Source organism: Oncorhynchus mykiss, chromosome 13 (assembly GCF_013265735.2).
Source record: "Oncorhynchus mykiss isolate Arlee chromosome 13, USDA_OmykA_1.1, whole genome shotgun sequence".
NCBI lineage: Eukaryota > Metazoa > Chordata > Actinopteri > Salmoniformes > Salmonidae > Oncorhynchus > Oncorhynchus mykiss.
Window position 1 is genome coordinate 30,161,952 of NC_048577.1, and position 144,179 is coordinate 30,306,130.

The following is a 144,179-nucleotide window of genomic DNA, read 5'->3' on the forward strand; positions in this document are numbered from 1 at the left end:
TCATTTAGCACACGACGGCTGGGGTTCACATGTCCCCGCTCCGACAGGCACACCAACCACGCACATGTCCCCGCTCCGACAGGCACACCAACCACGCACATGTCCCCGCTCCGACAGGCACACCAACCACGCACATGTCCCCGCTCCGACAGGCACACCAACCACGCACATGTCCCCGCTCCGACAGGCACACCAACCACGGCACCTCGTCTCTCACAAACTCTCATATTAACACCCATTATGCTGAATGCTGTCGACGATCAATACCTGCAGCTGCCTCTTTCTCTCCTCTCTCTTCTCCCCCCCCCCCCCCTTTTTCTTTCTCTCCCTCTTCTCTCCCCTCCAATAAAGCAGTGTGCTGAAAAATGAAACAAGACTAAATGGAAGGTCTTGGAGGTAAACTTCTTTGTACCTTATGCTTGTGATTCAAGGCTGAGCCACCGCTGCGCAAAAGAGGGAGACATGAAAAATCTGTTTGATCCTTCCAACCAGCTGTACATGCAAATGAGACAGGCTTTTTTAGTCCCCATCACACACATAATTGGGAGGCTCATTTGGGTGTGTGTGTGTGTGTGTGTGTGTGTGTGTGTGTGTGTGTGTGTGTGTGTGTGTGTGTGTGTGTGTGTGTGTGTGTGTGTGTGTGTGTGTGTGTGTGTGTGTGTGTGTGTGTGTGTGTGTGTGTGTGTGTGTGTGTGTGTGTGTGTGAGGGAGGTGCACGTGTCCGTTTGATGAGTCCACTGACTGTGTTTGAATAGTATGTGTTTGCGGGTGCCTGTGTGCGTGTGGGCACTGGCAGAGGCGTAGCCTGCCCTCCTGGTGCCCTGTCATCACCATGCTAATGCTCTTCTCTAGGCTCAGTGTTGACCACAGAGGGTCCGGGACATCAAAATAACGAAGCGCCTTTCAACTCCCGGAGCTAACATAATCCCAACCACACACCGAGCGTCCATGAGTCCACGCATCTTACATACACAATGTGTTAAAACAGGGTATTTCAGTTGACTTCCCGAATTGGCTGAATTTAAATGGAATTGACCCAATGCTGGTTTTAAACAAATTTGACTCTGTCGCATCAGTAATTCTGTAACTCACTGTTGTGTATTTTATGGAAGCCTATTTTATATACAACTACCGTAGTGAAGCTGGACTAGCTTGCTCCTCATTCAAAAAATGTAATTGAATTTGGGCTGGCTTAGATTTACAACAATATATTTTCCTGTGTTCAAGCAATAGCCTACTGTGTCACCGGCTATCATGAAATTTGATTTCCTCCATCTTCCAGTAAACAAATGATCCTGGGTCGCTGCTACACTAATTTGCATGAAGTGATCGAGGCTAAGATAGACAGAGAGGGAGGGAGGGGGAAACAGACCTGGGTTAAAATTATTTTTTAAATCTTTTAAATTCTTTGAGCATTTGCTCTAGCCTGCCTGGAGTGCCATCTGGCCGGGGTTTACTCTTTTGGGACTATTCTATTGGTCCATTAAGCCAGGCAAGCAGTTTAATCAAGCACAGATAAATGATTTGAAAGGATTTAAATAGTATTTGAACCCAGGTCTGTGGGGAAACAGCCTATGTGTGTAGGCAGATGAACAAACACCCACAGGATGTAATCGCACAGTTGGATGCACCGATCCTACATCTTCATTGTCCTCCCAACAGATTCATGCAGGTTTTAGAGCTTCATCATTGTTCGTCCACTCAGCACGGGGTGGTACTCGAGTGTGGTGACCATACGGGAAATAGACAAAAGGAAGCAGGGGGTGACCATACGGGAAATGGACAAAAGGAAGCAGGGGGTGACCATACGGGAAATGGACAAAAGGAAGCAGGGGGTGACCATACGGGAAATGGACAACAGGAAGCAGGGGGTGCCCATGAGGGTCTTGTGGTAATGCTGCAGCCACCGGTAATACTGCATTCAGTGTAAGTATAGGTTCTGTCCTATCTTTCAGCATTGTCATCCTCTCACTACCTGTTCAATAAAATCAAAGGAATACCTTAAAATATACTTTTAAAAGGTAAGGTAAGACGTAGCTATATAAATTAAATGACATAGAAATGAATGACATTCTATTTGTGTGGTTGTCTACAACCTAGGAGGCCTGGACTGAAAGGCGATATATGGACTTTTTGGTAATCTATGCGACCCAAATTCTAGGTGTCCCTAAAGTAAATGGACATGTTTTGTGTGTGTGTGTGTGTGTGTGTGTGTGTGTGTGTGTGTGTGTGTTTAGGTGATTGTGCTTTGGTGTAAATCCATTCAATTAAGGTAAAGTGAAAACCATTAACAGAAAATGCCACATTTTTCTTTATGTGGATTTCCCTCAACTCACATTATTAAGAAATGTGACTTTTTATAGCTCAACTAGAATTGAACCCTCCTGGGTCTCTTGAGATTGGTTTAAGTTATTTTATGTTTTTTTATTCATTGAGGCAACAAGAGAAATATATTAACTCAGAAAATCAACATCCACAAGGGTCCAGGAGGACAAGTATGAATAAAAATAGATTTAATCCATCCTACCAATTCAAAATCCTCCTTCGGCAACAAGCAACATTGATATTTTACCTTCATGGATCCTTGTCAATTAATCATTTGTGTTGTGCGTAACAGCAGTAAAAACCAACACTGTGAAAATACAAACCTTATTTGCCAATGAATGCTAATGAATAGTCATTATAAAAATTATTAGAATTGTACTGTAACTCGACAACATTGCACTCTTTCCTCCTGTCATTAAACTGTTTCCACAAATGAGTCTCTTTGTGCTTCAAGCTAAAAAAAAAACAATGATAAACAAACCGTGATGGACTGAGAAAACCATGAACTGTAAAAAAGTTCAAAACAAAGTCATTACAGATGAATTAATACATTCTCCCATGACTGCCTTTTCCAACCATCACTGAACGTTGTCATTTTTACTCACTAGATCCCTGTGATTAATTATGTAGGCATAATTGCCTTTACTCTATGTTTTTATGAACTTACAGCAACAATTTATTTGAAAGTGACATAATATACTGTAAATCAAATGACAGTCATGCGCACATAATTGTTTTGTATATGTGGCCCCAGTGGGAATTGAACCCTCTACCCATGCCATTGCAAGCACCATGATCTACTACCTGAAACACACAGGACATCCACTTGACAAAATGAGACACAAACGTGTTAACTGGTCACATTGCTGGTCTCTATCGCTAATCGGCTACAACACATTCAGATTCCAAAGTTTCAGTGCATCGTGCTTCAGAACAGGGGTATGGCAAAGACAGACAAAATGACAGAAATTGACATAAGCGGCTATATAAAGCTTCAAGTTACAACAACCTTATGTAGGCAAGTGAGTGAGCTGTATAGGAAGTCTTATCCACGGATCCTGCAGTAGAGAAATGAGAGCACCGCTCCCTGCCTCACACATACATCATGATACACATTGCTTGCTGTAATATAGAATTTCAACAAAATATTGACTCAGTGTTTTTTTTGTTAGTCAGTTAAGTTTGTCCTCTTTGTTCCCACGTTGAACAAAAGGCTTCCACGAGAGAGAGAGAGAGAGAGAGAGAGACAGCTGCTGATCTTCTGCCTTTTTGGGGATGGTTTTCCATGACAGGCCACTGTCCTTCATCTGCTTCTCCACAGTTTTTTTGCCAGGATTCTTTTGGGCAGCCACGCATTCTTTTTCCATCTGCTGTCCAGTGAAGGGCTGTCTTTGGGAGTGCAGGCTCATTCATTCAGCATACATGCCCTAGCCACCTCCTTCTTTTCATTTTTTGGGGTTTTTGTGATGCTGTCTTTTGGTGTAACTCTTCGTTTGACATCGTGTTTGGCCAGTAAATGCCACGTATCTTCTGGAGACACTTGTTTTGGAAAGTCTCTAGTTTTCTAGACAGTCTGGATGTTTGCCTCCAACATTCAGAGTTGTACAGAAGCACACTGAGTACATTAATATTGAACAGGATGAGTTTGGTTTTGATTTTGAGTTGTTTGATTTCCATATGGTTTTTAACACGTCAAAAGTGTCGGTGGCTTTTATGATCCGGGTGTTGGCATCCTTTTTCTGAATCTCCACCATTAATGACCTTGCTGCCGAGGTAGAGGAGTTCTTGAACTTCCTCCACCGCTTCTCCGTTGATGTTAATGTGTGTGTCTTGTGGTTTTTCCTCGCAAGCTTAGTTTTCTTTGCATTGATTTTCAAACCAAATTTTGTAGGGATGTGTTGGTGAGCTTGTCAACCTTTTCTTGCATGTCAGATTGTCTGCTGGAGAGCAGGGTGATGTCATCTGCATAATCCAGATCTTCCAGAGTTGAGGTGAGTGTCCATCTGATGCCACTTTTTCCATTTGTCAGGGTCTGCGTCATAAAGCCAGTTCATGGCTTTAATGAACAGGGTGGAGGAGAGGATGCATCCTTGTTTAACTCCAGTGTTGATTCCGAAACGGTTGGTTACGTGTCTCTTACAGACAGCCTGACAGTGGAAATCGGTCTCCAAGGTCTTGATGACGTTGACTATTTTGGGAGGGATTCCATAGTGGAAAGTATTTTCCACAGGGCTATTCGGTGGAGTGTCGAAGGCCTTTTCGAAATCAAAAGGTGGTGTATATGGAACTGGTCCCCGGGCTCAATATTGAATACAGGGAATAGGGTGCCATTTGGGACCCTTATTCTTATTGTATATTGTCAGTCACACAAGCCTCTAAAATGTAACATGTGTCCTACACTTGTATTGTACAATATTGTTCAGCTGGAGTGTTTCCATAGAAACCTCACCTTAACATTTTTCTCAAGTCTGTGGTGTGATGTGATACAATTTTTTTTGTAATGTTATGGCACAGTCATCTCCATCCTCCTCTTAAATTCTTCAGCCTTCTCTTTTTAATTGAAATCGTAAATGTTGGCTACTGGGGTAAATGGAGGTCTGAAAATAATAATGTGATTGGATAATTGGATTGGAATCAGCTGCTTATAATGGCCAAATACCATTGGAAACATTCCCACACATACAGTGTACTTTACTTTGAAGAAAATATGCTTTCTAAACATTTTTACATCTAGAATGGATGTGTTTCTTATAAAACAAGTGAACGATAGGAAATTGAGGACAGATCTTGAACCCAGGCAACAAGATTATATTGGAAATCTTGGAAATATAGTGTAAATAGGGACACATGGGGTAACTACTGTAGCCCCCCCCCCCCCCTACCTAAAAACAAGTGCACATACAGTGCCTTCAGAAAGCATTCACACTCTTGACTTTTTCCACATTTTGTGTTAGTCTGAATTTTGTGAGATTTTTGATTTTCACTGATCTACACACAATAATGTCTGAGTGGAATTATGTTTTTAGAAATATTTGACAAATTAATAAAAAAATGAATAGCTGAAATGTCTTGAGTCAATAAGTTTTCAACTTTTTTGTTATGCCTAAATAAGTTCAGGAGTAAAAATGTACTTAGCAAGTCACATAATAAGTTGCATGTACTCTGTGTGCAATAATAGTGTTTAACATGATTTTTAAATGACAACCCCATTACTGTACCCTACACATAAAATTGTCGTAAGGTCCCTAAGTCGAGCAGTGAATTTCAAGCACAGATTTAACCACAAAGACCAGGTTTTCCTATGGTTCACAAAGAAGAGCACATACTGGTAGAAGGGTTAAAAAAAAGTTTGATCCCTTTGTGCATTGTGCCGTTATTAATTACACTTTGGATGGTGTATCAATACACCCAGTCACTACAAAGATACAGGCATTATTCCTAACTCAGTTGACGGAGAGGAAGGAAACCGCTCAGGGATTTCAACCACAAAGACCAGGGTGGTTTTCCAATGCCTCACAAAGTATGGCCAAGATACTTGGTAAAGCATTTAAAAACAGAAATTGAATGTCCCTTTGCGCATGGTTAAGTTATTGCACTTTGGATGGTGTATCAATACTCCCAGTCACTACAAAGAAAGTCTTTCCTAACTCAGTTCCCGGAGAGGAATTCACCAGTTACAGTCACAATTTAAAACAGTTGCAGAGTTTAAAGGCTGTAAAGGGAGAAAACTGAGGACGGATCAACAATACTGTAGTTACTCCACAATACTAACTTCAATGACAGAGTGAAAAGAAGGAAACCTGTACAGAATAAAAAATATTCCAAAACATGCATCCTGTTTGCAAGTCCCTAAAGTAAAACTGCAAAAAATGGGGCAAAGAAATGAACTTTATGTCCTGAATACAAAGCATTGTGTTTGGGGCAAATCCAATACAACACATTATTGAGTACCACTCTTCATATTTTTAAGCATGGTGGTGGCTCTGCATCATGTTACAGGTATGCTTGTCATCAGCAAGGTTGTTTTTTAGGATAAAAACAAAATGGAATAAAGCTAAGCACAGGCCAAATCCTAGCGGAAAACCTGGTTCAGTCTGCTTTCCAACAGACACTGGGAGACAAATTCACCTAAAACACAAGGCCAAATATACCCTGGAGCTGCTAACCAAGACCACATTGAATGTTCCTGTGGCCTAATTACAGTTTTGACTTACATTTGTTTGAAAATCTATTGGAAGACTTGAAAATAGCTGTCTAGCAATGATCAACATTTTTTTTTAAAGAAGAATGTGCAAATATTGTATAATCCAGATGTGCAAAGCTCTTAGACACTTACCCAGAAAGACTCACACCTGTAATCGATGCTCAAGGGGTATGAATACTTTCTGAGGGGGGAGGGGGGGGGGGGGCAGTTATCCCCAACATAGTCGATTATGTATCTTTAGGCTCCCCTAATGTAATATATATATACACTTTATAGATGTAATTTAATTAGATAATATATAACTTTTTATAAATGACGAAATATTAGACCAAGTTACCTCAGAATCGTTTTGTTAAAGTGACTTATACATTTTCGATAAGACAGATAACATTTTAGTTGAGCAAGAGTAGTGGCAGCCAGGGAAAGTGTTGGGAGAAAAATTGGTGAGATAAAGTGGTTTCTGTGAGAATTACAGGGGGGGGTGCAGTTACCCCGGGGGTCTAGTTACCCCACGTTACTCTGCTGCCTACAATCTATGACCTCTAACAAATATTGAAATAATAAAATAGCTTGTGAGATCCGTCTACATAGTTAAGAACAGGCCTAGCTGGAATTGCAATGTGGTTTGCAAGAAAGCAAATGCAACCATATGAATGTAATGAAACCTTCTACCATGCATTGCATCACATTATAAAACCATTTGTTTGACAGGAAACTCGTTTATTGACAATTATTTTGACTTCTGGATCCGTGAGTAGGTTGGTGAAGCAGTAGGACATTTGAAAAATCCCTTTTGATTGCATATTTTGTGTTTGTGTGTGTGTGGGTGTGCATGCATTTACATTATTTATTTTTTTACACAACATACCCTCATAGTTTCTGTGTTTTATATATCAATTATTGAAGGGAATGAGTGTGCTAAAACTACCTATTTTCATGCTGAATGAGTTAAAACCCTATTTGAAGTGAAAGCGAAGTGCCCTATTGTCTACTCAGTGGTGGTGTCCCAATGGCACCCTGTTCCCTATACACAGTAGTGCACTAATTTTGTTCCCTGTATAGTACAATAATTTTGACAAGGGTCCATAGGGCTCTGGTCAATAATACTGCACTATATAGAGAATATGTTCCCTTTCGGAACACAGGCTCAGTGTGTCTGGGCACATTTTTATCCTGACACATTATAAAAGGACGGTTGTCAGATGAATTGACTCTGACCTTAAGATTATTAAATAATATTTTCATCTCTGGCTGGGAGATATACTGCTCTCACTTCACAGTAACAGGCTCACAGTGTACTTGAGTACTGGAGTTCTAAGAGAAGCACGCTGTTGTAGGTGGAATTTTGTAAAGGGATTCTGAAACGAAGACCTAAGTATATGATATTATCAGGGCCTTTGGTGTAGACCTGTATCAAATACAAAGTTCTTACATTTAAGAGCAAAATACCTGTCATAGATATGTATGTCAAGAAACTATTTGACACCATAAAAGTAAAGTACAATGTCATCATCATCATATTATTATTATTATACCTAAACTTTCATGAGAGATAAATTCAAACGTGTACGACCAAATATTTAGTAACATCTCAACAAGAGATCTTACCGCCATCTTGGACTGAATATTTATTTTATCTCTCCATTGCTGTACTGAAGATAATATTATGGAATTGTGGAACAGCTTATCTCATATTTCTAGTGACATTTAACTAGCAGCTTGAGGGGAATTCTACCCAGAAAAGCCTAATTGACTAACAATTTAGATGAATCAAATCTTTAAACATCAATACAATAAATGAATACTATACTTAATTTACCATTTCTCACCCAGGTGAGCAGAATTTCCAATGCCCAATTCATATCTTGTAGTAAATCGTTGTCGTTACTCAAATGAACCATAGCTCCATGAAAATGGTGTTAGGTCATGAATGCAAAGAAGGAATGTTCCCTCGAGACTGTGGAAATGAGATGTTTCTTCTCAAGGCAATTGACTTAATTCATTCACTTTCCGTGAACACCTGGGGTCCTTTCAGTAGAACTGTTGACTTTCAGAGGGTTCGTAGTTCGTAGTCCAGCAGAGGTGAAAGAGAGAAAAGGAAAGAAACAGAGAAGTAGCCATATCCGGATCAGAGGAAGGAAAATAACCTAGCACATGGATTTATTAGGTAGATAAAGACTTAGCTGGGAGTGTTTTTGTTTCAATCTAGTGTAATATTTGTGTTGTGGAGAAATGACCAGGCAGGAGCCGGGAGTACAGTTAGTTTTAGTTTAGTCAAAACCCCTCGTGCTCTACAGTTCCCGGCACCCCAGTGCGCATATGCATTTCCTATTAGGTGTAGTAACGTAACACTGCCCTAATGCATTACTGCTTAGTAACAGAACAGTAACTAATATAAACAGATGTAGATCCCCAGATACTACATCTAGCTGAAAAACAAGATGAGTATCCACAGATGGAGAGAAAATCTTGTTGAAAAATAGAGGAAGGTACTCTGAACAGAACTGTCCTGTGTTCATCTTTGCCTTTCTTCTCATACAGTCCTCTAAAATGGAGACAGAAAATCAATTGACACTCACAACTCTTGTTGCCTTGTGCACATTCTGAACACAGCCACTCCAGAGTACAGACCGCCACAAAGCTTAAAAGATTGATGCTCAAAGCTTTTATCCTTAGCTGCTCACTCTGTTCCATGGCTCCTTGGCATGGAACAGAATGTCCTTAAAGGGGCTATCAGCAGTTGAAATAATAACAAACCATTTTCACCGCCTCTGTTTTGGTAAAAAGCTGAGGGCTGGGGCTGGAGAAATGTAACCACTCTCAAATGCATAGATAGAGTTATGGAAGCAAGGACTCACCACGCATGATACACAATTATAGTTTTAACCAGGTTTTTAGGCTATAAAGTATTTGTTTGTATTTACTTTGTTTAGAAACATTGGAGTAAAACAAGCTTCAATTCTGGCTTCTGTTATATTCTTCAAGAATTCAATGGGTGCATATAATTAATTTACAAGTCGGAAAATGAAATTAAATGAAATGCAATTTTATTTGTCACATGCACCGAATACAACAGGTGTAGGTAGACCTTACAGTGAAATGCTTATTTACAAGCCCTTAACCAACAATGCAGTTTTATGAAAAATAAGTGTTAAGTAAAAAATAGATAAGTAAAAAAATAAAAATAAAATAACAAATAGTTCAAGAGCATCAATAAAATAACAGTAGTGAGGCTATATGTCACATCTGCTCCTGCAATGCCCTCTACTGCTCATCCTGTGTCTACTTGATCTGCCGCCACTCCCCCAGTACTCTCTCCCTCTCCCTCTCCCTCTCCCTCTCCCTCTCCCTCTCCCTCTCCCTCTCCCTCTCCCTCTGTGTGTGTGTGTGTGTGATTGTGTGGGCGGAGACAGGTATGCTGGAGTCAGAGCAGATCCCCACCAGCTACAACCTGTTCCATAATCAAGACCTCTACAAATACTCAGTCCTGCCACTTCCACACTGACAGATCGTAATCTCTGCTCAATCAGTCTACGCTTCTAGCTGTTTGTTACAATTATATCCTGTTGTGCCTGTTTTCCTTGCCTGACACTGTATTCCTCTCCACTACAGTTCTGCCCGCTATGACTCTGGTCCCTGTCTCCTGTTCCACGTCTCATCATCCTGCTACTCTGTCCTGGATTCCCCACTCTACTTCTCCCTTGGATTCCCCTCTGGACCTGCTTACCCTGTCCCAACCACTCCAGCCTCAGCCTCTGTACATGGTATCCTCACCCGAGCTTCCCCTGGCCTGCACTCCATCTTCCCCTTGTGTTTCAATAAATACCTTGGTTACTTCATCCCAGTCCCCTCGTCTGAGTCTGCTCTTGGGTTCCCCTGTTCCACTCCACTCCGGGGCACTGGTTAGTCAAGGTAATGGAGGTAACATGTATATGTAGGTAGAGTTAAAGTGACTATGCATAGATAATAACCAGAGAGTAGCAGCAGTGTAACAAAGGGGGAGACACAATGCAAATAGTCTGGGTAGCCATTTGATTAGCTGTTCAGGAGTCTTATGGATTGGGGGTAGAAGCTGTTAAGAAGCCTTATGGAACTAGACTTGGTGCTCCGGTACCGCACCCATGTTGAGGATCATTGTGACAGATGTGTTGTTACCAACAATTACCACCTGGGGGCGGCCTGTCAGGACGTCCAGGATCCAGTTGCAGAGGGAGGTGTTTAGTCCCAGAGTCCTTAGCTTAGTGATGAGCTGTGAAGGCACTATGGTGTTGAACGCTGAGCTGTAGTCAATGAATAGCATTCTCACGTAGGTGTTCCTTTTTTCCAGGTGGAAAAAGGCAGTTTGGAGTGCAATAGAGATTGCATCATCTGTGGATCTGTTGGGGCGGGATGTAAATTGGAGTGGGTCTAGGGTTTATGGGATAATGGTGTTGATGTGAGCCATGACCAGCCTTTCTAAGCACTTCATGGCTACAGACGTGAGTGCTACGGGTCGTCATTTAGGCAGGTTACCTTAGTGTTCTTGGGCACAGGGACTATGGTGGTCTGCTTGAAACATGTTGGTATTAAAGACTCAGGTTAAAAATGTCAGTGAAGACACTTGCCAGTTGGTCAGCGCATGCTCAGAGTACACGTCCTGGTAATTAGTCTGGTCCCGCAGCCTTGTGAATGTTAGCCTGTTTAAAACTTCTTTGGGATCGGTGTCCTACAGTAACGTAGGCTAATGCGATTAGCATGAGGTTGTAAGTAACAAGAAAATGCCCAGGGCATAGACATATTGTTACAGGAATTAAATTCCTCTGTTTTAATACCCAATTAAAATTAAACACTCTGTAAATTCATGAGAATTTGTATTACTCTTATTTGTATGAAATGGACAGAGCCCAGTCTTAAAGTCAACCAGCAGCGTTTATTCACGAGAGTACTGCCCATTATACATTTTACCACAGGTTATAAACTGAAAATTACTTCATTAGTTTTAGTACTAGCCCGTGTCATCTCCGCTCCAATACAATGGCTGTATGGTTCTCACATCGTCTCTCCCTATTAAGATAATTTATCACCGAGCCAAGGCCAACCTGTGTAGATAAGCCTTCTAGCCAGTCTGGCGATAAGTTCATTCATTTCTACCATGGTACACACAGTCATTGTTCTAATTCTTGATTATATTTACACACATTATATTCAGTACTAGGATTAAAAAGAAAATTCATACATATACAGTAACATAATAGTATTCTGATTAGTACATATACAGTAACATAATAGTATTCTGATTAGTCAGTCCTGATTGAAATGTATATATGATTAGTCATTATTGATAAAAATTCCCTTAACACATATCTGATATTGGCAGAAGGCTTAAATTCTTGTTAATCTAACTTCACTGTCCAATCTACAGTAGCTATTACAGTGAAAGGATACCATGCGATTGTGCGCAAGGAGAGTGCGCAATTTTGAACATGAAAAGTTATTCATAAAACAAATTAGGCACATTTGGGCAGACTTGACACAACATCTTGAACAGAAATGCAATGGTTCATTGGATCAGTCTAAAACATTACACAGTGGACAAAATCTGAAATCTTTTCTTGCATTTCAAAGATGATGGTACAAAAAAAATACAAAATAACGTTTTTTTTCTCTTTGTGTTATCTTTTACCAGATCTATTGTGTTATATTCTTCGACATTCCTTTCACATTTCCACAATTTCCAAAGTGTTTCCTTTCAAATGGTACCAATAGTATGCATATCCTTTATTCAGGGCTTGATCTACAGGCAGTTAGATTTGGATATGTCATTTTAGGCAAAAATTGAAAAAAAAATGTTTTACTAAAAAATTGTTTTACAAAAGTAAGAGTCAAACTGAAAATGCTTGATAGATAATTAAACATTGTATAATTTGTTATTCAATACATGTTGTTTGGATTTGATTGTTTGCCTGAAAGAAAATCAATTTTACCCTGTAGTAGGCATGGTCAAATTTGACAAAGGTGTTATTTTAGGATAGTTATAATGGAAATTACGTAACTTGTTATGCAACAGCTAGTTGTTTCAACAAATTTTTATTAAGTAACTGATTCCATAGCCTTTTTTTTGCTTACTCAACTTTTCAGTCCAAGTGTTACCTGAACTAAAAAAATGTGTTGGCCAAACTTATCTCCAACTTGAGAAATCGTAGGCCAAAATTAAGTTAACTTAAAATGATTTGTTTGCTCAAATTGTGTCATATGTTCATTCAACTACAAATTATTTTTCTGGCATTTTACCTAAAAATGGTAGTGGAACTAGTTACACACCCATAGTGCTTTTAATAACATGCAATTATTACATACATGATTACATTGTGCATGTTCATTTAGACAGTAATTCATATTCAACATTGGATTTGAAATCACCACATCTTGGTTTACGGCATTCCAATCTTCCTGCTTTGTAACTGTGTCAATTACTGATTTCACCTGTATTGCTAGACTTTGCACTTCAAAGTAAATCTCAGCTCTGTTAAAAGTACACTCAAGAAAATATATTTTATTTATCATAGTGATTAAGGAGTAACATTAAAACAGAGCAATATGTCCCACCAACATTAGACTATACAGAAAAACCTAACATTGCAGAAAAAAAGTAAATCAAATCAATAATGAGAGAATAGTCAGATTAAGTGATAATTGTAACAGACATGGTGGCACAGCAGGAAGATCAGAATGTCATGAACCAAGAGGTTGTTAGTTCAAATCCCTGTTGAGGAAATGTTAAATACAAATTATTGTATAAATGAACATGCACAAAGTAATCATGTGTGGCAAATATGTTAAGTTTACATTATATGTTAATCGCACTGTGTGTGTAACAGGTTCCCTGCCAGGTTAAGAAATCCCCTTTCTGGCACACCATGATTCCCTGTAAACAAATCTGTGCACCAAGAAGCAATTTGATAAAGTCACATTTATTTATTCTGTTTAAAAAAGTTTTTTTTTATCAATTACTCAATCAAGGCAGGGTCCACCAGTTACCCATGTGGCCCCTTACCTATTCTCCTCCCCAATCTGATGATTAGCAGAGTGGCAGCAGGCTGCAGGCTGTCTACACCCACTGAGAGCGGGCTCCTAAGTCTTCCTGTGGTTGGCGGTTGCAGTGAAAAAATATAAATCATATACTGTATACCTAATAGATACCGTATATATTTCCATTACATATGACTGGTACTGTATGGTGCATACAGTACCAGTCAAAAGTTTGGACACACCTACTCATTCAAGGGTCTTTCTTTATTTGTACTTTTTTTTTTATACATTGTAGAATTATAGTGAAGACATGAAAACTATGGAATAACACATATGGAATCATGTAGTAACTTAGAAAGTGTTAAACAAATCAAAACATATTTTCAACTTTAGAATCTTCCAAGTTGCCACCCTTTGACTTGATGGCAGCTTTGCACACTCTTTGCCCACTCAGCTTTGCACACTCTTGGCTACTCTTGGCCAGGTGGAATACTTTTCCAACAGTCTTCAGGGAGTTCCCACTTTGCTGAACACTTGTTGGCTGCTTTTCCTTCACCCTGTGGTCCAACTCACCCCAAACCATCTCAATTGGGTTGAGTTCGGGTGATTGTGGAGGCAATGTCATCTGACGCAGCACTCCATCTCCTTGGTCAAACTCTCCTCTTGGTCAAATAGCCCTTACACAGCCTGGAGGTGTGTTTTGGGTCATTGTCCTGTTGGAAAACAAATGATAGTCCCACTAACGGCAAACCAGATGGGATGGCGTGTCTGTTACTTGAACTTTGTGAAGCATTTATTTGGGTTGCAATCTGAGGTGCTGTTAATTGTTGATTTCTGAGGCTGGTAACTCTAATGAACGTATCCTCTGCAGCAGAGGATTCCTTTCCTGTGGCGGTCCTCATGAGAGCCAGTTTCATCACAGCGCTTGATGGTTTTTGTGACTGCACTTGAAGAAACTTTCAAAGTTCTTGAAATTTTCTGGATTGACTGACCTTCATGTCTTATGATGGATTGTTGTTTCTCGTTGCTTATTTGAGCTGTTCCTGCCATGATATGGACTTGGTATTTTACCAAATAGGGCTATATTCTGTGTACCAACCCTACCTTGTCATAACACAACTGATTGGTTCAAATGCATTAAGAAGGAAAGAAATTCCACAAATTAACTTCAAGGCACACCTGTTAAATGAAATGCATTCCAGGTGACTACTTCATGAGCTGGTTGAGAGAATGCCAAAAGTGTGCAAAGCTGTCATCAAGGCAAAGGGTGGCTACTTTGAAGGATCTCAAATAAAAATACACTTTGATTTGTGTAACACTTTTTTGGTTACTACATGATTCCATATGTGTTATTTTATACTTTTCATGTCTTCACTATAATTCTACAATGTAGAAAATAGTAAAAATAAAGAAACCCCCTGGAATGAGTAGGTGTGTCCATACTTTTGACTGGTACTGTATATATTTATTTAAATTCAAAATTGTTGCCTCTTGGGCCCCCCACGGTTCTGGGCCCAGGGGCTTCGGCCCCAGTAAGCCCTTGCATTAATCCGGCCCTGCTGTTTCCACAGCCTTTTTTTAGGTAAGATGCCCAGATACATTTTTGGGGAGATAAATGTGCACCAAATCATTTTTTTGTGTTCAGGACTGAAAAGTTGAATATTCCAACAAAAAGGCTGTGAAACCAGTTACTTAATAATAATTTGTTGAAAAAACTAGATTGTTTTCTTCATTATATAGTTAGAAGTCTAATAGTACCTTACTATTACATAGTAATAACAGAATAGTAATTGTTTAATACCCTATGGATTGCTTATAGAAATTAATTGCTATTTGCATGTGAAAATAGGGCGGCAGGTAGTGTAGCTGTTAAGAGCATTGGGCCAGTAACTGAAAGTTTGCTGTTTCGAAGTCCCCGAGCTGACTGTGGAGGTCGGTCACTTAACTATAATTGCTGCTGTAAGTAAGAGCATCTACTAAATGACTAAAATGTCAAGTGCCATGGGATACATTTGCTTCATTGTTTACCTTTTAATTGGGCCTAGTGACCCACTCTTTGATGGTATGCACGTAGAGTACAGACTGTGGCTCGCGATACAGAAGCTTCTATCGTATCTTCGCTTTTTACGCATAACCCCCATAGCCAATCAACGGCTGTATTCAGAAGAGAAGCAAAGGTTGTCCAATGGAAAGAAATCTGCAATGTGAACAAAAGAGTGAAGACGCGCGCACAAGGGGGCGTATTGGGGGGTGACATTGCCGTCAATTGCGCACAGCTGTCAGAATTCTAGTTCGCTTGGTCGATATTTTATCGTAGAGCCACATGCATGCAACTTTCTGGACTGCTTTTTTTGTGATTAATTTCTCAGGTGGTGAATTAATCTAAAACCAACAAATAATTGTATTCATCAACAATGTCTCTCATTGAGGAATACGAGGAAGGGGAATACGAGAGAGCACCTAAGCGTCTCAAGACGATGGATGTGGAGGAGGGGGAGGATTCAGATACAGCTTCCGCGGGGCTGCTAGGAGACGAAGAGGATGCTACGGGGACCCCCGGGGAAAACCGGGCCCGGTGGTCAACAACAAAATATGGGTCTGGAAGAAAGGTGGGTGTAGACATAGCATTTTTCATTGTCTTACGTTCCTTAGATGCTTGGCTTGGAAAAAGAAAGTGACCATATTAAAATAAAAAAGTCAGTGTTGTTTCCTATCTCTCATACATTTATTGGGCAAGTGACAGTCTTCAATAAACTTTTTGGATTGGTAGATGGGCCAATGATCCAGCCGCAGTTCTGAGAATCTTAAGGCTTCTTGATTATTTATGGACTGATTTCCAATAATGACAATTTAGGTTTGTGTCAAATATATTATGCTAGAGTCAAGAAATGTTCTTTAGAAAGCATACACAATACAAATGAAAGATGAACGCATAGACTATAGAACGTGTGTGGAGCTGTGTACAGTAGCTCATGTCTATCAAAACACAAGACTTGGGAGTTCTCAACCGAACGAAGCACGTTATTTAACTTCGTTACCCCGTAATTTGATTTTACATTCGTGTCCCCGACAGTCTGGCGGCTTGAAATCTATTTTGTCTCAATAATAATGAGACAAATAATACGCAGGTTATCAGCGTTCATCATCAATTTAGAGACTGTCCCCGGAAGCAATGTATCCGTGGGTGTCTTTGCTTAACCACATTTCGACAAACGCTATGAACTGGGGCTTAAGATATGTATTATTTGGATGAATGTCACTGTGAAGAACCATATCCCATTTCTCACCCAAGGCTAACATTGTTTCACCAAAGAGAATGACAGAGATGCTCTGATGTACCCACATTCACAGTCACAACATAATATTATCCTCATAAATAAGTATTTACATGGTTATCTACATAAGTATGAACACATATGTTTATCCACATGCTGAAATAGACTTCAAACCCCATGGTATTCTATATGTAGATTTGTGGTCTAGGATCCTTTGAGAAATACAGGAGGGTTTGCTCAGGATTCCAAATCACACATGCTGCATCTCCAGAGAGAGCTGTAAGAGAAATGTAACCATTTGAATACAGAGTGAGTACTGGTTGAGCACTGCTTATCTGGACGTATTAGACCTTCACTGCTCCCTGTGAAGTCACAGACAGTGCTGTCACTCGTCCAATCAACCGAAAACACACACTCTTGTGCAAACTGTGGACCAGTACCTTTGTGTCCGTCCTGGCATTTCTTAAAGACCCACAGTCTAAATAAATTAAACATTCATTTTAAATATGTGTGGCCTAGTCCTGGAGTAAAAAGCATTCTAAATGGAGATTTTCAATTGAAAGGGCTTTTTAGTCCAAGACTAGACCTAATCTGTGTCTATAAACCTGGCCCAAATATTCTCAATCTTGGATATTGGATATCCCTTCCCCAAGCTGTTGCTCAAATATGATAATGTATTCTTAGTCAACCTACCTCGTAAAATAAGGGTTAATAAAATAAAATAGATTTTTGTGTACTTTGCCTTGATGGTCATTTGGTCATTTAAGAAACAGTCAAATCAAGAGGGAACACTCTTCCTCTTTGGCGTGCTTTTATACATCACACACCTCGCCTGTGTTCAACAGTAGCATGGTAACATGTTTGTCTCCCTTCCTCTTTTGATAGATTGTCCATTAAAGGATTATCATGACATAACATATGACATCACACCCTCTCATGTGTTTAACAGTAGCACGTTGTTACGGTTACCTCCGCTCCTCTTTTAATAGCCTGCCTGTTAACGGATTATCACCAGTACCCTCTGGTAACGGATTGTCTATCATTTTTTATTGACACAAGGAAGGTGGAAGTGGAGACTTCCGATATGGTTTAATTCGCTACACTTTTATTGGTATATCAATCTCCTACTTAGCTTTGGAACAATATCTCCTCAGTATATCTCCTCAGTATATCTCCTCCGTTTGGGCAGTGACAGAGGCTGCATATCAAGGCCCTGGTCAAAAGTAGTGCATTATATAAGGAATAGGGTGCCATTTGGAATGGAGCCAGACAAGCACATCGAAAGAGCCTAGGTGGGCGGCGGTAGGCTTTATCGTGGCCCAACAGAACATTAACATGTTTATTACGTGCCTAGCAATGAGGCTCGTTGGTGTGTTTGATAGGGAGAGATAGTTTGAAGTGCAGTTTGCATTCTTAATCGTATCCCATTGGCATATGCAAAGAGGGAATTACATTGTGGTCTCTTGGATGGTAGTAATGCCACTACTGGCGCGACGCTAGGCACTATCTCATAAAGCCAAGGGCCCTGGCTGATAAACATCTGGGTGCACGGCAAAGCTTTGTTCAGATGCCGGGATGAATCTCTGAGTCATTGTATGAGTCCCAAATGGCAAAATATTCCCTTTATAGTGTATTACTTTTGACCAGAGCCATATGGACCCTGGTCAAAAGTAGTGAACTATATAGGGAATAGGGTCCCATTTGGGAGGAAGACACAGTCCCTCATTGGGTTTCAGTGTATAACCGTTTGGCATTTGCGGGCAACAAAACAAAGCAATTTTTGCATTTTGTGGCCCGGAATTAATCATTTCCACAAAATATTAGCATGTTACAAATGTTTGCTCATACCAGTGTGACGAAAGCCTCAGCTTTGGGCTGCATGGAACCTGCTTTCAGAGATAGGACTGTGGCCGTTTGGCGAAGAAATTAGCTTCAGTGTGGACCTGGGTGGCACAGCTCTGGGTGAACTTTGTCTGGGACTATATTCCAATATCCATACTAACTATGGACATTAAATCGAACACTAGAAACAAATATTTTCCCCTATACACATGTAATTATTTTACTGTAAATTAGTTTGACTGCCTTCCTTGTATTTATATTTCTGCTAAATCTTATTCTATTTTATTCTAGATCGCGTAAACGCATCTAGGACCAGGCTAGGTTACCACTGTCTGGTCTACTTCGTAAACTAGATTTGGGCATTTCCATGTAAAAGACACATGAGCACTAACATGAGAAGTTCATAGGAGCACATCAAATTGGGTGTCAAATGAAAGCTAAGAGTCGATACTTTTGAGAAATGAAGGCATATATAAATGTCTCTACATTAGGAATAAGCAAAGGCTTTGATTTCTGGTTAAAACAGATGGAAAAGGGGCCTTAGAAAACATCTAGCAGAAACAGTTTTAAAATCTATTAGAAATATATAAAAAGACAATGATGTGGAAGTAAAGACCCCTGCCAACTAATATCATTTATATTTAGTTTTGCCATAATGGTTTGCCTCCAGTAAGTTTAAGAAATATAGTCTAGTCTTGTCATTCTGTTACTCTGTTACCCCACATATCTTTAAGAAATGTTCTAATTTCTCTTCCTAGTGAGGGAGGATAGTGAATGTTCACAGAAGTAACAAGTAAAGGTAGACCTACTAATTAGTTATAGTGGTTTTACGAATAACAATTTGGATTATGATTTATTAAGTGATTAAAGCAAGTTATTCTGTCACCAAATCAGTAACAGAATGACTGCAACTGAATTGGCTACAATGGAAATTCATAGTAGTCACAAATCACCTTTGGGTTACCTGCTACTGTCCTTCCTTCCACTGTTATGTTCAGCTCATAACTGTTTTCTTTCTCCTTCTGTCTCATGGTTAAACCAGGAGTGTGAAAACAGTCTGGACAACTTACACTCTCTCCAGTTAATGTCACCCCTTCCAGCTCTTATTGATACCTAGGGCTGAGTATTGCCAGGGACCTCACGATATGATATTATCATGATACTTAGGTGCCAATACAATGTGTATTGCGATTTTCACAATTATATATGTATTGCAATTCCATACTGTGATTTTATTGCGATTCGATGTTCCAAACATATTGCTCACCATATGTCTGCTGCAGAGAGACAAGCGAGAGCCATGAGAAAACCAGTTTTTATAAAATAAAAGTGCAGAAAACAAATTGGCTCCATTTTAAAAAAGTGCAGTATAGTATTGGTCAGTACAATGAAGTACCATATTGTACTGTACAGTAGAGAAGGGTTTATTACAGTACAGTAGAGCACACTAGAGTAAAGTACAGTATAATTTACTGCATTGTGCTGTACTATACTGTACTGTACTGTACTGAACTCTACTGTACTGTACTCTACTGTCCTGTACTGTGATGTCCAAACATAGTGATTGGCACTGTTTTGGTCCGGTTCGGACCAACCAAATGTGGTATTATTTGGGGGCTGAGCTCATTATAGTAATAGTTAGTGTGTAGAATAATACCCAAACCTGCAAAGGAGCATATATCATTGTTCTACCTTTTTGTACCTATTCAGGATACATCACCATGCATCTCTGTATAGTACAGATCAGGGAGGGACATACGATGTCACTCTGCTACCATCATTTTGTTACTGGGTGTTAATCCATTTCACTTACTGAAAGTCAATCACCAAAATATATTTTTTTCAAGCTCGAGGTGCATTATCATAGCTGACACCCCATTCTTTCTGCAGACATCTTTGGATATTCATTCGGATTAGATACATTATTTAACATTTTTTTGGCGGAAAATGTGGCCACATAATAAACGGAGGAAAGTTAACGACATTATGTTACTCTGCACTCTGTTTTCAAAGTAACTGTGTTTTTATCACATTTTCTGTGGAAAGTCCTAAAGTTGTATGGTTTGTTTAACTTTGCAATCAATGGTTTCTGTTTGGCATACTTTTAAAGTGGAAAAGTCAGAGTCTCAGTGTCATTCTGTTACCGTAGAATTGCCCATTTCTCAAAGATGGGCTGAACCCTCTGTCTCTGCCTCCTTCTGACATCCTGTCAGCCTGAGGCAGACTGAAGTATACCAACCAGTCTTTGTCTTGGCCTGTACCTGTGTAAAGTATGCCGATTTGCATTGAAAGTGATCCAGTGTTGTCTTCGGTCAATATAAAATCTCAAATCGTATGCTTTTATCCTGTCATAAAGATGAGTATCAAGGACAGGCAATCGTTAGAAACAAAAAAAAACTACATTTTGAGATGAGATAAAGGAAACTCCAAGGGTTTCATGTTTCACAAACCAGCAATCAACACTGTCAAGGCTGAAGAACACATCTGTGTGTTGTCCTGTTCTCTCAGCTTGTTTTCCACATTCCCCCACAAGGTAGTTACAAAGCAAGCATCTGTTGACCTCTGAAGAAATACTACTACCTACGACAGATGCTGAAGATGGCAAGATGGTTTATTTTGAAGTGTTTGTGGCTCTCTCTCTCTCTCTTTTACCTCTCTCTCTCTCTCTCTGTCTCTCTGTCTGTCTCTCTCTCTGTCTGTCTGTCTCTCTCTCTCTATCTGTCTCTCTCTCTGTCTGTCTGTCTGTCTTTCTCTCTCTGTCTCTCCTAAATTCATTGAGCTGTAGTGGAAAGGCTTAATGCTCCCAGGGTGGTGTTTGAAGTGAATCCGAGACGTAAGTTTAATTATCGTCAGTTCTATCTTCTTCTTCTTCTTCTTCTTCTTCTTCTTCTTCCTCTTCTTCTTCTTCTTCTTCTTCTTCTTCTTCTTCTTCTTCTTCTTCTTCTTCTTCTACCCTGCTGACAGGCTCTTAAGCAGATTCCCACTGTGCTGATGTTATCAGGAGTCACTTAGGAGCTTATAAATTCAACTCAGCCGAGGCCTGAAACAAAATTCTCCACCTGTCCCCATTCTCTTTCAGTCTCTCGATCTATCCTCTCTTCCTTTTCCTCCAGGATCTTAGCTGGCCCCATAAGTGTCAGGCAGTGAGGCAGCTATGCCCGCTGTGAATGCCTTTCTGTGGACACTGTCAATATTTTCTATTTGATATAATTTTATATTGCTCCCAAATCAGTAGGGAAAAAGAGGTATAGCAGTCTAATCCCAGAACTGTTTGTGCTCTGTAGCCAACTCCTATCACTAGAAAAGCAGGGCCTCGAGGGACCCCACTCTCAGCCAATGAGCATTCATTTTGACTGCAACATTCAAACAGTGTAATAGATACATTTCATATATGCTATCATATATGCTATATGGTTGTGTTTATGAAGGTATTGGGTAACATTAGAATAAAAAAAGAATATATATTTCAAAGAACACATTAGCATTTTCATTAGTTTTACTGTAGGCTATCTGCTACCACATGCTCATATGTGTAGTGCATGGAACAGTGGTTATTCTTGGAAAAGGGATATTTTGAAATAGACCTAATCTCTTACATTTTGAGACTTATTTTCAAAGGTTAGTGTTTTGGAAACTGGAATCTGCTCTTTCTGATGCTATATAGAAATCAAAACATCTTACCTTCGTGTGACTCTGTAAGAGGATTTGATGCTCCGGGAAAAAAATGACATGTCCTCTTAAAATTGCTAATAACACAAATTCTGTTAGCGATATCGAAATTCTAAGAACATACCTGTGTTAAATAGACTTATTTAGGGAAATTCGAGTAAGGTGGGGAGGGGATGACTTTAAAAAGAGATATTTAGATTTTAAATTAATATGTAGTCAACATTTTGTGCTTCTAGTGCTATGGCCGTGCTTCTAGTGCTATGGCCGTGCCTCTAGTGCTATGGCCGTGCTTCTAGTGCTATGGCCGTGCTTCTAGTGCTATGGCCGTGTTTCTAGTGCTATGGCTGTGTTTCTAGTGCTATGGCCGTGTTTCTAGTGCTATGGCCGTGTTTCTAGTGCTATGGCCGTGCTTCTAGTGCTATGGCCGTGCTTCTAGTGATATGGCCGTGTTTCTAGTGCTATGGCCGTGTTTCTAGTGCTATGGCCGTGTTTCTAGTGCTATGGCCGTGCTTCTAGTGCTATGGCCACGCTTCTAGTGCTATGGCCACGCTTCTAGTGCTATGGCCACGCTTCTAGTGCTATGGCCGTGTTTCTAGTGCTAAGGCCGTGTTTCTAGTGCTATGGCCGTGTTTCTAGTGCTATGGCCGTGCTTCTAGTGCTATGGCCGCGCTTCTAGTGCTATGGCCGTGTTTCTAGTTCTATGGCCGTGTTTCTAGTGCTATGGCCGTGTTTCTAGTGCTATGGCCGTGCTTCTAGTGCTATGGCCGTGTTTCTAGTGCTATGGCCGTGTTTCTAGTGCTATGGCCGTGTTTCTAGTGCTATGGCCGTGCTTCTAGTGCTATGGTCGTGCTTCTAGTGCTATGGCCGCGCTTCTAGTGCTATGGCATGACAGCACAAAGAGATCTGGGACCAGGCTACAGGTGTAATGCCACAAAAATACACATTTTGAAACCTAGTTGGTGAAGATGTCTGTAAAATTGAGATCGCCTAAAGCTATTGTACCTAAAACATGAAAACAGTACTACTGTCCAATTGAAGAGTGTAACAAGAACTGAGAGGCTTGTGCTGTGAAGCGTATTCCCATTGGAAATCACTGTGCAAACAATTGAAAAGGCAAACATTAACAGACGACTGTAGTAGAGGGAGAGAGGGATAGGATTTTTGCGGGTGGCTTTGTTGACCGACTCTCCTCATTACCAGGATAAGGCTGTGTTTCTCTCTGTCCAACTCGCCCTCTCTTTTGCAGAGGCCTCCCCATCTGTCTTAGGCCTCTCCCTTCCTCTTGTTCTCAATCTCCTTTTCACTCCCTCCCTTTCTCTATCCCTCTCTCTATCCCTCTCTCCCTCCCATGAACACAGTACAGCAGTAGTTGCAGTGTCATAGCCAGAGTATGCCCCAAGTTCCATTAAGCTAGAGCTTGATCAAACCACTGCTGTGAGACACGGGGAATAGGGTGGTTCAGAGTCAGGTCACCCTTCCAAGACTGACATGATGATGTTCTAGGAAATACTGGTTAAGATCTCTGTTGATGGTTGTGAAGCTTGAAATGTCGGCATTCAATAAATAAGTGATACTCTGCAAGAGCAGTGAGAGAGAGCTTATTTTCTTTGAACTATTATTCAATGTTTCCTAGCCTACACACCTACAAAGCAATGCCTAGATGTAAAATTGCAGTGCATTTCACTTATAGGAAATGTTGTTTCCTGACTTGTGTTCATTATATACATACAGTGGTTTTTGTGGCCATTGGCCATTTTCAATGGTGCCAGTCCTAACAAAGAAACATGGAAAATCTATTGAGGTAATACTGGTACACCAAAAATGGTTCTACAGCAATTCAATGGTAACATTAGTAAGGGCTGCTATGATATACAGTGCATTTGGAAAGTATTCAGACCCCTTTTTCCACATTTTGTTACGTTACAGTCTTATTATAAAATGGATAAAACATTTTTTTTTAAATCCTCATCAATCTACACACAATACCCCATAATGACTACATTTTTGCAAATGTATAAAAAATAAAAAACTGAAATATGACATTTACATAAGTATTTAGACCCTTTACTCAGTACTTTGTTGAAGCACCTTTGGCAGGGATTACAGCCTTGAGTCTTTTGGGGTATGAAGCTACAAGCTTGGCACACTTGTTGTCACGATGGTCGTATGAAGCGGACCAAAGCGCAGCGTGGTTAGAATACATTCTTCTTTATTAATGAAGAACACGAAGAACACTTAAACAGAAACAACAAAACGAATAAGACGAATGTGACCGCTATATAAACAATGTGCTAACGTGCAACATAACATAGACAATAACCCACGAAATACCCAAAGAAGATGGCTGCCTAAATATGGTTCCCAATCAGAGACAACAATAAACACCTGCCTCTAATTGAGAACCAATCTAGGCAACCATAGACCAACATAAACACCTAGATGAAAACAACCCAATAAATCTACAAAAAACCCTAGACAGTACAAACACCCTAGAATAAAACAAAAACACACATGTCACACCCTGACCTAACCAAAATAATAAAGAAAACAAAGAATACTAAGGTCAGGGCGTAACAGTACAGACCAGTACAGAGGTACAGACTCCGGCCGCAAAACCTAATCTAAAGGGAGGGTCCGGGTGGGCCTCTTTCACAGCGGCGGCTTGGGTGCTGGACTTGGACCCCACTCCACCATAGTCTGGGAGACTCTAGCAGCTCAGGACAGACTGGAGACTCTAGCAGCTCAGGACAGACGGGAGACTCTGGCGGCTCAGGACAGACGGGAGACTCTGGCGGCTCAGGACAGACGGGAGACTCTGGCGGCTCAGGACAGACGGGAGACTCTGGCGGCTCAGGACAGACGGGAGACTCTGGCGGCTCAGGACAGACGGGAGACTCTGGCGGCTCAGGACAGACGGGAGACTCTGGCGGCTCAGGACAGACGGGAGACTCTGGCGGCTCAGGACAGACGGGAGACTCTGGCGGCTCAGGACAGACGGGAGACTCTGGCGGCTCAGGACAGACGGGAGACTCTGGCGGCTCAGGACAGACGGGAGACTCTGGCGGCTCAGGACAGACGGGAGACTCTGGCAGCTCAGGACAGACGGGAGACTCTGGCGGCTCAGGACAGACGGGAGACTCTGGCGGCTCAGGACAGACGGGAGACGCTGGCGGCTCAGGACAGACGGGAGACTCTGGCGGCTCAGGACAGACGGGAGACTCTAGCAGCTCAGGACAGACAAGGCGCACTGTAGGCCTGGTGCGTGGTGCCGGTACTGGTGGTACTGGGCCGAGGACACGCACCTCAGGGCGAGTGCGGGGAGAAGGAACAGGGAGAACTGGGCTCTGGCGACGCACAGGAAGCCCGGTGCGGGGGGCTGCCACTGGAGGACTGGTGCGTGGAGATGGCACCGGATAGACCAGACCGAGAAGGCGCACTGGAGATCTGGAGCACTGAGCCTGCCCAACCTTACATGGTTGAATGCTCCCCGTAGCCAGGCCAGTGCGGCGAGGTGGAATAGCCCGTACTGGGCTGTGCAGGCGAACCGGGGACACCATGCGTAAGGCTGGTGCCATGTATGCCGGCCCGAGGAGACGCACTGGAAACCAGATGCGTAAGAGCCTGCTTCATGGCACCTGGCTCGATGCCCATTCTAGCCCGGCCAATATGAGGAGCTGGAATGTACCGCACCGGGCTATGCACACGCAACGGGGTCACGGGGTCACACGGTGCCTGCCCGGTACAACGCCCTCTCTCTCCATGGTAAGCACGGGGAGCTGGCGCAGGTCTCCTACCTGACTTCGCCACACTCTCCGTGTGCCCTCCCCCAAGAAATATTTGGGGATGCCACTCGGGCTTCCAGCCGCGCTGCCGTGCTGCCTCCTCATACCGGTGCCTCTCTGCTTCCGTTGCCTCCAGCTCTGCTTTGGGACGGCGATATTCCCCTGGCTGTGCCCAGGGTCCTTTGCCGTCCAGAATCTCCTCCCAAGTCCAGAAGTCCTTTGATTGCTGCTGCTGTTCGTTACAATGCTGCTTGGTCCATTGTTGGTGGGTTATTCTGTCACGATCGTCGTATGGAGTAGACCAAAGCGCAGCGTGGTTAGAATACATTCTTCTTTATTAATGAAGAACACGAAGAACAAAAACAATAAAATCGAATAAGATGAACGTGACCGCTATATAAACAATGTGCTAACGTGCAACATAACATAGACAATAACCCACAAAATACCCAAAGAAGATGCCTAAATATGGTTCCCAATCAGAGACAACGATAAACACCTGCCTCTAATTGAGAACCAATCTAGGCAACCATAGACCAACATAAACACCTAGATGAAAACAACCCCATAAATCTACAAAAAACCCTAGATAGTAAAAACACCCTAGCATAAGACAAAAACACACATATCACCCATGTCACACCCTGACCTAACCAAAACAAAAAATACTAAGGTCAGGGCGTGACACTTGTATTTGGCAAGTTCCTCCCATTCTTCTCTGCAGATCTTCTCAAGCTGTGTCAGGTTGGATGGGGAGCGTTACTGCATAACTATTTTTAGGTCTCTCCAGAGATGTTTGATCGGGTTCAAGTCCGGGCTCTGGCTGGGCCACTCATGGACATTCTGCATTGTCTTGGCTGTGTGCTTAGGGTTGTTGTCCTGTTGGAAGGTGAACCTTCGCCCCAATCTGAAGTCCTGAGTGCTCTGGAGCAGGTTTTCATCAAGGATCTCCCTGTAATTTGCTCCGTTCATCTTTCCCTTGACCCTGACTTGTCTCCCAGTCCCTGCCGCTGAAAAACATCCCCACAGCATGATGTAGCCACAACCATACTTCACCACAGGGATGGTGCCAGGTTTCCTCCAGATGTGATGCTTGGCATTCAGGCCAAAGAGTAACATTTTGGTTTCATCAGACCAGAGAATCTTGTTTCTTATGGTCTGAGAGTCCTTTAGTTGCCTTTTGGGAAACTCTAAGTGGGCTGTCATGTGCCTTTTACTGAGGAGTTGCTTCCATCTGACCACTCTACCATAAAGGCCTGATTGGTGGAGTGCTGCAGAGATGGTTGTCCGTCTGGAAGGTTCTTCCATCTCCACAGAGGAACTCTGGAGCTCGGTCAGAGTGACCATCGGGTTCTTGGTCACCTCCCTGACCAAGGCCCTTCTCCCCCTATTGCTCAGTTTGGCTGGACGGCCAGCTCTAGGAAGAGTCTTGGTGGTTCCAAACTTCTTCCATTTAAGAATGATGGAGGCCATTGTGTTCTTGGTGACCTTCAAGGCTGCAGACATTTTTTTGGTACCCTTCCCCAGATCTGTACATCGACACAATCCTACCTTGGAGCTCTACAGACAATTCCTTCGGCCACATGGCTTAGTTTTTGCTCTGACATGCACTGTCAACTGTGGGACCTTGCATAGACAAGTGTGTGCCTTTCCAAATCACGTCTAATCAATTGAATTTACCACAGGTGGACTCCAATCAAGTTGTAGAAACATGTCAAGGATGATCAATGGAAACAGGATGCACCTGAGCTCAATTTCGAGACTCATAGCAAAGGGTCTGAATAGTTATGTAAATAAGGTATTTCTGTTAGTTTTTTATACAGTTGCAAAAATGTTTTAAAAAACTGTTTTCGCTTTGTAATTATGGGATATTGTGTGTAGATTGAGGGAAAAATGTATTTTATTCATTTTAGAAAATCCTGTAACGTAACAAAATGTGGACAAAGTCAAGGGGTCTGAATACTTCGGAATACTTTCCGAAGGCACTGTACGTGGTGTTGGATGTTGTCTGGCTTGTGGCCACCCTCATCCTTGAAACCCCCTTTATAACCAACCATACAGCGGCTGGTCTGGCAACTCTCTCAACGCAAATCAAATCAAATGTTATTTGCCACATGCTTTGTAAACAACAAGTGTAACTAACAGTGAAATGCTTACTTACGGGCCCTTCCCAACAATGAAGATAGAAATAATAGAAAAGTATTAACACATTAATAAAAGTACTAATAAATACTCAATGAGTAATGATAACTTGGCTATATACACTGGGTACCAGCATGACTTCAAGGCTGCGCTGCTGAACTTTGGCTGCTCAGCACTGCACTGCAACCAGCCAGGGACCGGGCAGCGCAGCTCCATATTACCTCTCTTGCCCTGTCTGTCTTCATTAAAGTTTAATGTTGCGACTCCAGTGGGGGTGGGGAGCAGGAGAGAAGGGGATGGAGGTGGGAGAGTTGAAACGCAGGTGCTTTATCTCCGCAACTCTGTGATCTCGACATCGTTTTCAGAGGGAGAGCTTGAAAGCAGCATTTCGCCCCCTTGGAAAAGGAGAGTTCTGAAGGCTGGCGGCGGTAGCTCCCGACATGCCCTACTTAGCTGGCACATCACAATGCGGGCTGTTATTTCTCCCAACCCTTTCTGACATCAGAGAGACTGGCGGAGAGGCGTTCCTTAATATTCCTTGGCTTTTGCGAGTCAATGTTTTATGTAATCCGGCGCTGGAATTAATGCTGATCCCGACAGTTCATTTTTTTTTTTGGTTTTTCAAAGTATATGCAAATGAGGCCTGTGCCCTAGCCTATTAATGCTTCTCCAAAGCTAACATCAGGTGGAAGACAAAATGTTGTTTTTTCTGCCCCATTTACATTGTTTTTAGTGTTGTTAACCATGGTAAATGTTATGCAGATATCGGCACACTTATTGAAACAGGTTGTCTGAGGATTACATTTTTTTATTTCACCTTTATTTAACCAGGTAGGCCAGTTGAGAACAAGTTCTCATTTACAACTGCGACCTGGCCAAAAAAAGCAAAGTTGTGCCACAAAACAACAACACAGAGTTACACATAAACAAACGGACAGTCAATAACACAATAGAACAATCTATGTACAGTGTGTGCAAATGCAGAAGAGTAGGGAGGTAAGGCAATAAATAGGCCATAGAGGTGAAATAATTACAATTTAGCATTAACACTGGAGTGATAGATGTGCAGAAGATGAATGTGCAAGTAGAGACTGGGGTGCAAAAGAGCAAGAGGATACATAACAATATGGGGATGAGGTAGTTGGGTGTGCTATTTACAGATTAGCTGTGTACAGGTACAGTGATCGGTAAGCTGCTCAGACAGCTGATGCTTAGAGAGGGAGATATAAGACTCCAGCTTCAGTGATTTTTGCAATTCGTTTCAGTCATTGGGAGCAGAGAACTGGAAGGATAGGCGACCAAAGGAAGTGTTGGCTTTGGGGATCACCAGTGAAATATACCTGCTGGAGTGTGTGCTACGGGTGGGTGTTGCTATCATGACCAGTGAGCTGAGATAAGGCAGGGTTTTACCTAGCAAATACTTATAGATGAGCTGTAGCCAGTGGGTTTGGCGACAAATATGTAGTGAGGGCCAGCCAACGAGAGCATACAGGTCCCAGTGGTGGGTAATATATGGGGCTTTGGTGACAACTGATGGCACTGTGATAGACTGCATCCAGTTTGCTGGAGTAGAGTGTTGGAGGCTATTTTGTAAATGTCATCGAAGTCAAGGATCGGTGGGATAGTCAGTTTTACGAGGTTATGTTTGGCACCATAAGTGAAGGAGGCTTTGTTGCGAAATAGGAAGCCGATTCTGGATTTCATTTTGGATTGGAGAGTTTACAGTCTAACCAGACACCTAGGTATTTGTAATTGTCCACATATTCTAAGTCAGAACTGTCCAGAGTAGTGATGCTAGTCGGACAGGCGGGTGCAGGCATTAATCGGTTGGAGAGCATGCATTTAGTTTTACTAGCATTTAAAAACAGTTGGAGGCCACGGAAGGAGTGTTGTATGGCATCGAAGCTCGTTTGGAGGTTTGTTAACACAGTATCCAAAGAAGGGCCAGATGTATACAGAATGGTGTCGGCTGCATAGAGGTGGATCAGAGAGTGCTGTGCAGCAAGAGTGTCACGTTCTGACCTTTATTTCCTTTGTTTTGTATTTATTTAGTATGGTCAGGGCGTGAGTTGGGTGGGTCATGTTTGTTTTTCTATGTTTTGGGGCATTTCTATGTTTCGGCCTAGTATGGTTCTCAATCAGAGGCAGGTGTCATTAGTTGTCTCTGATTGAGAATCATACTTAGGTAGCCTGGGTTGCACTGTTTGTTTGTGGGTGATTGTCTATGTTAGTTGCGTGTGTCAACACAGTCCTTATGATAGCTTCACGGTCTTTATTTGTTTATTGTTTTGTATCCAGTGTTCAGTTCTTTCTTTAATTAAACATTCAACATGAACACATACCACGCCGCATTTTGGTCCTCTGATCCTTCTCGCCTCTCCTCTTCAGATGAAGAGGAGGAAGATCGTGACAAAGAGCAACATCATTGATAAATTCAGAGAAAAGAGTTGGAGAATTGAATCCTGTGGCACCCCCATAGAGACTGCCAGAGGTCCGGAAAACAGGCCCTCCAATTTGACACACTGAACTCTATCTGAGAAGTAGTTGGTGAACCAGGCGAGACAGTCATTTGAGAAACCAAGGCTATTGAGTCTGCCGATAAGAATGTGGTGATTGACAGAGTCGAAAGCCTTGGCCAGGTCAATGAAGGCGGCTGCACAGTACTGTATTTTATCGATGCCGGTTATAGTATAGTTTAGGATCTTGAGCGTGGCTGAGGTGCACCCATGACCAGCTCGGAAACCAGATTGCATAGTGGAGAAGGTACAATGGAATGGTCAGTGATCTGTTTGTTAACTTGGCTTTTGAAGATTTTAGAAAGGCAGGCCTGGATGGATATAGGTCTATAACAGTTTGGGTCTAGAGTGTCTCCCCCTTTGAAGAGGGGGGTGACCGCGGCAGCTTTCCAATCTTTGGGGATCTCAGACGATACGAAAGAGAGGTTGGAACAGGCTAGTAAATGGGGGTCCAACAATTTCGGCAGATAATTTTAGAAAGAGAGGGTCCAGATTGTCTAGCCCAGCTGATTTGTAGGGATCCAGATTTTGCAGCTTTTTCAGATCATCAGCTGTCTGGATTTGGGTGAGGGAGAAGCAGATAAGGCTTGGGCAAGTTTCTGCAGGTGGTGCTGAGTTGTTGGCCGGGGTAGGGGTAGCCACGTGGAAAGCATAGCCAGCCGTAGAGAAATGCTTATTGAAATTCACAATCATGGTGAATTTATCGGTGGTGACAGTGTTTCCTAGCCTCAGTACAGTGGGCAGCTGGGAGGAGGTGCTCTTATTCTCCATGGACTTTACAGTGTCCCAAAACTTTTTGGAATTAGTGCTACTGGATGCAAAGTTCTGTTTGAAAAAGCTAGCCTTAGCTTTCCTAACTGACTGAGAATATTAGTTCCTGACTTCCCTGGAAAGTTGCATTTCGCGGGGGCTATTCGATGCTAATGCAGAACGCCACAGGATGTTTTTGTGCTGGTCAAATGCAGTCAAGTCTGGGTTGAACCCATACAGTATCTGTTCTTAGTTCTGCATTTTTTTGAATGGGGCATGCTCGAATCAGGATGTGCTCGAAGCAGAGATACATTTACAACTAATTTACATTTTGAGGAGGCTTTATTTATATATAGTAGCTGTTGGCATTTTGTCAATACGACTTAGCATTTTACAATGCAAGAACACCAAACAGAGAAGATGAGGGGATTACAGTTCATATGTTGTTATTGCTGCTGATTTATTTATACATTTGCATTATCTTCTTTTATTTCCTGTTTGGGGAAAGTATTGCATTCATATTGTAATTGTAGAAAGAGATAAATAATTACAGAAATAATTCGATATGAGGGTATATTGGCACCCGGCTAAATCCTGCCCGAATGATGAACCAGCCGGTTCTCGAGATTCCTCATCCAGGTGTGACTTTGGTAGTAGTGGCAACATGCCGTAATGTAACCCACTGTGAGATTGTTTGGCCGAGCCCTTCCCTTCACTATCATCATCACTCCCAAACGTGTTTATGTATTTTTTTTAAAAATTATTATTATTTTTTTTACATGACAGAGATAGTGAAGAGAGACAGGAAAGTGTGGGTGCGGTGCAAACTAAATTCAAATGCCGACACCTGCATGTCATATCTTAACTTGACCAGTTTCTCACAGCAGGAATGTATGTACTCACTATTGTGTCTGCTAAATGACAAAAATGTAAATGTAAGAAAATATTCCTGCAGTAACAGGAAATGTGAATGTTCACGTGGATTATAATTCATGGACATTCTGGTTGATACATTTTTCATTTTAAAGTGTAAATTACTAACTTTAAAAGCCTTTTTAAATCTCTAATACACAACAAGTTTGCATTTCCTGCAGGGCAGGAAAATGATCTGCAACAACAGAGTGATCAAATGAACCTGTACATCAAGTAAACCTGTACATGTGCTCTGAAGACGGCAGCAACAATTACAGCTAGACCAATCCAAGCCACTGTCTTCACTGTTTCTGTCAGCCTCAAAACAATGGACCAACATCATCAAAGTCTGACAATTAATAATCAAGTAAATGCTTAGCATTTATTGGCGCTTTCAGCTTGAAGTGCAATCGGGCTACATAATGGCATGTCTGACTTTGGCCTAAACTGAGTAAGAGACGGACACACCTCACTGGCCCTTCTGAAACATTTGGAACATTAGTTTATTTTGAATAGCTGCGTTTCAAATGGCTGTTTCAGTATGGTTCCAACCAGGGTTCGAAGCAGGGTCTCTCGTGTGTCACAAGACTGCTAGCTCGTGAGCTAAAGCCAAGGCTAGTCATTAGCTCGGGAAGTTAACACAAATCCTCAGGCCTCTGGCAAGATTAGTCATCACGTGAGCATGGTTTCACCTCATTACACCTTCACTCATCTGGTAGTAAAGGTCCTCTTCACCTTTTCCTGTATGTTTTAGACAGCGTCTGATGAGAATAATAATCGTTTTGTTATCTCTTCGTGTGATTAGGGTGATTATGCGTTTGAGTGATTAAAAACACTCATCTGATATGTAAAAATATGAGAATTAATATTCCACCACATCTGTTGACAAGTTTGGCCCTTTTTTACATTGGCATAATTATAGAACATTTGCATTTCAGACAGAACTGCAAGCCAATGATGTTACCCAAATTAAAATCGGACGCTAGTTTTTTCTTCTGCGATAATTAGAAGTGAAAGGCACATTCCACTGAGGCATATGACTAGTGTGTGGGCGTGTGTGTGTGTCTGTGTGTGTGTGGTGTTAGGGTGTATGTGAAGCATGTTCTCTCTAATGCTATGTAGTTTATTAACCTCACATTCAAAAGGTATGCTGATCAGTGGGGACATTATTTAACTTCAAGGTTGAAGGTGAAATTCTCAAAGGAGCAATGGGATGTATTCACTCTGAATACATTGAAAGCAAAGAGAGGAAAAGCAATATGGTGGTAGCTACACTGATGTTTGAATTAAATTCATAGAAAAGTGTCATATTCAAACAGCAGTGTTGGGATTTTTTCAATCAATGCAACTGGAATCTTTACACAAAAAAAATCAAGATCTCAGATCTTGGATCACATCCCCCCCCCCCACCCATATAATCTTATCATGATCTAAAAGGCAAAACTGATCCTATGTTAGCACTCCCAGACCCTCTCCGAGGAGGTCTCAGGGGGAATTGGATATGCAGAATAACTTACACCTGTACAGGTTACCCACTTGTACATACAGTGAAACAAGACTATATACAGTATAAGCACGGCCAAATTATTATTATTATTATTATTATTATTATTATTATTATTATCATACAGGCACTGGTCCGTCAGATAGGACCTATGAACAGTTATCATGTTTTTCAAGCAATTTTCTGTCAAAGGTCGATGATCAATTTCATGGTGAATATGGTGATTGTGACAGGCCCTCACAGATAACGACCTTGAATGATTTAAAAAAAATACACACATTGATTGCAATGCACCGTGCGCGCCGCAGTCTATTTAAAGCCTAGTTTTTGCACGTGCCAAAACCCCACATTTTCATTGTGCGGACAACATCCCAGAAAGAATCCAAAAGCCTGCAGCCTTGTGAAATTAGGCTTCCCCTTTGAAGTGAAAATAAAAAGCTTCGACGAGCACAACGTTAAAACAACAAATAAAAAGCGATGAGGGGAAAGAAGTCTGTGAAGATCATCAAAGCGGTTGAAAATTCCTGCCCAATGTCAATGTGTAATTTTAAAAGTAGGGCATAGAATCCAATCATATCCATATTAATAACCTCTGTGGCTGCATGGGTGAGAAGGAAAGGAGAGAGAAGGTGTACATCCCCAATGGCACCCTATTCTCTGCACTACTTTTGACCAAGGCCCATAGACAGAAAAGGCACCGGCAGCTGGATGAGGGGCATAGTTTATGCCTTCCTCTTGTCGTTTGATGATGGTAACCACCCATGCTCTTTTCTTTTATATATTTTATTTTACCAGGTTAGTCTCAATATAATTCAAAATCTATTTTACAAGAGAGACCTGGCCGAAATAGTAGCACACACAGTTTCAGACACTTTTACAACATAAAACACAAAGCACTACAGTTTAAAAACATACATTTACACATTGAGCAGCAAGATGGTTTGGGGAGGTGTGGAGCAACTAGGTTCAAATGTATCTCTGGTCAAATGGGAGCTGTCTCAGTTTGGCCTTATTAATAAAAACGTACCAATGACTTAGTCTCCGAAGAGCTAAGGAAGGCCAGCCCACTCTCATACAGTGATGAGTTCTAATTTATTGGATGGCGCTCTACCTTCGAGTGGGCGAAAGTCCAGCAATGACAACCTAACCCCTGGGGTTAGGTTATCATTGCACTAATGCTAGTTAGCATTGTTGTGTGTATGTATAGGTGCGTGTGTGTCTATTACATTGCAGGGTTGTGTGCTGTCCCAATTGCCCTTCAGGTGATTGTTTGAGAGAATAGCCATCTATTTAATGAAGAAGGATACAAATAATAGCCTCCAGCATTAACTCAAAGGACGTTAAGCATAGGGATCACACTATAGCCCTTTCTTGAGTTGTGTTTGTGTCTGCTGTGGCCTTATCCTGATGACGCTAACACTGTTTGAACATGGTTGATTACCGTGGTTGCGGAGGGGAGTCGACATTGGCCAATGCAGTGCAGTATTTTTCTGACAGCCGGCTTCGAAGGCGTCCCTAAGTGATGTATTGTGCATGATATTGCTTGCTATGCCCACACTCTGCAGTTCTGGGTTGAGGAGTTGAAAGAGATTTGTGTGTGTGTGTGTGTGTGTGTGTGTGTGTGTGTGTGTGTGTGTGTGTGTGTGTGTGTGTGTGTGTGTGTGTGTGTGTGTGTGTGTGTGTGTGTGTGTGTGTGTGTGTGTGTGTGTGTGTGTGTGTGTGTGTGTGTGTGTGCACGTGTGAGAGGCACACACAAACGCCAAAATATCTACTTACATTTTTGGGGGAAGTGTCTTTAATTGAACCAAACGGAACAATGGTCTTTTCTCATATGAAAGACTTGAAGCAGACCTCTGTTCTGTTTGTATATTGTTCTGTTTGTACATCCTCAGTTTGTATATTTCATGAAGGAGTTTTAATGGAAAGATATTGGGATTCTGGAAGTCACATTGCCAGAGGCACTTACCAGAGTGCCTGAAACACTAGTGGAATTCATAAGTGTCTGCGTTCTCCCTTTACCTGAAAAAACACAGATAGGAACCGGGAAAGAACACAAGCTTCAAAATGTCTTCTTGTCTCATCTTCTGGCCTCTGGAATTCTGCCTGAAATACTTATTTGTCCAAAGCAGGAAAGATGGTTGGGTTCAATATCCTGTGCATGGTGCAGACCTGGGCTCAAATACTATTTGAAATCCTTTGAAATACGTAATCTGTGCCTGATTGACCTTGCCTGGTTTAATGGACCAAAACATTATAATAATAGTCCCAAAACGGCAAACCACGCCCGGTAAACCACATCCAAACAGACTAGAGCAAACACTTGAGGTATTTGAGTAGACATAATAACATTGGAACCCAGGTCTGATGGTGTGTGCTAGGCTCTCTTTATCTGCCTCGTCTTGCCTTGTCTATCAAATAAAATAACATTTTTTAAATTGTATTTGTCACTAACCAACAATGCAGTTCAAGAAATAGAGTTAAGAAAATATTTACAAAATAAACTTTTTAAAAAGTAACACAATAAAATTACATAACAACAATGAGAATATATACAGAGTTTACTGGTACTGAGTCAATGTGAGGGGGTACAGGTTAGTCGAGTTGACCATTTTTTGGGCCTTCCTCTGACACACCTAGTATATAGGTCCTGGATGGCAGGAAGCTTGGCCCCAGTGAAGTAGTGGGCCATACGCACTACCCTCTGTAGCGCCTTACGGTCGGATGCCCAGCAGTTTCCATACCAGGCAGTGATGCACCGGTCAGGATGCTCTCGATGGTGCAGCTGAACTTATGTGACACGGTGGCATCAGAGAAGAAGGAGGCTGAGGAGGTTTGTTGCACGACAGGTGGCTAGGAAGCTAAATAAAATATTTAACCGGGATTGTTTTAACAGAAAAGGGGCTCTTCTGAACCCAACTTGCGAGCAGAATAATTAAATATGACGGGGGTGTTTAATATGTCCGCTGAACCGCATGCTTGATTGGAGAATGATCCAGAACCATTTTTTAATTTTATTTTATGAAAGTGTGTCAAACTTTTGGCATACGGAGACTTCATGGCGTAATTTTCTAGTTGTAAACTGGTTTTCTGGTTGAGGAGACCTCACATAACCATATTGCAACCAATTACTACTACAACTACTACAGATTATAAGAACTACTACAACGTAATGGTATCTACGTTTAGGAACCAATTCATGTTATGTCTTTGTTATATCTGTATATGACTCTCTATATCATCTTCAAATTCAGTTTCAAATGTGGTTATGCAGTCTCTACTACCCGCCTGCCAGGTTTGCTCAATAAAACAATGTCAATTGTTCATGACCAAAATATACCAATTCAAATGTGGTTTCTTGCAGTAGAAGAGGAGCCTTGTTTTCATATCATCCCCAGAAAAGTAATTGCTTTTGACAAAATAAAGCCAAAGATACTTCACACTACTTGTACCTCCTGATTTTCTTCCATTCTATCTGACAGCCAAAAGGGAATCTTCATCTAACATTTCTATTTACACTCTACACTAAGGTTGTATCTCAAATGGCACCCTATTCCCTATATAACACACTACTTTTGACTAGAGCCCTATGAGCCCTGGTCAACAGTAGTGCAATATATAGGGAATAGGGTGCCACTTGGGACGCAGAAGCTGAGACAATAATCAGAATGCTTCAATTAATGACGACTCTCGAAAAACGGCACTAAAACAAATGTTCCCCCGTCAGATTGTTTGTTCCGTGGAACCCTGGCTGTTGGCGAGATAAATTATGCATTACCTCTGCCTTGTTAGCCCCGTTTGTGCAGAGTTTGACCTGGCAAATGTTTACCGCTCTCGTTTAGCGGTAGCAGACAAGGCCAGGTTTAATGAGAACATTCTGGAAGAGAAGGAAGGAGAAAAAATAAATGAGAGAAGAGGAACTCGGGTTTAGTTATTGGCCCTCGATCAGCAAAACCAAAACGCCTGTTAGTTGCAAGTCAACGGGGGCCTAGAAACTAAGTACCAAGCCAGGGATGATCAGTATGTATGTTAAAATGGAAATTATACATCAACATCCGTCCTTGATCGCAAATGTCACTGAAAGGGATATGTCACTGCTTGTCACCCCCTTATCCCTCATTCCTACAAAAAAAAAGCTGAGATCCTGTTGCTATGGAGATGGAGAAAGGGGCAAGGGAGGGGAGCGGGGGATGGTACTTAATGCCCTTTGCCGCGGTCGTGCCGCGAGTATGAGATACCTGTTCAACTGTCATGTCCACTCTGTTCTATCTGATAGTGGTGGTGGTGTGTGTGCACGAGGGGTATGAGGGCAACACTCAGGGGTCCTAACCCTAAAAAAGGCAAGAAGATGTTCTTCGCTCAGCAGAAACATGGTCGTCTCGCCTGGCACGGACAATAAAACCCCGACCCCCTACTAGCGTCATGTGAAACAAACTGCCACAATGATTAATGCCACAGGCTTTACGGTTGTCAGGATGTTTCACTGATGACCTACAGCTGGTATCTCCCTCCGCTCTACTCTGCTGCTCTGGTCCCAAAGACTAATTCTAACTTTATTGTTCCCTGTGGGGAACTGCTTTGAGACAGTTAATGCCTTATAAAAGGCTGTGTTCCAACTTCCAACTCAACCCTTTGGTCTGAGTAGATTCGGTTGGTAACGCCCAACCTGGCCCGGATGGTGACTGACTCAGCAGAAAACCACATCCAGCCAGTGACACGAGAGGTCGTGCTTCAGCAGGTGAGCACAGAGTCGGAGCGAAGAAGTAACGCTGTACGGTTTTCGATGCATTTGGGCTGGTGGGCTGTGCAGTTAGAGAAAGTATTGGATATTTGTGGCTCGAAGTTGATAATCTGTTGGTTTCTAGATTGGTTCCTCTCTAATGAAGTACTCTACAGTTGATTTTATGGTGTAGACACACACTCTCTCACATATACAAAAATACACACACACTCTTTCTCTCTCTCGCACACACACACACACACACGCACACGCACACACGCACACACACACACACACATACACGCACACGCACACACACACAAACAGTATGTCAACCCCTGTATCTGGCCTACAGTTACAAAACACTGTTAAACATGTGTCTTTTCTCTGACAGAGCCCTGTTCGCCCTAAGTTGCTCTTTGAGTGTCTGCATCATTCTAAATATAACATGTATGAGTGGAGAAGAGATATGTGACCCTGACACCTGATGTTAAAGGGTACACTTTGCTTAGAAGGCTTCTGGAGAGGTTAGTTGTTTTTGGGGACGGTTAGTCAAATGATTCTGTATTGAACCCTTTTGAGAAAGTTCTGTAACACCTAAAAAAGACTAATCAAAAGTGTGCGTGTGTGAGGATTGTATGTGTATTGTAAAAAGTGGTTCTTGAGATGTACTTTGTGGCAGGCAATGGTTTTATCTACACTAGAATGGTTTTGAAGTGTACTTTAAAATGTACTTTAAAGAACCTTCATGAGAGTTATCCCAAAAAGTTTGCTCAAACTTCGACTAACCAAAGTGTGTGTGCGTGTGTGTGTTTAGTGTTGGCAGATGGTTGTCTCCCAGGTTTTGTACTGTGTTGTGAGATGAGGTAAATTGGCCTCACAAAGCCTTCAATTCAGTTGCCGGAAACAAGGTCGCCGTCTGCATCGAGCAAAAAAAGCTCTCGTGCTTTTTCTCATGCTAAGGTGTTAGTGGCAAAGCTTTGGAAGGTTGACATTTTGTTCTTTCGTTGTTGTTTTTACCATTTTGAGTGAGATGATTTTCCAACATCAACTACCAGCATTGTTTAAACAAAACAAAAAAGGACTCCTGAATTAGCGGATCTCTCAGAAGACACAAAGTTACTATTTCAACATCACAGGGAGTAAAGCATGTACCCCCTAGCTTCAGAAAAAAATGTAATAAAATAAACAAGACACTTTCCAAGAATATCACTCAATGGTATTGGCAGGGCATTGTTCTGCAGAATGTAAGCCAGAGGGACATGGCTTTGCATAGCAGTAGAGGTGGATCAGCCTTTGATGTAGCTACGTTTCAGACTAAACTGCAAACAGAGCTGCGTAGATGTGTATCCGGTCCGTTGCCGGCGAGGCCCTCTGCCGCAGCATGCTTCTGGATGCTGTTTCACACCTGCAGCAGCAGTAGCTTGTGACTGTGGTTGAGTCGGAATCAGTGGGAATTGTCATTATCAGCTACTGTGGGAGAGGAGTGAGACATTCACATGTGGACAAATACAATTTATGTATATCTTTGGAAACGCAATCATCTGATCCAGCGGTCTTATCCAATGTGTGTGTGTGTGTGTGTGTGTGTGTGTGTGTGTGTGTGTGTGTGTGTGTGTGTGTGTGTGTGTGTATTAACCTTTTGTGACATTGCATTTATCGCCTCGGCTGGCTGCAGTGGGGTATTTGCTGGATTAATGGGATGAATCGTTGCACCGAGACCCCCTTTCTTGTGGACAGAACTTTTGCTCACGTTTCCTCAGTGCTATTTTTAAAGGAGGGAAGAAGCAGACTGAAAATTTAATTTGGTGAAAATAGCTTTGGGTGTGGGACTGACAAAAGGGGCCACGGTCTGTCGAGGTGTGAGAGAGAGAGAGTGCGAGAGAGAGAATGAGAGAGAGAGAGAGAGTGAGAGAGAGAGGAAATACAGACAGGAAGGAGGAAGAAATAAAGAAAGAAAGAAAAAAAATGAACAAGGAAATAAAGAAATGGAAGAAGGAAAGATACAGAGAGATGCTTTCAACTTTGAAGACACCCTTGAAAGTTTGGGTAGTTAAAGTAGTGGTAGGTATGCCTGACTGTGTTCAAGTGCAGGCATCAAAAGAAGACAGCTCAGATATTTTCCAAATAGCAACTGCTCGAGAGCCAAAAGGTGGCTTTGAAATAGTTTCTATGCTTAATTTTACCACAGCGAAAAGCACACCACTTATTCTATTTGTTCCTTTACCACTGTGACAGGCGACAGTTTTGCATGTTTTTTTTCCCCACTCTCCAATATCCTGAGCATTAAAACAGATCACCAGGATATGAATATATCAATGTCTTTTTGTTGAGCTACATGTTGAATTGAAGTTCTTCTTCAGACAAACACTGTCCGTGGATTGCGGTTGTCATTTCTAGGGCTTCTTTGAGTTATTTCCAGGGATGTTTGTCTGTGTCCTGTTTCTCTACACTTGCACTCACAAACTCCCGTCATGGATTTAAAAGCTAATGATCGGTGTAAGCATTGGCTGTAGGGAATTTCCATCCTTGTTAAATCCATGGAAGAAAGTGTGCAAATACATACTTCGGAAGAAGTGACTGTCGGCGAGGATTCAATTTGTCACTGTGTCTGAAGTAGAGCGGTGTGGGGCTCGGCATTGTCCCAGAGCGCATGGAGGACTAGACAGGAGGAATTCATCGCGACGGACAGCTCCCGTAATCAACCGTCCTGGGCTTCTGGAAGAGCTAGCGTGGAACGAAGAAGAGGGCCAAGCAATTGGTTGCCTCGGACGTGCTGTGGTCCTTGTCGATGCGGTTTCTCCAAGCCGGGCTATGGTGGATACAAGGCAGCCCAAGTTGTTTTAAGAAAACGAGAGACTGGATGTCAGACAATCTGTTTTGTTGTAGAGCAGACGCTTTGCAGTCTGATTACAATTACTGTTAGCTTGTTTTCTTATGTACTATAGCTCCAGTCTCATCAGGGTGACTTGTTTCTTAATTCAGACAAATTATATCCATTTGGAAGATTATACGAATGGATGCTATAACCTGTTCACTGCAGCTGCTGTTTTTTTGGTTCATTGTGATTATGAAAAAATCTAATTACTTAAAATCGGGCTGAGGTCATTCATTCATTTTGAAGGGGTTTTATTGTAATTTCATATTGGTCTCCACAATTGTACACCTCTCGTTTCCTAGCGGCCTTTAGTGGATAATTACTTTTAATTTGTTTTGTTTTTTTATGTGCTTTGCATCATTGTTTGTAATCCTTTTCCCAATTTAATTGGAGACTAAGAAAAGCTTTTTGAATGTGCAGCGTTCAATTCGAGGATTAATTGTGTCATTTTTAGGTATTGGCTTTTGCTGCATTTTCATGGTTCATCTGTGCAGCATATAAACAAAACTTTTATTTTATATTTCAACATACATATTTGAATGCCTGAATAGCCAGTCCAACATGAATGTATCAGTGAGCGTTCAAATATGTTTTCCCTCTACTTTCATGAATTTTCAAACAGAGCGTTCAAAGATGTTGCGCAACAGTTTACAAAGTGATTTGAATGCTCTGCAAGTTGCTATTTCAGAAGTCCTTCCCCCTAAAGTTTTTCATCATTAGCATATTTTCTTCACTTTGAAACAAGCGTGAAGGGTGTGTGAATTGTGAAGCCACTGTATGAATTAACAGCCTGTGCTGCGATTTAACAACATCCAGCTGCAAGACAAGGGGCCACAGTCTGAAGGCTTGCAGTAGAGTTGGGTATAAATTATGTTTACATTTAGATTGTGTGACAGATCATGATATACTGTACAGTGCATTCAGAAAGTATTCAGATCCCTTATTCAGATCCCTCTTTTCCTTCTTCTAATCGGTATATGTCTTTGCTTTTCGCTCTTTCACCTCTGCTGGACAACGACCCCTCTGAAAATCAGTAGTTCTACTAAGAGGGCCTCAAGTTGTTCACCTAAAATGAATGAATGAAGTACAGTGCATTCGTCTGTCAGGTTGGATGGGGAGTGTCGCTGCACAGCTATTTTCAGGTCCCTCCAGAGATGTTCGATTGGGTACAAGTCAGGGCTCTGGCTGGGCCACTCAAGGACATTCAGAGACTTGTCCCGAAGCCACTCCGGCATGGTCTTGGCTGTATGCTTATGGTCGTTGTCCTGTTGGAAGGTGAACCCTGTGTTCTTAGGGTCGTTGTTCTGAGCGCTCTGGAGTAGGTTTTCATTAAGGATCTCTCTGTATTTGCTCCGTTCATCTTTCCCTCGATCCTGACTATTCTCCCAGTCTCTGTCGCTGAAAAACATCCCTACAGCATGATGGATGGTGCCAGGTTTCCTCCAAATGTGACGCTTGGCATTCAGGACAAAGACTTATCAGACCAGAAATCTTGTTTCTCATGGTCCTTTATGTGCCTTTTGGGAAACTCTAAGTGGGCTTTCATGTGCCTTTTACTGTGGAGTGACTTCTGTTTGGCCACCCTACTATAAAGGACTGATTGGTGGAGTGCTACAGAGATGGTTGTCCTTCTGGAAGGTTCTCCCATCTCCACAGAGGAACTCTGGAGCTCGGTCAGAGTGACCATCGGGTTCTTGGTCACTTTCCTGACCAAGACCCTTCTCTCCCGATTGCTCAGTTTGGCCAGGCGACCAGCTCTAGGAAGAGTCTTGGCGGTTCCAAACTTCTTCCATCTAAGAATGATGGAGGCCACTGTGTTCTTGGGGACCTTCAATGCTGCTTCACAAGATCTGTCCCTCGACACAATCCTGTCTCGGAGCTCTACGGACAATTCCTTTGACCTCATGGCTTAGTTATTGCTCTGACATGCATTGTCAACTGTGGCCCCTTTTAGAGACAGGTGTGTGCCTTTGTAGAAACATCTCAAGGATGATCAATGGAAACAAGATGCAACCAGTTTTCAATTTGTCATTATGGACTATTGTAGATTGATGACATTTTTTTATTCAATCCCTTTTAGAATAAGGCTGTAAAGTAACAAAATGTGGAAAAAGTCAAGGGGTCTGAATACTTCCCGAAGGCGCTGTATTTGCTTGCCGGTCTGTAAGTGGCTCTCGTGTCAAAGAATCTGAAGAGGCGGAATTTCCTTAGGCCTCAAGAATGAGTTTTTTTTTTAAAAGATGATTGAAGTCTTTCAAACCAAACCAAATTGCCACAAAACACAAACAAATTCACTATAAACATTCAGAAAAGAGGGTTAAGGGATTGACAAGAGAACATGTTGCGATTTCACTCTGTGTGCACCCCAAAGCATGTCAAAGGTGCTCAGTGCCAATGCTGACGATGACTTTGATGTTTGGTTACATTTACATTATGTTAAACCTTCTTGGCTGTGAAAGCGGCCTTCTTATGGTATCCATGTGGTATACCTCATTTGACCTTTCAACCCAATTTGACCGGTGTCCCCCCTTCTCTCCTCCAGGACAATGGGGAGGATGCCCACAGGATCGCCCCCTCTCCGGTGGTCCACGTGCGGGGGCTCTGTGAGTCAGTGGTGGAGGGGGACCTGGTGGAGGCCCTGGAGAAGTTTGGCAACATCTGGTAGGTGATGTTTCTTCTTGTCTGTCCTGCTTTGAGGGACAATCCTTTGCCTGATTTCCATTACATGGATGCATGTGCGTATGATTATTTAAAATGTACTACAGAACGGTAGTCCATTACATAACTGTATTCATAGTTCAGAGTGGCACTTATTGTAACTGAATTTTCACTTACCAGGAAGAGCCAACTACTAAATGACTAAACATGTCAGTTAGTATTCTAATACTATTCTGCGTCTGAGCAGCTCACTGATTGAATGCATCAACAGAATGTATTGAGATGCATCTTTTTTCCCCTGTGTGCAGTCTGATTGTTTTTCTCCAACAAAGCCAGTAGGATTGTGACTCTTTGTCCTCTTAGAATACAACTCCCCTTTTCTGGATTTTTATCTCCCATTAGCCATTTCTTCAGTGTTGGAAATCCATTTTTGATGCATTTAAATGCAATAACAATCTCTCGGGTTATCATATTTCTCGTAGAACAAGGACCATTAAAGGGCTTGGAAAACGTTGTTTGACATTTAGGACCTGTATTTTTAGCTCATGTCTGTCCTCTAAATTGCCTGCTTTTATCATCAGACCACACGTTTACCCAAGGGTATAACTGCTCCGGGGACAAACATATGATTCTCTTATTGCCTGGGGAAGCCTCATTTGGGGCACTCACACAACAGGGAATACACAGCAGAGGCTTATTTGCAGGGCCCCTTCACGTTCACTTAGAGAATAAAAAAAAAAAAGATTTGAAGTTGAGGTGAATTTCGGTGAAATTTGGAAAAAGACAATGACCCCGTAGACACACTCAAGTTGCACAACTGAAATACAATGCATTTCGACACAACGCTTGTGACACAAGGGAGAGTTTTTCTGCGAAAAGTATTGATGCACACATTTTCTGGAGACACCGCACAATGGTTGTGTAGACTTTTTTTATGTAGACAAACTCTCCATTATATCACAAACACAGCAGTTGTATCACAACCATTGTGTCAAATGTGTACGGGGCCAATATGCCTGTGATTATTGTAAATATCTCCCTGCCACCATCCATCCCAGTGTCACTTGATATTTCTGTAACCTGGGGAGTATTATGGGATGTGGATTTGATTGCAAGGACTTGACTTGTGCGCTGGTAGAGTATGTTCCCCAGTGATGTAGTCGGAATTGAAATTGGGCGACGGTGTTTTTAGGTTGGTGCAATATCGATATACTGTATGTCCCTCCGAGTACGCCATAGACAGACATATTGGGACACGGTGAACGTGAGCTGTCAGCTCCACTCAAACAGTGGCCTCAAGGACAGCATTCACATTAGAATGATGGGGAGGCTTTATTGTGCAATGCTATTTATGAAGGTGGAGTGTGCTCTGTCTGCAATTTAAGTAGTGCATTATCATGCAGTTATAATATAGGGATGACCACCTGATAATATCTTAGAATCCCAATCATCCAAAACCAGCCATTCTTAGTAGATAATGTAAGATACTAGCTAGATGAATAGTTGTTGACTGTAAAATAAAGCATAACCAGGGGGACATTTTATTTTAACTTATGTTGAACTCTTTCTAGTTCAACAAAAATAGAATGCGTGGCCCTACCAATCAAAAAGGCAGTAACTGCTCATAGCGTTAAACTGAGAAAAATGGCTTTTATTTACCTTGGTTTTGTCACGCCCTGACCTTAGAGAGCCTTTTTATTTCTCTATTTGGTTAGGTCGGGGTGTGATTTGAGTGGGCATTCTAGTTTTTCTATTTCTTTGTTGGCCGGGTATGGTTCCCAATCAGAGGCAGCTGTCTATCGTTGTCTCTGATTGGGGATCATACTTAGGCAGCCTTTTTTCCACCTTTAGTTTGTGGGATCTTGTTTGTATGTAGTTGCTTTCTGCACTGCATGTAGCTTTACGCTCATTTTTGTATTTTGCTGTTTTTTCGGTGTAATTTAAATAAAAGTAAAATGTACGCCTACCACGCTGCACCTTGGTCCAATCCATCTCTAAACGATCGTGACAGGTTTCACAGTAACTTTATGCAGTTACTGCTAACATGACCCCCATTATCTCCAAAACACAATACAATAGAGGCAGGATACTTGTCCACATGATTAAGCATGTATTTTATGTAGCAAAAATGACATTAACTAATTTTTGACCAAATGAGCAGTTACTGCCTTTTTGCTTGGTAGGGCAGAATATCAGCACCTCAAGAGAGGTGAGAACTTAAAAAGAGTTTGGTTTCTATCTGGCGTCTCCACAAATGTTGAGTTACAAAGCAATTACCTCAGTGTGGCATCTACTTTTATTTTATCATCACTGCATGTCTGTATAAGAAAAACATTGAGATATCTAACTAGGGAATTGAGGAGCTAAAATTGAATATGGGCCACTGAGTGAAACACTGGCTAGGTGTTCAGTGTATGAATGTTTCCCGTGGCAGGATGTAGATGATTCCTGAATGCTGATTCGGATCGATACGATTGTTGCCAAAGGAGAGCTGTGTTAAGAGGTGTATTGGACGTAGGACTTGTTGCTTACTAATTCTAAAGTTGAGGATGATAGTATGGTTATGGATTGTACATCAATGGAAAAATGTGTCTTCCTTATAGGGAGTTTTTTCCTTTTGCTTGCTTTTGGGGGGCTAGGCCAGGTAAAAGCATTTTGTGACAAAGGTTGTTGTAACATTCCCCCCCCCCCCCCAATTGATTGATTGAGAAGTAAAAAAATGGATTGTTGCTTGACACTCATCAAATGTCTGTAACATGACTGAAACAAGGTTTGTTGATTGATTTATTGATTGACTGAATTGATTAGATCATTAAAAGTATCAGGCTGCTCCAGCCGGAGCCAACATTACATACATGATGGAGAATAAAAACACATTAAAGCCATGAAGTTTATTTCCATTGAGGTCCTCTTTGGCAGCAAGATGACAGGTAGTTTCCAGGTAGTTTACACGATCACTGTTTTCGACAGATAGTGCATGACAGTCTGATTTGTTTGTCGAGTGTTGCACAGCATCCAATAAAAAGGGAAACCTTTTCTCTGTCATGAGACAAAAATGACGAAACTCACACAACAATCGTGTGCCTTATAACCACATTTCATGCTAAGTAGCTATCAACATTTCCTACATTTTGTCAGTCACCAGAGATCAGCCTCGATATTGCGGTGGGTTACTAATTGTGTCTTTGTCACTGGGTCTTCATTTGACAGCTACGTCATGATGATGCCGTTCAAGCGTCAGGCGCTGGTGGAGTTTGAAGCCATGGAGAGTGCCGACCAGTGCGTGACATGCGGGGTCAACGAAGCGGTCTACATTGCCGGCCAGCAGGCCTTCTTCAACTACTCCACCAGTAAGAGAATCACGCGGCCAACTAACGCCGATGACCCCAGTAGTGGCAACAAAGTCCTGCTCCTCTCCATTCAGAACCCCCTCTATCCCATCACCACTGTAAGTTCATGAACTGCCAGTTCAGTGCAATGGTTGAGTTTACAATGTTGACAATATTTGTGTTCAGTATGGTTTAGTTGACGATTGTTTAGTTTACAATGGTTTAGCGTTCAATAGTTTAACTTACGTTAGTCAACCCACTGGGCACAAGCTGGTTAAATCAATGTTGTTTCAATGTAATTTGTCAACATATTGTGATGTGGAATATATGTGAAAAAAAACATTGGATTTGAAAACAGTCATGAACTGTCATCAACTGTCGTTTTGAGGGGTTACATTTGAACCACAGGATTATGTCATCATGGTAACCAATTTTCAACGTAGACAAACCTTGTATAAATATGTTGAATTTTTACCTTTCAACAACGTCATATCTTCAACGTAATATCCACAATCAGAAAAAACAATAGGCTGGGCAGCTGCTCCTACTGGACAGTTGATCTATCTACAGCTATTCCTTCTGTCCCATCCAGGTTTTTAACCAAACCCAGGTTAGCATAAATATTTGTCACTGACTATTACCATAATATAATAATATACAGTGCCTTGCGAAAGTATTCGGCCCCCTTGAACTTTGCGACCTTTTGCCACATTTCAGGCTTCAAACATAAAGATATAAAACTGTATTTTTTTTGTGAAGAATCAACAACAAGTGGGACACAATCATGAAGTGGAACGACATTTATTGGATATTTCAAAATATGGCGTGCAAAATTATTCAGCCCCCTTAAGTTAATACTTTGTAGCGCCACCATTTGCTGCGATTACTATAAGTCACTTGGGGTATGTCTCTATCAGTATTGCACATCGAGAGACTGAAATTTTTTCCCATTCCTCTTTGCAAAACAGCTCGAGCTCAGTGAGGTTGGATGGAGAGCATTTGTGAACAGCAGTTTTCAGTTCTTTCCACAGATTCTCGATTGGATTCAGGTCTGGACTTTGACTTGGCCATTCTAACACCTGGATATGTTTATTTTTGAACCATTCCATTGTAGATTTTGCTTTATGTTTTGGATCATTGTCTTGTTGGAAGACAAATCTCCGTCCCAGTCTCAGGTCTTTTGCAGACTCCATCAGGTTTTCTTCCATAATGGTCCTGTATTTGGCTCCATCCATCTTCCCATCAATTTTAACCATCTTCCCTGTCCCTGCTGAAGAAAAGCAGGCCCAAACCATGATGCTGCCACCACCATGTTTGACAGTGGGGATGTTGTGTTCAGGGTGATGAGCTGTGTTGCTTTTACGCCAAACATAACGTTTTGCATTGTTGCCAAAAAGTTCAATTTTGGTTTCATCTGACCAGAGCACCTTCTTCCACATGTTTGGTGTGTCTCCCAGGTGGCCTGTGGCAACAACACTTTTTATGGATATCTTTAAGAAATGGCTTTCTTCTTGCCACTCTTCCATAAAGGCCAGATTTGTGCAATATACGACTGATTGTTGTCCTATGGACAGAGTCTCCCACCTCAGCTGTAGATCTCTGCAGTTCATCCAGAGTGATCATGGGCCTCTTGGCTGCATCTCTGATCAGTCTTCTCCTTGTATGAGCTGAAAGTTTAGAGGGACGGCCAGGTCTTGGTAGATTTGCAGTAGTCTGATACTCCTTCCATTTCAATATTATCGCTTGCTTAGTGCTCCTTGGGATGTTTAAAGCTTGGGAAATCTTTTTGTATCCAAATCCGGCTTTAAACTTCTTCACAACAGTATCTCGGACCTGCCTGGTGTGTTCCTTGTTCTTCATGATACTCTCTGCGCTTTTAACGGACCTCTGAGACTATCACAGTGCAGGTGCATTTATACGGAGACTTGATTACACACAGTTGGATTGTATTTATCATCATTAGTCATTTAGGTCAACATTGGATCATTCAGAGATCCTCACTGAACTTGTGGAGAGAGTTTGCTGCACTGAAAGTAAAGGGGCTGAATAATTTTGCACGCCCAATTTTTCAGTTTTTGATTTGTTAAAAAAGTTTGAAATATCCAATAAATGTCGTTCCACTTCATGATTGTGTCCCACTTGTTGTTGATTCTTCACAAAAAAATACAGTTTTATATCTTTATGTTTGAAGCCTGAAATGTGGCAAAAGGTCGCAAAGTTCAAGGGGGCCGAATACTTTCGCAAGGCACTGTATATACCTTTTAGCAGATGCTTTGATTCAAAGCGACGTACAGTCAAGCCTGCATAAATTTTACATGTGGGTGGCCCAGGGAATCAAACCTACAATCCTGCCGTTTCAAGCGCCATGCACTACCAACTGAGCCATACAGGACCATTTCATTGGCGCCGCATGTCACGGCCTGTCGGCACTCTCCATGGCGTCGAACGCCATCATCATGACATAGCTGTCAAAGGAAGAACCAGTGACAAAGGCACAAATTAGTAACCCACCGCAACATCGAGGCTGATCTCTGGTGACAGACCACATTTAGAAAATGTAGATAGCTACTTAGCATGAAATGTGTTTATGGGTTCAGAGATTACATCTATAGAATACGGCACACGATTGTCATGCAAGTTTAGAGATTCTGTCTTTACCAAGGTGCTATCGTGAGAGTGATTGTTGAAATCTCACTGTTGCCATCGAACTCTTTCCAAAGGGTAGGTTCACAGAGCAAATTAAATGTAACCATACTTTATCAATCATTCTGTATATCATCAATGATGCTATTTAGCCCAGGATTCAACAAAAAATAAACAATACAATACACATAGGCATAGGGTTTCAAGCTTTTGTTGATTTGAAATGGAGTCTACGAGTGTTACGCCTTGGCCTTAGTTATCCTTTGTTTTCTTTATTATTTTGGTTAAGTCAGGGTGTGACATGGGGGATTTATATGTTTTGTCTTGTCTAGGGGTTTTGTATGTTTATGGGGCTGTCTCCTTTCTAGGTAGTTTTGTATGTTTATGGGGCTGTTTCCGTTCTAGGTAAATTGTATGTCTATGGTTGCCTAGATTGGTTCTCAATTAGAGGCAGCTGTCTATCATTGTCTCTGATTGGGAACCATATTTAGGCAGCCATATTCTTTGGTTATTTTGTGGGTGATTGTTTCCTGTGTCTTGTCTAGGGGTTTTGTATGTTTATGGGGCTGTTTCCTTTCTAGGTAGTTTTTCATGTTTATGGGGCTGTGGCCGTTCTAGGTAAATTCTATGTCTATGGTTGCCTAGATTGGTTCTCAATTAGAGGCAGCTGTCTATCGTTGTCTCTGATTGGGAACCATATTTAGGCAGCCATATTCTTTGGCCATTTTGTGGGTGGTTGTTTCCTGTGTCAGTGTTTGTGACACACGGGATTGTTTCGGTTAGTTCACATTTATTGTTTTTTTGTATTTGTGTTCATGTTGAGTTTTTTGTATTAAAAACCATGGACACCTACCACGCTGCGTATTGGTCCGATCCTTGTTTCACCTCTTCAGAGGAAGAGGAGGAAATCTGCCGTGACAACGAGTTAATACTAGATATGTTTGATTCACAACTCCATCTCAACCAAAAATAAAAGTTGAAGCATAGGATTAAATCAAATAAAACTGTATTTAAAGTTAATTTAAAGTATGATTTGATTTAGTCCTATTTTTGAACATATATTGGTTTGGTTGAAATGGAGACGTGAATCCAACATATCAATTATTAATTTGTTGACAAACTGGAATTTAAGCCAAACTCAGTGGCACAGATATCCAAGCAGAAGATGCATCTCCTTCAAATGTTGATATTTGGTTGTGTTGACAACCAAACACAATTCAACATCAATTTTGCAATACGGTAAATAGCCTATTAACTTGTCGACAAGTTAACAAATTATCATTTGGATTCACGTCTCCATTTAAACCAAAAATAAAAGTTAAAGAATAGGATTAAGCCAGATGGAACTATCCAAGCAGTTGATACTGTAACGTCCAAAGAGTGAGTGTGTGTGGAGTCAGGTGCAGAGAGCCAAGAATACGGGAAAAACCACGCTTTAATGTCCAACCAATAAAATGTACAAATAGGTGACTCCGAAACACAGGCGTAAAACACTCCACCTAACATACACACTGGTAAACAACGGACAGCGGAAAACCCACAATAACAAAAACCATCATTTAACAGAAACAAGCCCGCACAAACACAAGCGGGCTAATCGAATTTAAATAACACCAACCCAAAACCCCCAACAAGGAACAGGTGAAAACAATTAGACAAAACCAAACGAAAAGGGAAAAAGGATCGGTGGCAGCTAGGAGACCGGCGACGGCGACTGCCGAGCGCCACCCGAACGGGAAGGGGAGCCACCTTCGGTAATATTCGTGACAGATACATATCCTTTAAGTGTTGATATTTGGTTGCATTGTCAACCAAACACAATTCAATATTACATTTGTAAGACAGTAAATAGCATAATGTTAAGGCTATTTTGCAAACTAATATAACAGTATTTATTCAACCTTAAAATGAGTAGCACATCCATGGCTACATTATGAGGTTACTGTAACAATAAATGTCTTCCCATGTAATCATAGAAAGCATTCAGGGTCGTAGATCTGTAGAAATCTTTGCAATTGCAATAATATTCTGTACAAAAACTCAAACGGCATCGATCCACCATGTACTTTAATGTCATCTCAGGTAACGACAATCCAGGTCGTGGTTGTGCTATTAGATCAAGCACAGTGATAACTGTGTTAAACTAAATATCTGACATTGTATTCCCATTTGAACTTTGTTGTGCTTTTAAATGGTTGAAGCACAGTGAAAACACATTTAGGTGAAAACTAAACCAAAAATCAGACATTGATTTTCCATTAGAATTTGGTTGTGCTTTTAGGGTTAGGGTTAGGGTTCTCTGGTTTAAAGCATAGTGATAACACATTGGGAATTAAACACACTTTTGGCTGTCTTTTTGAGTGGGTGAAAATAGGTTGGAACCACATTGATCAACGTATCTACCAAATATCACCCAATTCTCCATGTTGAAATGACATGGTGTGTCCAGCGGGAAGCTTGCAAGGATTTTGTTCACAATGGTTTAGTTTAGGATGGTTTAATTTAAAATAGTTTATTTGGTTTGGCTTACAATGGTTTCAGTCTTAATTCATGATAGGTTTGTTTATGATGGTTTAGCTAACGATGGTTTAGTTTATCATGGTTTATTACACAATGCCATGGTTTAACTTATGGTATTTTAGCAAACAATGGTTTAGTTTATCATGGTGTATTACACAATGCCATGGTTTAGCTTATGGTATTTTAGCTTACGATGGTTTAGTTCATGATGCAATGGTTAAGTTTGCGATATTTCAGCAATGGTTTTGTTCACAATTAGTTTACAATGTTTAAGTTCACAATGGTTTAACTTTACAATGGTGTTGCTTACAATGATTTAGTTTACAACACTTTAGCTTGGATTTCCTGAAAGCCTTGTAGCTAATGTGGCATGTTATTTATCTCGGCAACCCAGCAGCTCAGCCACATAAAGTAAAGTCTAAAATGTATGTTTAACTGACAGCCAATCTTCTATCCATTAACAAATATAATTAAAAGAAGCAAGAAGAAATGCATTTCTACTTGTGGTGTCGGTCTGGGTCATCTAGAAAAATACCACACGAACTACTAAGCGTTTAGGAAACTGTTCCTAATTATTGTGTTCATTACAACATTAGTCAGAACCCAGTCGTTGCTCTTCTGTCTTCTAGGATGTTCTGTACACAGTCTGCAATCCCATAGGCAACGTGCTGCGCATTGTCATCTTCAAACGCAATGGAATCCAGGCCATGGTGGAATATCCTTTCTGGAGTCAAGCTGGGCTACTGCAGGCGTGTGTGTCCGTGCATGCACGGGTGGGTTTGTGCCGAGGATGCATGTAGAGTGGAAGCATGCGCATGTGTATTGATTCAAGAGTCTGTCTGTATGAGTGATTTTGCGTAAGTGTCTGTGTATGTCTCCCTGTGGGTTTGTATGAGTATGCACACCTGCATCAGTATGTCATTTTTGAGTGGGAAACAAGCTGTCAGTCAGTGCTGGCCCCACACACAAACACACTCAGGCTGTAAAAAGCTTCAGAGTAGAGGAGCAGAGCCCACTCCACTCGACCGGGTCCTCGAGAGCACTGAATCAGCATGAGCAGCATTCCAGCGGACGAGATGGCCCTTCATCAAATATGGATGACTGTCTCTCGGCATCACACACACACACTCCTGGCACACACACACTTTGCATGAATAAACACCTGACAGCACCAGCGCTCACTTATATGTCAGAAGCAGTGTGTGTGTGTGTGTGTGTGTGTGTGTGTGTGTGTGTGTGTGTCTATTATGGTTTGCACACCTCCAGTATGTGTAGTGGGTTAGTGGCCATATTTCAACACACTTTTCATTATGCAAGTCTTATATCAGATTAACAGCCTATGTAATAATTAGCATGTTGTAGGCCAGTCAGTGCATGCAGTTCTGGAATGTGAACCACATTTGTGTTCAGTTTTTGTATCTTCTTGGAAAAATGATCAACAATGGGAGGTACGTTTTAACTGATATACTGAAGTACTGATACTGTTCCCTTATTTATAATCACATTGTGACGCAATGGGCAGCTGTTTATATTTACTGTCTGGCATTATAAGACATTTCACTTTGTCTCCAAGTTGGCTGTCACGAGTCCGACCGAGTGTGCTTCCCTTTCCCGGGCAGGTGGCGCTCGGCGGTCGTCGTCACCGGCCTATTAGCTGCCACTGATTGTTTTTCCTTCCCCTCCTTGTATGTTGAGTGGTAGCACCTGTGGATGTTTAATTAGTTTGTCTTTATTAGACAGCCGGCCCGCCTGGTTGTTGTGCGGGATTATTTCTATGTAACCTTCGGCTCTGTGGTATAGGCACGTGTTAGTGTCCGGTCGGGATTGTTTCCCATTGTACATTTTGATTCCCTGTGTTTTGGGAACGTAACTTTTTTGTGAGCACCCTGTGGTGCGTTGGTGCGATTAAAAGACGCGCAGCATTGAACTCTCTGTCTCCTGCATTTGACTCCACACCCACGACACCCGGAGCATTACAGAATCCCGCACCTATCAAATTGAATGGAGTCAGCAGGAGCAGCAGCCAACCCTCTCCCATCGATGGAGGAACGGGTTCTCCACCACACCACCGTCCTTCATCGGATCGGATCCGCGATGGATCAAGTGATGGAGAGAATGGACAGATGGGAGAGGAGTGGGCTCCTCTCTCCACCTTCGGCACCCACGGTTCTGGACTCCCCATCTCCCGACTCCAGCACCCTCCGTCTGACGCTACCGAGGGCTTATGATGGAGCGGCGGCGGGTTGCCAGGGGTTTCTGCTCCAGCTGGAGCTATACCTGGCCACCATCAGACCCACTCCCTCAGGAGCAGAGAGGGTGAGTGTCCTCATCTCCTGCCTCACGGGTCGTGCCCTGGAATGGGCGAACGCGGTCTGGAATGGTCCAGACTCAGCGCGGGAGCACTACCCAGAGTTTTCCCGCCGCTTCCGTGCCGTGTTTGATCACCCTCTAGACGGCCTAGCGGCGGGAGAACGACTATATCACCTCAGGCAGGAGAGGAGGAGCGCCCAGGATTACGCGCTGGAGTTCCGGACCTTGGCAGCCGGATCTGGGTGGAACGACAGGGCCCTCATGGACCACTACAGGTGTAGTCTCCGAGAGGACGTCCGCCGGGAGTTAGCGTGTCGGGACACCACTCTGTCACTGGATCAGCTGATTGACATGTCCATTCGACTGGATAATCTGCTGGCTGCCCGCGGGCGTTCAGAGAGGGTCCTGTGCTTTCCACCACCCAGCCCCTCCGCTCCCATTCCGATGGAGTTGGGAGGGGCTGCGCCGAGGGGTACCGGAGGAGGAGGCCTTCCCTGCACCAACTGTGGTCGGAGAGGACACACGTCTGATCGGTGCTGGGGGGGTCCGTCTGGGAGTAGAGATGGCAGGCGGAACGCTTCTCGGTCACCCCAGGTGAGTCAGCATCAAACTCACCCAGAACCCCCTGTTGGCCTCATGTTTGTCTTAACTTTTTTCCTTCGCTTTTTTCCCTCTTCCCAGCATAGGGCGCTAGTCGATTCAGGCGCAGCTGGGAACTTTATGGATCGCGGACTCGCCCTTAAGTTAGGGGTTCCGCTGGTGCCGATAGATTCTCCTTTCCCCGGGCACTCCCTAGATAGCCGGCCATTAGGGTCAGGGATGGTCAGGGAGACCACGGTCCCACTGGACATGGTGACGCAGGGGAATCATAGGGAGCGTATCAGTTTCTTTATTATTGATTCGCCTGCGTTTCCATTGGTGCTGGGGACTCCCTGGCTGGCCCGGCACAATCCTAAAATTTCGTGGAGACAGGGGGTTCTCCAGGGGTGGTCAGAGGAGTGTTCTGGAAGGTCTTTGGGAGTTTCCATCGGTGCCACGTCGGTGGAGAGTCCAGACCAGGGTTCCACGGTGTGCATTCCCCCCGAGTATGCCGATTTGGCAATCGCTTTCAGTAAAGTGAAAGCGACTAAATTACCACCTTATCGACCGGGAAGGGATTGTACGATAGATCTCCAGGTAGACGCTGCGCTTCCCAAGAGTCACGTGTACCCGCTGTCCCAGGAGGAGACGTTGGCAATGGAGACATATGTCACGGAGGCGCTGGGACAGGGGTACATTCGGTCCTCCATTTCACCCGTCTCCTCAAGTTTCTTTTTTGTGAGGAAAAAGGAGGGAGGCTTGCGTCCGTGTATCGATTCTAGAGGTCTAAACGCCATCACAGTGGGGTATAGTTACCCTCTACCTCTCATCGCTACGGCGGTGGAATCGTTCCACGGAGCGCAGTTCTTCACAAAACTGGATCTCAGGAGCGCGTATAGTTTGGTGCGTATTCGGAAGGGAGACGAGTGGAAAACCGCATTTAGTACTACATCAGGCCACTATGAGTACCTCGTCATGCCGTATGGGTTAAAGAATGCTCCAGCCGTTTTCCAATCCTTTGTAGACGAGATTCTCAGGGACCTGTGCGGGCAGGGAGTGGTGGTTTATATCGATGACATTCTGATCTACTCGGCCACTCACACCACGCATGTGTCTCTGGTGCGCAAGGTGCTTGGTAGACTGCTGGAGCATGACCTATACGTCAAGGCTGAGAAATGCGTGTTCTCTAAACGAGCTGTCTCTTTTCTGGGATATCGCATTTCCACCTCGGGGGTAGTGATGGAGGGTGACCGCATTATGGCCGTGCGTAATTGGCCGACTCCGACCACGGTAAAGGAGGTGCAGCGGTTTCTGGGTTTTGCCAACTACTACCGGAGGTTTATCCGTGGTTTTGGCCAGGTAGCGGCTCCCATCACCTCACTGCTGAAGGGGGGCCCGGTGCGTTTGCAGTGGTCAGCAGAGGCAGACGGAGCATTCAACAAGTTGAAGGCGCTGTTTACTGATGCGCCCGTGTTGGCGCATCCGGACCCCTCTCTAGCATTCATAGTGGAGGTGGACGCGTCCGAGGCTGGGGTGGGTGCCGTGCTATCACAGCGCTCGGGTACGCCACCAAAACTCCGCCCCTGCGCTTTCTTCTCAAGGAAGCTCAGCCCAGCGGAGCGTAACTATGATGTGGGGGACTGGGAGTTGCTAGCGGTGGTTAGAGCTCTGAAGGTGTGGAGACACTGGCTTGAGGGGGCTAAACACCCCTTTCTCATCTGGACCGACCACCAGAATCTGGAGTATATTCGGGCAGCTAGGAGACTTAACCCACGTCAGGCAAGGTGGGCCATGTTCTTCACCCGGTTCCGATTTACTTTGTCTTATAGACCGGGCTCCCAGAACGTGAAGGCTGACGCACTGTCCCGCCTTTATGACACGGAGGATGGGTCCACCGAACCTACTCCCATCCTTCCCGCCTCGAAGCTGGTAGCCCCAGTGGTATGGGAGGTGGACTCGGACATCGAGCGGGCGTTACGGGCTGAACCCGCGCCTCCTCAGTGTCCAGCGGGGCGAAGGTACGTGCCGCTTGGTGTTCGGGACAAACTGATTCGGTGGGCTCACGTCCTACCCTCCTCGGGTCACCCTGGGGTGACGAGGACAGTGGGGAGCCTTCAGGGGAGGTATTGGTGGCCTACGTTGGCTAAGGACGTTAAGGGTTATGTCTCCTCCTGTTCAGTGTGCGCTCAGAGTAAGGCTCCTAGGCACCTTCCTAGAGGGAAGCTACAACCCCTCCCTGTTCCACAGCGGCCATGGTCACATCTGTCCATAGATTTCCTAACCGATCTCCCGCCGTCTCAGGGGAACACCACGGTTCTGGTGATTGTGGATCGGTTCTCTAAGTCCTGCCGTCTCCTCCCGTTGCCCGGTATCCCTACAGCCCTACAGACTGCGGAGGCGTTATTCACCCATGTCTTCCGGCACTACGGGGTGCCGGAGGACATCGTTTCTGATCGGGGCCCCCAATTCACGTCCCGGGTATGGAGAGCGTTCATGGAACGTTTGGGGGTCTCTGTCAGCCTAACCTCCGGTTATCACCCTGAGAGTAATGGGCAGGTGGAGAGAGTGAACCAGGAGGTGGGTAGGTTTCTGCGGTCGTATTGCCAGGATTGGCCAGGGGAGTGGGCACGATTTATTCCCTGGGCTGAAATGGCTCAGAACTCACTACGCCACTCCTCTACTAACGTGTCCCCTTTTCAGTGTGTGTTGGGGTACCAGCCGGTCCTGGCACCATGGCATCCGAGCCAGACCGAGGCTCCTGCGGTGGAGGAATGGGTACAGCGCTCCAAGGAGACCTGGAGGGCCGTCCAGGAATCTCTACGACAAGCGAGTGGATGGCAGAAGAGGAGTGCTGACCGCCACCGCAGTGAGGCCCCCGTGTTTGTACCGGGGGACAGGGTCTGGCTCTCGACCCGAAACCTACCTCTCCGCTTGCCCTGCCGGAAGCTGGGTCCGCAGTGTGTAGGGCCCTTTAAAGTCCTGAGGAGGATAAACGAGGTGTGTTATCGATTACAACTCCCTTCCTATTATCGTATTAACCCCCCTTCATGTGTCTCTCCTCAGGCCGGTGGTAGCTGGTCCCCTGCAGGACAGTGAGGTACCGGAGGTCCCTCCCCCCCCGCTGGACATCGAGGGGTGAGGGGCCTGCAGTACCTCGTGGACTGGGAGGGGTACGGTCCGGAGGAGAGGTGCTGGGTACCGGTGGGGGACATCTTGGATCCCTCCATGTTGAGGGATTTCCATCGCCTCCATCCGGATCGCCCTGCGCCTCGTCCTCCGGGGCGACCTCGAGGCCGGTGTCGGCGCGCTGCGGGAGCCGCGCGTCAGGGGGGGGTACTGTCACGAGTCCGACCGAGGGTGTTTCCCTTTCCCGGGCAGGTGGCGCTCGGCGGTCGTCGTCACCGGCCTATTAGCTGCCACTGATTGTTTTTCCTTCCCCTCCTTGTATGTTGAGTGGTAGCACCTGTGGATGTTTAATTAGTTTGTCTTTATTAGACAGCCGGCCCGCCTGGTTGTTGTGCGGGATTATTTCTATGTAACCTTCGGCTCTGTGGTATAGGCACGTGTTAGTGTCCGGTCGGGATTGTTTCCCATTGTACATTTTGATTCCCTGTGTTTTGGGAACGTAACTTTTTTGTGAGCACCCTGTGGTGCGTTGGTGCGATTAAAAGACGCGCAGCATTGAACTCTCTGTCTCCTGCATTTGACTCCACACCCACGACACCCGGAGCATTACATTGGCTCATTATGTGGATCATGTACAGCTATCAGTCAAGAGTTTCTTGCTAATGGTAACACTAGGAGCAGAGATTGGCCAATGGGAATTCAGGAGACAAGGGATTGTTGTCACTGTTGTTTCAGGTTTGGGTTTTATGGGAGATGGATGCTTAAAACCCCTGTTTTATTGCCCCTGGGATGTGGTTGCCGCGGCAATGGGGGTTTCTAAGGTGCTCTGTGTTGCATGTGTGTTTGATCTGATCTGTGTGTGTGTTCCAATGGGCGTACCATCACATACTGCATTTTATCATATAATATTTGAAGACAGGCTCAACACAAGCGAGAAATAGAAAGACAATTTGGCCTCAATTAGATTTCAATTCAATTATATTAACAGAGACATTTTGGACCTTTTTAGGTTTTTATAGTGCATTTTACTTTTACTACCGAATTTGCATAACGATCTACTCGTCTGCAAGCTGGAAGCAGAGCAGCTTGAAAAGATGTCATGATGTTAGAGACTACAGTCACTACTCAGCTACACTAGAGTAGCTGTAATCAGCACAGTCACTGCCAATAAGGTTATAGAATAGGGCCTTGTTCAAATACTCTTAAAATGAATCCTTCCTTCCTATCTTCAACTAATTACTGATCTGACATGAATGGATTGATGTAAGCAAGCTTTCCATTGTAATTGCACCAGTTATGCCTTGTCAGATGAGGGATTACTTACAAGGAAGCGAAGGAGGAGAATGTATTTTAGGAGGATTCGAACAGGGCCCTATTCTATAAACTAATCTGCAATTGCAATTGCTGAGCTGATTACAGCTTCTCTGAAGCAGAACTACATTGGGCTGAGTGACCCAAGAGTATGCGAACAGCCTTAGTCGTCTGCAGGGTGGCTTGTAGTTCTTGCTCCATCTCCAATGTTATTGCCTTCTGGTCATTGTGATTCTACTCTGTTTGCCACACAATGTTTTGAATTCCACTGAGATCCTCCCGGTTGCTCTTCCTTAATGGTGTCGCCACGTTCGAAACTGTCAAAAACGCCCAGAAGGCGAAATCGGCTCTCAACGGAGCAGACATATACGCCGGCTGCTGCACCCTGAAGATCGAATACGCTCGGGTAAACACACACACTCACAAACCCACATACTCACAAACCCACATACACACACAGTGCTCACACACACTCCACCAGGATCCCTGTGGACCCCTAACACACATGCAGCGGTGCTCTGCTCTCTCTCCCCATGCAGCCCACGCGACTCAACGTCCTCCGCAACGACAATGATAGCTGGGACTACACCAAGCCCTTTCTCGTCAGGCGAGGTACGATATCCTTCCTTCTCTGCTGAATCTCTTCCTGTACTAGGGTCATATTCCTTAGGTAGCAAACTGAAGAAAACAGACTGGAACAAGGAGAGACTACCTGGACTTGTCCAATAAGAAACACTCATTTTAGATCTCTGTTGCAAAACGTTTTAAACCATCCTCCGTTGCATGCTCTAATGAATACAACATTTGTGTGTGCGTTGTGTATGTCACTTCTGTTTTACAAAGAGCTGAAATTAAAATGTGTTGAGCAGAGCAACTCTCATATCTGTAGCCATGGCTGTCAAATAATTTCAAATCCCTTTCAACCTTCACACTCCTACAGACCCATAATCAGTTGAAATGAGCTGTGACAATAAATGAGTTCCGCCATTGTGGTTTTACATTTGTTCCTTAAAGATCGGCCATGAATCTCAATTTGCCAGTTCGTTTGTTGTTTTCTCTTCAACATTAGGCCTCAGTCTTTGTCCCTGCCTAGTCTTCTTCATTTCCTAACTAAAATTAGTCAAAATAGCCTCTCTGTTAAAAAAATATTTATTTTCTTTCAGTCATTCGCACTTGTGCCATCAACGAACCTTGGTAACATACATATCCTTTTGTTTTACGTATTAATTGCCAATAGAAATGTCAGATTTAGCTGTTTACCACTTCCTGTGCGTATAGTGTTGTAGCTTGCTGTTGCTTTAGCGCCCCCTACTGCTCAGTGCTGCAGGTCAGAGTGGGTACGGCCCAGTCGTCAGTACAGGGTTTCCCAAACTCATCATCAAGCTTTGATTATTTGAATCAGCTGTGTAGTGCTAGGGCGAAAAACTAAACGTGCACCCAAGGGGGCCAGGACCGAGTTTGGGAAACCCTGGCCTAGTAGTACCTTCACGTTTTAATCACAAATGGTATTTTATCCACTAACCCCAACCTTACCTTATCCAGATATCAAATGTTATTAGTCACATGCACCAAAACAACCACCTTACACCTTAAGCACCTTACATGCAGATGTGTTTACGTACTTAGTTAGGAAGAGAGACATCTGATTGGGTATACATGCTCTAAGAAGCAATTCAATATTTTATTGCAACCAATCAATCACATTTATTTTATAAAGTCCTTTTTACATCAGCTGATGTCACAAAGTGCTGTACAGATACCCAGCCTAAAACTCCAAAGAGATTATAGCAGTACATGATCGTTCTTCCAGACGTTCATAGATGACCAACACGGTCAATAGTTTAACACCTCAGGAGTAAATGTCAGTTGGCTTTTCATAGTCAAGAAAGGATTCAATTATCTGTGAAAACAGATTAAATCAGATATATTCATGAGTGGCACGTTTCGTCACAATATTGTTTTGAATGTTCCTTTTAGGACTGATGACCAGCTGAGCGTTCTACTCAATGCAGTCTCAATGGACACTGATGAAGATTTAGTCTAAAGTACATTACTATGGCTTTGAAACCCAATGACATTTCAAAAGGGGGCAAATCATTTTTAGGACAAGCTTTTGTCATCATTGTGATGTCGCCAGATTTACTTTAGATACAGTATAACTTTAGATTGAGGGGAGAGCACTAACATTTTAGCTAGCTAACATTAGCATTGCTAGCTATTTCTGGCAGGTTTTTGTAGCTCTCTCTAAAACAAAGTTGACGACAATGATGGCAAAGTTGTTCTCTACAAATGAGTTGTCTACTTTAGCAATGTCATCGTATTTCCAGGCCACTATAATGCACATTTGATTAAACAGTCATTAGCCCCCGTTCCGAAAGACTGGGCATTAACAATCAGACATCAATATGCTGCAGCATCTGTAGAACGTTCGTTGATAACAATGGCAACGGTGCGACTGAGTGACGGAGGTGCGACCCATGAATATGCCTCCACTTCTATCAGTCTGTCCTTGAATAAATCTTTATGGAAACATTGGCGATTTTTATCTAATGCAGCCAAGTCTTTGAAAAATTAAAACATTCATCCCTTTGCCATGACCATGGTAGCCTACATTGCATGGTACAAATGCTGACACAAAATATTGAAATACAATGAGCAAGCTCATGTCCTTGGATTTGTCAGTGCTGAGTATGCCCAGAGAATAAAGCAACATCGATGAAGGGCTATTGCTAATCCCCCCCCACCCCTCCACACCCCTTTAATCTTTCATTTGGTCATCTATCTATTTTACTACTCAATTGGTGAAAACATCATAGAATCTGATAATAACAGACCTTGACTTTGCTGAGCCTATTCCCCTGTCCCTTTGCTGAGCCCACACCAATGAATCGATGCATATTAATTTGATATACAATTATACAGTATTCTGACCCCTTCCCTTTTTCCACATTTTTGTTACGTTACAGCCTTATACTAAAATTGATTCAATTGTTTTTCATTTTCCGCAATCTATGCACAATACCCCATAATGACGAAGCGAAAACAGGTTTTTAGACATTTTTCACATTTATAAAAAATAAAAAACAGAAATACTTTATTTACATAAGTATTCAGACCCTTTGCTATGAGACTCGAAATTGAGCTCAGGTGCATCCTGTTTCCATTGATCATCCTTGAGATGTTTCGACAACTTGATTAGAGTCCACCTGTGGTACATTTAATTGATTGGACATGGTTTGGGAGGCAGACACCTGTCTATATAAGGTCCCACAGTTGACAATGCATGTCAGAGCTAAAACCAAGCCGTGAGGTCGAGGGAATTGCCAGTAGAGACAGGATTGTGTCGAGGCACAGATCTAGGGAACAGTACCAAAAAATGTCTGCAGCATTGAAGGTCCCCAAGAACACAGTGGCCTCCATCATTCTTATATGGAAGAAGTTTGGAAACACCAAGACTATAGCTGGCCGCCCGGCCAAACTGAGCAATCGGGGAGAAGGGGCCTTGGTCAGGGAGGTGACAAAGAACCCGATGGTCACTCTGACAGAGCTCAAGAGTTCCTTTGTGGAGATGAGAGAACGTTCCAGAAGGACAACCATCTCCGCAGCCCTCCACCAATCAGGCCTTTATGGTAGAGTGGTCAGATGGAAGCCCCTTCTCAGAAAAGGCTGTAACATAACAAAATGTGGAAAAAGTGAAGGGGTCTGAATACTTTCCGAATGCACTGTAAAATAGCGTTGTCCACACACCAAATATTATAACATTACAATGCTCAATAAAAGACAACCCTTGGTCTCTGAATTTGAAGCTCTCATGTACTGGGGATGCTTTAACAATATGAGGTGCCATAGATAGACTATAGCCCATAATTATATTCATATAAATGGGAGCATGGTTTTTAACCAAGCATAAAGCCTGCCTTGTGTGACTTGGGCTTGATTAAACATCCGTTGGACGGTGTAATTGACATGCCAGTCCCGATTCCCATTCTCTCTCCACAAATGGAGGGTAAACAGTGTCTTATCGCCCACAAGCCAGGGCTGCTTTCCAATCGATCGCCTTGCCGTATATTGGATTTGAAGGTCTGTTTGACTTTGACGGCGTCAAGGACTTTTTGCCATGGAGCTGTGTGCCATGTGTGGTCAGCTTCCAATTGTTTTTATTGACCAGCGGAAGGAGACAGAGAAGCAACTAGAAAAATAGCAAGAGGCTGAAAATAAACTGCCGACATGATAAAAGGCTGAATAATAATGAATTGGAAGCTCTTTAGTGCAAGCAGAGAGAAATTAAAATAAAACAGCACCACACAAGCCTCTTGAGCCGCATACGGTAAATTTAAATCCTAATCAGCTTGCATTTTGGGGAAATTGAAATGCTATATTCGCACTTGAGGCCCTTAACATATCAGATGCTCTTCAAAAATAATTGTTCGGTGTATATACAGTATCTTATTATACAAACATAGAGAAGGACAGCGTGTAAAGAGATGTAATTCTTCTCATCAGAATCACATAGTAGTTTATGGATGTTGTCTTTCAAACCCCTTGTTCGTTCTTTTGAGTACATTGCCTCGAAGGTACTCAGGAACATTGCCTCAAAACACAAGTAAAGTCTAGAAGTGTATTCACACCTGCAGGGGACGTGCCTTATTAAACAGTTAGCTAAGACACAAGAGAGACACGTCATGTGTGTTCCACACATCTCTTACCCCTTATCTGTAAAGTAAGATACAATTTCGATAGATTTATCCCAACTACTGGGATGACGTCATTGTCAGAGGCCTCTCTCTCTCTCTCTCTTCCCTCCTCACTCTCTCCCACAGTCTCTCTCTCTTCCTCCCCCCCCCCCCTCTTTCTCTCTCTCTGTCTTTCTCTCTCTCTCTTCCCTCCTCACTCTCTCCCACAGTCTCTCTCTCTTCCTCCCCCCTCTCTCTTTCTCTCTCTCTGCCACTCTGTCAGGTGAATAGCAAACCTGCCGGCTCAGTGCAAGCATCAAGGTCACTCCTCCTCTCCTCTCAGTTAATCCTTCTCCTCTCCACTTTCTTTGTGGTTTCTGTACCAATATGGCAACCCACCAATCCCACCGGTTCCTGCCTGCCTAACTGCTCGTTTTGTACCAATTAGCTTAGCTCTGCATGAGCTCGGTCCCCCGTGGCCCGCGGGAGCTGGCGAGAGGATGGCATGCGTTCTTTTAACTCAGCGCCGCGCCGCACCTTCCATTTATGACTGTGTGAGTTAGCACCAGTTCTCTCTCGCATTGTTGAAGTTAGACTTTGAAAAAAGGATGCTCAAATGATGTAAGACAGGTTGAGTCATTGCACTGAAAGACACGTCCATGTGAACACACTTGCATGCTCTACAGTGCACACACATACACACACAGTTTGGCACACACACTTCTCTCAAATCCTCAGAGTAACAGGGTTCACTGAGTTGATGGTTGTGCATATGTCATTGAAATACTCCCAACTCTCCCAACACCACTAAAATGTTAAGGAATGCTTTTAGTTTAGATGACGTTTGTTTGATGAGTAAGGGATGCAGTGAGAAAGCCTGGTCCTATATCTGCTTGTGCTGTACAGACAAAGCCCCATAGAGGTATACAGCACAAACAGATCTGGGACCAGGCTAACAATGACAGAGGCTGTTTCCAGCAATGCTCCATATAGTAGTCTGTAACTTCATTGGGATACGTTACATAAAAACAAATATATTGCATATGCTTCAGTCTTAGTTCGACAGCACCTAGAGTGCGTTTGTCTGCGTCTCTGCCAGTAAGCTGCATTGGGGAAAAGACTGGAAATACGCTTGTCTTTGTTCTGTTAGTCCTTTTCCTGGTGCACAGTAAGAGGATTAGGGTAGGAGGGTGCTTAATATAATATTAATATACCTTTTTTCATGTCAATGCATTTTCCCTCCTATCTGGGTCAACGTTTCCACCTGAGGCCATTGAACTGTTACTGTGATATTTTAACGGTCATTTTAACACACCTCTCTTCCCCCCCAAAAAACACTGTTTTATTGTTCCTCTGAAATTCACCCGAGCTCAGTCAGCCAAGGAAGAGAAATGTGTCATTTGAAGTACAAGGCCAAATTTGAACCAAAAGTGTATAGTTTTGTTGTTATGCCAATTACCAAACGTGTTAAGCAGTGTCTAGATTTGCTGTTACTAAATCGAATCTGCTTGCATAGTGTGGTTTTATGGCTTTCAGTCATTCCTAGGCTGGCGTGCAAATGTGCCAATGTGTAGGTGTGTATATGTGCTTGTGTGTTAGTCTTGTGTGTGTTCGTCCTATGTGTGCATGACTGTGTCTGTTAGTCCCCATGTGTGTGTATCTGTGCGTGTCTATGCATGTTGAGTGGATGGATGTGCATTTGGCACCTGGTGGCATTGCCACTTTACATTTGCCTTACACTGTGTATTCTGTCTGTGTTGCAGAGCGGGGGAAGGGGAGACAACGCCAGGCCATTCTGGGAGAGCATCCGTCCTCCTACAGCGACAACGGCTATGGTCAGTGTCGCTCACATTCGCTGCCTCTCTTTACCCCTCCCTCCCTCGCTCTTTCTCTATTTTTGTCTCATGTCTCTCCTGCCCTCACTAGGCTGGACAATAAAATGAGTCAAAATTCACCCAAGGCTGGAAAATGGCAAAAGAACGTTGGCTAAGCTGGAACACTAGCGCGAGCCTATAGTAGATGAAGGGAATCGAACGTTCCCAGAGCCTCTTCTGACTGGAGTGACGCTTGGAATTCCATTTTGCCTAAATGACTCCAAAAAATGTCCCAGCTGCTTTGCCGTATTCTACCACAACAATCTGTTCTGAAAAATAACAACTAGGGTAGAAAGTAAACATCCGCACCTCGATGATGCCAAGTGTGCTTCTGTTTGTGTAACGAGGAAGTTGGGAAAAATTGCAGCTTTTGACTATTTCTGTTCTAGCGATCGATGACAGCAGAGTACGCTTCCCAACTTTATGTAATTAGAAAGAGGAGATTATCCTGATTCAAATGGTGTCCGATTTGAAAAAATCCAAATATGGACATTGTGAGATTTCTGGCGAAATATACCAGCATGCCTCTCCATAGGAAAACAATGGGAGGAGCTCAGCGTTCCAAGGGCAAACGGTATTTCAGAGCTAGCGTTTGATGACAATGGAGTACGCTGCCCAGCCTTACATAATTAGAAAGAGGAGATTCTCATGATTCAAATTGTGTCCAGTCACAACAATAGGGAATAGAACATTCGGAAGGCGAGTTGGTGCCATGGTGCTCAATAGAACAATAGGACCTGGCAGGGTGAAAAATGCCCTAAAATAAGGCCTGTTTTTTCGTGATTACTTCAAAACTACGGCAAACAGCTGGGACATATGGTAAAATTATGAAACTGGGCTCCACGTTGGATGCAATTAACTCATTTTTATCAGAAAAAAAGCATTTACAAAAAAAGCATAAAAATGTAATGTGTCCAGCACACACACACACACACACACACACACACACACACACTCATTCTGACTCATCTCTCTTTCTCTGTCTCTCACTCCCTCTCTCAGCATCACTCTCGATCCCTCTCTTTCAGTCTCCTCATCTTTCTCTTCTTCCACCTTTCTTTCTCCCAGTATCTCCCTTTCTCTGTATCCCTCTCTGACTCATCATCTCTTTCTCAGAATCTCTCTTTATCATTCTATCTGTCTCACCACGTCTACAGTATCTCTTTTCTTTCCCATCCCTCTCTTAATCCATCCATCCATCCATCCATCTCTCTCTCTATGTGACTGTCATTGTGCATCTGTGCTTTGGGTATCCTGTAATTAAGCTCCAACACCCACAGACACTTACATCTGAAGGAGATGGTGGAGGTTGGATGGATGGATGGAAAAACAGGGGAGGAAGGGGTGGTCTCTACATATGTGTGTGTGTGTCATACAGTCATTGGTGTGTGTGAGTGTGTGTATATGTGTGTCAGGAGTTTGGAAAGAGCGTAATGATGTGATGTGAGCGGCCGCTCTTGAAGGCACTTGGTAATTAGCCAGATCTGCAGGGGAAACGGGGTGCAGTGGTGTAGAAAATGGTCTAGAACTTTTTTAGTACTGCTGGAATTGTTTATCCTACTTCATGGGGGGCTGGGAGCTGAGGGGGGAAGTTTGCACTGTCATCTCAACCATCCCCAATAAGGTCATCCTATGTCTGTGACAGCTTTTTCTTGTTCTTTCTTTCTCTATCTCGCTCTCTCTCTCTCTCTCTCTCTGCCCCCCTCTGTCTCTCTCTGCCCCCTCTGTCTCTCCCTCTCTCACACACTCTTTCTCTCACTCTATTTCTTTCTCTCCCTCACTTTCTCTCTCTTCCCTTCTCTATATTTTCTCTCTCCCTCTGCCTCTCTCTTTATATCTCTCTCTCTCTTTCTCTCCTGCCCCCTCTCTCTTTCCATCTCTCTCTCTATCTCCTTACCCTCATCCCCCTTTCTATTTCTCACTTTCTCTCAGTCTTATTCTCTCCTTCTCACTCGCTCTCTCTCTCCCCCCCACTCTCCAGGGTCACACTGCCCCCTGCTGCCCCTGCCCAGCAATAACAGGTACAAGAGAAGCTCTCCCCATGACGCCCAGGAGGTGGTTGCCTACCCCCTGCCCCAGACCTCCTCCTATATGGGCCACGCCTCCAGCTCGTCGGTCGCCATGGTGAGCGGCCTGCACCCAGCCAAGATGAACTGCACCCGCATTTTCAACCTCTTCTGCCTGTATGGGAATATTGAGAAGGTCAGTGTCAGCGTCTGTTTTCTCACGAGATGAAAGCTAAAGCTACTGCGATTCAAAAAACATCATTAATTTCAAAGTTATAAAATGGATGTATCAATCCTGGATTGCCTCTTTAAATGAGAGGGCTGAAGGCAATAGAGTGACAGCTAGTGTGACTAGGGGGTGGATGCAATCAAGTTGCCATGGCAATCTTTATGCTGTAGCTTTGGTTACAGAATTACTGCCAGTAACCTACCACTGTGAGGGGGGTACCTACCAGTTTGATTCAATTGAACATTGACCTGTAATATGTTTTAGAGTGAGACTTATTCCATTTGGTCTCTGTATTAACGTGGATAAAAACAAAAGTGTGCTTAGTGATTAGTTGACAAATTCAATCAAGTGTGCTGGTACTGTAGTACTCGAAGAGAAGACATTAGTAGGGGTAATGCAAAACTAACCCAAGGTCAGTGTCACCTAGTAGAATATCAGAAGGTCTGTACGGATTCACAGTGATGCCATTCGGTCTTATTTACGCCACAGGTGAAGTTTATGAAGAGTGTCCCGGGCACCGCACTGGTAGAGATGGGAGATGAGTACGCTGTGGACCGAGCCATCACACACCTCAACAGCATCAAGGTGTTCAGCAAGAGGCTCAACGTCTGGTGAGGAGGCTACATGTTTCACCTTTGACCCCAACCCCCTGAACCCTAGCTTGATGAGCGTGACATTCATCTTTCCTCGATTCCTCACGTCCTCTCTCCTTGCCTCCTTCTCAAAAGCACTTTGGATCTTCTCCTCAAATGCGTTTTGAGAAGGAGGCAGGAAGAGAGGACGCGAGGCCATCCTTTGAAAGAGAAAGCTATTACCGTCATCATTATCATCAATTTGTTGCTTAGCAAGTTCTGGTTTTGGGAATCTTCAAAGCGTTAGGAAAAAAGGACAGTGGAGGTGCACAAAGGCCTTATTCGTCTCGACAGCGTTGGCTGTTTAAAGGCTCTGTGTGGGTTGCGTTGAGTCGTCCTATTGAATTGGCAGCCTCCATCCATCAGAATAATGAATTGCCTAAGCTGCTAGATCCAGATGAGTCTTTCGTTCAGCTCCGCTGGGATTCAACCCCGCCGCAAGGAATTCAAACAGCATTTGATTATGTTGGCGGACGGTCCACCAGTTACTGACTGCATACCCAATCTGAAGACATTGCTGCAACATATGGGGCGCTGTTTGTAACATGCTATATGTTGTGAAAGAGATGGATGTCGTGGCATGAAATGCATATTTTTCTATAGCATGCTATAAACCATGCCCCAAATAGTATAGCATGTTACAATACAAACAATGCCCGAATAATTATAGCATGTTAAAAATGGCGCTGCCATAGCCATCTCTAGGCCTCTGAATGAGAGACTGCATAGCATTGAAAAAGTTAAAGGGCATTTCATAAATCCCCTTCAACCCATTGGGAGTTAGTCTCGCAGCACTAAGCCGATACATACCTAACCTCTCGCTCCCCTCGGCCCTTGAGAGCCAATTTGTTATTAGAGGGTCAAGACAGGTTTTTTTCATGTTTACTCTTCCTGTCCCTATCTGTACCTTGGCCTCATGAATGCATAAACCCCATTTAATGTGCTTCCTTTTTGTTCACCCACTATAGGAGGAAACATGGAATTACATATAGATTATCTATGGCTGCAAATCTAGCAGCTGTGTTCCTCTCCAATCTAAATATCTATCTCTTCATCCCTCCCTCCTTCCCTTCCTTGATCTTTCCCTCCCTCCAGTGTGTCCAAGCAGCACGCGGTCATCCCCAGTCAGGTGTTTGAGCTGGAGGACGGCAGCAGCAGCTACAAGGACTTTGCCATGACCCGGAACAACCGCTTCAGCAGCGTGGGCCAGGCGTCCAAGAACATCATCCAGCCGCCCGCCGCTGTGCTGCACTTCTACAATGTCCCGCCCTGCATCACTGAGGACGAGCTGCAGAGGGTGGGTGTGGAGGGGAGGGAAGGGGGGAAGGGGTGGCTGTTTAGGCTGGAATGGTGACTGATGTCTTGGAAGGTGGGAGGTGGGGGTAAGGAGAGGTTGAACCCTTTCTATAGTGGAATTAAAAGTTTGGATGATCCTGATAATGGGTAGCAGGAGACACCTGCCTATAGGGTAGAGAAGACACAAGCAAGTGGGGAGATAGTTCTTAACATTTTAATAAACAGTCATTCAAATCTTTGCAATATGTCAAGTTATTTGGCACCAGACAGACAATAGCCCAGTGGCCCTCCAAGACCAGGTTTGAATAACACTGGCCTGTAGAAGCCTATTTCTTGTCCAGTGTTGAGATTCATATCATAACATCGCCATCTAGTGGATAATATATACAACACACTGAATGAAGCAATGTTGACGCAATAGCTGAACCTTTTCTGTTGTGTGCTTTATGTTTAGTTATGTACAGAGCATGATGTTCCCGGTTTCATCAAGTTCAAAGTCTTTGATGCAAAACGTAAGTGCTCATTTCATTCATTATGTTGGACTAAATGGACATTATATAACATGAGTCAATTCAGTAGAGGTACTAGTCATAGACATTCAGCTCTGTTTCTAAATAATGTGTCAGCAACAGCTAGGCACCTAGATTATAAATGTAATTAATAACAAATAATATAAATAGATAAATATTATTATACTATGACTGATATGAATAGACCATTATGAATGATTTTCCTATAAATGTTTCTAAATGCTTTCAAAATGCTTTCCCACTCCCTTCTAGCCAGCTCCAAAACTATCTCAGGCTTATTCGAATTTGACAACAAGACACATGCTGTGGAGGTTCTAACAGTCCTCAACCACCACCAGATCAGAATTCCAAGTAAGTACTGTGTCCTGCTCCAGAGAGAATGACATCAGAATGCTTGCTTCAATAACAGAAAAAAAAGAGCGAGAGATGATGAGAGAATGATAGAAAGAGAATGGGTCACAAGGCAGAAGTCTGGATTCAAACCTATGCCAACACCATGTGTGCCAGAGCCCTAGAAAACCTCTAGAAAACCCATGCCACCTCCTCTTTCTCTTTTAAGTGACATCTTCGAGACATTTAACATGGTTCTGACTGCAACTATCCACCCCAAAAATAAATAATAAGGTTGATGTCCGCGCCCCCCGCAAAAATCTAATTAGCATAATACACATTTCCCCATCAAAATCCGTCAGTTTAAGCTAGAGCGATATCAGTTTTTTTGCATTGCATGCATCTCAATCCACCGCGTCCGCCTATGTCGCACTTCCGCATCTGCAGTGAAAGGTGACAGAGCTAGAGCGGTGTTTGTCAGAACATGAGACATCCCAAAAATCTGTCTTCTCACAAAATGTACATGTCAGTTTTTGCACTAGGATGCCCACAGGCCTCACAATACTCGTCTGAAGGTCCCCGGTACCAGTTGAAAAAATTTATGGAAGAGTACCACAAGGCGAGACCCAGATGCAGACACAGGAGGCAGATGGTTGGAGTCTTAGATGTTTATTGATCCAAAAAGGAGTAGGCAAGAGAATGGTCATGGACAGGCAAAAGGTCAAAACCAGTTCAGAGTCCAGGAGGTACAGAGTGGCAGGCAGGCTCGAGGTCAAGGCAGGCAGAATGGTCAGGTAGGCGGGTACAGAGTCCAGAACAGGCCAGGGTCAAAACCGGGAGGACTAGAAAAAAGAGAATAGAAAAGGCAGGCGCTGGGGGAAAACACACTGGTTGACTTGGACATACAAGACGAACTGGCACAGAGAGACAGGAAACACAGGGATAAATACACTGGCACAGAGAGACAGGAAACACAGTGATAAATACACTGGCACAGAGAGACAGGGTACACAGGGATACATACACTGGCACAGAGAGACAGGAAACACAGGGATAAATACACTGGGGAAAACAAGCAACACTTGGAGGGGGTGGAGACAATAACGAGGACAGGTGAAACAGATCAGGGTGTGACAAGTACTGTATATGGAGACTGTTTAATGCCAAAAATATGGGGTTAAATACATGTCAAAATAAAAATAAATATTTCCTGATATTTCTTATATCTTTCAGATGTAGGAGAGACATTTTAGAAAAAGCGTTATTTTTAAATTTTTGGGGTGTCTGTTGTTCCATGTAGTGGATCTGTTAATAAATACGTTTGAATGGGCATTATGGCCCAAAATAGTTTTCATCAAATATATATAGAAATATTTATTTGGGATTCTTCAAGGGGTCATAAAATACTAAATCAATAGCTAAACGATTCTTGGCATGACCTTCTTAAAACGAATACATATAGCTTAGTAGAACCCCCCCCCCCCCCCCAGTTTAGACAGGGCTTAAACTTTTTAGTGCCAAAAATAAGAGGTTAAATAAAAAAATGTTTTTTTATATATATATATATATATATATATATATATATATATATATATATATATATATATATATATATATATATATATAAAAACGTTTCCTGATCTCTCTTATATCTCTCAGATATAGGAGAAACATCAGAACAAACATCCTTTTGATATTTTGTTGGGACGATCTGTTGTTTCGTGTAGTGAATCTGTTATTCAATGCGTTTTTATGGTCTAATAGCAGTAAGGCCTCAAAAAACAATTAGACATGAAGGGGTCTTAAAATCATAAATCAAATAGCTAAATGATCCTTGGTATGACAATTCCATATAACTTAGCTTAGTGGGACTGTAGCATGGAGTAAAGCTAGGTAGTAATGCTAGCTTGTGCATGTCATTAAGAGGTGCTTATCTTCACTCCATGCGACAGGCTGCATTACACTTCTTTTGAAGGGTTTCCCTAATAAATCTCCAACAGTCGTACTGTAGGTTGGTGGAAATTAGACTGAGTAATAAACTGCATTTATCAATCGGACTCCATTATTATGTGAATAAATGCAATAGACTTTCTAGAGGATCTAGCACGATGGTGAATCATTGCATCACCGACTCAGTATGACTATAAAGAACATGTGTCTATCTTGCACCGTTATGCAATTACTAAGAGGCTAGATACAAATAGCTAGTCCTCGCGACCGATGTTCTAGCATTCATTTATTGGGGCAAACAGCTCAGGGATGTCAAGTTGGTACCCAAGCATGTGCTATGTGTTTAGTGTAATTAACAACGATCAAATGAAAGGCAAATAGTCAATCAAATAATTACTCTGTAAAACGAGGAATGCATTTACTCAATTCAACTAATACAATGTATTAGTCATGAAATAATTGACACTCAAACATTACAGTGTACATGAAATACATGATACATTACAGAATGACACAGAGTAAATGATTATCACCAATAGGCTAAGACTTAACGTGGTTACACATGTCGTCAGTTCAGAATAATCTCTAAGAGAAAAAAAACTATGTGTGTCTGATACACATAGGAGCTTGGTAGCAAGTTCTCAAAGTTTGAGCGAATTCACTCCCCTCTTAACCAAATTCAAGCGGGAACGTACCCCAACCTGAATTAACACTTCTTAACACTTTGCTAGTGAAAACAAAAGGTAGGAACAACACACCCTGATTCTTATTTAATCAACTCTAATCAATGTTAATGTTATGACCGTTAAACAGGAATGTGCCTGATAACCCATCAACCCAATATAAAAAAATGTGTCTCTTTTTTTTAATTGAACCATTATTTAACAAGGCTATTATTTAACAGTTAAGAACAAGTTCTTACTTACAATGACGGCCTACCCCGGCCAAACCCTAACCCGGACGACGCTGGGCCAATTGTGCGCCGCCCTATTGGACTCCTAATCACAGCCGGTTGTGATACAGCCTGGAATCAAACCAGGGTCTGTAGTGACACCTCTAGCACTGAGATGCAGTGCCTTTAGACCTCTGCGCCACTCGGGAGCCGTCCAGTTACTTTAAAAATACAGAAAACATCAAATGCAATAAGACTTATCAAAATGGGCAGCTCTTTATGAGCTCTTGAAACAAACCAAACACTACAATTTAATTCACACAGTAACAGTTGTCACTCCTCTCCTGGTATCAGTGACCCCAGGACGTCTGTGGAAACGTTTCATCCTGGAGATTGCCACGGTGAAGGTGTGGCTCTCTCTTGTGAGATGCAAATATACATCCGGACAATGCCAGATAGAATCAACATGCCAGGCTAGCCGCTAGACACGTCTTCCTCACTGGCCTTCATCGTTCACATTTGTTCACTTTCTCTATTTATCGACTACAATACAAGTTAAATACATTTTTGTTTTATTCTTCCCAAAAGCCAATTGACAAAACAAAAATGGAACCCCCCCCCCCACCCCCAAACACCTCCATTATGTGCTTTCATTATTTGTTTTTGTGGCAGAGGAGGAACATTGGAGGAGAAAGCTTTGTTTTCTCTAATAATAATGGCTTTCATACAGAGAGCCTCACGCCATAGTCTCTTTGTGGGTGGCAGGCCTAAGGTCCCAGTTAGCTGAAAAAAGTCTGAATACAGAATATAAGGAGTAACCCCTTGAGGCAACACAACACACACACAAACACTCACTCCATCATTTGCTCACTCACACATAATATTCAAATACATTTATACTGTCTCTGCACACCCGCACACCTACTCACATGCAAGCTGCTGCTACTCTGTTTATATTATATCCTGTTGCCTAGTCACCTTACCCCTATACATATCTACCTCTATCACTCCAGTATCCCTGCACATGTAAATATGGTATTGGAACTTACTTTTTAAATATTTCCTGTATATAGTATGCTTCATTGTACTTGTGCATGTGACATTAAAACTTGATTCTTGAAACATGATCCTGACTAGTAAATACCAGGCATTCAGTTGAAATGTTGATACATAAAGAGACATGACATATTATAAGCATTATTATAAGACATTATAAAGGCTTTGTGAATGCTTATAACAAGTAGTAAACAATGATATCTGCAGGCTACCTCCCCTATGATCTAGGAAATCTATGGAACAAATGTTGCTACCAAGTGTTTATCAAAGTTAGCCAGATAACTCATTGATCATGTCTCTTTAAAAAAACACTCTGTAACACTTAATAAGTTGTCCTTTTATATGGAGTGAATCTTTCAGAATCTTTCGCTGGCTAACTTACTGCCTCTGCTTCATGAAATATCCCACCAGGGCATTGCTCAAACTGACTCTAGTGTCAACACATGATTATTTAGAGCAAAAGTTCATACACACACACCTGGGCAAGTGAGGGTGATTGAATCATACCGAGAAATGTCAAGGCCCGGAGCTGTCCTGATATACACACGCACACCCACACAGAAGGACTAACACACACGCACGCACGCACGCACGCGCACACACACACACACACACACACACACACACACACACACACACACACACACACACACACCCCCCTCAAAGCAAATGTATAGAGTTAAAAATGTGTGCAAGTCATGTATTTTTTACCCTCTCCTCATCCCTTCTTCCTATTCTGTATTTCCATCTGCAGATGGTTCCAACCCTTACACCCTCAAGCTTTGCTTCTCCACTTCCTCACACCTCTGAGACCTGGAAAACCAAGATGGCCGCCGCACTAGTTTGCCATCAACAAGGGGAGAAGCGGACAGGGGAGAAAGGAAGAGCACCCAACAAAGGAGAACAAAAGAAACGACGCAAGGGTGGTTAGTCAATACACTTTTTCGGACCTGAGAATGGAAAGGCGGGGTGTTAAAAACACTCAAGATCATTTCTCCCCCTCATATGAACTATTTGAATGGATTATTTTTTATATTTTTTCCTTTATTTACAAAAACTATTTGAAGGAGCTGCAAGTGGTTGGGCTGACAGTTGTAAGTGACAGAGGGAGAGGAAAGCCCAACTATGCATCCTGGCAGGGCTGCTTACTCTGCACTACAATTGATTTGACATTTCCTGTGCTGACTTGACGAGGGCCGAATTTGTGTGACCTATTTTAGTGGTCAAAAGACAGTGGCCTACGTTACGTTTTAATTCCTAAGCTGATGTCGATGGCCAGTGGCCAGTTTTATAACTTGCAGACGATTCCCAAAGTTGGACCATGAGAACTGTATACCCAGTTTTTCCCCTATATTAGTTTCTTCCTTAGGCGGGATGCAAAAGCCCTCGAAGCAACATCTAGGGCAGCTGGGATAAAAATTACAAATTGAAGCCAATGGAGGGCAAATCATTTTAGGCGCTGGAGGGCTGCTCTAGCTAGGGGAAACACTGGTGGAAACTAGTGGAAATGTGTGTGCCTAACTCTGCAATATAGAGATTACTCAGTGTTTGTAAATGAACAACCAGTCCATATTATAGTGTACATATATGTGTATAGCAGTTGAGTGGGTGTCCGGGTGCTATGTTAATAAGAGCAGTTCCTTATGGAAAAAACACAATTTTACATGTGAATTGTTCCAAGAAAACACATGTGAAATCATATGATTTTCCACATGTGAAATCATGTGTTTTTTCTGTAATGGGTGTTTCTACATTTTCTCTGTCGATGGTCCTCTTCTTTGGAGGACCATTTGAATTCAAACTAAAATGAACACTTGAGACTTGTGTCAGAAGTCGGTGTCAGCTTACACTCTGATGGTCAACAGCAACCCGCCATGTCGGTCCCTGGATCTAGGATTGGGAAACACTGAATCAGAGGGGTGAAATACTCAGCCACTACGACACGTCTGTCTTCTCTCAAGACGCCATTTTTTGAAGAGTAAATTTGCTTTTCCCAAACTGTGTTTCAAGAATCCCAAACACTGAAGGTCCATGCGGGTTGGATGTATTTATTGTTCCCAGTTATACTGTGTCTCCATGTTTGTACTTGGCACACCACTAACACGTCTGAAGAATTCACTGTGAGCATGTGCAGAAATTAAAACATTTGCCAGTCGATACACAAGAAGGTCATTTTATTCCCATTCCAATAGGTGCTTATCCAATTAGAATACTATTATATACCCAGTTCCGGTAACACTTTGCAATAAGGTTACCTTTAAGGAGTAATAGTTTATTTAATATTGAATCACACTTTTATAGAACATTATATCACTACTAAATGCCATTTGAACAATGAGAACAGTGAGTCTTTTTGAGATTTCTGTTGCTTTGTCATGTTTCATCATACAGAGAGTGAAATTCATCAGTTTAGCAAGGTCAAGATAGGACTGTCAGTTCCTGATTAGAATTTGGTGTCCTGACATCTGGGCCACAGGGTTATGGAAAACACTTTTACACTTCAGACTGCTTTAATTTATGTGTAAGCAATTAAGCAGGCAAATCATATTATGATTACAAGCAAAATTATTTTAGGATATAGTCGTCGTCGATATTGCATCTATCGCATCTTGGCATCCGGCTGGTCCTCGCAGTGAAAAGGTTTGCAAAGCATCTTGCTTGAAAAAGCAATTGCCAAACTATCTGTCAAACTATACCGTACATTCGGAAAGTATTCAAACACTTTTTACTTTTTACACATTTTGATAACGTTACAGCCTTATTCTAAAATTTATTAAATATTTGTTTTTCCTCATCAATCTACACAAAAAAACAGGTTTTTAGAAATCTATTAAAAATAGAAAACTGAAATATCACATTTACATAAGTATTCAGACCCTTTACTCAGTACTTTGTTGAAGCACCTTTGTCAGTGATTACAGCCTTGAGTCTTCTTGGGTATGACGCTACAAGCTTAAAACACCTGTATTTGGGGAGTTTCTCCCATTATTTTCTGCAGATCCTCTCAATCTCTGTCAGGTTGGATGGGGAGCATCGCTGCACAACTATTTTCACTCCAGAGATGTTCGATCGGGTTCAAGTCCGGGCTCTTGCTGGGCCACTCAAGAACATTCAGAGACTAGTCCCGAAGCCACTCATGTGTTGTATTGGCTGTCTGCTTAGGGTTGTTGTCCTGTTGTAAGGTCAACCTTTGCCCCAGTCTGAGGTCCTGAGCGCTCTGGAGCAGGTTCTCATCAAGCATCTCACTGTACTTTGCTCCGTTCATCTTTCCCTCAATCCTGACTACGGTAGTCTCCCAGTCCCTGCCGCTGAAAAACATCCCGGTTCCAGGTTTCAGGTTTCCTCCAGACGTGACACTTGGCATTCAGGACAAAGAGTTCAATCTTGTTTTCATCAGACCAGAGAACCTGGTTTCTCATGGATCTGGAAGTCATTTAGGTGCCTTTTGGCAAACTCCAAGCGAACTGTCATGTGCCTTTTACTGAGGAGTGGCTTCTCTTCTGGCTGGTGGAGTGCTGCAGAGATGGTTGTCCTTCTGGAATGTTCTCCCATCTCCACAGAGGAACTCTGGAGTTCTGTCAGAGTGACCATTGGGTTCTTGGTCAACTCCCTGACCAAGGACCTTCTCCCCCGATTGGTCAGCTCTAGGGCTTGGTGGTTCCAAACTTCTTCCATTTAAGAATGATGGAATCCACTGTGTTCTTGGCGTCCTTCAATGCTGTAGAAGTTTTTGGGGACGCTTCCCCAGATCTGTGTCTTGACACACACCTGCCTTGGAGCTCTACAGACATTCCTTCGACCTCGTGGCTTGGTTTTTGCTCTGACATATACTGTCAACTGTGGGACCTTATATAGACAGGTGCGTGCCTTTCCAAATCATGTCCAATCAATTGAATTTACCACATGTGGGCTCCAATAAAGTCTCAAGGAGAATCAATGGAAACTGGATGCACCTGAGCTCAATTTGGAGTCTCATAACTAAGGGTCTGAATACTTATGTAAATAAGGTATGCCTGTTTTTTATTTTGAATACATTTGCAAAAATGTCCAAAAAACAGTTTTTGCTTTGTCATTATGGGGCATTGTGTGTAGATTGAAACATTTCTGTAATCAATTTTAGAGTAAGTCTATAACGTAACACAATTTGAAAAAAGGGAAGGGGTCTGAATATTTTCTGAATACGCTGTAGCTCTGAGTTACATTATCCAGAACAGTGATTTCCAGACATTTCCTTGAGTTCCCCCAGTTCCATTCATTTGATCTATTCCTGTACGAGCACACCTGATTCAACTGATCAACTAATTATAACGCTCGTCGTTGGAATGAGGTGAGGACCAAAGCGCAGCGTGGTAAGTGTTCATCATTATATTTATTAAACAGAGAACACTAAACAAAATAACAAAGGAGAATGAAACTAAACAGTTCTGTAAGGTGACATACACATAACAGAAAACAATCACCCACACCACACAGGTGGGAAAAAGCTACCTAAGTATGATTCTCAATCAGAGACAACAAACGACACCTGCCTCTGCTTGAGAACCATACCAGGCCAAACACAAAACCACAACATAGAAAAAAGAACATAGACTACCCACCCAACTCACACCCTGACCATACTAAAACAAAGACATAACAAAATAACTAAGGTCAGAACGTGACTACCGGCAGCACCTGAGTGAAGGGCGATTCCGGCAGCTCCTGACTGACGGGCGGCTCTGGCAGCTCCTGACTGACGGACGGCTCTGGCAGCTCCTGACTGACGGGCGGCTCTGGCAACTCAGGACAGACGGCAGCTCTGGCAGCTCAGGACAGATGGGAGACTCTGGCAGCGCTGGACAGGCGGGAGCACCTGGAGGAAGGAGACTGAGAGACAGCCTGTTGCGTGGGGCTGCCACCGGAGGCACCCGGATAGACCGGACCGAGGAGACGCACTGGAGACCAGATGCGCTGAGCCAGCTTCATGGCACCTGGCATGATGCCCACTCTAGCCCGGCTGATACGAGGCGCTGCGATGTAACGCACCGGGCTATGCCTCTGCACCGGGGACACCGTGCGCCTCACGGCATAACACGGTGCCTGCCCGGTCCACCTCTCTCCCCCAATAATTTCTTGGGGCTGCCTCTCGTCCCAGCCGCACTGCCGTGCTGCCTCCTCATACCACCACCGCTCAGCTTTCGCTGCCTCCAGCTCTGCCTTGGGGCAGCGATATTCCACAGCCTGTGCCCAGGGTCCTTCTCCGTCCAGAATCTCCTCCCATGTCCATGAGTCCAGAGATTTCTGCTGCTGCCCGATACCACGCTGCTTGGTCCTTGGTTGGTGGGTGATTCTGTACTAACGGAATCCTCAACCTCTGGGTGAGTCCGCTATCTATAAAGTTCCCAGCTGCGCCTGAATCGACTAGCGCCTTATGCTGGAGAGAAGGATAAAATTTGGGGAAACAAATTAATAAAAACATGTGACCAACGGGAAGCTCTGGGTGAGTGTGGTGCTGACTCACCTGGGTGACCGAGAAGTGTTCTGCCTACCCTCTCGACTCCCAGATGGACTCCTCCAGCACCGACTGGAAGTGTGCCCTCTCCGGCCGCAGCTGGTCCAGGAGGAGCCTCCTCCTCCGGTCCCCCTCGATGCGGCCTCCCTTAACTCCATAGGTATGGGAGCGGGAGGGCCAGGAGGTGGAACAGACAGGACCCTTTCAGAACGTCCGCGAGCAGCCAGCAGATTGTCCAGCCTGATCGACAGGTCTATGAGCTCATCCAGGGTGAGCGTGGTGTCCCAACAAGCCAGCTCTAGAGACCATCCGTCTGTATCTCTGCTCTGTATTCAACTATAACCACGGGGACCCATGGTAGTGGCTCCTGCCCGGCTGCCCCTCTGGTCTTGGGATCTTGAGGAGATGTGCGTGGGGTAAACACAGCTGTGTCCCGAAAAGACCAAACCCACTCTGCATGTCTGTGTGCTTCAGTGATGCATGAAAAGCAACCGTCTGGCCTCCCTTATTACCCTCTCTTCTCTTTTTCACACTTCCCTGGCTATAGCAATCCCTGTTTTCTCACCAGGGTCATATTCACTAGGCACAAATGGAAGCCATCAGACTGAAATCCGATGCAACACATTTAGCTATATTTTGCACTAATGTATATGACCAAGCTGTGGGAGCCTGAGATTGGAAGATCTATCTCTAAATGAACCTCAACCAAATATTGTCGTTGACAGCACTAGGCCTTTGTACATTTCTAAAATTCTAAAGGCCTAGTGCTAAAAATTTGTTTTTTTACACTTGCCCTGGCACTAGGAAGCTAGCAGCAGTCATGGGGAGCAGGTCGATTCACATTCCAGTGCTGGTTTTTGAGTTATATCCTGGGCTCCCCCCACGGCGTTGAGAGAGTAGCCTAGCTAGCCTATAGTGTGAGTAACCTAAACGGGCTACTAATGTGGCGTGACTTTGTAGGCTATGACCCCTTTGAAATTTAAAGATGTACTCAATGTACTCTTAGAGAGCAGAGAGAAGATGAGGAGTGAGAATAATTACTCTTCTTATTTTTTATTTTACCTTTATTTAACCAGGTAGACCAGTTGAGAACAAGTTCTCATTTACAACTGCAACCTGGCCAAGTTAAAGCAAAGCAGTGAGACAAAAACAACAACACAGAGTTGGGATGGGATAAAGTGCAGTCAATAACACAATAGAAAATCTGTATACAGTGTGTGCAAATTAAGTAAGGAGGTAAGGCAAAATAAATAGGCGGGCGGGTGTGGGCAGTGATAGGTTGAAGAGCATGCATTTAGTTTTACCAGCATTTAAGAGCAGTTGGAGGCCACGGAAGGAGTGTTGTATGACATCAAAGCTCGTTTGGAGGTTTGTTAACACAGTGTCCAAAGAAGGGCCAGATGTATACAGTGTGGTGTTGTCTGCGTAGAGGTGGATCAAAGAATCACCCTCAGCAAGAGCGACATCATTGATATATACAGAGAAAAGAGTCAGCCCGAGAATTGAACCCTGTGGCACCCACATAGAGACTGCCAGAGGTCCAGACAACAGGCCATCCGATTTGACACACTGACCTCTATCAGTTTGGTTATCACATCATGCGTTATTAGTTTGGATGTCTTCACTATTATTCTGCTATGTAGGAAATAGTAAAAAAATAAAGAAAACCCCTCAAATGAGTAGGTGTGTCCAAACTTTTGACTGGTACTGTATATTTTTCATTAGTACACTTTTGACACAGTCCAACACAGTCCAACATGTCATCATTCAAGTTTTTAAGATATTACTTCCATCTTACTGGACACAGTTTTTTAAAACATTTAATCCATACCAAAATAATTGTGTGTTGTCTAAATCCTGATCCCCCAATAAATTCACTTCCCCCGATATTTTGGACACAGAAATAAAAATATTTTGTCCACATGTCATGAGATTATACGACAGCCAAGCCAACACCTTACACCAAGAGGTCCAAACCTGAAAGAGGTTGCAAGGTTTTCGGTTAAGGTCGTTACATTACCCCCATTCTTTCGGGAGCGCGTGTTCATACGCTCCTCTATAACAAGTTCCTCATCTGCAGGGAAACTCAGGTCGCTGGTGTAAAAGGTAAACACCCTATGTTTTGCGCCGACAGGGTTAACCCACTTGGTGGGGATTGTAAACGTGGATCATATAGCAAGGATCGCTACGATTTCTAGAATATATAAAGACATTGTCAACCTTACCTTAAACATGGATTCTTCTTATTTTACACCCTATTGGCTTCTGCTAGTTTTTGTCAGCCCTTTGAACAGTCAGCTTAATCTTCACTGGCCGGAGGCAAAAACGCACCTGTGTCGTGACGTGACTATCTTTAATGTGATGACTTCTATTTATCAAATAATGACCTACAACATTGAATTATTACTCGATTAAATTAGCCATGTAACAATTAACTCATTTGGAATTTGGGGCACCACTGGAAGAGTTGTTTACAGAGTTACTATCTCCCGACTTAAACTCTAAAGATGATCTAAATATCTCTTACATCAATAACAGTCCATTATTAATTATTACCTCATCTGTTTCATTCCGAACGTCGCATAATTGTTGGGTATCTGCATGAACCCTAACCTAAGTGATGAAGTGATGAAGGCCAGCCTCCTGGAGTCGCCTCTTCACTGTTGACGTTGAGACTGGTGTTTTGCAGGTACAATTGAATAAAGTTGCCAGTTGAGGACTTGTGATGTTTCTGTTTCTCAAACTAGACACTCTAATGTACTTGTCATGTGAGTTGTGCACCAGGGCCTCCCACTCCTCTTTCTATTCTTGTTAGAGCCAGTTTGCGCTGTTCTGTGAAGGGAGTAGTACACAACGTTGTACAAGATCTTCAGTTTCTTGGCAATTTCTCGCATGGAATAGCCTTCATTTCTCAGAACAAAAATTTATTCTGGCCATTTTGAGCCTGGAATCCAACCCACAAATGCTGATGCTCCAGATACTCAACTAGTCTAAAGAAAGCCCGTTTTATTGCTTCTTTAATCAGAACAACAGTTTTCAGCTGTGCTAACATAATTACAAAAGGGTTTTCTAATGATCAATTGGCCTTTTAAAATTATAAACTTGGATTTTTATTTTTTTATTTCACCTTTATTTAAACAGGTAGGCTAGTTGAGAACAAGTTCTCATTTGCAACTGGGACCTGGCCAAGATAAAGCGTAGCAATTCGACACTTACAACAACACAGAGTTACACATGGAATAAACAAAACATACAGTAGAACAAAAGAAAACAAAAAGTCTATATACAGTGAGTGCAAATGAGGTAAGTTAAGGAAATAAATAGGCCATGGTGGCGAAGTAATTACAATATAGCAATTAAACACTGGAATGGTAGATTGGCAGAAGATGAATGTGCAGGTAGAGATACTGAGGTGCAAAGGAACAAAATAAATACCAGTATGGGGATGAGGTAGGTAGATAGATGGGCTGTTTACAGATAGGCTAAGTACAGGTGCAGTGATCTGTAAACTGCTCTGACAGAGATGTGAGTCTCCAGCTTCAGAGATTTTTGCAATTCGTTCCAGTCATGGGCAGCAGAGAACTGGAAGGAAAGACGACCAAAGGAGGAATTGTCTTTGGGGGTGACCAGTGATATATACCTGCTGGAGCGCATGCTACGAGTGGGTGCTGTTATGGTGACCAGTGAGCTGAGATAAGGCGGGGCTTTACCTAGCAGAGACTTGTAGATAACCTGTAGCCAGTGAGGGTCAAGGGAAGACAGGTCTGGCCAAGGACTATATCTATTCCTAGTTCTACATTTTTTGAGAGGGGCATGCTTATTTAAGATGGTGAGGAAGGCACTTTTAAAGAATAGCCAGGCATCATCTACTGACGGGATGAGGTCAATGTCATTCCAGGATACCCCGGGCCAGGTCGATTAGAAAGGCCTGCTCGCAGAAGTGTTTCAGGGCGCGTTTGACAGTGATGAGGGGTGGTCGTTTGGTCGCAGACCCATTACGGATGCAGGCAATGAGGCAGTGATCGCTGAGATCTTGATTGAAAACAGCAGAGGTGTATTTGGAGGGCGAATTAGTTAGGATGACATCTATGAGGGTGCCCGTGTTTACTGATTTGGGGTTGTACCTGGTAGGTTCATTGATAATTTGTGTGAGATTGAGGGCATCATGCTTAGGATGGCCGGGGTGTTAAGCATGTCCCAGTTTAGGTCACCTAGTAGCACGAGCTCAGAAGATAGATGGGGGGCAATCAGTTCACATATAGTATCGAGGGCACAGCTGGGGGCAGAGGGTCTATCGCAAGCGGCAACAGTGAGACTTGTTTCTGGAAAGGTGAATTTTTTGAAGTAGAAGCTAAAATTGTTTGGGTACAGACTTAGAAAGTAATACAGAACTCTGCAGGCTATCTTTGCAGTAGATTGCAACACCGCCCCCTTTGGCAGTTCTATCTTGGCGGAAAACGTTATAGTTAGCAATGGAGATTTCAGGGTTTTTGGTGGTTTTCCTAAGCCAGGATTCAGACACGGCTAAGACATCTGGGTTGGCAGAGTGTGCTAAAGCAGTGAGTAAAACAAACTTAGGGAGTAGGCTTCTAACTTTAACATGCATGAAACCAAAGCTTTTACGTTTACAGAAGTCAACAAATGAGAGCACCTGGGAGTGGAGCTAGGCACTGCAGGACCTGGATTAACCTCCACATCACCAGAGGAACAGAGGAGAAGTAGGATAAGGGTACTGCTAAAGACTATACGAACTGGCCGTCTAGCACGTTCAGAACAGAGAGTAAAAGGAGCAGGTTTCTGGGCACGATAGCATAGATTCAAGGCATAGTGTACAGACAAAGGTAAGGTAGGATGTGAGTACATTGGGGGTAAACCTAGGCATTGACTAATGAAGAGAGAGATATAGTCTCTAGAGATGTTTAAACCAGGTGATGTCATCGCATATGTAGGAGGTGGAACAACATGGTTGGTTAAGGCATATTGAGCAGGGCTAGAGGCTCTACACTGAAATAAGACAGTAATCACTAACCAGGAAAGTAAAGGACAAGGCATATTGATATTAGAGAGAGGCATGCGTAGCCAAGTGAACATATGGGTCCAGTGAGTGGTTGGGCTGGCTGGGGACACGGCGATTCAGACAGTTAGCAGGCTAACAAGCTAACAGTTAGTAGGCCGGAGCTAAACAAGCTAGCAGCTAGTAGACCAGGGCAGGTTAGCAGTTAGCAGACCGGGTTAGCAAGCAAGCAGTTAGCATGGGCTAGCAGTCAGTAGACCAGGGCAAGCTAGCAGTTAGTAGACCGGATTAGCAAGCAAGCAGTTAGCAAGGGCTAGCAGTTAGCAGTCTGGGCAGACAAGCTTGCAGTTAGCAGACCAGGGCCCTGCAGTTTAGTAGTTAGCAGACCGGGTTAGCAAGCAGCAGATAGCAGGGGCTAGAAAGTTAGCCTTGGGGGGGGGGGGGGGGGGGGTACGTCACGATGGGGGTAAGTCTGTTTTTGCCTCTTCGTGCGGTGACGTCGATAGACCAGTCTTGGAATTAGTAGGGTTCCAAGTAGCTCTAGGTAGCTAGCAGGACGATATTGTAGCCCAGGAGTATGCTTCGGTGGTAGCACAGGAGCCCTGGCCGGGCTAGCTTCATGCTAAATTGGTGCTTGCTCTGGGATGGAAACGCATCCTGGATTGCGGTTAGCTAGTTGTGAAGATCCAGATGAAAATGTTCAGTTTGCGGTAGGAATCCGGGGATAAAAATAACAGGTCCGTTATGCTCTGGTTAGAGTCACGTTGTTCGAACTGGCGAGAGCTTTCCGAGCTGAAGGTTAGCTGATGACCGCTGGCAATGGTTTGCTGACTGATATCTGGTAGTTAGCTGGCTAGCTTCAGTTGAGGGATTCCAGATCCAAAGTAAATATAAATACTTTAGGAAAAAAATTTGATCCACGCCACATTGGGTGAGCCGGGTTGCAGGAGAGTATTTAGATGATGAGGTTTAGCAAAATATTTTAAAGGATATGCGACGAAAAATATGTAAAACGATATATACAAGGGACACGACAGGACAAGGACGTCTGACTGCTACGCCATCTTGGTAGCCATCTTGGTAGCTAACACAACGTGCCATTGGAACACAGGAGTGACGGTTGCTGATAATGGGCCTCAGAAATTCCATAAACAATCTGCAGTTTCCAGCTACAATAGTCATGTACAACAATAACAATGTCTACACTGTATTTCTGATCATGTTGTTGTTATTTTAATGGACAAAAAATTTGCTTTTCTTTCAAAAACAAGGACATTTCTAAGTGACCCCAAACTTTTGAACGGTAGTGTATATTGGGAGTAGTGCCTTTTCTTAGCCTACATTGTGTTATATGTGCAAAAGTAGTATCGCACAACTCAATGAAACCTTCACTCTTGTGCAGACATTTAGAAACAAAACATGCCAATTTGAAAAATAAGCCACGGGAGATTTTTGAGCAAGAATTAAGACGACTTTCGAGTAGTAAAACATGTATAAAAGCAACAGATACCATTACTAAGAAGGGGCTAGAAGCATCTTATATGGTGAGCTACCGAGTGGCTAGGACAGGCAAGCCCAATACTATTGTGGAGGACTTAATTCTTCCTGCTGCCACAGATATGGCTGGGACAATGCTAGGGGAGAAGGCCAAAAAAACAATACAGACACTCTCTCCATCAAACGTCACTGTTTCACGATGCATCAGTGACATGGCAGGAGATGTTTTGAAACAATTACTGCTTCGCATACAAGCCAGTCAATTCCATGCATTACAGTAGGATGAGTCAACAGACGTGGCACAGGCCTGGCACAGCTCCTGGTATATGTCCGTTACGTTTTTGGGGGGTCAATTAAGGAAGACATCCTCTTCCGCAAACTACTGGAAACCAGGACAACAGGAGATGATATTTTTAACGTACTGGATAGCTTTGTGACATCAAATGGACTTTGGTGGTCAAGATGTGTTGGTATCTGTACTGATGACGCAAAAGCCATGACAGGGAGACATAGTGGAGTGGTAACGTGCGTGCAAACAGTTGCTCCCGACGCCACTTGGGTACACTGCAGCATCCACCGAGAGGCTATTGCTCCCAAGGGAATGCCTGACAGCTTGAAAGATGCTTTGGACACAGTGAAAATGGTTAACTTTGTGCATGCACTCTTCCGACACACTGGCTTCCGGGTTAAGGGGGCAGTGTCAAAAAGCGGTGCGGCTTGGCAGGGTCGTGTTTCGGAGGACGCATGGCTCTCGACCTTCACCTCTCTCGAGTCTGTACGGGAGTTGCAGTGATGGGACAAGACTGTAACTACCTATTGGATATCATGAAAAAGGGGTAAAAAGTACAACAATATATGATTATGATTTATTTTCAGGGTCGTGGTCATTAGGCACCAAGCAGAAGACAATGGACTGAAACAGGCAGGGAATAGCTGATGAGCACATCCCTGATGTATTTTATCTTTGAGTCCCCCCCTCCCCCGCTTCAGGCAGTGGAGCAAGGACATTAATACTTGGGGTAAAACATACTCCTCTGACCTACTTCAGCCTACCCCAGGATAACTCGTACCTGTCTTGTGATCAGAGTGTTATCAGGCCATATCTCAACCCTGTTAAATGGCAGCATGCAGATTCGAAGCAGTCTTCTATGTCCTGCCAATGCCACTGTAAATAAATAAACATGTGTCTTCACTGCAATGGAGAACGACTTCCCCTTCTTATTGAAGCCACGGAAGTGCAAGGCCGACCGTGGTACTGTAGGGATTGTTAGCAGATAACAGGATCCTCATTATAGTGAATTTTTTTAAGACAGTCATGGTACAATATTTACCAATATTTGCTTCTGATACACCAGATGTATGTCCTTGAACCAATTATTTAAAAATAACACAGAAGAAGTTAATTTATAGTATATATAGTTGCTAATAGCAGGCTGCAGTACCCCAGTCGGCCTTCTACTTGAGTTACTCAATGACAAGGGGCAACACTGAGCTAACCTGCAACTTCACTTCCTGGAGTAGCTCAAACTACGCATGTTATGTCTACATGAGACGTCATCTTAATCGACTTCATTTGGCTTCAGTGCGGAATTTACTTTTCACATTGGAATGAATGGTGTCGTGCGATTGATGGCTTTGTCCATTCATATATACAGTCATCCCTTCACTAGGATGCTATTTGAATGTTTTCGGGACAGTTTCTCAGACACAGATTAAGCCTAGTCCAAGACTAAAAAGCATTGTCAAATGAGAATCTCCATTGAAATAGCCATTTAGTCCAGGACGAAGCTTAACCGGTGTCTGGGAAACCGCCCATAATGTATAATAAATGCCATATAGCCTGTTACGTTCCCCGGTTTCTGTGTTGTGGTTTTGTTTGTATGTGTGTGTTTCAGGATGGATTCCTGAAATTCTCCCCTAAGCAGCTGATTGGTCTGCCACATCAATAATTGGAGCTGACCTCGCCCTCTCGTCAGAGGATACAGCTTTATCCCATTAGACTCCTTCTCCAGCTACATAAGCCAGTGTTCTGTTGCTCAGAGGGGAGATGATGAGTGTGTCCTGTGTTGGTTGTTGTTGAGAGCTGAGGGTTATATCATATGTTGGTTGTTTCTCAGAAAGAGATTTGGTATGTACTATGTTAGTTGTTGCTGAGAGAGCTGATGGTTATGTTCTGTGAAAGTTTGTTGCTCAAACTAGAGCTTACTTGATGTCCTGTGTTTCTCAAGTTTTTTTGTGTGAATTTGTTTGTAATATTCTGTTTCATTTGTTCCCAGGGGGGAAGGGAAGGCACCTAGGGAGTGCTTAGGCAAGAGGCCCACGGGAGTACATAACCCGTAGTATTTACTGTCTATACACACTAGGTAAGACCTGGGCGGACCCCCCTGTATTTTGGTTAGCGCACCAGGTGGTGCTAAGTTAGGTAAGTAGTGGGTAGCAGGTAAGGTAGGAGAGGGGGCTTAGACATTTACTTTCTTTGGTTCTGTTCAGCCCCTTTTCCCCAAATTTACCATGTGAAGGAAGCAATAAATTCCCAGTAAATGGTAAATTCTCTGCCTTGTCATCCTTACTCGCACCTACAGTCCATACCTCTTTCACTCCACGGGGAGTTGAGTCCCTCTTCCTAGAGGCGTACGTAACATAGCCACACTTTACCCAATTCAATGTACAGTGAGCCATAGGAGTTGGCTCTTCAGCACAAACAGCAACTTGTGCTGATATTGGATCAGATCTCCCTTGTCCATGTAGTCTTATTATTTATAATCTAAAATGCAAAACTGATCCTAAATCAAAGCTCCTACTCTGAGACGCTTGTTTCATACCACCCCAGGCTCGTAGGCTGAGAAAAGGGGCTTAAAAAATTGTACTAAGGTTTGAAGGCTGTACACCATGTCCCTGGAACTCTAACACCATGTCTTAGTTTTACACAGGTCCCTGCAGAGTTTTGCAGTATTGCTTAACGAGCTAAGACCAGAGCCTCAGCCAGCTCTGAGGTCATTAGCCAAGCAAGATCAATAGGGAGCTATTGAAAATAAAAAATATATAACAGCAGGGAAAGTGTGGCACTCCATGTTGCCCTCATCACTTCAGCAGACCTGTGTGCATTCCAAATGTCACCCTGTTCCCTGCATAGTGCACTATTTTTGACCATAGACCTATGAACCCTGGTCAAAACTAGTGAAAAGGGTGCCATTTGGGACACAATGTTGGTATTGATCTCTTACCGGTCCGCTGTATATCACTCTCCTAATGAACTCACCCATGTACCAAAGGTCACAGATAAATACTAGGCCATGAGGACTACATTTTACATCCCCAGTCCATGTGACCAATCCTCTCGGAGGAAGACGGAAGATGTCTCTGTTATTGTGATAAATTGTGTTGGACTTCAGAGACAGGAGTCCAGAAAAAGTATGTTTGGCTGGCTGTAGTGTTTTAAACTTTAAAGGGTGTTCCACTTGTCTGAAGTCTTATCCCTGATGCAGATATATTTCACTTACTTAGGTATTTGATAATATTGTGTTTTGTCAGAATCATAGTATGACACTATGTATACTACAATATGTGCACTATAATCACACTATAATCACACTATGATGATACCCTATTCATTCTGAAAATATGTCTGAACCAGTGTTCACCCTAATCCAATTCATATGACAAAAATTATATTATGTTATATAACAACAAAATTAAACTGACCAAAATTAACAAACTTTTCATAAATCTAATCAAATATAATATACAGCAAATTACAGTAATCACAGACATGTTGTTGCAAATGATTGTCTAATAATGATGAGAATGGTTTCAAATATACAGCTACATACGTTTTGTGAATAATACTGCTATACATAAATGTTATCTACCCAGATTCATACAGCTGGGCAGTTTAATGCCTCAGAATGTGTAAATCAACTGTAATTTCATGAGATTAGATTTGATTAGTCACGTGCACAGGGTCGCAGATTTAGTTGCAAGGTACAGGGAAATTCTTAAGCTCAGAGCTCTATGTGAATGAAACAATAAAGAAAAATATATATAAATACATATTTACAATTGTAACAATGATAAATGTCCATTGGGGTGGGGGCAAGATAAATGTCTGTTACTATTAGTAATAGCTGTAACATGAAAGTGGTGGCCATTAGAATGGTTCCCCCAGGTCTAATCGATTCTCCCTGTCCATAAATTTTATCTCAATGGCGTTTGAGGCCTCTGTTAGTAAGCCTTTGTGTGCTTGCCTTGGTGTGTGTGTGTGTGTGTGTGTGTGTGTGTGTGTGTGTGTGTGTGTGTGTGTGTGTGTGTGTGTGTGTGTGTGTGTGTGTGTGTGTGTGTGTGTGCGTGCGTGCGTGTTAGTCCTTCTGTGTGGGTGTGCGTGTGTATATCAGGACAGCTCCGGGCCTTGACATTTCTCGGTATGATTCAATCACCCTCACTTGCCCAGGTCAGGCTCCTATCACATGACATGGGCACAGGGCCTCCTAGCGCCCCAGGCCACTCAGAGACAGGAAAACATGTGAACCGAGTCAGCACTGTGTGAAATGGCTTTCATTACAGTTCAAATCTGTATTTCCACCACAGAATGGCCTGTGAAAACACCCTGTTCCTGGGTATGTTCCCTAGTCCAAGGAGGAAACTGACATCGGCGAAGTTCAACCAGAGGGCACTGATGCTAGTTTTTTTGCTTTGGACACATAATGTGATGTTACTGATGTGTTCCAAGGGTAGGATGATGATCACTGATTGGTGTTTATTGACAGTTGTGTTGCCGTGTAATCTTTGGGTGCAATGTTGAACTTGTTTATGACCATATATGGGCTTACAGTGCATTTTGTTACATTACAGCCTTATTCTTAAATGAATGGAGAAAAAAAATGTCCTCATCAATCTACACACAATAATCCATAATGACAAAGCAAAAACAGGCTTTTTGAAATGTATGCTAATTTGTAAAAAATAAAAACCTGAAATATCACATTTACATAAGTATTCAGACCCTTACTCAGTACTTTGTTGAAGTACCTTTGGAAGCGATTACAGCTTTGAGTCTCCTTGGGTGTGACGCTACAAGCTTGGCACACCTGTATTTAGGGAGTTTCTCCCATTCTTTTCTGCAGATCCTCTCAAGCTCTGTCAGGTTGGATGGGGAGCGTCGCTGCTCAGATATTTTGAGGTCTCTCGCTCGGGTTCAGGTCCGGGCTCTGGTTGGTCCACTCAAGGACAATGTGACTTGTCCCAAAACAACTCCTGCGTTGTCTTGGCTGTGTGCTTAGGGTTGTTGTCATATTGGAAGGTGAACCTCCGCCGCAGACTGAGGTCCTGAGCGCTCTGGAGCAGGTTTTCATCAAAGATCTCTCTGTACTTTGCTCCGTTCATCTTTCCCTTGACACTGACGAGTCTCCCAGTTCCTGCCTCTGAAAAACATCCCCACAGCATGGTTTTGGCCAGGTGATGAGCGGTGCCTAGTTTCCTCCAGACGTGACCCTTGGCCTTCTCCCATCTCCACAGAGGAACTCTGGAGCTCTGTCAGAGTGACCATCGGGTTCTTGGTCGGGCACCAGCAACTCCTGTGGCGGGCCGAGCACAGTGCGCGCTAACCACGGTGTTTCCTCCGACACATTGGAGCGGCTGGCTTCCGGGTTGGATGCGCGCTGTGTTAAGAAGCAGTGCGGCTTGGTTGGGTTGTATATCGGAGGATGCATGACTTTCAACCTTCGTCTCTCCCGAGCCCGTATGGGAGTTGTAGCGATGAGACAAGATAGTAGCTACTAAAAAACAATTGGATACCATGAAATTGGGGAGAAAAAGGGGTAAAAAAAAAAAGAATGATGGAGGTCACTGCAGATATTTTTTGGTACCCTTCCCAAGATCGGTTTCTCGACACCTTCCTGTCTCGGAGCTCTACGGACAATTCCCTCGACCTCATGACTTTTTTGGTCTGACATGCACTGTCAACTGTGGGACCTTATATAGACAGGTGTGTACCTTTCCAAATCATGTCCAATCAATTGAATGTACCACAGGTGGACTCCAATCAAGTTGGAGAAACATCTCAAGGATGATCAATTGAAACAGGACGCACCTAAGCTCAATTTCGAGTCTCATAGCAAAGGGTCTAAATACTTACATAAGTTAGGTATTTCTGTTTTTTTTTTTCCTTCACATTTGCACAACATGATGCTGCCACCCCCGTGCTTCACGGTTGGGATGGTGTTCTTCGGCTTGCAAGCATCCCCCTTTTTCCTCCAAACATAACGATGGTCATTATGGTCAAACAGTTCTATTTTTGTTTCATCAGACCAGAGGACATTTCTCCAAAAAGTAGGATCTTTGTCCCCCTGTTCAATTGTAAACTGTAGTCTGGCTTTTTTTAATGGCAGTTTTGGATATAACCTGAAAGGCCGCTCTTCCTTGCTGAGCGGCCTTTCAGGTTATGTCGATATAGGACTCGTTTTACTGTGGATGTAGATAATTTTGTACCTGTTTCCTCCAGCATCTTCACAAGGTCCTTTGCTGTTGTTCTGGGATTGATTTGCACTTTTCACACCAAAGTACGTTCATCTCTAGGAGACAGAACGCGTCTCCTTCCTGAGTGGTATGATGGCTGCGTGGTTCCATGGTGTTTATACTTGCGTACTATTGTTTGTACAGATGAACGTGGTACCTTCAGGTGTTTGGAAATTGCTCCCAAGGATGAACCAGACTTGTGACGGTCTACATTTTTTTTCTGAGGTCTTGGCTGATTTCTTTTGATTTTCCCATGATGTCAAGCAAAGCGGCAGTGAGTTTGAAGGTAGGCCTTGAAATACATCCACAGGTACACCTCCAATTTGACTCAAATGATGTCAATTAGCCTATCAGAATCTGCTAATGCCATGACATCATTTTCTTGAATATTCCAAGCTGTTTAAAGGCACAGTCAACTTAGTGTATGTAAACTTCTGACCAACTGGAATAGTGATACAGTGAATTATAAGTGAAATAATCTGTCTGTAAACAATTGTTGGAAAAATTACTTGTGTCGTGCACGAAGTAGACTTGCCAAAACTATAGTTTGTTAACAATATAATTGCAGAGTGGTTGAAAAATGAGTTTAAATGACTCCAACCTAAGTGTATGTAAACTTCCGACTTCAACTCTTAAAGCTCTTTAACTATTTGTTATTTTTATTTATTTTGTGGGGGGGTATTTTTCTTAAAACTGCAATGTTGATTAAGGGCTTTTTTGTTATTATTTCACTGTAAGGTCTACTACACATGTTATATTCGACGCATGTGACAAATACAATTTGATTTGATTTGAAGAGAGAGGCTAGAGTTGTGTAGCTGATGAACCGAAATATTTGCTAGATATCAAATCAAATCAACTTAATTTATATAGCCCTTTGTACATCAGCTGATATCTCAAAGTGCTGTACAGAAACCCAGCCTAAAACCCCAAACAGCAAGCAATGCAGGTGTAGAAGCACGGTGGCTAGGAAAAACTCCCCAGAAAGGCCAAAACCTAGGAAGAAACCTAGACAGGAACCAGGCTATGTGGGGTGGCCAGTCCTCTTCTGGCTGTGCCGGGTGAAGATTATAACAGAACATGGCCAAGATGTTCAAATGTTCATAAATGACCAGCATGTTCAAATAATAATAATCACAGGCAGAACAGTTGAAACTGGAGCAGCAGCACGGCCAGGTGGACTGGGGACAGCAAGGAGTCATCATGTCAGGTAGTCCTGAGGCATGGTCCTAGGGCTCAGGTCCTCTGAGAGAGAGAAAGAAAGAGAGAAAGAGAAAATTAGAGAGAGCATACTTAAATTCACACAGGACACCGGATAGGACAGGATAAGTACTCCAGATATAACAAACTGACCCTAGCCCCCCGGCACATAAACTACTGCCGCATAAATACCGGAGGCTGAGACAGGAGGGGTCAGGAGACACTGTGGCCCCATCCGATGACACCCCCGGACAGAGCCAAACAGGAAGGATATAACCCCACCCACTTTGCCAAAGCACAGCCCCCACACCACTAGAGGGATAACTTCAACCACCAACTTACCATACTGAGACAAGCCCGAGTATAGCCCACAAAGATCTCCGCCACGGCACAACCCAAGGGGGGGCGCCAACCCAGACAGGAAGATCACATCAGTGACTCAACCCACTCAAGTGACGCACCCCTCCTAGGGACGGTATGAAAGAGCCCTAGTAAGCCAGTGACTCAGCCCTTGTAATAGGGTTAGAGGCAGAGAATCCCAGTGGAAAGAGGGGAACCGGCCAGGCAGAGACAGCAAGGGCGGTTCGTTGCTCCAGTGCCTTTCCATTCACCTTCACACTCCTGGGCCAGACTACACTCAATCATATGACCCACTGAAGAGATGGGTCTTCAGTAAAGACTTAAAGGTTGAGACCGAGTTTGCGTCTCTCACATGGGTAGGCAGACCATTCCATAAAAATGGAGCTCTATAGGAGAAAGCCCTGCCTGCAGCTGTTTGCTTAGAAATTCTAGGGACAATTAGGAGGCCTGCGTCTTGTGACCATAGCGTACGTGTAGGTATGTACGGCAGGAACAAATCAGAGAGATAGGTAGGAGCAAGCCCATGTAATGCTTTGTAGGTTAGCAGTAAAACCTTGAAATCAGCCCTTGCCTTGACAGGAAGCCAGTGTAGGGAGGCTAGCACTGGAGTAATATGATCACATTTTTGGGGGGTTCTAGTCAGGATTCTAGCAGCCGTATTTAGCAATAACTGAAATGTATTTAGTGCTTTATCCGGGTAGCCGGAAAGTAGAGCATTGCAGTAGTCTAACCTATAAGTGACAAAAGCATGGATTAATTTTTCTGCATCATTTCTGGACAGAAAGTTTCTGATTTTTGCAATGTTAAGTAGATGGAAAAAAGCTGTCCTTGAAACAGTCTTGATATGTTCTTCAAAGGAGAGATCAGGGTCCAGAGTAACGCCGAGGTCCTTCACAGTTTTATTTGAGACGACTGTACAACCATTAAGATTAATTGTCAGATTCAACAGAAGATCTCTTTGTTTCTTGGGACCTAGAACAAGCATTTCCGTTTTGTCCGAGTTTAAAAGTAGAAAGTTTGCAGCCATCCACTTCCTTATGTCTGAAACACATGCTTCTAGCGAGGGCAATTTTGGGGCTTCACCATGTTTTATTGAAATGTACAGCTGTGTGTCATCCGCATAGCAGTGAAAGTTAACATTATGTTTTCGAATGACATCCCCAAGAGGTAAAATATGTAGTGAAAACAATAGTGGTCCTAAAACGGAACCTTGAGGAACACCGAAATGTACAGTTGATTTGTCAGAGGACAAACCATTCACAGAGACAAACTGATATATTAGGCCACTCATTAGCTAAATATTAAATGCTATAAATATTTACCTATCAAAGTGCAAGAAAAAAAGTTGGATCTGAGCAGTCCTCTAAGCTGCGCTCTGCTGCAGACGGACACGCAAAGCTCCACTATTGATTAGCCTACGTTTTTAGACAGTAACATTTTCTACCTAGGCTAAAACAACACAGTGCAATGAGGAAAGTATTATTAATATCAAGTGAGCAGGGCTGGATTAATGTAGGGGCTTGCCGGGGCTGAAGCCCCTAGGCTCAGGCCCGTGGGGGCCCAAGAGACAGCAAAAAAGTGTAAAAGAATTGAATATATACAGTATACATTATAAATGTAATATATATATATATATATATATATATATATATTTAACTTTTTTTTTTTACTGCAACCGCCAACCACAGGAGGATTCAGGAGACAGCTTTTCGTCAGATGAGGGGAGCACAGGAGGTAGGGTGCATAAGTGGGTAACTGGGGAGCCCTGCCTTGATTGGGTAACTGATTAATAAAAAAAGTACAAATAAAAACTGTATAATACATAAATTGTGTGAGTCAGGGGCTGGGCCCAAGCCCTCTGAGCAGTTGATGTTGAGATGTGTCTGTTACTTGAACTCTGTGAAGAATTTATTTGGGTGGCAATTTTTGAGGCTGGTAACTCTGATGAACTTATCCTCTGCAGCAGAGGTAACTCTGGGTCTCCCTTTCCTGTGGTGGTCCTCATGAGAGCCTGTTTCATCATAGCGTTTGATGGTTTTTGCAACTGCACTTGAAGAAACTTGAAAAGTTTTCCGTATTGACTGACCTTCATGTCTTAAAGTAATGATGGACTGTTGTTTCTCTTTGCTTATTTGAGCTGTTATTACCATAATATGGACTTGGTATTTTACCAAATAGGGCCATCTTCTGTATACCACCCCTGTATACCATCTTCTGTATACCACAACACAACTGATTGGCTCAAACGCATAAGAAGGCACACCTGTTAATTGAAATTAATTCCAGGTGACTACCTCATGAAGCTGGTTGAGAGAATGCCAAGAGTGTGCAAAGCTGTCATCATGGCAAAGGGTGATAAAATATATTTTGATTCGTTTAACACTTTTTTGGTTACTACATGATATGTGTTATTTCATAGTTGTGATGTCTTCCCTATTATACTAAAATGTAGAAAATAGTAAAAACAAAACTTTTGACCGGTAGTGCACTGCTCAAAAAAATAAAGGGAACACTTAAACAACACAATGTAACTCCAAGTCAATCACACTTCTGTGAAATCAATCTGTCCACTTAGGAAGCAACACCGATTGACAATAAATTTAATATGCTGTTGTGCAAATGGAATAGACAACAGGTGGAAATTATAGGCAATTAGCAAGACAACCCCAATAAAGGAGTGGTTCTGCAGGTGGTGACCACAGACCACTTCTCAGTTCCTATGCTTCCTGGCTGATGTTTTGGTCACTTTTGAATGCTGGCGGTGCTTTCACTCTAGTGGTAGCATGAGACGGAGTCTACAACCCACACAAATGGCTCAGGTAGTGCAGCTCATCCAGGATGGCACATCAATGCGAGCTGTGGCAAGAAGGTTTGCTGTGTCTGTCAGCGTAGTGTCCAGAGCATGGCGGCGCTACCAGGAGACAGGCCAGTACATCAGGAGATGTGGAGGAGGCCGTAGGAGGGCAAAAACCCAGCAGCAGGACCGCTACCTCCACCTTTGTGCAAGGAGGAGCAGGAGGAGCACTGCCAGAGCCCTGCAAAATGACCTCCAGCAGGCCACAAATGTGCATGTGTCTGCTCAAACGGTCAGAAACAGACTCCATGAGGGTGGTATGAGGGCCCGACGTCCACAGGTGGGGGTTGTGCTTACAGACCAACACCGCGGGGAAGGACGTTTGGCATTTGCCAGAGAACACCAAGATTGGCAAATTTGCCACTGGCGCCCTGTGCTCTTCACAGATGAAAGCAGGTTCACACTGAGCACATGTGACAGACGTGACAGAGTCTGGAGACGCCGTGGAGAACGTTCTGCTGCCTGCAACATCCTCCAGCATGACCGGTTTGGCGGTGGGTCAGTCATGGTGTGGGGTGGCATTTCTTTGGGGGGCCGCACAGCCCTCCATGTGCTCGCCAGAGGTAGCCTGACTGCCATTAGGTACCGAGATGAGATCCGCAGACCCCTTGTGAGACCGTATGCTGGTGCGGTTGGCCCTGGGTTTCTCCTAATGCAAGACAATGCTTGACCTCATGTGGCTGGAGTGTGTCAGCAGTTCCTGCAAGAGGAAGGCATTGATGCTACGGCCTGGCCCGCCTGTTCCCCAGACCTGAATCCAAATGAGCACATCTGGGACATCATGTCTCGCTCCATCCACCAACGCCACATTGCACCACAGACTGTCCAGGAGTTGGTGGATGCTATAGTCCAGGTCTGGGAGGAGATCCCTCAGGAGATCTTCGCCACCTCATCAGGTGCATGCCCAGGCGTTGTAGGGAGGTCATACAGGCACGTGGAGGCCACACTCACTACTGAGCCTAATTTTGACTTGTTTTAAGGACATTACATCAAAGTTGCATCAGCCTGTAGTGTGGTTTTCCACTTTAATTTTGAGTGTGACTCCAAATCCAGACCTACATGGGTTGATAAATTTGATTTCCATTGATAATTTTTGTGTGATTTTGTTGTCAGCACATTCAACTGTGTAAAGAATAAAGTATTTAATAAGAATTTTTCATTCATTCAGATCTAGGATGTGTTATTTTAGTGTTCCCTTTATTTTTTTGAGCAGTGTATATCCATTGATCTTTAAGAATACAACTTAGAAATGATAAATGTCTCATGAGCTTAGTTCAACAGTCACTCCATGAGAACCCAAAATATAAGCTTGTTTTACTCCAATGTTTTACTCCAGAGACTGCAAGAAACCCTTTAATTATTGTGAAGATTATTGTTTCCCGAGTTCTTAGCTGTCTTGAAAGCACTGAAGTCGGAAGTCAGAGGTTTCAGAGTTCCCAGTTGTTTTGAACGCAGCATTTCTGTTTTGCGCTAACTCCCGACTTCATCACAACAAGCGTTATTTTATTGCCAGATACTCTACATGCCCATGTGCTGGATAGGCCAAGTGCAAAGAGGGATTGGTCGAACAGCCAATGGAAATGCACAATTGAAATGTCCGCCCAGCCAGGCCCAGCAAAGAGAAAGAATGAGCGAGAGAGCGAGAGAGCAGGGTTGTACACCACAGTTACACATAGTTAAATGCAATACGACATTCCAAAATGCTGACAAATGCTGACATTTAATCGATTACAAATTGCACGACCCTCACATGGATGAAAAAAAAAAATACTAAACCCTTCCCCTGAGTGAAACTGAAAAAGCACGACCCTCCCCCATTTTCCTGTGACCATATTTTTACGAAGACCATTTGATTCTGAGCTCGTACATATACAGTGTATATGTGAAAACTATTTAAAAGATGCATACTTTCAGTTTTTCCGAACTCACTTCACTTTCGCATACAGTGGGAAACTTGCGCTACCAGCTGTTGGCACATGCGCATATTAAACACACCGCTGGAACACAGATTAAACTGTTTACATGTCCTAATAATTCGAAAGATTTCTCAGAAAACCAGGTGTTCCAATTATTAGTGTGTATGTAAATGTACTAATTGACTTCAATATAAAAGGTCTGCTTTGATAGTGAACTGGCCAGTGCATTTGCAAGGACTTTTCCTACCACCACTTACTTGCATCACGTGGCATGCTCCACTTAGCTCGTACCACAAACTAACAAGGGTCCAGGAAGATGCACGTTTGACTTTGTTTGGGACTGAAAAACATGTTTGTAGGCTTTAATCATTTAATGAATGACAAAAAAAGGATAGAGAACATGTTGGATCAATATGGGAAGACCACTGAGTCAATCTTTACTTCATTGACTGTTTTAACGTGACTGTTTTAACATAATATTAAAATCCCCTGCATGCTTTGCTTTATGTACCACAGTTAAGGGGGTGAAGATGAATGTAGCCTAGTTATAGAAATATGATGCTTTAGGTTATAATGGTTCACATGTGCTTTCACTTGTTTTGATGGCTAATAATGGGTTATACAGAGCTGGGCCTATTTCTCTTTCAGTGCAACTGTGGAGTTGGTGATAAGTGACGTGGAGTTAATATATTTCTGTATATTTTTATTTTACGTTCGTAGTCTGCCCATATATTTTGTGGGAAAAAAAATTGTCATCATTTTGTTCTAACCATTTACAAAAATGATACAATCTACATGGTTCAGTTTTTTATTTTATTTGATTTATTTCTCCTTAATTTAACCAGGTAGGCTAGTTGAGAACAAGTTCTCATTTACAACTGTGACCTGGCCAAGATAAAGCATAGCAGTGTGAACAGACAACACAGAGTTACACATGGAGTAAACAATTAACAAGTCAATAACACAGTAGGAAAAAAAAGAAAAAAAAGAGTCTATATATATTGTGTGCAAAAGGCATGAGGAGGTAGGCAAATAATTACAATTTGCAGATTAACACTGGAGTGATAAATGATCAGATGGTCATGTACAGGTAGAGATACTGGTGTGCAAAAGAGCAGAAAAGTAAATAAATATAAACAGTATGGGTATGAGGTAGGTAAATTGGGTGGGCTATTTACCGATAGACTGTGTACAGCTGCAGCGATCGGTTAGCTGCTCAGATAGCAGATGTTTGAAGTTGGTGAGGGAGATAAAAGTCTCCAACTTCAGCGATTTTTGCAGTTCATTCCAGTCACAGGCAGCAGAGAACTGGAACGAAAGGCGGCCAAATGAGGTGTTGGCTTTAGGGATGATCAGTGAGATACACCTGCTGGAGCGCATGCTACGGGTGGGTGTTGCCATCGTGACCAGTGAACTGAGATAAGGCTGAGCTTTACCTAGCATGGACTTGTAGATGACCTGGAGCCAGTGGGTCTGGCGACGAATATGTAGCGAGGGCCAACCCAGTAACTGGAACATCAACTGAAAAATGCATAAACTTCACATGGACAACTCAACCCTATATCTTTAACTATCAAATAGAACGTACAATATGATGTTAATTAAAGATGTTGAATAAATTCAACGTATTTTCAGACAAAATATTATTTTGGCATTTGTGTGTGTGTATCAGACCATAATAATCCAAACAAAAATCAGTCAGAAGGTTGAGGCTTTCAATCAAAGTACAAACAATGCTCCTACATCTTCCATTAATTCATGTAGGACCCTGCGGAAAAGCCACATAGTCTGAACTCGATAGAGACAAGGGGAGGGGTTTGGGGTTTTTACGTCAGCTGAATTTGATTATTTTGAACGGGTCAAGATGGCGGAGAAGAGCGGGTTGAAGCATCGGAATCACTCTCAGCAAAATAGCGAAAACAGCACTTTCGACGAAGGTATTATTTACCCTTAGTTTGCAAATTATATCTAAACATAAATGTAATTAGGTTGTTTTGTGGGATTGACGATAATATCCCTGTTTCATTCTGAGCTAACGTTATCACGGACGAGGGAACGCTATCGAGTTCCAGTGCAGAGCATCCATCCCATTATTCGTTTCCTACTCAACATCACTTTTCAATTTTGGGAAGAAAATGTTGAATTAAAATGAACGTCTTGATTGGGTCTGACTGAAACTAAATATTATGACAACCCAAATGTTTCAGTCCACATAGTCAAAGCCTACCTAGCCGGGAATAATAAGTTAGCACTACACAAACTGGCTACTGACTGTTCCTTTTTGTAATTCTAGCTAGCTAATTTGTTATCTGGCTGACATTTACGTCTTACTTGCTAGTTTTAGTAAATCCAGATAATCTTCGTTTTTTTGCCATCTAGCGAACTACCAGTATGTCTTGCCCCATTAGCCAACGCTGGTACCGTATGTGAAGGCATGAACCACCTTATGTCAAAGCTAATGGTAATCTTCAAGTGTCAATGTCATTGTTCGATAGCTATTGGTAGCTAGCTAGCGTGAGCTTGTAAACTGCTAGCTAGCTAGTATTATTGGCTAGTTTTAAATGAATGATCTGACTAAGTACATGATGACCTGAATGACATGTGTTTTGTGTAACTAGCTAGCTATTTTAGTTGGCTAGCTGTCTAAACAATTAGAGCGTTACCTTCTAACAAACCTCTAACGTTAGTCTACTGCAAACAGAATAGCTAACTAGCTAGTAGCTTTGCCTACTTGGAATTAATTTGGCCAGCTAGACGTTAGTTAGCTGCTGTAGTAGCTGGTTTTATCCACTCTTACACAACCTCTCAAAAGGATTAACTAGCTAGTTTGCCTAGGCAGTTGACCATCAATGTTGGAATACTGTGCATACTTGATACCTTAGCTTTACTATATCATTAACTGTTTCAATACTGACTGCATGGAAGTAGGCCATTGCACTTTAACTGCTTCCACTATAAGCCCTAGAGATCAAGTTTGTTTACTTGCAGCAGTTGTTCCTGTAACCTTACCTAGCCCTGCTGCATTGATGCACAAGTTTAGGGTAATCTCTCATGGTGTGTTTTTGAACATTGCCAGCATTGGGGGTTGTAGGAATGGCTTGAGTTGAAGGGGATGTGAGCTTGAGCTCATGTTTTAAATGGATACTTTGGGATTTTGGCAATGAGGCCCTTTATCTACTTCCGCAGAGTCCAATGACCTTCTGGATACCATTTTTTTGTGTCCAGTACGAAGAAGTTAGAGGTTGTTTCCTTCAAACTAATATAAAATTGCATTAAAATATATGGTATCCACAAGTTTATCTTACTCTGGGGAAGTAGATAAAGGGCCTCATTGCTGAAATCCTGAACTATTCCTTTAAGTTGGTTCTGCTAATGTGGACATCATTTGGACTTCTTGAAATGAGGCAAGGTCAGAGGTGTAGGAATTAAAACTTCTTGGAATTGTTAGGAATGAAAGAAAAAAAATCCATACAAGGAGAGAACTGCATCTGACCATCCATCCAAGCATGGGAGATTAAGAGGATGGCACATTTGTAAAAGGAAAGCTATTATTGGGATAGGGCAGGAGCCCATCTCCTGTTTCTAAAGTGTGAGGCTACTGTCTGGCTATCCAATTAAATGTTTTCTTATCCAATTTTCTCCCCATTTCCACCCTTAAGACCTAGGCCAAGCTTTTGCACCTCTTGGCTAACATTTGATGTGCTAGCTAGCTTAGTTGGAGCAGCCATTTAGCATAGCTTGCTCTCTCAACCAACATACATCCCCTGCAGTAATGACGACCTGAGTATGCTTTAATTTGTACTTAGACTGCGTACTGACTAGCAATACACTGAATTCCAGTGAGTCCAGGTATCATCCTAACATGGCATTATCTGTGACACAACTGTCTGTGGACAACTGCTGACGGAAGAGATCTCTGGCTATAGGATGGTGACTAGGATCAGCTTCCCCTCTCGCAATCCTGACCTTAACGATTAAGTAGGAGAAATACCAAACTGACTCGAGAGCAATGTCTATGCAACTTCAGCCTACACTGATATCTGCGCATGCATCTGAACAGAGTGCTGATAAGTGAGCAAGAGAACATTGGCCTAAGTGAACAACATTGCAGGGCCTAGGTTATAAAAAGCCTAGGTTAGCTCCATTTGACCTTTGGCATGATTTTAACAGATTAGCGTCCCTACCCCATTGACGTTTACATTTCAAATTTGTAAGGTTATTGTTAGGGATGTCCCAAGAATCCCGCATAGCACTAACCTATTAAGAATGGCTGATTCCTCTAGAGTCTAGACTGTAGGCAGGGAGGCATGTCTGAAATGCCATTGAACTCTAGCCTCGATTATTTTTTATTTCTGATGTCATGCAGGTTATAGATCACATCTTGCCCAATATCTTGCTTCATATTCATGGCATTTCAGTATCGATTTCTCAGATTTGTCACGACTGCTGTTCCCTTCACGCAGCAGCCTAGAGTTTACTGCCACCACTGTATCCCTCCTGTCATTTCTCCCCACCTTGACAACTCTCTCTGGTGTTGATGCTTTTTGATTGATGCCATTTGGGTAAAGGGCTTGATGAGGTACACTTCCGAGGCTCAAAAAACAGTCCCCACTCTACACTAGGGATGTTATGATTCACTAATGGGCATTGGTCCCGATTCAAATCTTGAAGCTAAGACTGCATCAGTCCCAAACAGATACAAATGTATCGTGCATCGGTCAGAAAATCGTTTTGAAACATTGCAAATCACAATTCACTTTTTGTTGCACATATTACTTGTATACCTTCCAAAAATACAGTGTTTTGTGACAACTGATGCGTCCTCTCCTTCAGTATCGAACTAAGCGTGTAACTGTGAGTCATTGATCTAAAAGGCATTTTGCATGCCAAACAACTTCCAGGGAATATCAGTAGCCTAGTCAAACTGTTCCCAGTGTTGCGCACTGACCAACGTGCGGTAGGCAGCCTGTTCCTGATCATGCACATCTTCAGATTTTAAATGCTGAAATGGCTTGTGCAATATGAGGCTTTATTAGAGTGACAACCCTTGTAAGTTGCTATGTTATTGTTATCTATGCTGTGTTGAAAATGTTTTTTTACCGGAATAAAAGTAAGCTACTGTAGACAACTCTAATCTGCTATAGGCTACAGGTAACATTTTAATACATTTTTTGATCAGGTTCACAATCAGCAATAGTTTTGCATTAGACAATCAGTGTATAATGTAGATATACAGGTTTTTAGATATACAGGGTAAGGTTGACAATTTCATAACTAAGACAGTAATCATTCTGCGAGGCAAACTGCATGGCCAAAGTAGGAGAAAAGTAGCTCACTAAACTTCCAAACGGTCAAAACCATTTGATTTTGAGATGGGGTGAAATCCAAAGTTGTGCTATATATTCATTGGCTATGTCATAGCTAATTTGTAAATGTTAAATATTCATACATTACTAGCTCAAACACTTAATCTGCAACAAGGACAAGTTAATTAGTGGGGGAGTGATTTCAGCTAAATTGCCCCCCTGCCCATATCTGGTAGTGGGGTGGTAGATGCCTAATCTCCTTTATGGCTCAGATCAGGTGCCTACCTGGTTCATACTCCATAATTAAGCAATAAACCCTGAGGTGGTGTGGTATACGGCCGATATACCACGGCTAAGGGCTGTTCTTATGCACAACGCAATACAGAGTGACTGGACACCACCGCTGTGGTATATTGGCCATATACTGCAAACCCCTGAGGTGCCTTACTGTTATTATGAACTGGTTACCATCTTAATTAGATAATTAAAACAAAATGTTTTGTCATACCCGTGGTATACGGTCTATTGTACCATGGCTTTCAGCCAAACAAAATTCAGGGTTCAAACCACCCAGTTTTATCATTCATGACACACACACGCCATAGACCTACATCATTTATACACACGTCAGCTCACAGATTCAGCTCATGAGCTCCATTAGCAGCACATTTTTCTAACTTTTTTTAAGAATGGAAGATTTGTTTATGCAACATGTTAGTGCATCAACCTTTTTTTTTTCTCTCTCTCTCCAATCAAACCGAATTGCACCGAATAATTTCAAACTAAAACGTCTCGTTCTTGTATCATATCGGATCCTATGTATCTAAAGTCAGCACAAAACAACAAAAAAAGTCCCCTTTTCAGGACCCTGTCTTTCAAAGATAATTTGTAAAAATCCAAAACGTCACAGATCTTCATTGTAAAGGGTTTAAACACTGTTTCCCATGCTTGTTCAATGAACCATAAACAATTAATGAACATGCACCTGAGGAACGGACGTTAAGACACTAACAGCTTACAGACGGTAGGCAATTAAGGTCACAGTAATGAAAACCTAGGCCACTAAAGAGGCCTTCCTACTGACTCTGAGATACAACAAAAGAAATGCTCAGGGTCCCTGCTCATCTGTGTGAATGTGCATTAGGCATGCTGCAAGGAGGCATAAGGACTGCAGATCTGGCCAGGGCAATAAATTGCAATGTCTGTACTGTGAGATGCCTAAGACCGTGCTACAGGGAGACAGGACGGACAGCTGATTGTCCTCACGGTGGCAGACCACGTGTAACAACACCTGCACAGGATCGATACTTCCAAACATCACACATGCGGGACAGGTACAGGATGGCAACATCAACTGCCCGAGTTACACCAGCAATGCACATTCCCTCTGTCGGTGCTCAGACTGTCCACAGTAGGCTGAGAGGGGCTTGACTGAGGGCTTGTAGGCCTGTTGTAGTAAGGCAGGTCCTCACCAGACATCACCGGCAACAATGTCCTATGGGTACAAACCCACAGTCGCTGGACCAGACAGGACTGGCAAAAAGTGCTCTTCACTGACGAGTTGTGTGTTTATCTCACCAGGTGTGATGGTCGGATTTGTGTTTTTTGTCGACGCAATGAGCGTTACACCGAGGCCTGTACTCTGGAGCGGGATCTACGTGAAGGGTCCGTCATGGTCTGGGGTGGTGTGTCACAGGTGCCGATACAGTATGTATTGCAATTTTATTGCAATGGATGTTCCAAACAGGCTATTGATCACTATGTCTGCTGCAGAGGGACCAGAGAACCATGAGAAAATCAGTCTTGGAAATAAGTGTTGGAAACATATTGGTTCACTATTTAAAAAGATGGAGAACAAGCTATGAAGGAAGAATACTGGAGTTTTGGTGCAAGTACAGCCAAATAGCGCAAAAATAATACTGCAATATTATCAAAGCAATATGATGGTTTGTCCCTATAATTATAGTTATTTTTTTCTTGCCCCAGTCACTGCCTAATGCACGCATGACTCCTTTCTATGCACACTGAAATTGCAATACGCTTTCACAGGGCAATTCAGAGAAACCAAGCAATAAGATCGTATTTATAACTTGGCAATAGAACAAGCTATCAAAGTATGCCTACTTGAACCAAATTGTGATTTATTATGAGCCGTTTTTGGATTGCATAAACAAAAAATTGTGTGATGGTGGGGATGTTGGTGGTGTTCCAAACAAAACCAACCAGTGTGCTTGCTGTAGTTCCTCAACGGCACTGCTAGGAGACCTCAAAAAGCATCTTATAGTTGGAAGACTCTTGAGATATTTGAGTCACTCGCATATTTGAGTCCTCTTGGCTGGTCCCCTGACGTTTGGCATGATAACATGTTGGTATATGAGCAAAGCGCTCAAAATAATGCAGCAAGTCTTCCTGAGCCATGAACTCGCTCTCATCCCGTACCTAGTCAGATCGTTCATCACTTGCTCTTCCCAGCAGCATTGGCTTCCAGCTGCTAATTTGGCCAAACAAGCTTCTATCCTCTTCACGTCTATCCTCATAGGCTGTTAGAACCAATGGGTTCACATGTTTTTTTATGAAAAACTGGGTCGGTTTTATGAAAAACTGGGTCGAATCAATCTTAAATCTTCCCTTCCCTCTGCTAACCCTTTTTCAGTCCAACTCCCCCTGTAATCTGAAAACCATATTGCCCAGCCAGATATGGTGTAGGCCTAAACCCATTCAGTCCTTTCAGGACTCTGAAGGTGGTGTAGACCGGGACGGAGGCTAGTGATTACGCTTTCAAGTTCGTAATGCAGCCTAGCCAAATGGAGACATTGTGAATGGTCATCCTCTGACTGTTACTCTAGGGTTCCTTGAGGGCTGCAGTGTGTAGGCTTTTGTTCCATTCCAGCTGTAACAATGCGACTCCAGGTGCGTTTAGCTAGTGCTGGTCACGAAGAAAGACCTGCACACACTTTGAACTCTCCAAGGCCGTGGATGCCCAATCCGGTGCTGCACTAGGTTTAGGCCTATGCCTACACGGACGTTTTCCGGCCACAGGATTCTGCATTGAACATGCTTTTTAGTACAGGTTTAGGTTTGTCTAGGAGTTGTCCAGATGTTACCTGCTGTGCCCTAGTCTGAAACTTGTATTTAGTTTAACATTCTAATAGATGCCCATTGAGGTGCCCAATCAAGCATCCTTATTGCCCATATTAAGCCCTATAAGACAAAAGGCTGTTTCGGTACTGCAGCCCAAGGCAGGATTATTTATACGAAGCGTTCGGTCATGGTGGTCAGTCAAGGCCATGGCTATGATGAACAGTTGCTTGTTGTGTAGATGTTTATCAAGTTATTCAATTAGCATAGCAATTAGCACAAGACTGGTTGCTTTGCCCTTAAAACCCCTTAAATGTCACACTCGTGTTATGCTGACCTAGTCTGAAATGACGAGGCTTTATTTGTCTTGCGTTCTGACTGGCCGGTGATGACTGCAGTGTCGTCTTCTGTAATGTGGTGAGGGTGGCTGCGTGTGCCCCTCATTATGGTCCCCCTCTCCCAATGGGCTGACTGTCCTTGGGAGGAGCCCTCAGTCTTTATTAATGAAAGAATTTGGCTGGGGAAGCCGACTGATGTAGCGCTGGCAGGGCTGCACAGTCTGCCTGCTAGGTGTGTGTGTGTGCGTTTTTGTTCTAACTGCTCTAACCACTGTTTGTTTCATACCCCTTCGCAAACTGCAAACTTGGCAGCCCAGTTCCTGCCACTTTGTTTCCTGTTGTGCATTTCAGGGAACGTATGGTACAGACTGTATTCTTTCAGATGTTTCACCCAAAGAGCAGCTCAACTATTCAGAGAATATCAGCATATATTGTAGTTCTTCATTGAATTGCATCCATAAAAGGTTAATGATAGTCATTTAGGCCTACTCATGATTACTGCTCTCCTATCGTTTGACTTGAATGTTACTGTGGCATAATGACATGTCTGAAGTCAAGAACCTTTGACATCAATGCTTGTGACTTATGTCTGGGACCCATTATTGATATGACTGCAGTCTGCTGTTTCTGATGTTTGAAGGGACGGTTCCCACAAATGAAATTATTTTAATCTCTTCCAAGGACCTTACTGGTGTGATCAGAGCGGGCGTCTCTCAGACATAGACTACCGGTCTAAACCACACCGTAGAAAAACAGGAAGCAGAAAGGCAACCAGACACACCAACTTGCTGCTAGCTAACACTACATTTAGAAAACAAAAGAATCTTTGACATCCCGGAATCTGCAGAGTACCTTTTTGATATTTTTTAAATGGATATTATAGTTCCAAGATTTGGCCTTGTTCCATTAACCCAAGGTTTAGACTAGATACCGGTAGGTTTAACATGGCTACATATTAGTCTTAGCATCATTCAGTGGAAAACGATGGCGTAATGGGTTAATATGCCCCAAAAATTAAGTTAAAGTAACACAGTTGAATTTATATTGTGGATGAACTAGTTTGCATATGCAGGTATCTCTGTGTAATATCCACTTTATATCTAACCAGTAACCACTTTCAGGTTTGAAATTGTTAAACTCTGATTTGGGAGGTTGACCTCTTAAGTTATAAATTGAGGACCTTCCCTTTAATGATCCTAAACATCTCTCCCAGGTGAGCATGGGGTGGAGGATGTGCCTCATAAGAAGAGCCCTGAGGAAGAGAAGGCCCTGTTGTCGGAGGAAGATGCGTTGTCGGCCAGGCCGGTACAGATCGTTGTGGCTCACGAGGACGACCACGCCTTTGAGCTGGACGAGGCGGCGCTGGAGCGCATCCTGCTGCAGGAGCATGTGCGCGACCTCAACGTGGTGGTGGTGTCGGTGGCCGGTGCTTTCCGCAAGGGCAAGTCCTTCCTGCTGGACTTCATGCTGCGCTTCATGTACAACCAGGTGAGGCTATACACAGGTGTTCCTTGTACAGCCTACATGTACAATCAGGGCCTAAAATGAACTCCACCAGCCACTGTTAAAATGTTTTTTTACTCAAATTACACCAACAAAACTAAATAAAATAGATGTAGATGTGCATGCGTTGTAATCTTTCTAGAACAACAAATGTATTGCTAGTAATGTGGTACATGATTTAATGTTTGTGACCCTATCACAGGTTACCTTGGTAATGCAGCGGTTTCTGCCTGTAAGATTGAGTGACTAGTAGCTGCGTTGTCTCGTCTTCCCTAGCAATTGAAACAATGTAAATAGCCAAGAAACACAAGGACAAAGTCTCACTTCGGTAGACTTTCATTCCAAGTAAATTAGACCTACTTTTATGCCTGTACCAGTGCTTCTAAAAATGTATCTTTCACTCAGCTCTTCACGTGTGCACAGCCCCCAGCCAGGCAGTGTTGCAACACTAGTTGGGATAGGCTATAGAATTCGTAGCTCTGACTTTTGAGATTAATTTACCAGCTATGAAATGGTTTTGAAAACGGAAATATGCTACTGCAGCATTTATTTATCTATAAATGGGCTTTTATACATGACTTACAACCAGGAGAGGGAACACACAGGCTTATGTACATATACTACATAAGAGAGACCACATAGGCATGCATTGTTACATGTAGAATTAGTTGTACTTAGGACACTTCCTGGGGTCAGCTACATTAAGGCATATACAATTTAAAAACACTAAGTGGCCGCATGTGTGTTAGTGTGCAGCCTATACGGACAACACACATGCTCTGACCCACCAGGTATGGAAATACACAGGAAAGCAATGCAAACACTGGCTCTCAACCCGCCAGTCTGGAACAGTAGAATATGAGGCAGGGTTCAACGTTAACCTGTTTTTGTTTTGTTTTTTTGAGACGACGTAAACTTATGCTTTTGGCTAAGTAGATAGACGTCAGTCAATTTCCAAGTAGAAATTCACTTGGCGGCCAGTAGACTTCTGATCTACTTGCCCCGACCGAAGAAATTGGTGTCAAACCCCTGTGAGAACAGTAGCACGGCTCATGTCACATGTCTGGTGAACTTAATGTGGGTCTGAGTGCTTTGTGACCTGTGGGATTTCGCTGCATTGAAGAGCTGCAGCTGCGCTGTGAAATGATCCAGTGGCACTTATTGAAAATGTTGCCTGTGTTGGGCTACTTAGCAGATGTCCCAAAGCACTGCCAACATGAGTGTCCTTTGAACAAGTAGGACTTTCAGGACACACTATTGGCCCTGATAGAACATTTTACAAGGATGGACTTCAAACAAACTTGTTAGATGAAATCACACAACTAACCAGAAATTATACTTATCTTGAGTTGGAAAACATTGTCGTCATACTTTTCACTGAAAGTGAAACTGTTAAGAGCTGCGAGGAATTCATTCATGCCATTCATCGGACGCTTAGGGAGTAAACTTATCAGGATTTCTGCCACAACTTGCTAAACCCTTGTCAGTTAATTACCTTTTGCTGTTCATAACTTGTTTAGGGGGATGTCCATAATCCGTTTGAGCTGTGCTTAAAGCTGATTTTTGGGCAGGACAATGCTTAGGACTGTGGCCTGCTTTTGCAAGAACTCTGCCCTTCATTCTGGGAATAAAGGCTGCTTTTGTGTGTGGCCCTCGGTTTGAGCGGGGATCGCCATCAATATGCAACTCAAGTATGCTAACAAACAGGAGGGTCTGGGTTAGGGGAGTTCAATAAGTAAAAATACCTATCCCCTAGACACTTCATGCATATCTGGAATACATCTGATGGGTATAAGCAGGTACTGTGGTATTTCTTGCCCTCTAATAGGCTTGGTAGGGACTGGACCATATTGCTCGCTAATACCTTTCAGGTTTACATGAATTGTCTAGGGAAATGGCTAGAGGTTGTTTCTGGGCAAGGCCAGAGAGGACTGCTTCAGTCAACCAGAGGTGTGGCACTGTAGCTACATGGCTCATATGATCTTCAATCTCCTGCTTTGTCCTCTTTGTCCTTTCAGACATCCTGCTCCTGGCTGGGTGGGCACGAGGAGCCACTGACAGGCTTCACCTGGCGGGGGGGCTGCGAGAGGGAGACCACGGGCATCCTGGCATGGAGCGACGTGTTTGTGGTTGACAAGCCAGACGGGAGCAGGGTAAATACAAAGTTGCTTTTCCCTTGGATGGGCACACATTTTCTCCCACCTAATGTTGAATTGTTTTTAAGACCTTGCTCTCCAAAAGTAAAGTTTCTGATATTTTCAGACCACTAAAACGATCAAGATGAGTCCATATTAAACGCCATCAGTTGTGAAGCAAAATGTGGAAATGATATGCCGTTTATCGTCTCCGTTCACTTTGGATTGCGGCATATAGTTGGATTTATAAAACAGATTTACGTTTTGATTTTGGATTGCAATGTCCCTTTTAAAGACACGATTTCAAATTTGCAGTTGTCCATTGGTTATTTCAACTGATTTAATACCCCTTGATTGGTGAAGAATATGACTTTGTAATTGATTTATCCTTTCTCTGAAAGGTTGCGGTTCTTCTAATCGACACACAGGGGGCTTTCGACAGCCAATCAACCATCAAAGATTGTGCGACACTGTTTGCGTTGAGCACCATGACCAGCTCTGTACAGGTATGACACTCCCCCTCAGTGTTGTGTGCCGTTTATATTAAGGTATTCATTACTCGAAGTAGGGGAGTTCTACACTGTGTATGTTTAATTGCCATTATTGAAAAAATCAATAATAGGGAACTGGGTGACTATAGGCTGTTTGGGCGAGGAATGCCACTCTTGCTATACCCCTTTTGCCAGTAAGTATCAGGTTTGAGGAATTGAAAAATTAGAAATTTTCCTGAGACTTGCGTGCATGTTAAATACAGTTTATGAAGTTGTATTGTCATGTGCTAGTTCTAGACTGACTGAATACCAGACTTTCCTCCTCCCCATACCAACTTTTCAATTCATGCAAAACATTGATTGAAAGTGTGATCTCTGGACTTTAGTACAGGTTATTGATGTTTTGATGATTTGTCACCCGTTAGGTTTACAACTTGTCTCAGAATGTGCAAGAAGATGACCTTCAACATCTCCAGGTGTGTGTGTGTGTGCACGCGCGTGTTTGGATTGTTTTGGATGGTGGATTTACAATCTTCAACACTGCTTTGGCCATGAGCTTTGGACATTGAACTCCACGAACAGATGCTGTAACTTGAAAAGGATCTTTACTTTGTTATATCATAGCTCTCCAGGGGGAAATGTCTACATGATATTCCTTTGATTATCATCCATGCAATTGGAACTATTGTACTTAGTGGGTCATAAGTAGAGCACTTGTATGAAAGTGTATAGCTGCTTCCTCCCTTGTTAAAGATACACAATGGATGTTTTTAATTGCTAAATGAACTTCATATTTACTTGAAATGTGACTGTACAGGGTACCCCTTTTGGCTCGAGCACCCCTAGAAGCAAAGGTTATATATAGCCTCCCTAAAACCTACTCAACAGAAGACTCTTAAATGAGGCGTGTTATTGACATCACTGTCCTATTAGACGGCAAGTCTGCTGCAAGACTTCTCGTTGTTATTAATAGATTGTTTGACTGACTGTTGACCTTTTTTGACGAGGACGTGGAGTATTACTCTGATTTATAGCTGACTTTTGTTTTTCCCTTCCTAGCTCTTTACCGAATATGGAAGGCTGGCCTTGGAGGAAATCTATGAGAAACCCTTTCAGGTATTGTCACATTTTTCTGCTGCCTTTCCTGAATTAATGGCCTGCAACGCGTTTCTCATTGGATAATAATGAAGAGGAGATTTGTAAGTAATTGTGATGGCGCTAATAGGCATCTCTAGTCTTATTTCAATATGGCTGCCATTACTTGACACTTTGTGAAAGGTCTATAGTCCTATAGTATCTTTAATATTTATTCCTTAATTGCCTTCCACAACAGACTTTAATGTTTCTTATAAGAGACTGGAGCTACCCTTACGAGCATCCCTACGGCTTGGACGGAGGGAAGAGTTTCCTGGAGAAGAGATTACAAGTACGCATTTTTTCACTTGCTCCATTTGTTTTAAGAAAATCAGAGCTTTAACTTCTCTGACATTTCAGGAACTAAAGCACTTACACACGTTCTAATTATGCATTCACTGTTCAAACAGCCTGGTTTGTTTGTGCAGTCGTGCCAACTCCTATGGACAATGTTATGACAACGACCAGTAGTAGGCTGTACAGCACATGGAAAATAAAAGCTGCACACTTGGGTTCTGAAGGAATAAATGTAATGGAAGCCAACACTCCTACAGCTATGCTGCCTTCATCAGGGTTTTAGCACAAACCGATCTGAGACGGGGCTAATTCAAACACATATTTGTCCAACCATTTACTTGAATAAGCAAGAGTCTCTCCACTGTGTGCAGGTGAAACAGAACCAGCATGAGGAGCTGCAGAATGTCAGGAAGCACATCCACTCCTGCTTCTCTAACATTGGCTGCTTCCTCCTGCCCCACCCCGGCCTCAAGGTGGCCACCAACCCCAACTTTGATGGCAGACTCACAGGTACGCTATAGGAAAAGGTTGCTAAATTACTCTTGTGGAAAGATTGCACACCTATCTCTGAGAGCATGAGCAGTGCCATTGAGGGCCATCTCTATTTTAAAATAGTAAATTTCTTCTTTTACTTCAGTGTATTAACAGTTAATGGCGCTGCCCATGCTAAAACAGGCTTTAGTCAAAGTACCCCTTAGCCAACTCTGTCAATTCCAAATAAACCAGCACCTACCCCAAGGCACTCCTGTAGATCTGAAGCGATTGGATAGGTCTAAGCATTATGGTCAGATTTCTACCAAGGCAATCAGAAGGTAAGGTGAAGCAATAACCATAACGCTATATGTATCCAATTATCTCCTATCCAGGTGTGCATAGGGAACATGGTTCACTGTAGACTTGTATTCTTGGATTTTAGAAGAAAAGTGCTACATAAATGCGATCAATTACAATACAACGGTAATCTTTCAAAGTTATAACGTGTTTGCCTTTATAGTTGCATTTAAGGTCAGATGGCGGTTGGTAAATTTTTCACTGGTTTAAAAGGGAAATGTCAACAGACCTTTTTGAATAAAAAAATACATTTCCCACTTGTTACTCCCTCTAGATATTGATGACGATTTCAAGACTGAGCTCGTCAAACTAGTGCCAATCTTGTTGTCCCCGAAGAACTTGGTGGAGAAAGAAATCGGAGGATCCAAAGTGACGTGCCGAGACCTTGTACAGTATTTCAAAGTAAGTCAATCGTTTCAAACATTCCTTTTGAGCTTATACCTTGCCATCATTAGCCGGCCTCCACCCAGTGCCCTGAACTTAGTCACTGTCACTAGCCGGCTACCACCTGGTTACTCAACCCTGCACCTTCGAGGATGCTGCGCTATGTACATAGACATGAAATCACTGGTCACTTTAATGTTTACAAACTGTTTTACAAATTTTATATGTATATACTGTATTCTAGTCAATGCCACTTTGGCATTGCTTGTTCTAATATTTATATCTTAATTTCGTTCTTTCCATTTGAGATTTGTGTATTAGATATTACTGCACTGCTGGAGCTAGGAACACAAGCATTTCGCTACACCCGCAATAACATCTGCTAAATATGTGACCAATAAAATATGATTTACTATATACCTCTCCTTTTTATATACCTTTTTTCCCTCCTATACCTTTCCTCTTTAATACTTTTTCTTCTTCTGAATTTTTTTGTTGCTTGTTTTTCTTTTTTGGCACAGGCATACATGAAAATATACCAAGGGGAGGAGCTACCTCATCCCAAGTCAATGTTACAGGTAGTTCACTCTCCAGATAGTCAATGATACATTCCCCTAACAAATAACTGGATTGTGTTACGAAATGGAATAGAATAGTTTGATACTGGGGTAAAACTGGGAGGTACTGCCTGAATTTGTCCAATTCAAAATCCTTGTTTTGTTTTCTGTTGCAAAATGTTCTTGTAAATACAACCCTGAAGCATGCTCATGTTTTCACTTGTCGTTGACCAAATGTATTGTGTAGCATGAACATTCGTGGCGTCCCAAAGCCTTTTAGACCTTATGATACCGTTTATGTCACCTGGTCAATGAGCGATTAGCAAACAATATGCTTTTACTCATGGGCGTGGGTAGGTGTGCCCCTTTCTGACCAAGATGTGTCTATTTAGAGGGCCCTTTGGGCTCGAACACCCCCAGAGGCGTGTTACCTCTGGGGGTGCTCGAGCCCAAAGGGCCCTCTAAACACGTATTCCATATAGCCTCTTTAAAACTTGAGTAGAATTTCATGCGTATGTTTAATGTTGACGCACCAAAGGGACCTTATCTCAGGACGGCTGCGTTTTCCCCTCTGCTTTCTTCTGCTGTCACCTAGGCAACGGCTGAAGCCAACAACCTTGCAGCTGTTGCAGGAGCAAAAGACATTTACAACAAAGGCATGGAGCAGGTAATTGAACAATTAACTTTCAGTTTTAAGCATCCAATTTAGCATCTGACTAATAAAAGCAATCGAAGCGTTTACACCTGTGCAGATGAGTTGTGGCATGTTACTAGCTACGTTATACTCGAGATTGATTCAGTTGTAAAGCTTTTTTTCTTCATTTAACCACATCTTAATTAGACGGCTCGAAATAAACTCTGTCAATAGCTCTGTTTTTGCTCTCAGCAAAGTTGTGCCCTCCTAGCGCCTACATCGAGATATGTGATGACTCCTTGTAGATCTGAAAGGATTTTGTTGATTTAGTCCCGTGTATAGCACCCCTTTGTAGTCTGGTGTGCAAGATGTACACACAAATTGTTTCTTCTGTATTGCTCTATACTGAACAAAAATATAATATAAGCAACATTTTCAATGATTTTACTGAGTTACAGTTCATATAAGGTAATCGGTTAATTTAAATACATTTATTAAGCCCTACTCTGTGGATATCACATGACTGAGCAGGGGCGCAGTCATGGGTGGGCATGTGAGGGCATAAGCCCCCCCCCCCCACTGGGGAGCTAGGCACTGCCAATCAGAATGAGTTTTTCCCTACAAGGGCTTCATTATAGACATAAATACTCCTCAGTTTCATCAGCTGTTTGGGTGGCTGGTCTCAGACGATCCCACAAGTGAAGAAGCCGGTTGTGGAGGTCCTGGGCTGGCGTGGTTACACGTCGCCTGCGATTGTGAAGCTTGACCGTACTGCCAAATTCTCTAAAACGACAAGAGCCTGCTTATGGTGGAGAAATAAACATGACATTCTCTGGTGGACATTCCTGCAGTCAGCGTGCCAATTGCACGCTCCCTAAAACTTGAGACATATGTGGCACTGTTGTGACAAAACTGCACAGTTTAATAGCCTTTTATTGTTCCCAACACAAGTTGCACCTGTGTGTAATGAGTGTGCTGTTTAATCAGCTTCTTGATATGCCACACCTGTCAGGTGGATGGATTATCTTGGTAATGGAAAAATGCTCACTAACAAGGATGTAAACAAATTTGAGTGAAATAAGCTTTGTATGGATCTTTTATTTCAGCTCCCGTAACCAAGACTTTACACGTTGTTTTATATTTTGTTCAGTGTAGTTCTCCAAGATCTGAGGGGCAAAGAGATGTCTATACTTAGAGGCTAGGGGTTGATTTGCGATCGGAAATGTTCTGCATCTGTCAGATGCCCAGTCCATATGGGCTTATAAGACACTGAATATTCAATAAGTAAATGAGTTGCAGTATGTGTGTCCCTCATAGCGAACTCCCCTTTCTCCCAGGTTTGCGGAGGCGACAAGCCCTACATGGCCCCCGATCAACTGGAGTGTGGCCACGCGAACCTGCGGCAGGTGGCGGTCAAACACTTTCGCTCGGTCAAGAAAATGGGCGGCGAGGACTTCTGCCGGTGCTACCAGGAGCAGCTTGAAGCAGAGCTGGACGAGGCCTTCACAAACTTCATCAAGCACAACGATGGCAAGAACATCTTCTACGCGGCGCGCACGCCAGCCACGCTCTTCGCCGTCATGTTCGCCATGTACGTGGCGTCGCTGGTCACGGGCTTTCTGGGTATCAACACAGTGGCCATGGTTTGTAATCTCATTATGGGCGTGGCACTGGCTGCACTCTGCCTATGGGCCTATGTGAAGTATTCCGGCGAGTTCCGCGAGGTGGGCAGCGTCATCGACCAGGTGGCCGAGACCCTGTGGGAGCAGGTGGGTGATCCGGGAGTGGAGGTTAGGGGGGAAGAAATGCCTGCGGCACGTCTCTTGATCAGATTATTATGCATGTTCTGTTTCTCTTTTGCTTGGGCTCTTTCACTCACTTCTATTTCTACGCCTCATCTCCCTTTTAATGTATACATTTTTTTTCCTGCTCCCTTTCGCTCTTTTCCTTTCTACTCTCTTCCCTTTTATTTTCCTGTCTCACCCCATGTCCCCCTTCCTGCTTACTCTTTCAGTGTTTGCTCCCAAACTCTTTCTCCTGTTCTTTTCCTAACCTATCTGGATGTGACTGAATGTGATTCACCAAAACCTCTTTTCTCTCTCAAACCAGAATTTCCTTATCAGCCCAAAATGTGGTTCCTTATCTGTATTTCTCTCTGGTTGAACCCTGATTCTTTACCCTTTCCCCAGAAGTGTGCACCCGCCACTTAAAATAAATGTATTAGTGTAAGCGTTGTTTCAACCACTGAGGGAGGGTGCAAGTGCACACTTTGGTAGAAGGGTAGAGAATTGGGATGCCTCTCTCACTACTATCCCCACTAATTAGTGTTCCATCTTTTTTTTAAACTGTGCTTGCCACAGAGGACTCCACGAAAGGTGAGGTGGATGGAGGGGAAGAAAGGCTCCATCTTTTGTCATTTTGGAGGCAAAAATGCGTCACTACTAATGTCATTAACATGGCCACAATACTTCCCTTGCCTTGTTTTCAGATATTTTCCAAACTCTTTGAGGTGGCGAGGAGTCGAGTCCAGTTGGATTCCTTGATAACGACCCAGAGAACGAGACTGGCCTCCAACAACAATGTCAAGAAGAAAAACTAGCCCCTGCCGGTTTTCCCCCTTCGCTTGGTTTCCAGTGTCCATTTTTAGGACTATATATAAATGTTTTCTTTTTTGATAGCTCATGGTCCCCATGCCATGCTGGTTTAGAATTTAAAAACTGAATTTTATACCTGGTTCTCACCACAAATGTAGAGTACAGGTTGGCACTTTCATGGTTGATTTGTTTTCTCATTACATGTTGAGGGGATTAAGAGGTTAAGGGTGGGTAGGGTGACATTGGGTGCTTAAGTTTTATCACGTGTGTGTGTGCATGATTAGCTGTCACGATTTCCATTTTTGGTATGGATGAACGTACTAACGAACAAATTAAGCTTGCTTTCCTTGCTCCTTTCACTCCACCTCCAGTTGGTTTTATTCTATTTTTTCCCCCACTTCCTTTCATCTGATGTCACCCCGTCTCCTCCTTTTGTCTTTCCCAACACTCTTGTCTCTCCCCAGGTGTTGAAGCCTCTGGGCGATCACTATATGGAGGATAACATTAGGCTGAGTGTGGTCAACAGTCTCTGCTAGTCTGAGCGAGCAGGTGTCGCAACACGCCAAGTTAGAGTAAATGAGTGACCGACGGTCCGCTTCCCACACTAACATTGCCAACCTGCCCGTAGAACCAAAGTTTACAGCTTTACCCTCTGTAATTGGTCATAGCTGCTTGTCAACTAACTTGGGCACCCAATGAGAAGGCGGCATTACGAGCTGTTAGCAGTGCGGGTAATGATGAGCCCGCCTCTTTTTCCTTGATCAGACTGCTGATTGGATGTCTTATGAGATCCATCCCCCCCCTCATGGAAACTGATTGTTATAGTGACAGAACATTTTGTGGCAATTTATTTAAGCAGGACATTTTTCAGCTCAGTAGTTTGTGGTTGTCTGGGACAGGCAGCGTTTAGAGGTCTGTTTAAACCACAATTTACTCGTCTTCTGTAAGAGCTTTCTTGTTTTCCTTCCCACTAGTCTGAGTGAATGGATAACAATCAATGTAAGAACAACCACTGCCTGCTTATCAGTTCAGTATCACCCTCCCCTCACATCTCTCAACCAGTTGCTCTTAAGATGAATCATTTTGTATATTTCTATTCTAGTATTAGAATTGTTATTCTGTTGAAATTATTCCATCCAGAACATTACCACCAATGTGCTGTTTTGTACAGTTTTTTTTTTTTTTTTACTCATCCAAAATGGGGCATGTGTACGAAATATACATATATAAATACATTTTCTATACCTTTTTTGTAGCTGGAAGAGCAATGGTTGTGGTAGGCCACTGTGCAGTTTACTGTATTTAAATGAATGATTTTGTGATTTGTGTATGTCCAATAAATTATTTTTTATATACATTTGTAAAGTAATCCACATTGAGCACTGCAATTCCACCCCTGCTGACAAATGTTTGTTAACTTAATTTGTCTTCTGTTGCAGTTTAAAGTTATTTCGTTAATTTATTTTTCGATACAAGATTAAAACAATACCACAGTATATGAAGTAATGCTTGCTTGGTCCGTTTGTACAGACCGAGGGCCCCCCGTACACATTCAGCAGTGTTGGGGTAGTGAACGACATGTAGTAATTTAACTAGAAGTACACTTGTTTTTTTTTGTTTTGTTTGCAAAAAGGAAATAAAATATAGGTGACGTAGGTGATTACCTTTTTTGACATCAGACCTGCCTTATTCTAATTTGAAACAGTTTTAATAGCCTAAATTCCAGAATGACTCGTTCTTGCAATGTGTAGAAATGTCAGATTTAGATTTATCAAGCAGTAGTTTGGATGTAGTGAACTACTTTTTCAAGAAATGTATTGTTCTTAATGGTAGATTAACTTGTCCCAGTGTGAAGAAATTGGTAGCTTGTTAAGCTACATATTCAGAGTAGCTTCCACAACACTGACATTCAGGCTGTACAACTGAGCAATGCATTTGACAATGGTTGTGACAACTGATATGCAATGTTTATACGGCTATTGATTGGTGTCTTCACAACACCTGTAATTTTTGTGCAGAAACTCCATTGTATCACATGTATGCACAGGAGACTGGTGGGCGGCGCTATAGAGGGATGGGCTCATTGTCAGGGCTGGAATTGTGTCAAGTGTGGTTTCCATGCGTTTGTGTTCGATACTGTTCTATTCCATTCCAGCCATTACAATATGCCCATCCTATAGCTCATCCCACCAGCTTCCATTGGTTGTATGCCATTTGTACAAATTTGCTGTACAGGGCAAGAATGTTGACCCAGGGATGGGTACAATTTGGGAAAGTAAATTGTCTTTAATTGTGGCTTCATGGTGTAATAGTGAGGAAGTTGATAATCTTCTCTATTTCTAGCTCCACAATGAGATGGGGTGCCGGCCACCTTGCCAGCTTAGTGGAGTCTACCACTTGCACAGTCTGTGTAGTCAGCTCAGCTATCCCAATTGAGACCGTGTCTGCTTCGATCTAGGTTGGGCAAAACTAAACATGGCGGTGTTTTGCTTGAGCAATCTCACTGGAATAAAGACCTACTCCATTCCTGTCATTATTGAAAGAGATTGTGATATCTCACAATAGGGCTACTTCATGTTAGATCCCTCACTTTCAAGGCAGTCATAGTCAATGAACTAATCACTGATCAACACCTTGATGTGATTGACCTGACTGAAACATGCCTAAACCTGATGAATTTACTGTGTTAAATGAGGCCTCACCTCCTGGTTACACTAGTGACCATGTCTCGCAAAGGCAGAGGTGTTGCTAACATTTGACAAGTTATATCTACTGTTTACAGGCCTCCTGGGCTGTATACAGTGTTCTTCTCGGAGTTCCCTGAAAAAGTCCTCGGACCCAAACCAAAGGGCTTTCGGAGCCATCATCGACTCAGTTGGTTTTGTCCAACATGTCTCTGGGCCTTCGCATTGCCACAGTCATACCCTGGATTTAGTTTTGTCCTGTAGATCGAAATGTTTTTCCTCATAATCCTGGACTATGGGACCATCATTTTATTATGTTCACAATCGCAACAAATAAGCTGCTCAGACCCCAAACAGGGATTATCCAAAGCCGTGCTATACATTCTCAGACAACCCAAAGATTCATAGATGTCCTTCCTCCACCTACCCAATGACGTTGGATTACAGAAATTGGTTAACCACCTGAGGATCTAAATTTAACCTTGCGAAATACCCTCGATGCAGTCTCCACCTAAAAACAAAAAATGGCCTCCCGGGTGGTGCAGTTCTAGCTGTGCCACTAGAGAACCTGGTTCGAGTCCAGGCTCTCGCAGCTGGCCGTGATCCACAATTGGCCTAGCATCGTCCAGGTTAGGGGAGGGTTTGACCGGCAGGGATATTTCTGTTCCATTGCACACTAGCGACTCCTGTGGCGGGCCGAGCGCAATGCATGCTGATAATGCATGCTGACACATTGGTGTGGCTGGCTTCTGGGTTAAGCGGGTGTTGTGTCAAGAAGTAGTGTGGTTTGGCTGGGTTGTGTCTCAACCTTCGCCTCACAGCGTCAGTTGTGCCACCAGAGACTCTGGGTTCGCTCTGTCGTAACCGGCCGCGACCGGGAGGTCCGTGGGGCGACGCACAATTGGCCTAGCGTCGTCCGGGTTAGGGATATCCTTGTCTCATCGCGCACCAGCGACTCCTGTGCACGCTAACCAAGTTTAAAAATAAATAAATTATTTTTTATTATTCATAATACAAAAATCAACTTACATCAAACATGTCTAGCAAACCAAACACAGGAATTAACAATGCTCAAACATACAAAAAATAAAATACAAAAAATAAACAATTTAGGTGCAATTATATTCACTCTGAAAATATCTTATTATAATGAGTCATGAAGATGTTATTCTTTTTTGTTATTCACTAGGGTTAGTGTTTTAATAAGATAATTAAATTCAATCAGAAAAATTGGTAATTTTGGTATAGAATTTTGGAGTTTTTGTTTGTGTGTAAAGTATTTGGCAACAAGAATAAAACAAATTAACAATCATTTCAGTGGTTTTGTTATCATTGCAATAGTAACATATTATATATTTTATGTTAAAATTATAGGCAGTGTTCATAATGGTAAATAAGTACTTTGCAAGGTTTTCCCAAAATTCGGACACAAATTTACATTCAAAGAACAAGTGAGACAGATTCTCACCTTCTTTTTCACAGAAAACGCAGATATCATCAATAGCCACAAATTTGGACATCATAGAATTACATGGATATATCTTATGCAAAATGTTGAAGTGCACTTCCTTAACTTTGTTTGGTATACAGTATTTGTAAGGTCTTAACCATGCATTTTCCAGACAATGTCAGGAATAAGCATGTTCCAGAAAAACTTTCCTCTCGGTGTAAAGTTGGTTTTGTGAAGAATTTGTCTTATATATTTATTACAACAAGATTTCTCAAGTAAAACCACGCCTTCCAATCTGAGTTCTGGATAAACTTTGTGATCATTCCCAAAATTAAGATTACTTTTCATAAGTGTAGTTAGACCACTGGGAACGGCTTTGATCACAGAAATATACTCTCTGAGAGGTATTGGAAACTCTTTCAATGTTATAAATTGTTCATATGTGAGAATATTACCCTTGTCGAAAATTTCAAGGACAAAGTCAATATTCCTCTCATGCCAGCTGGGGTAGAACAATTACTTATTCCTTACAGTTATGTCTGAATTATTCCACAAAAGAGCTTTATGAGGGGAAAAATTGTGCAGGAAACATATTTTCCAGGCCAGTAAAGCTTGTTGGTGAAATCTAGCCAATTTAGCAGGTAATCTTTCGGGAATATAATTACATTTCAGTAAAAATTGAAGACCTCCCAATTTATTAAACACATTATTTGGAATGAAATACCATATTGAATCAGTATCGAGCAAACATTTTTTCAACCAGTTTATCTTGAAAGTGTTATGTCAACAAAGTCCAACACTTCAAGACCGCCTTCAGCTCTTTTGTTAGTAAGAACATATTTTTTTAGTTTGTGAGGCTTATTTTTCCAGATGAAGTCGAGAAAGGTCTTATTGATCTCTTAACGTAACATAACATAACGATAATGAGGGGTACACAAAACGAGACAGTCCCTCTGCCTTGGACAGAAGTACTCTCCCAAGTATAGAAAGATCTCTTTGTAGCCAATTATTAAATATATTTTTAGTTCTCTTAATTTTAGGAGAGAAATTCAAATGTTGTCTGACTAAGTGGTTTTTTGACAGATGTATTCCTAAATATTTAACACAGTCATTTACAGAAATATTTTACATTTCTTTATCATCAGAGTCAAACAAACATAAAATTTCACATTTAGAAACATTCAGTTTTAATCCTGATGCAATAGAAAATGCAGTTATAGCATTAAGGGCATGTGCGACCTGGTCTTTGTCTCTTAAGAAAAGAGTAGTATCATCAGCCAGTTGGGAAATTTAGATTTCTTTGTTAAAAATGGTTAAGCCATTCAAATTTGCATCATTCAGAATATCTAGAGATAGAAGTTCCACAACCAAAATGAATAAAAATGGCGAAATTGGGCATCCCTGTCGTACACTTCTGTTGATACTAAATATTTTGGAAGTATTAAGGTTTAGTAGCACAGAACTATTTATATCTTTGTAAAACATGCGAATTACTTTAATAAAATGTTCACCAAATCCAAAAAGTTTAAGAGACCTAAAGAGAAATTCATGTTCAATTGTGTCAAAGGCTTTACAGAAGTCCAGAAATAGGACAACCGCATCTGAGCCAATTGCATCTGAATAATCTATAAGGTCCAAGATTAAACGAATGTTAGAGTTTATGTGACGGCCCTTCATAAATCCTGTTTGAGTCTCATTTATAATGGTATCTATTCCTTTCTTTAATCTTTTGGCATAAAGCAGAGCAATCAATTTGTTTATTTAATACAGTAATTGGTCTCCAATTGTCAATGATAGAAGGGTCTTTATCAGGCTTCGGAATCAGTGAAATAAGGCCCGCTAACCAAGGTTGCCAGGTGCACAGTGTTTCCTCCGACACATTGGTGCGGCTGGCTTCCGGGTTGGATGGGTTGGTTAAGAAGCAGTGCGGCTTGGTTGTGTTGTGTATCGGAGACCACGAAATTGGGGAGAAAAAGGGAGAAAAAAAATAAATACAAATACAAATAAATAAATAGACAAGGCATCTAAACCTTACAGCTGTGTAATGGAGGGTTTGTCCTCCACATCTATTGTAAGTTTCGGTGTCCCTCAAGGTTATGTGATTCGGTTAGTGCTAAACACGGCTGCTAGTATCTTGACTAGAACCCCAACATTTGATTATATTACTCCAGTGCTAGACTCTCTATACTGGCTTCCGGGTAAAGGCTAGGGCTGATTTCAAGGTTTTACTGTTAACCTATATTACATGGACTTACTCCTCCCTATCTTGCCGATTTGGTCCTGCCATACATACAGTGGGGCAAAAAAGTATATAGTCAGCCACCAATTGTGCAAGTTCTCCCACTTAAAAAGATGAGAGAGGCCTGTAATTTTCATCATAGGTACACTTCAACTATGACAGACAAAATGAGAAGAAAAAACCCCCAGAAAATCACATTGTAGGATTTTTTATGAATTTATTTGCAAATTACAGGCCTCTCTCATTTTTAAGTAGGAGAACTTGCACAATTGGTGGCTGACTCAATACTTTTTTGCCCCACTGTACCTACACGTACGCTACGGTAACAAGATTCAACTTTCTTATTGTCCCTAGAATTTCTAAGCAAATAGCTGGAGGCAGGACTTTTTCCTATAGAGCAAAATTTTTATGGAATGGTCTGCCTATCCAAATAAAATTTTATTGGTCACTTATACGTATTTATCAGATGTTATTGTGGGTGTAGCGAAATGCTTGTGTTTCTAGCTCCGACAGTGCAGTAATATCTAACAAGTAATATCTTACCATTTCATAACATATACCCAATACTCACAAATCTAAGTAAAGTCATGGGATTAAGAATATATAAATATATGGACGAGCAACGTCAGCGGCATATACTAAGATTCAGCAGAATAGTTTTGAATATAGTATATACATATGAGATGATTAATGCAAGATATGTAAACATGATTCACGTGAGAGATTAATGTGAGAGGTGCAGACTCGGTCTCAACCTTTAAGCCTATACTGAACATTCATCTCTTCAGTAGTTCCTATGATTGAGTGTCGTCTGGCCCAGGGGTGCGAAGGTGAACGGCAAGGCACTGGAGAGACAAACCACCCTTGCTGTCTCTGCTTGGCCGGCACCCCTCTCTCCACTGGGATTCTCTGCCTCTATTACGGGGTCTGAGTCCCAGGCTTACTAGTGCTCTTCCATGCCGTCCCTAGGAGCGGTGCATCACTTGAGGGGGTTGAGTCACTGACATAATCTTCCAGTCCGGTTTTGTGTGGTGAAGGAGATCTTTGTGGGTGGTCTGTTGATATCCCTCTAGCGGTGTAGGGGCTGCACTTTGGGAAGGTGTGTGGGCTTATATCCTGCCTGGTTGGTCCTGTCCGGGGGTATTGTCAGACAGGGCCACAGTGCCTCCCGACCCACCCATCTCAGCCTCCAGTATCTATGCTGCAATAGTGTATGTTCCGGGGGGCTAGGGTCAGTCTGTTATAGCTGGTGTAATTATCCTGTGTTTTCTGGTGTCCTGTGTGAATTGAAGTATGCTCCCTGTAATTCTCCCTCTCCTCCTGGAGGACCTGAGCCCTAGGACCATTTCTCAGGACTACCTGGCCTGATGACTCCTGGCTGCCCACAGTCCACCTGTTTGAGCTGCAGCTCCAGTTTCAACTGTTCTGCCTGCGGCTATGGAACGCCTGTTCACCGGGCGTGTTACCATGTCCCGGACCTGCTGTTTCGTCTCGACCTCTCAATCTCTGAATGATCAGCTATGAAAAAACAAACTTACATTTACTCCTGACACCCTCTACAACCACTGTGATTATTACTTGACCCTGCTGGTCATCTATGAACTTTTGAACATCTTGAAGAACAGTCTGGCCTTAATGGCCATGTACTCTTCCACCTGGCACAGCCAGAAGAGGACTGGCCACCCTTCAGAGCCTGGTTCCTCGCTAGGTTTCTTCTGAGTCTCCTGCCTTTCTAGGGAGTTTTTCCTAGCCACCGTGCTTCTACATCTGTATTGCTTGCTGTTTGGGGTTTTAGGCTGGGTTTCTGTATAAGCACTTTGTGACATCTGTTGATGTGAAAAGGGCTTTATAAATACATTTGAATTGAAAAAGAAAACTTTTCTCCACACCTTGTTATTGGATTTTCAACACTGCAGAATTTTTGTTGTTGTTGTAAACTTAAGTTTAGAATTTTATTATTCTTCATATGAAACTCATGAATCCTACCCGAAAGGTCAAATTCATATAGGCTACTTTACTTGCATAAAAAGGTTGAATGGAAATCTGGTTAATGTTAAGCCATTTTGAGGATGCTGGAATTATATTTTGGATGAACATGCTTCTGCCAACTTTTGAAGTAGCCTAATCAGATTTTAAAAAACATGGTTACTGGTTGTGTTTATGCCACATATCAAAAGGTAATAAATAAATTGAAAAAGTAAAAGTATAAATATTTAGGCTATATTGAAGAGTTAGGTTCTAGATGTGCGAGGAATAGCCACTCGAAGTGGAGAGGCGGCAACCCTGTGTTAACCTTTTCTTGAACAACTGGGCCTGCCGGGAGCATACAGTTGAAATCTGAAGTTCACGTACACTTAGGTTGGAGTCATTAAAACTCGTTGTTCAACGACTCCATAAAATTGATGTTAACAAACTAAAGTTTTGGCAAGTAGGTTAGGACATCTACTTTGTGCATGACTCAATTCATTTTTCCAACAATTGTTTACAGACATATTATTTCACTTCTAATTCACTGTATTCCAGTGGGTCAGAAGTTTACATACACTAAGTTGACTGTGCCTTTAAACAGCTTGGAATATTCAAGAAAATGATGTCATGGCATTAGAAGATTCTGATAGGCTAATTGACATCATTTGAGTCAATTGGAGGTGTACATGTGGATGTATTTCAAGGCCTACCTTCAAACTCACTGCCTCTTTGCTTGACATCATGGGAAAATCAAAAGAAATCAGCCAAGACCTCAGAAAATAAACAGAAAACACCTGAAGGTACCACGTTCATCTGTACAAACAATAGTACGCAAGTGTAAACACCATGGAACCACGCAGCCGTCATACCACTCAGGAAGGAGACGCATTCTGTCTCCTAGAGATTAACGTACTTTGGTGTGAAAAGTGCAAATCAATCCCAGAACAACAGCAAAGGACTTTGTGAAGATGCTGGAGGAATCAGGTACTAAAGTATCTACATCCACAGTAAAACGAGTCCTATATCGACATAACCTGAAAGGCCACTCAGCAAGGAAGAAGCCACTGCTCCAAAACTGCCATTAAAAAAAGCCAGACTACGATTTGCATATGTACATGGGGACAAAGATCATACTTTTTTGGAGAAATGTCCTCTGGTCTGATGAAACAAAAATAGAACTGTTTGGCCATAATGACCATCATTATGTTTGGAGGAAAAAGGGTGATGCTTGCAAGCCGAAGAACACCATCCCAACCGTGAAACACGGGGGTGGCAGCATCATGATGTGGGGGTGCTTTGCTGCAGGAGGGACTGATGCACTTCACAAAATTGATGGCATCACGAGGAAGGAAAATTATGTGGATATATTGAAGCGAACATCTCAAGACATCAGTCAGGAAGTTAAAGCTTGGTCGCAAATGGGTCTTCCAAACGGACAATGACCCCAAGCATACTTCAAAAGTTGTGGCAAAATGGCTGAAGGACAACAAAGTCAAGGTATTGGAGTGGCCATCACAAAGCCCTGAACTCAATCCCATGGAAAATGTATTGGCAGAACTGAAAAAGCGTGTGTGAGCAAGGAGGCCTACAAACCTGACTCAGTTACACCAGCTCTGTCAGGAGGAATGGGCCAAAACTCATCCAACTTATTGTGGGAAGCTTGTGGAAGGCTACCAGAAATGTTTGACCCAAGTTAAACTATTTAAAGGCAATGCTACCAAATTGAACTTCCGACTTCAACTGAATGTGGCCACATTGTATTTTGGACAACATGGGAGAATGATGATCTGTAAACAAGGGCCTTTCTGATTACAAGTGCCCCAGTATCCCAAGTATTAAGTGAAATCAAGCATAGAAAACACTATTGGCATTAACAAAACAATTTTTCCCACGGATTAAGTGGCACGTAAATGTGTCTTTTCTCACAAATTCTGTTCAGCAAGTCTAAAACACTACATATAGGCATTCAACTACACATTTTAAAACACAGTTAAATAAAGACAAAATGTATGTATATTCATAACGTTGAATTAGACCTAAAGAGAGAACACAAATTAAATATAGGCTATCGCATCTATGGTTGTTGCAAAGGCTTGTGCGTAACCAGCCTACTGGTTAAATGGGTATTTTCGAACGAATTAAGCAGCACATAAATGTGTCTGTTCCCATGAATTAAGTAACACAAAAACGCACAACATTTTCTGAAATGATGTATATACACGCACAAATTGAATGTGAGATGTTGGTAACAGACATCGCATTCAGTATCAGAAGGAAAAATGCAGCCAGACTGGCCTGCTACTGTGCCTTTCTAGACCTTCTAAACTGTCAAGAGTAGACCCACAATTTATCCCAATTGAATGAAACATTCAAATTACAGGGCTTTGCGACGTTATTCAAATAACATTTTCACTGCACTATTTTTTAGTTGTTTTATTTAACGTTTATTTCACTAGGCAAGTCAGTTAAGAACAAATTCTTATTTACAATGACGGCCTACCCCGGACGATGCTGGACCAATTGTACGCCGCCCTATTGGACTCCCAATCACAGCCAGATGCGATACAGCCTTGAATCGAACCAGGGACTGTAGTGATGCCTCTTGCACTGAGATACAGTGCTTTAGACTGCTGTGCCACTTTGGAGCCCCAAGCCCCACAATGAATGGTGGATAGAGGGTTGGATAGACCGTTAGACTGGTAGACTATACTGACCTGTGGTATAAGGGAAGTACCAAAAGACCTTGATATTGGGGAGGCGAATGCAAGCAGACAAGGAAATTTGGCTAGGGTGGAAGAAATTAGAGTGTAAAACTTGCAAAAGTACAAATGTAAACATGGAGGGGAAAAGTATTACCCTCCACTGTGCCCAATAAAAAAACACAACCGTCCTCAAATCAAAAAATATAGTTTAACAACCCTCCCCAGTAAATTGCGATCTGACTGTCAGGGAGTGGCATATAGCAATAGGAAACTGCTGATGCACAACCAAGTTTTGAAATTGTACCCTGTGTTTTCTACTTTTCTAACTCAACTGTAAATTGAAACGCCAAATGAGCCTCTACATTTTTTATTAAAACAAATTGCTGAGGTCCGGACCTCGGTGTGCTCATATGTGGTTACGGCCCTGCCTGGAACAAAAAGCTGAGGAGCTGTCCAGGTGATTTGTCTCGTACCATTTGTGAACTGTACAATACGACAAAATAAGCCTTAAATCTAACGAAATCGAAATACTTGGCATATTTTGACAGGCACGTTTGCTGGTGTCGAACTTTTGTGACATAATTTTTGGCATTGAACTATGCCAAGGAAATTAAGTTCACCAACGTGGTCAAACCTGGCTATCCTGTGAACATTGATGTTGTCCGGTAGGTTATAATACTCTGAACGTTTACTAGGAGCGTCATGCCAGACCCAGTTCATTACGTTTCTTCTCAAATCGCTCATAGAAACTATCAAAGTCTAGTCGCTGCCGTTCCAATGCTTTCATTGTGTTGCTGATACGGGTACGGAAGAAACCCATGTTCATCTCTTTGTTCTGCAGAAGACAGAAGAGCGCATCAGTTGAATTGAAAATTCAATCATAGGCCATGGGCAAAAAGCAAACATGGTGGCAGCCTCTAAATGGGTTAACTGTCCATTTTGTTCAGAAAAAGCATGTAATAGTTCCACATCATTGCCACGAAATGCCAACTCCCATTTACCTAGGTAGGCTACCCAAGGTATTAGCATGCAGTATTAATTACATAGACACGTACAAATCTAACGGTTCTCTTTTACCAGGGCCGGCTCCAGGCATATGCAATCACTTAGGGTCCCTGGCCGCTAAAATCTATCCGTAAACTGGAAAATGTCTTAAAAGCGATCTGCCTTTGGATGTGAGACAAAGATTTCTCATGCTTGTTGGGTGCTATAGGCAAATTGTTCAAGTCTCAATAACCGTATCTTGGTCACACGCTGTCGCTGGTGGAGAATAGCAGGCAGGGGAAGCAGCAGTGTCTACTGCTAGCAGTGCAGCCTCAGAGTCTTTCCATTGATACCACTCAGATTGAAATGGTCCCTTCCTTGGATGTCGGTCCGTCCCTAATCTCAGTGGTGTTAAGTAAAAATAATGTCAAGTATTACTAAAGTAGTTTGGGGTAATCTGTACTTTATTTACATTTTTGACAACTTTTACTTCATTACATTTCTAAAGTAAATAATGTACTTTTTCATAGATTTTCCCTGACTCCCAAAAGTACTCGTTACATTTTGAATGCTTAGCAGGACAGGAAAATGGTCCAATTCACACACTTATCCATAGAACTTCCCTGGTCCTCCCTACTGTATCAAATGTTTAGTTCATAAATTATCTGCATGTTGTAATGTGCCCCTGGCTTAATTTAGGCAATTTGAAATGATTTATACTTGCAATTACATTTACTTTTGATACTTAAGTATATTTAAAACCAAATACTTTGACTTTTACTCAAGTAAGTATTTTACTGGGTGACTTTTACTTGTCATTTTCTATTAAGGTTTCTTTACTTTTACTCAAGTACAAAAATGTTATACTTTTTCCACCACTGCCTAAACCAAGGTGTTGGTCTTCCATCCCTTACCGCTTGGAAATCCAACTTTGAAAAAGGTTTCAGAAACAATGTTATCAGTAAAAGGAATGTGACATCAATAAGCTCTGCCCATCCTCCTGTAAAAAATTAAGCCAACTGAAGCTCATTTACTGCATTTTTATACAACTGACAAACTCAAATGCTATTTGGAGAAGAAAAAAAAGAAGCCAGTCATTATCACATTGACTGCTGTAGCTTTATCCACCTCAGTCAGTCTACAAACATAGCCTATTAGCTATACATTTAGCCATTACACCAACTCAGCACCGGAATGAAAAAGTAAAATACGTACAGAGGGATCCGATAGCAGAACGTTTTTGCAGCTAATTTCCTGCAATTCTACACATTTTACCTTGACTAGTATATCTGAGGGAGAGTGACTAACATAATTAAAATGGGGGCTCCGAGACACGAGCATAGCCGCGGGAAATACAAAAAAAACATTTGTTTCACAAAAGTCTTGCACTGGGCCTTTACTAGTCCTATACCAATATAGCCAGCCATCTGTAGTGCGGGCAGCGATTCTCAACCAAAATTGAGTGGTGGGAGGTTGAGCAGTATGGAATTATTGAAAAGGAAAAAAAAATTCCAGTTAATATGGAGGCAGGTGACCTCAAGGTTAGTGTTAGGCCAGTAACCAAAAAGTTGCTGGTTTGAATACCAGAGCTGACAAAGGTAAAACATCTGTAGTAGTGCCCTTCTGCAAAGCATTTGGTTTTCTTGTTACATTTATTACATCAATAGAGCCTTATAGGTTTCCCACATTGCATTTTGAAACAAATCCAAACTTTTGATGAATTTTCCACCTGCACAAGTATTTGGTCACTACTGAGGTGACACACTGAAATATGGGTCCCGAGACCAAAATCACTTAAGAACCACTGCCCTATGGATTACTCAACTTGTCATGCATATTTTCCAGTACCTACAACAGTAAACTCAGCTTTACCAACTCCATCATCCCAGTCACAGATGCCATCACATACACCCTCATTCATCATCACGGTCATCCATGTCACCATTATCAAACAACGGATCTGGTAAATAAAAAAAGAAAGAAATCTTGGCCGTATTTCAATCCAAGGCACTTTATAGAGCAGTGCACTAGGCAGTAGACAAAGCGTCTTTTAAAAAAGGTAATTCACGCATGGGCCAAAATTAGCAGGGATCCATGAATGGAATGGAACACCTGGGAAATTGCATTTACATGACACCTTGGTTGGCCGTCCAATTCACTATAACAAACATTGGATTGAATCCTGGCATAAGACTGACAGTTGCACCTGGAGCCCTATGGAAGTCTAACAGAAGACGTGATTGTAAAGTAATAGAACTTATATCTCATGATCTTAGTTAATCCATCTACCACATCACACAGAATGTAATTGTAAACAAATTCTATAGCCTCATAACATGGTTAAAACTACACTTTTGATCTCAAGGATGGATGGTCAGTCCTTGCAACCATAGCCCTTTCTATGAATTTGAGAGTTGTTACATTTTTCCAGCCCAATCCCTTTGATGTTTATCAAAACAAAATGGTTGGGGTACCCATTTCGTTGTTTTTTCAAAATCCCGGATTGCCCCTTTAAAAACAGGGAAAAGAAATGAACCTGCATTCAAATGGGAAACAAAATGTTCTTTATTTACAAAACAACTGATGGTTGCAGTAGGCATTTCCCTAAGAATACAATAGTATTCGAAGGCTGTTCCAAAGCGACTATTAAAAACAAAACAAATGAGACAAGAATTCTAACAGTAAATAAAAAGGGGTCCAAAGTGTAATCAAAGCGGTCTCTCCACTTCCGTCACCTGTGCCTTAGATCAGGTCAGCCACTGAGGAGAACAAATGTAATGTTAATGACAGCCATCTAATGTCAACGCCTGTTTTTGTAAAAGAACCCCAGGTCTATTTGGCCATAAATCTGTAAACCCAGTATATGGTTGAAACAAAACTGAACACTTACATGTAGTTGTTTGAACCAAAACAGCAATACTAAACATATCAACATTGTCAATTAAATACTCAGACAGAAGATTTACAAATGGTAATTTACCGTTCATTGGCATTTCATCGATCTGTGTGGAATAGTACTGCTCAATGTCACGGAGAATACGGATGTCGTCATTCTTCACAAAGTTAATGGCCACACCCTTGCGGCCGTAACGACCCGATCGGCCAATCCTATGAAGAGAGGAGTTTGAGGGACATAAACACCAGTAAATCTTTGCCCAGAAGGGCCAGAAGCTCCTGGAAAGAGATCAGGGAGGTAAAAGAGATCAATGGAATGCAGACCATGGGGGAGCGAAGGGCACTGGATTGGCCTACATTCAACAAATCTGATCTGAGTGGATATGTCAAAACCGTCATGATTGATGTACTGTATAACAGGACCCGAATATGGTTACTAAAATCCAATTTGGATATATTTGGCTGTTTTCGCTGCATAACATTTAGACATTTTTCCAAGTTTAGAACAAGTGACTGCTAAATGCTAACTCCTGTTTGTATAATCTGGTAGCATAGCTAGCATACAGAAATTGGTGGTGGTAGTCAGTCATTCTTAACTGTAATGCAGTTGATTGATGACACGAACATGTATTGGGGTTGACATTCAAGCATTAGACTCATTTTTACCTTAACAGTGTGGAACACATTAACAGCCTAAATGTAGGCACATTTCGCTGGGGGCAATGGGGAGATTCAGGACAGAGATACAGGTGGGAAAACGGTGCAGCCTTTTTAATGCCATCTTGGCTGAGCTCCTATGTCAATCACCGGGAAACGGACGCCAACATCTGAAGAGGTAAGGTCTTGTTTTTTCGTTTAGCCAGTTGTTCACAACTAGCTGGATGGCTATAGCGATTAGCTTTGTATCACTACGAGTGGTGCGGCGCAGACCAATTTATTGGATGCGTATGACAGCTCCCCAAAGCGCAAGTATGAATGCTCTGACTTCTGCGCAGTCCGCATCGCTGTAAACGCAATACGACCACTACAGATGTCGGATTGACCATAAAAATAGGCTTTTAGTGTCCTGAAAGACTGAACAGAGAAAAAGGTACACAACGTACTTGACCTCTGCCACTCTCTGGGTTTTACTGTGGCACTGGAATGGAACCCACAGCTCAAACTGAGGACTGAGCCAGGTGATTTTCTCGACTTCCGCGTTGTCCGAATAGCCACATTAGAAACTAAGCAATATTAGGTATGCATAGTAGTTCTCTGAGTAGGGCAGCCAGACATACCTGTGGATGTACAGCTCTCTGTTGTTGGGCAGGTCGTAGTTGATGATGAGGGACACCTGGGGCACGTCCAGACCTCGGGCCCACACATCAGTGGAGATAAGCACTCGGCTACGGGGTGGGAAGAGGAGATCCACGTTAGGCCAAACCAAGGTCGTATTCACTTGAAACTAAACGGGTTCAAACAGAGAGGGACTATCTGAACTTTGCTAAATGTTTTGCTACGGTGTGCACCAATTAATACGACCCAAGTCCACCCCTGGGAGATTTAAAAGAACAGTAGACATGTTTCCAGGGAGTGAACAGAGAAAAAGCACAAGACGTACTGGACCACGGCTACTCTCTGGGTTTTACTGTGGCACAGGAATGGAACAAAGCTCTCACTGAGCCTGGTTACGAACAGTGCAATGAAGAATGTTCATTTAAGTGTTCAGTCCACAAGTACGCTTTATCTAGTGTGGGAACTGTCCGGTATTGTATATGAAAGACAACATTCTCTATCAGGTGGACCAGAAAGAATCCAGGCGATACAGTACATTGTCATATAATAGGATCTAAATGTTCTTCCTGCTAAGAGACTGTTCGACCAACTAAGCTAAGTTAACGTCTCTGGCCATCAAACGAGTCAGATATACATCTAGATGTGCAAATTATTGGTGATTGCACACGGAGAATAAAAAATAAATTAAAAAAGTTAAGTGTAAGACCAGCTTCAACTTTCTCATAGAAATATGACAAAGTAACTACTGACACGAGAGCACATTCACTATTGATAAATATTGACCCAGTGGTCACACACCCAAAATGAAAAAAATAATAAAAAGGTCAATTAACTTATTGAATAGCCTTCAAAGATTGATTGGGATGCTAAAACAGACTATTTCATCATTACCTGGCGCCGGACCGGAACTCTTTCATGATGGACTCCCTCTCCTTCTGGGGCATGTCTCCGTGCATGGAGGAAACAGTGAAGTTGGCCTCCCTCATCTTCTCAGTCAGCCAGTCAACCTATCGCGAGCAGAGCGAGGACAGATAGAGGCTCAGGCCAAACGTATGACAATGCATTTCAGGGATCATGCCAAACATGCTCCCTGAAATACACAATGTAGGGAATAGGGCGCCATTTAGGACACATCCCTTGACGGGGCTTTATGTTCCTAGAGAGTGAACAGATAAACAGTACAAGTCGTGCTGTTATCCCTGCCACTCTCTGGGCTTTAGCGTAGCACTGCAATGAAACCCACAGCTCTCACTGAGGACAGAGCCAGGTTACTAACAGTGCAAACAAAGATTATCATGACATTCATCGGTGTTCAATGAGAGGTTGAGGAAACACTGGCATTCATTGGTCAAACTAACAATGTCAAAGCATGTTGGCCCTGGGGAGACGGAAGCACGACAAAATAGCTGGGACCGCTTCATTTTTTTTCTAACAATGGTGGGCATTTCAAAGAATGCATTTGGTTCTGATACAAAACTGAAAACGATACGCAACATATCTTCACTGCGCTTGACATATTCCACAAGCAAACATCTTCGTGTCGGGACATTTTGACAGTGCTTATAAATTGAACCTGCTAAATAGTTGCATTTAAAAATGTCAAGTACACATTACCGATCAAATACAAACTTTCAATGGAGTACTCCTGCCCATCCCTATTTTTTACCAGTACATATAGGCTAAGGGAGACAGTACTCACTAGGAGGAACTGTCAACAGCTGCCAACAACCCAAGTAGTTCCAGTGAAGTTTCTCCTAAGGCACAGATTTAGGATCAGCTTCCCCTCCCTTAATCCCAACTAACTATTATTGGGGAAAATGCTAAACTGACCGAAGATCAGTGTTTAGGGACAACCTCGCAATAAATGTAACTTTGTTTTAGTTGTGTACAGACCTTCCGCTTGGTGTTGCAAAAGATGACAGCCTGTGTGATGGTGAGGGTGTCATACAGGTCACACAGGGTGTCAAACTTCCACTCCTCCCTCTCTACTGCCACAAAGAACTGCTTGATGCCCTCTAGAGTCAACTCATCACTGGGATAGGGAAAAGGAAGAGAAGGGTTAACTCAGTATTGGACCTCTTCTGCTGCTAAAGAAAAGGAACACATCTAAATACTTTTTTCCAGTGAGTGCAGGTCTTCCTATTCCAGTCAACTCCTTTCTTTCCTTCCATATTTACCTTTATTTAACTAGGCAAGTCAGTTAAGAACAAATTCTTATTTTCAATGACGGCCTAGGAACAGTGGGTTAACTGCCTGTTCAGGGGCAGAACGACAGATTTGTACCTTGTCAGCTCGGGGGTTTGAACTTGCAACCTTCCGGTTACTAGTCCAATGCTCTAACCACTAGGCTACCCTGCCTTTTCTAAGCAGGGCGCAAAGGCCCCAAAAAGGGTTTTAGTTTCATGTTCCCAGAGAGCGAACAGAGAAGCGGTACAAGACGTACCGGACCCCTGTCACTCTCTGGGCTTTACTGTGGCACTGGAATGGAACCCACAGCTCACACTGAGGACTGAGCCAGGTTACGAACAGTGCCAAAGGGAAGATTTCCTTGACTCGGCTAAATAATAAATCAGAAATAGTGGTATAGATAAGACGGAGCATTTCTCTTTTCTCTTCTGAAAGGTCCCACAGGAACGGTGGGGGTCTTTTCGATTTAAGCATGGCTGATTCTCTGATGACATACATACATATATACATATACATATATATATATATATATGAGGTTTATATTCAGACTAAGTACATGTATTCAGACTAAACCGGTCCCAAATCACTCCCAACCCCTCGCCCCTAACCCCTGGATGATTGCAGATGTATAGGGTCTGGATACATATAAGCAGTTCAGTGGTGGAGCATCCACTATATTGCTTCCACCTTACAGACCTGCAGAAACAAAGGGTTAGGGCCATGGGGTAGGGAGTGATTTAGGACCGGCTGATTTACTTTCCTCCTTGTATACATTACACAATGCTGCCCCCTAGAGTTCACAACTTGAACGAGTCTCAACACAGCGACCAGGTTGGTTCCACTAGAATAGAAACCAGGGTGGTGATTTCCTAATATACAGCCGAGTAACGCTTGACTCACCGTTTGACCAGGATGCGGATGGGGTCGGTCATGAACTTGTTGGTCATCTCCAGGATCTCGTGGGGCAGCGTGGCGCTGATCAGACAGACCTGGGTGGCGGGGGGCAGGTACCGGTACACGTCGTAGATCTGCTCTTTGAAACCTGCCGGACGGGAAAGATATTCCCCCTTAATATTACACTACACTTTCTGGGAAAAGTCGCACAGACCGTCAAAACGACTTTCCTGTGCAAAAGTGTCTGAGACCAAGCATCCCTGCCTGCCGTGGGTTGCAGACAGGGATAGTTGGAAACTAGTTGATGTGTGCAGGGGGAACGACAAAGCAGCCCTGAAACTTATCCTGCTTTACCACCTGACCTCATGTTCTTGTTGTTTTTTGGGCAACAGGAGACCAGAAACACACAATTGGAAGAGGTCTTTTGTTTCATCTTTGTAATGAACAACAACGTGTCTGACTTACCCTTGTTGAGCATTTCATCTGCTTCGTCCAGCACCAGCATCTTGATGGCACGCGTCCTCAAACTCCTCCTGCGGATCATATCTAAAGAACAGAGCAGTGCCTGCATTATGGAGGGGAATCTTCTCAATTCATACTCTGACTTTGAAGACACAACCTGTGGTGACTACAGGGAGCCCATGACATGATTGTCTACTCGTGCATATTTTCTGGTTATCTTCCTTTGAAATGTTCTGGTCTCAGGTAAATCATGTGAAAAATGTGATTGGGTGGCTGGAGTGGGACCATAAGTCATTGATTTACTATCCTTATTTCCCCTGTCTGTGTTACATGGAGGGGAGGGGGTCATGTTCCCAGAGTGAACAGAGCAACGGTACAAGACGTACTGAACCTCTGCCAATCTCTGGGCTTTACTGTGGCACTGGAATGGAACCCACAGCTCACACTGGAGGACTGAGCCAGGTTACGAACAGTGCAAACACTGATTTTCTTGACTTTACTTTTGTCGTAAGTATGCCTCATTACATAAAGGTACAAACCGTTTCAATGAAGGCAGATCCAGACTAGAGGTCGACCGATTATGATTTTATAAAAAAAAGTATTTATTTATAATAATGACAACAATACTGAATGAACACTTATTTTAACTTAATATAATACATCAATCAAATACATTTAGCCTCAAATAAATAATGAAACATGTTCAATTTGGTTTAAATATGCAAAAAGTGTTGAAGAAAGTAAAAGTGCAATATGTGCCATGTAAGAAAGCTAACATTTAAGTTCCTTGCTCAGAACATGAGAACATATGAAAGCTGGTGGTTCCTTTTAACAGGAGTCTTCAATATTCCCAGGTAAGAAGTTTTAGGTTATTATAGGACTATTTCTCTCTATGCGATTTGTATTTCATATACCTTTGACTGTTGGATGTTCTTATAGGCACTTTAGTATTGCCAGTGTAACAGTATAGCTTCCGTCCCTCTCCTCGGCCCTACCCGGGCTTGAACCAGGAACACATCAACAGCCACCCTTGAAGCATCGTTACCCATCGCTCCACAAAAGCCGTGGCTCCATGTCTCAGAGCGAGTAACGTTTGAAACGCTATTAGTGTGCACCCCGCTAACCAGCTAGCAATTTCACATTGGTTACACCAGCCTAATCTCGGGAGCTGATAGGCTTGAAGTCATAAACAGCTCAATGCTTGAAGCACAGCGAAGAGCTGCTGGCAAAACACACAAAAGTGCTGTTTGAATGAATGCTTACAGCCTGCTGCTGCCTACCACTGCCCAGTCAGACTGATAACACACAGAAACACGAGCTTTTGGTTATTAATATGGTCAAATCTGGAAACTATAATTTCGAAAACAAAACGTTTATTCTTTTAGTGAAATATGGAACCGTTCCGTATTTTATCTAATGGGTGGCATCCATAAGTCTAAATATTGCTGTTACATTGCACAACCTTCAATGTTATGTCATAATTATGTACAATACTGACAAATTAATTACGGTCTTTGTTAGGAATAAATGAACTTCACACAGTTCGCAACGAGCTAGGCGGCCCAAACTGCTGCATATACCCTGACTCTGCTTGCACGGAACGCAAGAGAAGTGACACAATTTCCATAGTTATAAGAAATTCATGTTAGCAGGCAATATTAACTAAATATGCAGGTTTAAAAATACATACTTGTGTATTGAGAAAGGCATTGATGTTTATGGTTTGGTACACATTGGTGCAACGACAGTGCCCTTTTCACGAATGCGCTTGTTAAATCATTACCTGTTTGGCGAAGTAGGCTGTGATTCGATGAGAAATTAACAGGCACTGCACTGCATATGCAACGCAGGACTCGCTAGATAAACTAGTAATGTCATCAACCATGTGTAGTTAACTCGTGATTATGCTAAGATTGATTGTTTTTTATTAGATAAGTTTAATGCTAGCTAGCAACTTACCTTGGCTTCTTGCTGCCCTCGCGTAACAGGTAGTCAGCCTGCCGCGTGCAATGTGGCAGGTGGTTAGAACGTTGGACTAGTAACCGGAAGGTTGTAAAAACAAATCCCTGAGCTGACAAGGTAAAAATCTGTCGTTTTGCCCCTGAATAAGGCAGTTAACCCACCGTTCCTAGGCCGCCATTGAAAATAAGAATTTGTTCTTAACAGACTTGCCTAGTTAAATAAAGGTGTAAACATTTTTTTTTACTTGAAATCGTCCCTAATTAATCGGCCATTACAATGAATCGGTCGACCTCTAATCCAGACTGAACCCACGAAGTGAAACAGCGAAATTCAGTTTTGATTCCTGTGACAGAATTCTAAGAGATAATAAATATCTAGTCTTCTTAGCTGGGCAGACACAGACGTTCATACCTCTGGATACTAGAAGGTTAGGGTCCAGGGAACTCACCAAACACTCTCCCAGGGGTCCCTGCTACTACATGCTGGCCATAGTCCAGTTTGCGGATGTCCTCACCCACGTTTGTCCCTCCGATGCAGGAATGACACTGGACGTTCATGTAGTCACCTAGGGCCAGGAGCACCTAGAAAAGGGCGAAGGGATTTTAACATCTGAATAATAGGAGACAATGGTTGCATCCAAATGGTCTACTCTTCTACCGGAATGTGCACTTGCACACTCCCCGTCACAGATTTAACAATGGTGGAAACTCCCTCCAGCCAAGGCTTTCACCAATTCAAACCTTTGCCAATGTTCTGATCTGGGCCGTGTTCAGTCGGCAAACAACAGGAGAAAATGTTTTGAAACAGAAAGGTACAATCTAAACATAATCAAATAAACACTTGTTCCCATTTTCCGTTGCACAGCGTTCTGATGAATGAACAGGACCCCGAACCTGCCCAATAGAAACACTTTACATTTTGCAACTGTGTGTCCTACTGAACACAAACAACCCTCATCTCCCAAAGCAGTTTTCCCCAGTCCATCAGAAGACACTTGATATTCAGTCACATACCTTCTGTATCTGTCCAGCTAACTCTCTGGTGGGAGCCAGGATCAGTGCTTGGGTTTCACGCACCTGTGACAAAACCAACAACAAAAAAATCACTTTGCTCACATTGTCCAAACTCCACATATTCAAAGCGAGAGAAAATTTCACAAAATGTTAGATGATCCAAAACTGCTATGTGATGATAACAGTACCCACAACAGGGCTTGTATTCATGTAGCCTCAAAGTAAGAGTGCTGATCTAGGATCTCGTCCTACACGTTGATATAAAATGATTAACTATGATCTCAAATGAAAAACTCGTACTAGATCAGCCCTCCTACTCTGAGACGCTGGATACGGGCCCTAGTCTGCACATAACCTTACTCAAATACCTGAATGTCAAGACACTGCAGCACTGATACGCAAAATGTGGCAGTCTTTCCTGTTCCTGACTGAGACCTAAAGAAAGGTGTTGAAGAACAGAGAAAGTTGGTAATTCAACAGCCATGATAAACATTTGAACAATGGCCTTGGGGAGTATTTATCATTAGGTTGGAAACTGTTTACTCCAAATTAGTGATGCACCGACATTAATTTTTTGACCGATACCGATATTTTTCCATGGCAAAAAAACAAAACAATACCCGATATTTAACAGCCTTTTAAGCATTCTAGTACGGTTAAATAGTTAACAGGGGCGGCAGGGTAGCCTAGTGGTTAGAGTGTTGGACTAGTAACCGGAAGGTTGTGAGTTCAAACCCCCGAGCTGACAAGGTACAAATCTGTCGTTCTGCCCCTGAACAGGCAGTTAACCCACTGTTCCCAGGCCGTCATTGAAAATAAGAATTTGTTCTTAACTGACTTGCCTGGTTAAATAAAGGTTAAATAAAAAAAATAAAAAAAAAAAGACACACAGCGGTCTAAGGCAATGCATCTCAGTGCAAGAGGCGTCACTACAGTCCCTGGGTCGAATCGAGGCGGTATCACATCCGGCCGTGATTGGGAGTCCCATAGGGCAGCACGCAATTAGCTCAGTGTCGTTTGGGGTAGGCCGTCATTGTAAATAAGAATTTATTCTTAACTGACTTGCCTAGTTAATTAAAGGTTATACACACCACACTGACCAAAAAGTTATTTTGTTGGCATTTACATATGCCCCCATTATCAGCAAAACATAATCAAAACCTATTTCGTTCACTTACTTGCTGTTCCAATGTTCATTTGTTTAGTCATTTCATTCTCAACCAGGACTTTGCGTGTTAAAAAAGATACACCTGTCAATTAAGCTTGTTGACCAATCAGGACCTGAATGACTGCACGTTACATAATTTAACAAGTTAATATGTCACAACGATTAATCGATACGTATGCTATGATGCTGGTAAAGTTGTCTCGCGCACCTACAATGCTGGTCATAAAAAAAACAGCTAGCTAGCTCATGGATGCAAACAATGTTCTTCCCCAAAATATAGCAAAACGACAATCTGTTTCAGTAGCTATAGTTAGCTAGCTAACTATATAGCTAGGTGTCATCTAAAATAACCCTGATTTATAAGACAGGTCTTATTTGATTAATGGTGTTCTGACCCATCTATGTGAAGCTAGCCACAATAAGGATTAGCCACAATGGTGGACTTTGCAGTTAGCCTTCAAAATAAAAGTGTGTCATTGACAGGGATTCAAATGCATACAAATAGTAGAATTATGCCATAAATGAATAGATCATGCTGAACGAACGAGGTTGGAATGTTATATAAAATCAACAAAATACAATAATTTGTTAGTTTGACAAAAACCGGTTGAAATCACACTGGATGTATTATACTTTAGAACTGCATTGGGGCATACTTATTTCACTGTACAGCCTTATCTATGGATTGTGGATCAATGACATGG

The 144,179-nt window shown here is 42.7% G+C and overlaps 3 protein-coding genes and 2 non-coding genes across 6 annotated transcripts in view; 2 read left to right on the plus strand and 3 right to left on the minus strand.

Annotated features, from left to right (window-relative positions):
- The first annotated feature begins 15,759 nt into the window (after positions 1-15,759).
- LOC110486081 (heterogeneous nuclear ribonucleoprotein L-like) lies at positions 15,760-77,295 on the plus strand. Its single transcript, XM_021557422.2, has 13 exons — positions 15,760-16,146; positions 44,067-44,185; positions 47,393-47,630; positions 53,304-53,389; positions 60,310-60,406; positions 60,540-60,612; positions 66,437-66,508; positions 68,529-68,749; positions 69,272-69,393; positions 70,510-70,711; positions 71,165-71,222; positions 71,493-71,591; positions 76,223-77,295. The coding sequence occupies exons 1-13, from the start codon at positions 15,952-15,954 to the stop codon at positions 76,276-76,278; spliced, it is 1,638 nt and encodes a 545-aa protein (XP_021413097.1). The 5' UTR covers positions 15,760-15,951; the 3' UTR covers positions 76,279-77,295.
- A 24,796-nt stretch (positions 77,296-102,091) lies between these two features.
- Positions 102,092-121,094, plus strand: LOC110486082 (atlastin-2). Of its 2 annotated transcripts, XM_021557423.2 has the most exons (14): positions 102,092-102,247; positions 110,246-110,520; positions 112,554-112,688; positions 113,072-113,176; positions 113,587-113,637; positions 114,221-114,277; positions 114,495-114,587; positions 114,964-115,102; positions 115,698-115,825; positions 116,329-116,385; positions 116,960-117,031; positions 118,336-118,767; positions 119,359-119,373; positions 119,487-121,094. In XM_021557423.2, the coding sequence occupies exons 1-14, from the start codon at positions 102,175-102,177 to the stop codon at positions 119,595-119,597; spliced, it is 1,743 nt and encodes a 580-aa protein (XP_021413098.2). In that variant the 5' UTR covers positions 102,092-102,174; the 3' UTR covers positions 119,598-121,094. The 2 variants fall into 2 exon arrangements, with proteins under 2 accessions (XP_021413098.2, XP_021413099.2); XM_021557424.2 differs by lacking the exon at positions 119,359-119,373.
- Positions 121,095-134,160: 13,066 nt separating this feature from the next.
- The window catches only part of LOC110486084 (eukaryotic initiation factor 4A-III), a 12,186-nt gene continuing 2,167 nt past the window's right edge, over positions 134,161-144,179 (minus strand). Inside the window, exons 3-12 of the mRNA XM_021557425.2 lie at positions 142,676-142,742; positions 142,308-142,370; positions 141,743-141,875; positions 139,336-139,416; positions 138,877-139,018; positions 137,683-137,821; positions 136,681-136,796; positions 135,792-135,899; positions 134,600-134,727; positions 134,161-134,378 (exon numbers count right to left, since the gene is read on the minus strand). Of these exons, the coding sequence (XP_021413100.1) occupies positions 134,362-134,378; positions 134,600-134,727; positions 135,792-135,899; positions 136,681-136,796; positions 137,683-137,821; positions 138,877-139,018; positions 139,336-139,416; positions 141,743-141,875; positions 142,308-142,370; positions 142,676-142,742 (994 nt within the window). The 3' untranslated portion in view covers positions 134,161-134,361. The remainder of the gene's footprint in view (positions 134,379-134,599; positions 134,728-135,791; positions 135,900-136,680; positions 136,797-137,682; positions 137,822-138,876; positions 139,019-139,335; positions 139,417-141,742; positions 141,876-142,307; positions 142,371-142,675; positions 142,743-144,179) is intronic.
- On the minus strand, positions 138,190-138,323 carry LOC118938616. The gene has a single exon (XR_005035823.1). It is a non-coding gene; the product is annotated as a small nucleolar RNA SNORA54 (small nucleolar RNA).
- Positions 139,678-139,810, minus strand: LOC118938617. Its single transcript, XR_005035824.1, has one exon. It is a non-coding gene; the product is annotated as a small nucleolar RNA SNORA54 (small nucleolar RNA).

Bases quoted from the DNA above. Each gene is read 5' to 3' on its own strand.
- LOC110486081 (XM_021557422.2), top strand. From the start codon at position 15,952: ATGTCTCTCATTGAGGAATACGAGGAAGGGGAATACGAGAGAGCACCT. The intron at 16,147-44,066 runs GTGGGTGTAGAC...TCTCTCCTCCAG, and splicing joins AATATGGGTCTGGAAGAAAG to GACAATGGGGAGGATGCCCA. The intron at 71,223-71,492 runs GTAAGTGCTCAT...ACTCCCTTCTAG, and splicing joins CAAAGTCTTTGATGCAAAAC to CCAGCTCCAAAACTATCTCA.
- LOC110486082 (XM_021557423.2), top strand. From the start codon at position 102,175: ATGGCGGAGAAGAGCGGGTTGAAGCATCGGAATCACTCTCAGCAAAAT. The intron at 102,248-110,245 runs GTATTATTTACC...CATCTCTCCCAG, and splicing joins AAACAGCACTTTCGACGAAG to GTGAGCATGGGGTGGAGGAT. The intron at 113,638-114,220 runs GTGTGTGTGTGT...TTCCCTTCCTAG, and splicing joins ATGACCTTCAACATCTCCAG to CTCTTTACCGAATATGGAAG.